The following is a 108725-nucleotide window of genomic DNA, read 5'->3' as shown; positions in this document are numbered from 1 at the left end:
GCTCCAATTTGTGCAGCAGTCTTCCATGTGCAACACTATCAAAAGCCTTTCTAAGATCCAAATATATAATATCAAAGTTATTCCCTGCATCCAGTTCTTTTGTGACTACATCATAGTATCCAATCAAATTGGTCAGGCAAGACCTGCCCTTAACAAAACCATGCTGCGTCTGAGCTATAACTGAATTCTTGTCTAGATGATCCTGCAGTGCTTCTTTAACCAGTGCCTCCATTAATTTACCTGGAACAGAAGTTAAACTAACAGGTCTATAATTACTTGTGTCAGCCTTTGATCCTCCTTTGTGAATTGGGGTTACATTTGTACATCTCCAGTCTATGGGTACCTTCCCTGAGTCCAAAGAAGCTCTCATAATTATGGCTAGGGGTTTGCTTACTTCCTTTGCCGCCTCCTTTAATATAACTGGATAGATCCCATCCACCCCAGGTGCCTTTTTTATGTTTATCCTCAACAATCTCTCCTCCACTTTCTTCTCAGTTATTACAAAATCATCCAGCTCACTGCCAATGTTTACTTTACCTACATCATTCTCCTTCCTGAATAACTCCTCATGCGTGAATGTAGATGCAAAATACTCGTTTAGATTGTTAGCCACCTGAGCAGGATCCTCAACTTTTGAACCATCAATATCCAGTGGACCAATCTGATTCATCCCTTTCCTTCTTGAGTTTAAATATGTAAAGAACTCTTTTCTGTTTTTCTTTGCATCCTTTGCCAAGGATTTTTCGTAGTCTGCTTTTGCCTGCCTAATCTCCTTTGTCTCCTTAATCTCCTACATCTACCTATATGCAGTACTTTGCATTTGTCAAGGTTAAACTTCAGTTGCCACTTCTTAGCCCATTTGCCCAAATTACCTAGATCCTGTTGCAGTAGCACACTGCGATTACTGTCATTAACAACCCTGCCAACCTTTGTATCATCTGCAAACTTCGACATTAAGCCTGATATACCTTCATCAATATCATTGGTAAATATACAAAACAGCAGTGGACCTAACAGCGAACCCTGTGGGACTCCATTAATAACATTAGTCCACGAAGAGCAGCATCCATTGATTACCACCCTCTGTCTTCTCCCACTTAACCATCCTTTTATCCATTGTAGCAACTTACCCTTAATACCATTCTGCTCCAATTTGTACAATAGTCTTCCATGCGCAACAGTGTTAAAAGCTTTCCTGAAATCCAAATATATGATATCAAAATTATTTTTTGCATCCAGTTCCTTTGTAACCACATCATAATATCCTATCAAATTTGTCAGACAAGACTTTCCCTTAACAAACCCATGCTGTGTCTGAATTATTGCTGCAGTCTTGTCTAGATGATCCTGCAATGCATCATTAACCAGTGACTCCATTATTTTACCTGGAACAGAGGTTAAACTAACTGGTCTGTAATTACTCGTGTCACCCTTTAATCCCCCTTTGTGAATTGGGGATATATTTTGAAATCTCCAGTCCTTGGGAATCTCCCCTGAGTGCAAGGATTCTCTCATAATTATGGCTAAGGGTTTTCTTAGTTGCTTTGCCGCCTCCTTTAATATAACTGGATAGTTTCCATCCACCCCAGGCGTTTTTCTTACGTTTAACTTCAACAATTTCTCTTCCACTTTGCTCTCACTTATTACAAAATCATTAAGTGTCTTGCTACAATTTGATAACCTTCTGCCATTTTCAAACCTTAATAATTCCTCACGTGTGAATGTAGATGCAAAATACTCATTCAGTTTGTTTGCTATCTGAGCAGATCATCAACAGTCGAACCATCGATGTCAAGTGGACCAGTCAGATTCATCCCCTTCCTTTTAGAGTTTATATAAGTAAAGAAATCCTTGCTGTTTTTCTTAGCATCTTTTACCAAGGATTTCTTGTAAACTGCCTTCGCCTGCCTAACCTCCTTTGTGACCTGATTACAGGCTAGCTTATATCTGCCATAGGATTCTGAGTCGGTTGATAATTTATATGCATCGCATGTATTTTTCTTCTCTGTCACGAGTCTCATTAGTTCAGTAGATAACCATTTAGGCCTAAACCTTGAACAATATTTCTTAATAGGTATGAAACTTTTACTAGCTTCCACGATTAATTCCTTGAATGCTTCCCACTTAGAATATACTGTTGGTAGCATCATCAGTTGATCCCACTGTACAGAATTTAAAAACTGTCAGAGACCACTGTACTCGCCTTTACTGAAGCAAAAACCCTTTCCTTTACCCGTGATGGTAATTAAATCTTTAAGTAAATCCCACGTCAATACACTGTAATCACTGCCACCTAGTGGTTCTTTTATCTGCAAATTCCTAATACATGAATGATCACTGCTGATAACCAGATCAAGAGTATCACTTTCTCTGGTTGCCTCTCGAACATGCTGCTGCGGAAAACAATCATCCAATAAATCCACAAAAGTCTGACTAGTGTGTGAGTGCCCAACCCACGAGTTCCAGTCAATATCTGGGAAGTTAAAATCCCCCATTATAAGACATTCCGATTGGATGTCTTATAATGGGATGGGATGGGTTCTATCCAGTTATATTAACGTAGGCAGCAAAGGAAGTAAGGAAACCTTTCCTTTAGCCGTAATAATGAGAGCTTCTTTGGACTCAGAGGAGGTACCCGTCGACTGGAGAAGTGCAAATGTGACCCAAATTCACAAAGAGGTTAAAAGTGCAACACAATTAATTATAGACCAGTTAGTTTAACTTCTGTTCCAGGAAAATTAATGCAGGCACTGGTTAAAGTAGCACTGCAGGATCATCTAGACAAGACTTCAGTTATAGCTCGAATAGAGCATGGTTTTGTTAAGAGAAAGTCTTGACTGACCAATCTGATTGGATACTATGAGGTGGTCACAAAGGAACTGGATGCAAGGAATAATTTGGATATCATATATTTGGATCTTAGAAAGACTTTTGATACTGTTGCACATGGAAAATTACTTTAAAAATTGGAGCAGTTTGGCATTGGAGGCAAATTGCTGCTAGGGATAAAGGGATGGTTGAGTGGGAGAAGACAGAATGCGGTAATTAATGGACACTGCCCATCGTGGACTAATGTTATTAGTGGAGTTCCTCAGGGTTCAGTTTTGGGTAGATTGTTGTTTTCTATATTTATAAATGATATTAATGATGGTATATCAACCTAAATGTGCAATTTTGCAGACGATACGAAGGTTGGCAGGGTCGGTAAGTTGAGCATATGGGCTGAGAGGTGGCAAATGAAGTTTAACCTTGACAAGTGTAAAGTTCTGCATATGGGAAGCAGTAACCCCAGAGTAAGTTATCAATTCTCTGGCAGTATACTGACAATGGTAGAGAATGAAAAGGACCTGGGGGTAATTGTGCAGGCAGATATGAAATTTTCTGAGCAGTGGAGACAGTCTGCAAGAGTAGCTCATGGTGTCTTGTCAATGATATACAGGAATTTTTCTAGCAGGAATAAGAAGGTGATTATCCCGTTGTATAAGGCAATGATCCGGCCACACCTTGTGTACTGTATACAGGTCTGGAGGTATCATTTTAAGAATGATGTAGAGTTATTGGAACGAGTACAAAGAAGGGCAACCATATTGGTGAGGGGAACAAAGGGGTGCTCTTACGAAGAAAGCTCAAGTTTTGAAAATTACAGTGTCTGGAGACTAAGCACCTGCTACGTGAACTGATTGAGGTGTATAAAGCTTGAATGGTTTGAGCATGCTCAGTGCTGATGGGATTCTTCCTTTTGCTCAGAATAATCACCTGAGAGGGCATAAATTGAAATTGAGGAAAACAGATGTATGATAGATGTGCGCAAGTTTGCCTTTAGCCAGCGAGTGATTGGTTGGTTGGTGGAACTGACTTCCATCCTTTGTTGTGTAATTTGATAGACTGAATAAATTTAAAGCTGAGCTGGACAGGTATTTGGAACGTACGGAGGGGTGAAATCGAAGCGTTTTTTTTTTTTGGCTGATTCTGCATCTGCTTGCTTTCTTGCATCATATGCCTCTACTAATGCTAATGCTAATTAAATTTATTTAAAATAAAATAATGTATAATAAAACCGTTTTAAGGGCCCCAAATAATTACAAGCCCTAGGCAGTTGAATAGGCCAAAGTCCACCTCTGGCCTGTACATGGGGACACGCCTGTGCTTGTTTAGGAATAGAGGAGAGCATATGCTTGATGTGTTTTCGCTTGTAAAATTTAAACGAATACGTGGGAAATTAAAGAAACTGTGTTCTGTCTGTGGGTTGTAAATGATCTGTTGTGAGTTGTGTATGTTTTGTGCTTTTATGCAGTTAAGTGTAAAAATGGGTTTTCTTCTTTGTTCAACAATGTAATAGTAATCGTGGTATGTGATGCAAGAGAACAGGCATATGAGCTTTTTTGGCATCAGTCAAAAAAAAAAAAAAAAAATTCACACAACCATTCAGTCTAAATGTTTGTCCAGTTTCTCCTTGAATTTATTTAACCCATCAACTTGCACCCCGACAGATGGAAGTTTGGTCCAGCAATTAACCACCCGCTAATTTCCGCACATCTATTCTACAACTGTCTTTCCTCAATTTCAATTATGCTCCCTTAGGTTCGTAATTTGGGCAAGTGGAAAATTCCCATCAGAATTCAGCATGCTAAATCAATTCAAGGCCTCATACACCTCAATCAGATCACCTCGCAGGTGACTAGTCTGCAGCAGCTGCAATTCACAGAACTTAAGCCACCCTTGGTAAGAGGATCCCTTTATTCTCTGTACACGCTCAAGCAAATCTACATCCTTCCTAAAATGAAGTCTCCAGATCTGTATGCAGTACTCAAGGTGTGGTCTGACCATTGCTTTATAGAATGTGACAATCACCTCATTTTCGCTGCTAGCAAAATCCCTGTTTATCATTGCCAGAACCCCATGATCTCTTCTTGTAGCCTGTCTGCATTGCTCAGAAAATTTAATATCTGACTGCCCAATTACTCTCAGATCTTTTTCATTGTATACCGCCCTGAGTGTCGTATCACACAGTTGGCACGTTCCTCTGGAGTTACTTCTATTCATATGCAGTACTTTGCATTTGTCAATGTTACACTTCAGTTGCCACTTCTCAGCCCATCTGTCCAAATTTTCTAGTTCCTGTTGCAGTAGCACTGTCATTAACAACGCTGCCAACCTTTGTATCACCTGCAAATTTCCACAGTAAGTCTGATATACGTTCACAAATACCATTTATAAATATACACCGAACCCCGTGGGACTCCACTAATAACATTAGTCAAGAAAGAGCAGCGTCCATTGATTCATGATCATCATCCATTTTCAATCCACTGCAGGATGGTCTCTCCAGTAACTTTCCAGTTCCTTCTGTTTTGTGCAATGGCCATCCATTTACTAACCACAAACTCATGAATTTCATCTGTCCATCTCCGTCGTTGGCTTCCAGGTTTTTTCTTCTAGCTCCTCTTGGGTACCATTCTGTTATTCTATTAGTCCATCTGTCATCATGTCTTCGAGTTATGTGTCCTGCCCAAGACTGTTTTAGTTCTTTTTATTTGATAAGAATGTCCTTTAATTGTTTGCTGCCTAATCCATGTGATTCTCTTCTTGTCGAACAGTCTGATTCCCAATATAATTCTTTCCATTCTTCGCTGTGTAGTTCTCAAATTCTCTTCCATTCTTTTGGTGAGTGTCCAAGTTTCACTTCCATAAGTCGGTGGGCAGTATACATTGGTTCATTATTTTACGTTTCAGACAAATTGGGATATTGCTCCTCAGTATGTGACTATTTCCTGAATTCTATCCATCCAAAATTTACTCTTCTCTTGACTTCCAGCCATATATCATTATTATAGCTGACAACTTGTCCCAGATATATATATGACTCCACCTTTTCAATTACTGTTCCTTCAATCATTATTTCCCTCTCTATGGCATACTTGTTCATCATTACTTTTGTTTTAGCCATATTCATCTTTAGTCCAAATTCCTTACTAACTCTGCATAACTATTTAAGATTTTCCTCTAATTTTTTCGGGATCCTGGCTTATGACCAAAATGTCATCTGCAAAACGTAAATGGTTTAGGTACTCTCTATTCACATTGACTCCTTTCTGTGACCAGTCTAATCTTCTGAAAGCTTTCTCATGGGCAGCAGTAAACAACTTCTGCGATATTGTCTGCTTGTCGAACTCCTTTCTCAATTTTATATTTGCTACTGTCTTTGTCTAGTGTAATAAAGGAGGTAGTATTCTCATATATTTTCTTCAGAATCATAATATTTATCGGTTATCTATGCCTTGTCTTTCCTTATGTATGGAGTCATTTGCCTTTTCATAATCCACAAATGCCAGGCATAATGGTGTTTTTTATTCATTTGCTTTCTCCATTAGCTGTGATAATACATAAAGGTGATCCATAGTTGAGAATCCTGTCCTAAAGCCAGCTTGTTCTTTCGATTGATTCTCATCAAGTATTCTTACTATTCTGTTAGTAATGACTCTTGTGAACAACTTGCAGATGTGGGATAACAAGCTAATTGGTCTATAATTTCCTTTTTCTGATTTATCTCATTTCTTATGCAGAAAAACTATGATTGCATTGTTCCACTACTTAGGCATCCCATTTTTTCTAATGCATTTTGTGTCGAGTCTTGCCAGTTTTTATGCTATGTCTCTTCCTCACAATTTTAACAATTCTACAGTAACTTCTTCTTCCCCCGGAACTTTCTGATTCTTTATTTTATTCAATGCATGTTCTACCTCATCAGGAAGGACATCGGATATGCCAGATGTGTTACTAATTTGCAGTCCATCTTTCCCACTGCTGGCATCATTCCCTAGCTCCTTGTATAATTCTGTATAGTAGTCTTCTGCTATTTGAATTATGCCTTCTCTGCTATTTATAAGTACTCAATCACTATTCTTCAGTTTCAGTATCATTTGTCTTTCTGTATTACTGCTCATGGCTGCTGTTTTAAGTCCTTTGTTTTCCCTTAATGCTTGTTCTACTTTTCTTGTGTTAAATCTTCTTATGTTCTCTCTGAGTCTCTTTCTAATTTGCTTTTATATATATTATATATATTTTTATATAATACTCAGTATACTCAATTTTATCCTTGTCAGTGTTTATCTTGCTCTTCATTTGTCGTCTTCGGTTCATCCTGACAAGTGTTTCTTGACTAATTTTTTCTTCTTTGGATTTCTTTTTACCTATAGGTTTTTTGTACTTTATCACTTTCAGAAAGTTGTAATATTCCTTGTGGTTATCTTGCTCAAACTGGTTCTTAAGTTTCAGTGCATACTGCCTTTGATTACCACCCTCCGTCTTCTCCCACTCAACCACCCTTTTATCCACTGTAGCAATTTACACTTAATACCATTCTGCTCTAATTTGCATAGTATTTTTCCATGCGCAACAGTGTCAAAAGCTTTTCTGAAATCCAAGTATATGATAAAAATATTTTTTGCATCCAGTTCCTTTGTAACCACATCATAGTATCCAATCAAATTTGTCAGACAAGAGTTTCCCTTAACAAACCCATGCTGTGTCTGAATTATTATGTGCTGTTGTTAGCATGAAATTAGTTCATTTCCATCGTCTGTGGTGTTACCATCCACAAATGTCGGCTGAAGTTTTCGAACGTAGGAAGAAAAGAATGTATGTTCTGTGTCAACCCAAGCTGTATCTCCTGGGCAGCTTAAATTTGCATTCTGCTGTTAATACGTAAATAAACTCATTTATATTCAATAAACTGAAAAAGCACCAAAATCTTACCATGTAGTAGATGAAATCACCATGTGATTTTCATGTTTGTGTGTATTATGTGGGTAGGGTTGAGAATATCGAGGGTATTTTCCAAAAAGGGCTGAATGTAAATAAAGTGAACTTTGCTTTTGAAATTTTATCAGTCATCGTGATTCCTAAATATAATTACTGTGGATAGAGATAGAAACCGTTGACGATAATAACTTAACTTTTTTTTTTTTTTTTTTGTAAATGTCACACACAGAAATTCTAAATTTAAGGTTTTTAATCAGCGGCTGACCGTGTAAAGCTGACACGGCCAGAAACTGGTCGTGTCAGCTTTACACATCACATAAGATCAACAAACATGTTGATCCTTTAGCTGAAAGGAAACGTCAACGCTCGCTGTATATAACGATCCCAATTCGCGTGCGGACCCCCCCCCCCAAAAAAAAATAATAATAAATGGAAAATTAAATTCTAAATTTACAGCTATCGCCATCTATCGAGAGAAAAACAAACAATTTTTTATTTCCAAATACCATTTCCCGCGAAATTGGGATCGGCTTCCATCCCCCCAAAATTGGTTCACATTGTTGGGATCCGTCCCCACGAAATCGTTTCAAATACTGTACTCCTCTATTACTACTGGCCTCACTGGCGCTTCCGTAGCCTGGTGGGCAGGAGCAGCAGCAGTGCGTAGCACACGCTTCTTGATTAGACCGGGGTTCGAGCCCGTGACCACCAAATACGGAGGATGCGGAAAGGTCAGAAAAAGACCACCGCATATCCCCGGAGCAATATGGCTTTAGTTGTCTAATGCACCTAAAAACCAAATAAATTGGCCTCACTATTGCCTTACCCTTGTCCCTACTAGAAAAATTCCTGTATATCATTGACAAAACACCATAGCATTGCAACCGTCTGCACTGCTCAGAAAACTTCATATCTGCCTGCACAATTACCCCTCTCGTCCTTTTAGTTCTCTAACACTGTCAGCTTAGTACAACACTGGGTTTGTTTTGTGTCGTTGAGGAGGAGGGGTTTAGCTTAGGTAGGGTGTTTAATCCCCAAAACTCTGGTTTAAAATCGGAAAACGAGTTCCCGATTTTAAAACAGCGCCAAGTGGAGGGTTATATAAACACTCTAGGCATATAAACCTGAGTGGCGCCTACCAATCACTGCCTTCTTCCTTTCCAAGTATTTTAACAAAATTTTGTATCTATAGTAATACAAATACTGTATCATCTAATATTTATTAGATTATTTATTAATTTTATTTTAATTTCAATCATGCGGACCGCGATAAGATTTTTTTTTTTTTTTTCCTAATACAGACTCCTGATCTACTCCCTAAGGGCTCCCTCCATTGATTCTTCAATAAAACGGCTTTTTGCATTACTTGAAATTAGATTACGATGGTTGCGATTTTAAAATGCGCACAGGACTGGGTACGGTCACGGTTAATTTTAAAAATTGGAGCGTCCCCCATCCCCGTAAAATTTCCCAGGACTACTCGTTACTCGTAATGAGCTCTAACTACAAAATTAAAAAAAAACATTCAAGTTAAGGTGAATACTGAATAATAGTTGCCATTGCGAATGAAGATAACCCAAACGTAAACAAAGGATGACGATTATGCATCTACTTAACTCGAGCCAATAATAGTTGAGCTTGCGCCTTGTCACGTGGAACCTGCATTATCAGTTTTGGTTTCGGAATCTCTCATTTGTACATCATGATTCATGTGTGGTGTTTGGTAGATGTTAATATAAAAGTGCATGTAACTCTTTTTGAATACTGTATTATATTTCAAATATTTTTCAGGTAAGCATTATTTAGTTTTTGTTTGATATGGACGAGAGTCTATAAATAAGTTTAAGAAGGATGCGAATTTATTACGAAGGCGAGTGATTTCGGATACAATGACAAGCTATTCAACAGAAGGTAATCTGCACTTAGAGTGTCGTGAGTGAAGGTCAGCCCGCAAGTCACCGCCAACCCCAACCTAGCGTGAATCGTATTCTGACGGGCAGTTCCGACTTGACTGAGCATGCGCGACACTGACTATATACATACTGTACTGGCAATATACTACGTACGTGCAGTCATTTTTTTTTCGTTTTCGGAAAGAATAAAATAATTTTCTGACTACATAAGAATTTGATTATAAGAATAAGAGTAGATAGTTATAAAAACTATAATGGAAATAGGTAATTATTATTTTCAGGTAATATATATTTTGTATTGCCTGAAAATAATAATATGAATATATTTTGTGAATATATTTGTGAATTATTACATTTGTGAAAAGGTGAATTAAATAAAAATACATACAGTACTTAATGCTATAGATCCAATGATTTTAACTTTATATATATAAAGTTAAAATCATTGGATCAATAGCATTAAGATTTATTTAAGATTTATATAATGTGTGGTTTGTAACATAAATAAAGTGTCTGTAAAAATAGAAATGAAAAATACACAAAGTGCCTGAACTAAGAGTAAGGGATAGTAGAAACTTGAAATGAAGTAGTGGTGAAAAAATTTGAAAAACATAGTACAAAAATGAACTGGGGAAGCAAACAATATACAAAAATATAAAAATAATTTTATACAAATAAATAATATATAAATAAATAACACTGTATTCAGATATGGGAGGGTCAATTTTAGATGATACATAGCCAGGAATTCCTGGCTATGTATCATCTTTTCATTTACTGTATTCAGATTTTGCATATTTGCCATCACTTGATTCCACCTCTTGCTAAAATTGCCCTCCCATATGTGGATACAGTATTATTTATTTCTTTGTTATTTATTATTTATTTGTATACAATTATTTTTATATTTTTGTATATTGTTTGCTTCCTCAGTCCCAGTTCATTTTTGTACTTGGTTTTTAAAATTTTTTCACCACTACTTCACTTCCAGTTTCTACTGTCCCTTAAACTTCTCTTAGTTCAAGCACTTTGTGTATTTTCTATTTTCACGGACACTTTATTTATGTCACAAAGCACACATTATTTATATCCTTTTGCTTCCGTTTTGGAGCATTAGACATAAGATAACTTTTGTTATTTTCCTTTTTTCTGCTTATTTTGCTTCTTAACAGTTTAATATTACTACTATATACAGGGTGATTCAGAACTATGTTTCAGAAATGTGCATGGAGGTCAGGAACACGATAACAAGCAAGAATCATATAGGAACATATGGTCGGATGCGCAACCCAGACGCGCTACACGCCCACAAAGAGACGGAAGACCCAAGACAGGTGACACATAATGATAATTTATTAGACAAAGAGGAGTTTACACAACATGATTCTTTTAAAAGAAACTTTTAAAGCAGGTGTTCGAAGTTGCTGCCTGCAGATGTAATACACGCCTCGCAACGACGACGAATGTTCGCAAGAATGCGTGGTGTATCGGCAACAAAACCACTTACAGAAACGATCCGTGCCACCAGATCCATGTCCGATCCACAGGGGTTTCATACACTAGGCTTTTCATGTAGCCCCAAAGAAAAAAAATCATTTGGGGACAGGTCTGGTGATCGAGGTGGCCATGGAATGGGTCCATCGCCCCGGAAATGTTGCGTCCAGATGCTGGCGGACAATGGAGAAATGCGCTGGAGCTCCGTCGTGTTGAAACCACATGCGCTGCTGCATGTGGAGGGGTACATCGTTCAGCAATTCTGGCAGGACCTGTGCCAGGAAGGTGCGATAAGTTTCGATGGAAGCACGTAGAGGCCGATCACACTGTCACCAACCAAACCTGCCCAGACGTGATGCTGCAGCGACGTTGAGCAGCATGGTTCGTCGGATTTTGATGTGTCCACACATGCACATTGAAGATGCCTTCCAGTGTAAACATCGCTTCGTCAGTGAAGAGGACGTCTGCTGCAAAGTTCGGGACCGCTGCAGTCTTCTGTGAAAACCAACGTGCGAAGTCCATCACTGGTAATCACCGGCGGACAGAGCCTGCTCGCGTTGTACGTGGTACGGATGCAACTCGTCCTCATGTAAGATGCGCCACACGCTGGATTGAGACACACCTAAACGTGAACCAATAGCTCGAGTACTGGTCCTTTGATCGTTTTCGACTTCTGCCAGCACGACTTCTTCCAGGACAAGTGACCGCGTCGTTCTCTCAACACCAGTGTCGTTCATTCGTCCTTCGAAACGTCCCGTTTCGCGTAATCGACTATGCAGACGTCCGAACATGGTATGACAAGGGATGCGTCTGTTGGGAAACCGGTAACGATACACTTCCCTAGCGGCTGCTCCACTGCAATTAGCTTCCCCGTAAACGAGGTGCATATACGCCATTTCGCTGTTCGTGTAGCGATTCATCCTTCCGCATGCTCATACGCACAAATGACGCTTCCTCCTGGCCACCTTTCCTCCCGACATGCAGCGCCCTCTAGCGCGTGTGGGTTGCGCATGCGACCATATGTTCCTATATGATTCTTGCTTGTTATTGTGTTCCCAACCTCCATGCACATTTCTGAAACATAGTTCTGAATCACCCTGTATATATCTTCCCCAATTGATTCAGGAGTATTGTGTTATCGAAATTATCCAAACACAAAAATAGCATTACGAATTTTTCTTACCCTGTCTGTAATAGTAGCTTCTTGTGAAAGGTCCTTGAGTAAACTCAAATTAATTATAAATCACCTTAGATCAATAACTGGACAAGAACAACTAACCAATATATGAAATGAATCCATTGAAACTCACGTTGCACGAAACATAAATTAGGATAAAATTATTGATGATTTCGTGTCGACAAAAGGGAGAAAAATTCAATTAATTAAAATAATACATCTTTATTGCACATGTTCAGTTTATTTTCACTTGAAATGGTTTTTAACAAATGTACTACCATACTTTTTGGAAAGTTTAATATATTTATATAAGCTTAATATATATATATATATATATATATAATCCAAAAATTAAATAGAGGGATAGAAATTAATAAAAATATATATTAAAATAAATAAGAAAAAAATAGTAGGAAAGCTACCATCAGCGGCAGCAGAAAAGCACAATCCACTACATGTTGCTTATAATAAGCTAAATTAAAATAAGATATTTGCCAGTAGCAAACCAGTAGAGTGGAAAAGAACTTAGCCAAATGAAATAACATAACAATAACAGAAAAATATATAGGGTGGATAAAGAAAAAGAGGATAGTGTTGAAGCAACGTTCCTAAAATAATTTATAGCGGCGCCCCCTTGATGGCGCCCGTTTCCGAATTATGTGAAATCTCACTAAGGTGGAAACGTAGACTAACAACATTAAATGACCAAATAAATTGAAAATAATAATCAAAAAAATGAAATAAAATAGACTGACCATTATTCCCCATCTCGACAGAGGACCACGAGGCCAATAATAGTCAGGGAATCACTGCATTTCGAACGCGAAACAAATCCATGCAATGACGGGATGATACTAAAATCAGACTGCCTATGCAATAGATTTGCATAGTGGTGGTCCTTATGCAGTGAAAACGCTGCATAAGAACCACCACTATGCAAATCTATTGCATCGCTGCATTCGTACTGCTATGTATAGCCTAATTTGTTTCTATATATTTTTAGTTCAACTATTGTTTTGTCAGTGGTGTGGTTTGGCCATGCGAGTACTACGCTTTCGGTTTTATTTATTTTCGCTGCATAACGATCACCGCTAAGCAAATCTATTGCATCGGCGGTCTGATTTTAATATCATTCCGTCGTTGCATGGATTTGTTTAGCGTTCGAAATGCAGTAATTCCCTGACTATTATTGGCCTCGTGGTCCTCTGTCGAGATGGGGAATAATGGTCAGTCTATTTTATTTCATTTTATTAATTATTATTTTCAATTTATTTGGCCATGTAATGTTAGTCTACGTTTCCACCCTAGATTTCACATATTCGGAAACGAGTGCCATCAAGGGGGCGCCGCTAAATTTCTTTTAATTGGCTTAATTTTCTAAATTATTTTAGGAATGTTGCTTCAACACTACCCTCTTCTTCTTTATCCCCCCCCAATATATTTTTCTGGGTAATCCTGCACTTTAGTGTCGTGAGTCACGGTCAGCCCGCAAGTCACCGCCAGCTCCAACCTGTCGTGAATCGTATTCTGATGGACAGTTCCGACTTGCTGAGCATGCGCGACATTCACTATATCTGCCGATCTGTATACAGTACTAGTTTACTGGAAATGTATACGTACTCGCAGTAATTTTTTATTTTATTTTTTCGTTTTCAGAAAGAATAAAAACAATTTCCTGACTACATAAGAATTTGATAATAAAAATAAATGTAGATAGTTATAAAAACAATGGATTTTTTATTAGAAATAAAATTTGTGAATGTATTTGTAATAATTCACAAATTATTACACATAATCACAAAATATATTCATATTATTATTATTTTCAGGAAATACAAAATATATTACCTGAAAATAATTACCTATTTCCATTATCGTTTTTATAAATATCTGCTTTTAGCATTAGTAGAGGCATATGATGAAGAGAGCAAGCTTATGTAGCATCAGCCAAAAAAAAAAAAAAAAAAAAAACACTTCCATTTCACCCCTCCTTCGAAATACCTGTCCAGCTGAGCCTTAAATTTATTTAGGCTATCAACTTCCACAACAAAAGATGGAAGTCTGTTTCACCAACCAACTACCAGCTGAAGGCAAATTTCCGCACTTTTATAATCAAATTCTTATGTAGTCAGGAAATTGTATTTTATTCTTTCTGAAAACGAAAAAAAAATTACTACTGCACGTATGTAGTACCACTGAGTAGTAACATCATATTTTTCTGTGCGTAGTACATTGCCAATATCACAGAGAATCTTACTACTCTGTGGCCAGCGTCGCGAATGCTCAGTCAAGTCGGAACTGCCCATCAGAATACGATTCACGCTAGGCTGGATCTGGCGGTGACTTGCGGGCTAACGACACTAAAGTGCAGGATTGCCTTTTTCTGTTATTATGTTATTTTATTCGGCTAAGTTCTTTTCCACTTTACTAGTTTGCCATGCTACCAGCAAATATCCTATTTCAATTTAGCTTATATATATATATATATATATGTACACAGTGGTGAGCTCACGAGAGCCCGTTATTTATTTATTTTTTTTGAAAATTTGCGAGCCCATTGTTGAAGCGATTATTTATTTTACAAATGAAATCCTGAATTTAATTGAGTATCTGGAGCCAGAACTATGGTGGGGGAAGCGGGCCCCCATCCCCCAGCATTTTAATTGCACAATCGACCAGTTATGTATTTTAAAATTGCTTCATTTTTGAGTTAATTACAGTCGGACCTCTGTTTAACTAACTTTTTCATAGCGAATTTTTTTGTAAATTCCCCTTGGTTTTTACGGAAACATTTAAAATAATTTCCAAAAAACGAATGGATTACGATAGACAACTTTGTGCGCATTGTTCTCTGGCCTTTAGGTAATTAAAAAGCATGAATTAAGGGTGAAAGGGATTACTGTCCCACAACGTTAATGATGTCTATAAAACCTATGCAGCCACATGCCGAGAAGTCGCACTATGCTTTCCATAGCCAGTCAAAGGATTAAGAAGATTCCCGACATGGATAATAGCCTCTGATCAACCTGTGTTGTGGTTTCCCCTTACTCCGACAAGAAGTCATATGCTTTTCGTAGAAGTGAGTGATCCATACGTTTCAGTAAATTTCTCCATCTATGTTTACATGGTCACAATAGCTGAATATCCAAGTGATTCCGATATTTTGCACAGTATTCAAAGAACTAGTGACAGTAGCAACATCGGGGGTGGCGGATGAGGCAACTAAGATATTAAGTGAACTTTTCGAAGATGAAATGTTGGCAGATTTGGAAACCGCGAAAAAAACTATCTCCAAAAAACCAGCGCAAGTTAAGGATGATCGCTAAAGAAAATTATCCCCAGGGGCTCACATCTGGTGAGCATGGGCTTGGCACACCCAGGATCCTGAGCTGGATATCATCATTCTTCTCTTTCTTGGTGATTCCCTTCTACTTTCTCTCACTCTCTCTCTCTCTCTCTCTCTGTCTCTCTCTCTCTCTCAGGGTAAATCAAAAATTTTTTTTTTTGGCTGGTGCAGTATAAGCCTCAGGCTTCCTTGCACCATATGGCTAATAATAATAATAAAACGATGTGGAAACTACGCAGGCAGTTCTCGATTTACGAGTTCCCGGTGTGGGCGTTGGAGCTTGTCGTTTAACTAATATTACTTTTCTTATTAGTTTATTTTTTTATTGAAGCTTTATTTGAGGTTTATTTTAATCAATTCTTCAATGGAGTCTACTATGCCCCCCTTTTTTTTTCTCAACTCCCACGTAGCACCTGACTTATTAACTCCCAGAAGATTCTAGATTCGGGGGGGGGGGGGGTTCAGTAATGTTAATTTCCTCACCCGGACACTAGGCTCTGTGTTCAAAATGACTGACACGACTCATATATATATATATAAAATTGGTTTATTACATATATACAAACTTGGATTATTTAACAAATCAATACTCATTATTCACTTTACATTAATACTACGGTTCTGGCCTTTAAGGTCTTCCATACATCATCATTTCTTGCCTCTCTACTACTAATACTCTCCTAAAATCAGTTTAACTAAACTCTTAAATACAATTGACATTCTTATGTTTCTTATTCCTACTCTTTTAGCACAATTGACATTTTCATGTTTATTATTCCTACTCTTTTAGCACAATTGACATTTTTATGTTTATTATTCCTACTCATTTAGCTCAATTCTACATTCTTCTCATGGTTATTACAATTCTTCTTCTTCTTCATTGACATTGTATAAATTTACATACAACTCTATCTGCTCTACCCGTCCAAAATTATTAAATTTTCCCCTTCATTAATTAGTCTGTAAATTATACTATAACTATAATCAATCCTACGTAAAACTGGTTCAAAATATTTCCTTAATCAACTACAGAACATGCACTGAGTTTACTGAAAGTGCTCTCGCAATCTCATTTAAAATTTCCTAATTTTCCTACAGTCCTTTGCAAATATATATATATAGGTACATAAACTGTTTGAAACTTACTTCTGGGATTTGAATCCTCCCACTAACAAAATGTTTCGCCTGTGTCTTTCCGCTCTGCATTTGGGGTCCACCATCAGTCGGGGATTTCTCTCCTTCAGCTCCGGAACTGTAAACATCTGCTAGGGATACTGTCTATTCCGTCGATTCTTCCTGGTATCATAATTTCCTACGCTGTGCCCGATCATTCAATCGGAGTCGCTCCTTTTTACTCTATTTCTCTGTGTAGACTGCAGGGCTGCCCAGTGTACTTTCGTAAGCATCATCTCTCGCCTTCTTCCTAAATATATTTCTAGGAAGGGGTTTAAGGACTTCTTCCTTCCATCTCGAGAAAGTTCCTATCTATACTTTACTTAACTATCGGAGTTTAGCCGATTCACCAAAATTGGTCCTACGGGTGAATTACTTCTAGGGGTTGTTTCCCCAGCCTACCTCTCAAAAAACTTTCATCACTTCTTCCAAAGAACCTTTTCTCACCTCCCGAAAAAAACTTTCCTCTCTCTTTTTTTCCGCCCTTTTCCCGCGCTCTCTTTCCTTTTTATATCTCAAAATTTAGTAACGCCTTTCCTTTCCACAGCCAATCATTTCTCTTTTTCCATCATCATCCCATTCTCACTTACCTATTTCACGTGACGTGCAATAGGAGAAAGGTCACCGGAAATTCCCAGCATCTCAGAATCTCTCCTTAACCATCCAGAACATCTGTGTCCACTTACTTGACCTACCTCGCCCCAAAATTGACCAAGCGTTCTCTGTTAACGGTAAATCAGGATCGCTCCCCGCTGGCCCCTACTGTGACCTCTCGTGAGCACTCCGTCTCTCGTCCCTCGCCATCCACTGACCACCCACTGGTCCATCTAGCTATCTTCGCTTGCTCTTAGGGAGTGGACGCCGATCATATTTCTCCCTCTAATGTCTCTACATTAAGTACAAACTCTACTTAATTCAGTTCCATTAACGTGACCCACTATCTTAAATTTTATGACTTTAAGTGTTCTCTTGAAAGGTTTACGTTATCACCCTACCTAGCATTCTTTCCTTAATTATTTTATATTTAATTTAACTTGTAAGACTTTGGGTCTTACATTCGCCAATACTCCCCTAAAAAAATTTATGCATGTGTAAATTTATGCATGTGTAAATTTTTTTCTATACTGGTACACCTTCCACCGTATATCTATTTACCTATCCCCTTTACACACAACTACTTACGCCAAATCATCTGACGCCAAAATCACCCTGATGAAGTCTTGTATTATCCCTATTTCGCGTGTTTTTTTTTTTTTTTTTTTTTAACATTATCCATATTCATTAAAATTTCAGTTGCTTAACCCATCGCACAATTTTGAAGATAGTTTAATCCCAAGTCCACTTGTTTACCCTCATAGCTGAATGTGACCCTCTTAGTGTTCTATATACAGATATATACATATACACAATCTAAATATTTTAGACCTCACTAAATCTTCTCCCATCCCATACTCTCCTCAAATAAACCCCCCCTAAATACATCTGTCTCTAAACACCTTCTGACTTCCTTACTCGCCTCTTACGCAATATTTACCTCTATGTAGTCCCTGGTAATCCACTCTCTTTCTTTTTCTCAACATCTCTCCTTGGCTCGTGTGAGTCTCGCCACTGCTCTCATCCCTGCCTTGACAAGGTGTTGCCTGTGTCTTCCCCATCCTCAGATCTTTGGGCGGCAGGTCTTCATGTATTCTCCCCCCCTCAAGTGGTATTGTCTCAGATGGTTCTCATGCTCCACTCTAACTGTGTATGGTGGTCGAGTTAGCTTTATCCTATAATTAACAGGGGACAGTTTTTCCGTTATCCGGAAAGGTCCTATGGATAGGTTATTCCATTTTCCCTTCCCTTTCCTGTGGTTTTTCCGCACTACCCAATCTCCTACTTCCAGCGTCTTGTATTTCCTTCCCATATTTAGACGTGCCCTGTTCCTTTTGCTTGCCTCCAAACTTGCCTTCCTTGCATCTAAGCGTGCTTCCTCAAAATTACTAATGATCTTCTCCTTATACTCCGTGATATCAGGGAACTCCTCCCTACTGCCCTTAAGGCATAAATCAGTCGGAAACTTTGGGTCAAAACCCATCAACAAGTAGGCCGGAGTGTCCTTTATACTTTTATGGACGCATGTCCGTATCGCATACAAGGCGTAGGGCAGCTTCTCGTCCCAATCCTTAGCGGAACAGTCCGAAATGTGAGAGAGCACCCCCTTCAATGTCCGGTTGAACCGCTCACATAGCCCGTTTGATTCGGGTCTGTATGGTACGGTGTTGAGTTTTTTCACCTGCAGCATCTCACATACCTGCATCATTAACTCTGACTGGAAGTTCGCACCATTGTCTGTCAACATATACCTGCTGCAACCGTACCTACATACCACTCCTTTTAGATAGACTTCTGCTATAGCCGAAGCCGACTGGTCTTTTAAAGGGAAGGCCTCTGGGTATCTAGTAAACATGTCTATCACAGATAGGATGTACCGGTTACCCCTAGGTGTTGTTGGTAAGGGACCTACAATGTCTAATGCAATCGCCTCAAACGGTCGTCCTGGATCTAGGTGTTGTTGCATAGGGGCTTTACCTAGATGTGTAGCCCTCATCTGGCATTCATGGCAAGTCTTACAAAACCGTTCTATGTCTTTACTCATCCCTTTCCATGTGTACCGCTTCCTGATCCTCTGCAACGTTTTCTTGAACCCCATGTGCCCAGCTATTCTGCTAGCATGAAAGGCTTTTAATATCTCGGGGCGCATTTCCTTTGGTAAGACCACCTTCTCCTGGTCCTTGCCCCACCTTTCATCTCTGTTTTCCCACACTAAGATCCCCTTATTATTCAATGCATACCCCTTTCTGTGAGCTGGTTTGGCTTCAGATCTCTTCTTCAGGCCTAGCATAATGCCACTGCATTCCGGATCTATCTCTTGAGCCTTCCTTATTTCAATTTCCTCCCCCCTCAGTTCCGTGTCCCCTGCGGTAGCTACACATGCTTCTATTATCTCACTATCACCCCTCGAATCGGCTTCCACCTCGTTTGTCTCATAACGGGCTCTACTAAAATAGTCGGCTACAGTGTTTGTTCTTCCCGGGATATAGCGCACTTCTATGTCATATTCCTGCACTTGCAGGCTCCACCTAATCAATCTACTATTCTTGTCCTTAATGTTCCTCAATATTTGTAGAGGTTGGTGGTCAGACAATACTACAGTCTTCCTGCCATAAACTAGGAATTTGAATTGTTCCAAGGCAAAGACTATGGCCAGTGCCTCTCGCTCTACAGTAGAATAGTTTTTTTCGTGAAGGTTCAAGGGCCGGCTACAGTAGCCTATGGTACCCCCTTCTACTCCTTCTCCTTGTTCCAAAACAGCCGCAATGCACTCTCCCGACGCATCACATGTCAAAAGAAAAGGCTGCCCCCCATCTGGGTGCCTCAATAGGGGTTTACTAATCATTACCTGTTTCAGTGCAGTGAAGGCCCCCTCTGCCTCTTCCGTCCATCGGAATTTCTTGCCTTTCTTAGTAAGCTCTATCAGAGGTTTCATCACGTGGGCTCTATCTTTAATGAACCTCTTGTAATAGTTCACCATTCCTAATAATACGCACTTCTCTTACACTCATCGGGGGTTTAAGTTTGCTAATGGCTTCGGTGTTTTTTGCATTAGGTGTGATCCCCCTTTCAGATATCACGTGACCTAAGTACTCTACTTCTGGTATAAGGAATTTGCATTTCGAGCTTTTTAACTTCAATTTTGCTTCGGCTAGTCTCTGGAAGATGTCTTCCAGCAGTTCCAAGTGTTCTTCCAACGTTCGTGAGTATACCAGGATATCGTCTAAAAAACACAGCACCCCTTTCTCCAGTAGGTCAGCCAGGATGGTATTCATAAGGCATTGGAAGGAAGCAGCCGAATTCCTAGCTCCTTGTGGCATCCTAGTCATGTTATACTTGCCAAAGGGTGTGGAAAACGCAAAATACTTCCTGTCCTCTTTCCTCAAAGGGATTTGAAAATACCCTGAATGTAAGTCAAGCTTTGATAGATACCTGGCTCCCTTCAGGCTGCATAGTAATTCTGTAATATTAGGCAGGGGAAAGTCTATAGGGTGCGTGACAGCATTCACTTTCCGCAAGTCCAGCACTATCCTAAATGCACCGTCGCCTTTCTTGACCATTAGAAGGGGGCTGTTCCATTTGGACACCGACTTTTCGATGATGCCTGCCTCTTCCATCTCCCTGATCTCTTCTCTCAGCGCGGGCAGTTGGTATTGGGGAATCCGATATTGAGGGGTATAGATGGGTATCTCTTGTTTGACGTGCACTTCATGCTCTACTAGTTTTGTGCATTGAAGATCCGTCATTCGCTTAGCAAATACCTGAGCATATTGCCCTATTAATTTTCTTAATCGGGGTTCCTCCACCATTTCCATCGCGTTAATCCCACATTCTTCTTCCCAATCCTTTATGCTATCATCCTCTGCCTCTTCTTCTGGATCCGCTAAAATTTCCTTGCCGAAACTAAGGCTGCCCTCTCTCACGTCGATCCTGACACCTATTTTTTTTAGCAGGTCTATCCCTAGGATGGCGTCATGCTTACCGCTGTCTATCCTTTCGGACACTAGATAAGCATGAGCTACCCCCTCCTTGCACCCCTCTAGTCTAATTTCGTCCATTACAATATAATCTGTGCGGATTTCCCCTGCACCCACTCCCTTCAATAAAAACTCCTGACAACACCTAATTTCCCCCCCTTTTGCTGTCCTGCAGTATTTTGAGAAAAATTGCCACATCAAAATGGAGCGAGAAGCTCCGGTGTCCACCAGAAATTTGCCTTCTATTCCTCTTAGCTTCCCCTTTATATATATCATGTCGCCTATCTTGTCTGCATTACTTAATGCTTTGTACAATTTTTCGCCCGTCTTAATCGCACCTGCTTCTGGTACTGGTCTCTCCAGGCGGGCGCTCTTGAGAGACCTGTTCAGTTTAAATTCCTATCCCTGGGGTTCCTACTGTCTATGATTTTCTTTTCGTCATTTTTCCACCCCATTTCCCTGCTCCTATTTACTATTCCATCCCTCTCAGGTCTATCACTGCGTGTTGCCCTAAAGGCTTGCGCTTGCTGCCTAGTGTCCTGTTTGTTGCGGTAGTCATCACCTGCCCGGTATCTCCCCCAGCTATTCCTGAGTGGACAGTGTTTTGCAAAGTGTTCCACTCCCCCGCAATTGTAACATCTCCTAAGCCTATCATGCCTATCTTCTCTAGTGTTTGGCCCGGTTTGGGCGTTTTCCCCCCTCTGTCTATTAATTTTGTCTTGCATGATCTCTCTCGTGTTAAATCCTCCTAACAATCTATTTAATTTAGCTCCCATTTCCGCTATCTGTCTCTCTAGCCCTTCTAATTTATTTTCGCCTTCTTTTTCTTTATTATCCTTCGGTTTTGTCTCTTCTCCCGTTGCTAAAACATTTATGTCCCTTCTAATCGCCCCCCGACTTTGGAAATCTAATTTTTGTTCCTGTACGGCGAGTTCTAACGCTTCCTTTAAGCAGTTCGGTTTTCCTCTAAGGATTTCCCGCCTATACCTGTCTCGTATTCCTGTAATAAACTGGCCTATTAAAATTTTTTCAAAGGCGCAACTTTCTTTTTCCGATACCTCTGTTGTTAATTTTACATTTAAAAATCTTTTATGATACTCCTCTACACTTTCGCGATTATTCTGACTATAATTATTTAACATCCCGATCCCTTCTAGAAATGTGATTTTCGGGGAAAATAGCTTTCTTAGTATTTTTTCCAGCTGGTCTAGGGTTTCTACTTCCGTTGCTTGGGTTTCCTCTAAATATTTAGTCTGGGCTCTGCCCTCCAGCTTAAATTCTGCCATCATTACTATTTCCATTTCAGACAGCCCTTCTTTTTCTTTAATCACTTGTAGTCTTCTCAGAAAATTTTCTACATTTTCTGATGGTTCCCCTCTAAATGCCTTTAAAAATTTACTTAACTTAATAGGGCCCCTACTATCGTTCCCTGTACTAACAATTGATTCTACTGATGTCTCCTGTCCATTATTATTTTCAATCCTTTCCCTATCCTCCCTGCAGTGCGCCCTCCTTGTAGCCATGATTTATCTTTTGGGGTGGGGTTTAATTTTAATTAACCATCTAATTCCAATAACTAGCACATTCCTACAACTAATCCTATAACACAATAACAATTCTAATTCAGTAACAAATTCTAACTAAATACTTACTCTGTTTAAAATTTCTGGCTCGCCAGCTGAATTTTTTTCTTTCAGTTTCAGCAACTGAATTACTTTTATATTTTTTTGTCGTTTTGAACACAGCCTTCCGTTGTGAGGAATTATCCTGGCTATGGCTTGCCAATTGTGGGCGTTGGAGCTTGTCGTTTAACTAATATTACTTTTCTTATTAGTTTATTTTTTTATTGAAGCTTTATTTGAGGTTTATTTTAATCAATTCTTCAATGGAGTCTACTATGCCCCCCTTTTTTTTTCTCAACTCCCACGTAGCACCTGACTTATTAACTCCCAGAAGATTCTAGATTCGGGGGGGGGGGGGGGGTTTCAGTAATGTTAATTTCCTCACCCGGACACTAGGCTCTGTGTTCAAAATGACTGACACGACTCATATATATATATATAAAATTGGTTTATTACATATATACAAACTTGGATTATTTAACAAATCAATACTCATTATTCACTTTACATTAATACTACGGTTCTGGCCTTTAAGGTCTTCCATACATCATCATTTCTTGCCTCTCTACTACTAATACTCTCCTAAAATCAGTTTAACTAAACTCTTAAATACAATTGACATTCTTATGTTTCTTATTCCTACTCTTTTAGCACAATTGACATTTTCATGTTTATTATTCCTACTCTTTTAGCACAATTGACATTTTTATGTTTATTATTCCTACTCATTTAGCTCAATTCTACATTCTTCTCATGGTTATTACAATTCTTCTTCTTCTTCATTGACATTGTATAAATTTACATACAACTCTATCTGCTCTACCCGTCCAAAATTATTAAATTTTCCCCTTCATTAATTAGTCTGTAAATTATACTATAACTATAATCAATCCTACGTAAAACTGGTTCAAAATATTTCCTTAATCAACTACAGAACATGCACTGAGTTTACTGAAAGTGCTCTCGCAATCTCATTTAAAATTTCCTAATTTTCCTACAGTCCTTTGCAAATATATATATATAGGTACATAAACTGTTTGAAACTTACTTCTGGGATTTGAATCCTCCCGCTAACAAAATGTTTCGCCTGTGTCTTTCCGCTCTGCATTTGGGGTCCACCATCAGTCGGGGATTTCTCTCCTTCAGCTCCGGAACTGTAAACATCTGCTAGGGATACTGTCTATTCCGTCGATTCTTCCTGGTATCATAATTTCCTACGCTGTGCCCGATCATTCAATCGGAGTTGCTCCTTTTTACTCTATTTCTCTGTGTAGACTGCAGGGCTGCCCAGTGTACTTTCGTAAGCATCATCTCTCGCCTTCTTCCTAAATATATTTCTAGGAAGGGGTTTAAGGACTTCTTCCTTCCATCTCGAGAAAGTTCCTATCTATACTTTACTTAACTATCGGAGTTTAGCCGATTCACCAAAATTGGTCCTACGGGTGAATTACTTCTAGGGGTTGTTTCCCCAGCCTACCTCTCAAAAAAAACTTTCATCACTTCTTCCAAAGAACCTTTTCTCACCTCCCGAAAAAAACTTTCCTCTCTCTTTTTTTCCGCCCTTTTCCCGCGCTCTCTTTCCTTTTTATATCTCAAAATTTAGTAACGCCTTTCCTTTCCACAGCCAATCATTTCTCTTTTTCCATCATCATCCCATTCTCACTTACCTATTTCACGTGACGTGCAATAGGAGAAAGGTCACCGGAAATTCCCAGCATCTCAGAATCTCTCCTTAACCATCCAGAACATCTGTGTCCACTTACTTGACCTACCTCGCCCCAAAATTGACCAAGCGTTCTCTGTTAACGGTAAATCAGGATCGCTCCCCGCTGGCCCCTACTGTGACCTCTCGTGAGCACTCCGTCTCTCGTCCCTCGCCATCCACTGACCACCCACTGGTCCATCTAGCTATCTTCGCTTGCTCTTAGGGAGTGGACGCCGATCATATTTCTCCCTCTAATGTCTCTACATTAAGTACAAACTCTACTTAATTCAGTTCCATTAACGTGACCCACTATCTTAAATTTTATGACTTTAAGTGTTCTCTTGAAAGGTTTACGTTATCACCCTACCTAGCATTCTTTCCTTAATTATTTTATATTTAATTTAACTTGTAAGACTTTGGGTCTTACACCGGGTTTATGCATTTTTTTTTCAAGTATCAACAAAATCGAAAATATGAACATTAATTGCAAAAAATGAATGTTAAACATTCATAAATACCACATTTCAAACCACATGCTTAGCTATACAATACAGTGTACCCCACTTTATGATATTAATCCGTTAGCACTGTATCGCGAAAATATCGTAATGTGAACCCAATAACACATTGTTTTTTGGTAATTCATTCCACAACCTTAGAATGAATTTTTGCTATATTTTACATTTATAATGTAAAAAGGGTATTAGTTACCAAATCAAATCATTAAACTCACTACACTTTCATCGTTATCATATGTTATAAGAACCAGGGGCTCACATCTGGTGAGCATGGGCTTGGCACACCCAGGGTCCTGAGCTGGATATCATCATTCTTCCCTTTCTTGGTGATTCCTTTCTACTTCTGGCTCTCTCTCTCTCTCTCTCTCTCTCTCTCTCAGGGTAACTCGGGAATTTTTTTTTGGCTGGTGCAGTATAAGCCTCGGGCTTCCTTGCATCATATGGCTAATAATAATAATAATAACCAGTTGTGAATGGCTTTGTAATATTTTTCTAAAGCACTTTTCTGGAAGTCACGACCATAAAACAATTTGCACTTTCTGGTTTATTGGGCTTTTCTGTCACTGCAAGCAATCATGAACGGGTAGTAAACTTGATGTTATGGCATTTGTGAAAATACAGATAGTTGGAATTGTGTGGGTTTTTACGTTATTGTGTTGAAATGTGTTTGCCCTTTACTAAAATCTTCAATCATATAAAAAACATAAATAAATTTTCAGAATCTTCTCATTCCTTTTTTTTTTTTTAAATTAAGCTTCGTAAACTTGTTACTCCCCGCAAATCGTGTTAGTTGCAATTTGTGTGTTCCATTAAAAAATGCTTATGCATGCTATTGAAATTTATAAAGAAAAGAGAAGATTAGCTTGAAAATAAACGCCTCTTGAAGCATTTCTGAAGAAGATGACTCCTTGTACAACAAACCAACGAGTGCCGAGCCAATAATGAGTGATCAACGAGTGTGCATTTAGTCGATGACTATGTTTATTATTAGCCATAATGCAAGGAAGCCTGAGGCTTATGCTGCACCAGCCAAAAAAATTTCCGAGTTACCCAGAGAGAGAGAGAGAGAGAGAGAGAGAGAGAGAGAGAGAGTCAGAAGTAGAAGGGAATCACCAAGAAAGAGAAGAATGATGATATCCAGCTCAGGACCCTGGGTGTGCCAAGCCCATACTCAGCAGATGTGAGCCCCTGGGGTAAAATTATGAAGAATAAACATTCTTTAACATTTGTAAGTCATAAATAATTTCTTTATTATTATAATTTGCTTGATTTTACAGGCTACGTTTTCATTCCTTTGGATAAATCAATAAATTAAACAAACTAATTAGTTAACTAATTTCATTGTTGATAACGTAAACCCTATTTTTAACATTATGTCTATGGGAAATAAATTCCTGCTTTACGAGCACAATTATTAACTCGTAAAGTCGAGAACTACCTGAAAGATCGGTCGTGTTCGGGCCACAATGGGCAACTTGTAGATTACTCACGGCAATTGAGGGTTGGAGGAATTAACCTGGTTTCTGTAAACATTCTGAATCAGAAAGTTATTTAAATAACTTTCTGATTCAAAATACTGGATTATTAAACCAACTTTTCAGTCTCGAATTTCTTAAGAAATTAAAGACATTACACTTTTGCAGGTTGAATTGCTTAATTTCTCACTGTTCTTCTCTACTCAGTATATTAATTAAACATGGTATATTTTTGTAAATGTAAGGTTATTTATTTACATAAATTTATATTTAAATTATGTTATTCTGCTTTCAGCAAACATCACAATGTCTGATTCCAGAAGACCAAAGCAAGTCTTAGGATTTGATGTATCTCTAGAAAAAATATTTGATTTCAGTTTTTTAACAGATGACTTGACTGTTCAGTACATTAAACATCACGGTCATATAATGTTTATCGTCCGTGGTCCTCCTGGTGGAGGTAAAAGCTTATTAACAAAAATGATTGAACAGCTTTATATCACCTGTAAAGTATGCAGTGCTGATCATTATTTTGAACTTCCATTTGTTTCTAAGGAGCATGACAGAGATACAATGAAAAAGTCTCATGTCTACTGTGCACAAAGGTATTATTAGTCTTTAAGTTGCTTAGTTAAAAAGATATATATATATTACTGTGTTTAATGAATTTATGCACATCACTCATGCACCTAACAATTGAGTAAATTTGATATGGTTCTAAATATAGTGTATTGAAAAAAGGCCTTACCAATTCTAATAATATAGGTAGGAGACTTTTTTTTTTGGCATTTTATCTTGCCTCCTGATAACTACAGTTTTTCTCCTGATTTTTTGTTAAATTGTGATGCAGTAAAATCTGGTTAATTCAAAGTTCAAAATATATTCATTTCAGTTTAAACTAGTGTTGGGCATAATGGAATTGTTTAAAGAAATATACATATATATACAGGAGCATGGCACCATTTCCCAAGTGGTAGTAGCACTTCACCTGTAGTTTTGATAACATCAGATCGAGTCCTCCTCCCACTGTTTTATTTCTTTCATTTTTCATTTTGTTGTTTTTATTTTCGAAATCGAATGATTGCATAATTGATTATGAAATATAATCAAATTTCAGTTATGCCCATCACTGACAAAAACCTGAAGGAAAATGCTTAATCCTGGTATACTGCTGTATGCTGCTTTTTTGTCCGTTCATATTGCTTTTCACTTTGTAAAGCTAAGTCTGACAGAGTAGGCTGTTGTTTGGTTTTTAGGAGCATTAGCAACTAAGGCCATATTGCTCCGGGATATGTGGTGGTCATTCCCTGACCTGTCCGCATCCTCATTATTTGGTGGTGACAGGCTTGAACCCCGGTCTAATCAAGAAGCGTGTGCTACGCACTGCTGCTCCTTCCCACCTGGCTATAGAGGTGCCAGTGAGAGAGTAGGCAGTACTGTTTATGTTAATTCACTGTGCCTGGCCAAGTGCAGTTCATTTGGTCAGTGAAACACTGCTTTTTTATTATAATGGCTGTTTTTCACTATTCAATAGCATCTCAAAGTTTGCCTCTGACTTATGTGAGAATTATCATGGAAAGAAATGAAATTCCAATAGTTTGTTGCTGCGAATAGAAAATCACCTATCATCACAAATACATTTTACACTATAGGAAAATGTCACAAAGGTATCAGACTTTAACAAAAAAAAATGCCAGAATTTTATTCTGACATGTAGCTTGTGTGTTTGTTTAGGAACCTTTTAGGTGCATCGGCATCTATGGCCATAGTGCAGCATGACATGTAGCATGCATCTGGCAGTAAAAGTGATACTTCAATTGGTTATGGGGGGGGGGGGACCAGAGTCATTACATTTTACAATTCTATGAACATGGGGACTGTCTACAGTTTTATTTATTTATTTTTTTATGAAAACCCCAAACACACAAGAGGTATTAGAACCTGTAGTACTTGGTAACTTGGTATTAGAACCTATAGTACTTTTGTCTTCTCAACCTCCAACCCATGGATTGGTTGGAGGTTGAGAAGACGAAAGAAGATATTTGATGATATCAGACTTGAATTTCTGTAGACTAATTTTCAGGAAATACATATGAAGGAAGGTTGTTCCAGAAAACAGCAGTTCAGTGAATAAACGAGGAAGATGAAAAGTTGGTTCTGTGGGTTTGAAGTTGGACAGTAAATGGATGTTGGCTGCATGTGTTCGGACTGTTTTGAAAGCTGTTATTATTGTTGTTATTTGGTTTTTTTAGAAGCATTAGCAACTAAGGCCATATTGCCCCGGGGATATGCAGTGGTCATTCCCTGACCTTTCCGCATCCTCCGTATTTGGTGGTCACGGGCTTCAACCCTGGTCTCAGGGTAGGATTATCCATTAAGGCAATGAGGCATGTGCCTAGGGCCCCAGGCTTTGTGGGCCCCCAAGCTAAGACATTTTCCTATAGTGCTCTAAAATAGATTAATGTTTTCAGTAAACATCATAAAAATCTTGATTATTTTAAGCGAAAATTTTTTCAAAACAATTATGACATTTTAATACGTATTTTGAACAGCGCGGACTATCTATGCTTTAAATAATTCTGCAATACCAATGGCTGTAGTGAGCCAAGAGTGATTAAGTGCCTTATCCCTAATTTCCATTGAACACGAGTTTGCCAAAAAAATAAACTTTGAAGACAATCAATAAATTTGCGAATTCTAAAATTCTCAAAGTAAATTTGTAAAAACAACATAAAAAATTATTCATTAAACTAAAAAGTTTTATTATTTATCATTCTTTAACAGGCAGAAAAATCCAGGAATTCAAAAGTACAAAATTTTATTTTTTTTATTATTATTATTCTTTGGGGGCCCCAAATATAATTTGCCTAGGGGCCCCAACTATCCTTAATCTGCCACTGCCTGGTCTAATCAAGAAGCGTGTGCTACGCACTGCTGCACCTACCCACCTGGCTACGGAGGTGCCCCCTGTTTTGAAAGAGAGAGAGCGGCAATTATAGAAGCCAATTCAGAAGAACAGTGCCCATGGAAACTGTAGAAAAGGCATGCAGCAGAAACAGGACATCTATGAGACAGAGTGGAGAGATTCTCTTAGAGATGAGTCATTAATTAACTTAACTGCCCTCTTCTGAATGGAATCTAGAAGCCTGAGAGAGGGTTTGATGTTGTTGTTGTTGTTGGGTTTAACGACACATAGGATACTTGGGCCATATTGTGTCTTCTAATGGTGAATATGAAATAACTATATTTTATGATATATTTGTATCCGGTTTAGGAAAGTAAATAGTTCCTTTTTATTAGAATCATCTCCCAGAATCTGCAATAAATTTATTGATGACTGTGTTTTAGCAATTGATTTAAAAGTATCTAAGCAGATGTTCTGAAAGTGGGGACAGTCCACTAACAAATGGCAAATGGTCAGTTGTACTTGACATGATGTACATTGTGGAGCGCTGTCATTAGTTAATAGATACAGATGAGTGAGATGAGTATGCCCAATCTTGAGCCTTCCTAAAATTGTTTCTTCTCGTCTGCTTTTCTGGAAGCTGGAGGGCCACAGCTTTGGTTCTGGTTTTATTTGGTATAATTTGTTTCCTGGATAACCTCTCCAGATTAATGACCAGCTATTGTAACATGCTTTACGGATGATATGTTTATAATCAGTATATGGGATTCGAAAAGTCTGTAAACGAGTAGTATCTGGTTGTTTGGCTGCAAGATCTGCTCTTTCATTTCCTGCTATCCCAGAATGACCTGGAATCCAGCAGAATGTCACAGTTTGGTTTGACTCATTACACACAAGTAATTTAGAATGGATTTGTTTTATTACAGGGTGACAGGAGTTGGTATTACTGTTTATAGCAGAGACAGCACTGAGCAAGTCAGTGTATATTATGGCAGATGAAATTAGAAGTTGAGTAATATGACCTAGAGCCAAGTTAATAGCATAAAGCTCAGCAGTGAAGATACTGCATTCTACAGGTAATGAGACAGAAGTGCTGAAAGATGGAAAGATCGCCGCAGCGCCTACTTGGGTCTCAGTTTTCGATCCATCTGTATAGATCTTACAGGCCTGTGAATTAGAAGCAGAGTGAGCTTCATGTAACTGTGAAATATTGAAGGGACACAAGGTGTTCTTTCCCCACTGTTGGAAATAGTCATCGTAAATTGCAGGGATATTTGTCCACGGTGGATCAGGCGGTGTTATGTCCTGATATATATTGCCGATTTCAATATTCCACGTTTGAGTTAGTTCTTTAAGTCTAAGTGCAGCAGGTCTGTTTTCATTTGGTTTACTGTTGTAAAATGAGTCCCATTCGGTATTGTACAGACATCTCCAATTTGGGTGGGAGGGAAGACTGCGGATTTTTGCGGCATATATTAAAAGCAATGTTTTCCTCCGAAGATGTAAGGGAGGTTGGTGGGCTTCAATGTAAAGGCTCTGGACTGGGGAGGTTCTGAAAGCCCCTAGAGAAACTCGAAGGGCACTGTGCTGGATGGTATTTAATCGTTCTAAAGTGCTCTTCCTCGCAGAGTCATACACTGGAGAACCGTAGTCCAAATGGGATCTGATGAGAGCTCTATAAATATGGATAAGCGTATGCCGATCAGCACCCCATGACATGGATGACACACACCGAAGGATATTCAATTTCTTCAAGCAGATGGTACGAAGATAGGCCACATGTGCTTGAAAGTTCAGTTTTCTATCTAGTATCAGGCCAAGAAAGCGGACAGTGTTAACCAGAGGAACCGACACATTTTTTATCTTTAACTCAGGATCAGGACGAAATGACCGGAGTTTGCAGAAATGAGTGGTAGTGGATTTCTGTTCAGCAAGATGGTATCCATTGCGTAAAGTCCACGATTCTATTCTGTTTAGAGAAATTTGTAACTGTCTTTCGATAGAATTCATATTTTGTGATTGGCACGATATGGTGAGGTCATCTGCATACATATATACTTCAATAGTTTTTGGAAGATCTTCCAATATATTGTTGACCCTAATTGCGAATAGGGTTGGACTCAGTATGGAACCCTGTGGGACACCCTCTTCTTGAATATGAGATGTTGATAGGCAGTTTTGATATCTGATTTGAAAGGTACGTAACTTTAAAAAGTTCTGAATAATTTGAGGGAGATAGCCTCTCAACCCTAACTGATGCATATCTGTGATAATACCATGACGCCATGTGGTGTCGAATGCTTTCTGAATATCCAGGTTAACCATAACTAAATGTTGTCTCCTGATGAAGACGTTACGTATGTTGGATTCAATTTTGACAAGTAAATCTAGGGTGGACCTGTTTTTGCGGAAGCCATATTGGTGATCAGAAAGCAGATTTTGGGAGTCTAGAATCCAGGTGAACCTCTTATGCACCATCCTTTCGAAGATCTTGCCCAAACAGCTTGTCAATGATATTGATCTGTAATTTTGAACTAGAGAGGTATCTTTTCCCGGTTTTGGTATTGCACAAATATAGGAATGACGCCATGAGAGAGGATATGTGTTTTCTGAGAAGATCCTGTTATAAAATAGCAATAGTGTGTACAGATCTGCTTCACACAGATGTTTAAGCATTCTGTAGTGAATGCCGTCTGGTCCTGCTGCACTATTTGGAGATTTACTCAAGGATTCTTTGAGTTCAGCTATAGTAAAGGGCTGGTTATATGGAAGTGGGAGATTAGTTGAAAAATTCAATTTTTTATGTTCTTCATTAGTTTTGATTCTCTGAAAAGCAGTCACGTAAGTGGTTGAGGCGGAAGTATTATAGAAAGATTCGGCTAAAGCATTTGCGATGTCAGTAGGAGAAGATAGGTCCTGCCCATTCCACTGTATTATTGGAGACTGTAACGGTAGAAATTTTCCATTGAGAGCTTGTATTTTTTTCCAGATAATCCAAGTGTCAGTATTTTTGTTAATAGTTGAGGCAAACTTAATCCAGGAGTCATGTTTTGCTTTTTTCCTAATTTGTCTTGCTTTGGCTCTCAGTTTTTTGAAAACTATTAGGTTGGCGGTAGTGGGGAATTTGCGAAATTGGTTCCAAGCACGGTTTTTTTCTACTTTCGCTATGGTACAATCTTGATTCCACCATTGGTTTTGGTGTACCCGCTTGCTCTGGTTGGATTTTGGAATAGAAATTTCGGCTGCTGATAATATATGGCTGGTAATGTGTTCGGTTACGTCATCAATATGTTCTTGTTGTACATACTGTTTGTTTAGTAGGACACAAGTACAGTAGTTTTTCCAGTCTGCTTTGTGGAAATTCCAAGATATACGGGCTTTTGGGCATGATACGACCTGTGTTTGAATTGAGCTGATGATGGGAAAATGGTCGCTGTGGAATGGATCATTCAACACCAACCATTCCATACTTGGAAAAAGAGATGCTGAACAGATAGATAAGTCTATGGCAGATGTTGTACCTGTAGGTAGTTGAACATAAGTTGGAGAGCCAGTGTTTAATACAGTCAGATTATGGTTATCTAGGAATGTTTCAATTAATTGGCCTCTTTTAGTGGAGGATCCCCACAATGGATGGTGACCGTTGAAATCACCGAGTAAACAGACAGGAGGTGGCAGCTGTGTTAAAAGGTTGTCAAGTTCAGTCTGGGAGCAAGGATAATTAGGTGGTATATAAACAGATGCAAGGGTTAATGATATTCCCATTGCTATCCGAACTGCTACAACTTCTAGGGAGGTTTCTAGTTGGAGATGTCTTGATGGTATGGTAGTTTTGACAAGAATACCTACCCCTCCAAGGGAAGAAGAGTCAGAATCCCTGTCTCGCCTAAACATAGTATAGTTTTTGAATTTGAGTGAAACTTTTGGTGATAAAAATGTTTCCTGTAAGCATACTCCTAATGCGTTAGTTTGTATGAGTAAATCATTCAGGTCATCTATATTACTGCGTAGTCCTCTGCAGTTCCATTGTAGGAATTTGTTCATTGCTTGGGTTTATTTGACGAAGATTGATCTGACTGTTTTTTCTGAGGTTTCTGCCTGCTTAGTTTTGATATTTCATTTCTGGGAAAGTTTGGGCGTCCTGTGTCCATGATATCATTGGCATGTAATTCTAGTACTGTGTCTTCGTCCTCTGACTGAACCTCCATGTCCATGTTGCTATAGCGTGGTTTCATTGTCTTTTGATTTTCAACACTAACAGATTTTGTTCTTCCGGGCAAGGTTGAGATGGCATCAGTTGGGATACTGATTGGTGTGTTGCTGGTTTCATTAACTGTAGATTTTTTATTGCACGTTAGCATATTTTTTGCCTAGGTGGCAAATGAAATGTTTGGTTCTATGGAGACATCTGTCTGAGTTGAAATTGACCGGCTGTTTTTAGTGACCGATGCGTATGATCGGCTAGGCATGGTTAACAGAATTTGCTTCCTTGCTTCAGGATATGTGACTTTATGCTCCACCTTATATTTCTGGATTTGTTTGCCTGTTTTCCAAAGGTCACAAGCTTTAGAGAAGGCAGGATGGCTTCCTTTACAGTTAGGGCAACTAGGAGTGGCAGCTGTACAGTCTCCTTGAGAATGCTCCTTAGAGCCACAAATAGGACACACAGCATCGCCTCTGCATGCTGTCTGAGAATGGCCATACTTCTGGCACTTAAAGCAGCGAATGGGATTTGGGATGTAGGGCCGAATCTTGCAGTTTAAATAACCTGCTTTAACAGAAGATGGAAGAGTCGGAGTACTAAATGTCAAAATGACGGACCTGGTTGCCATCTTTTTTGGTCATTATTCTCCGCGCATGAGTCACTTTTTGTTCCCTGAGTTCTTGTATTATCTCTTCTTCTGACATGGATAGCAAGTCCCATTTGCTGATAACGCCTCTAGCGGTGTTAAGAGTGTTATGCGGTGTAACTGACACTGGAATACTGTTAAATGATGTTAATTTTAACAGCTTCTCTGAGTGAGTTGTCTTAGAAGTTTCAATTAGAAGGTCTCCAGATTGGAGACGCTTAACCATTTTAGGAGATCCACAAACCGATTCTAAACATTTCTGTATAAGAAAAGGCGATAGTTTGCCAACAGGTTGTGTGGATAATGAGTGCATTATAAGAAATGCTGGCACGTCATTATTCTGATTTTCCGTCCTTAGTCGCTTCGGACGATTGGAGTCATGGTCGTCGTCAGGAATTTCTGATCTCGAGCTCGAGGGCTCTAACAGTGGATAGTTACTTATATCCATGTCGGCTCCTTTTGGCCCTGGGGGTTTGTCTTTACCACCCAGGTTACCGGCCCCGCCATGGGGAGGCAGGAGCAGTGCCACGAGGCGACCAAGCGGCTATTAGTTGTGTTAGTAATAAAGGAAAAAGAAACAGAAAGGTGTCTTTCCTTTCTGGGCCTTTGCCTACTACTTGTAGAGCGAAAGAGCTACTGAAATATAAAATGAAATGAAGAAAACGGTATTCAGAAATAAACAGAATATGTACTGGCAAAAGCTCTTTAGATAATTCGCTTGGAAAAAAGCACTGAGATCGCTTGGCCACGGAACGCCTGGCACCCGGGGCCAAGAGGTTTTGAGGGCACAGCCCCAGATGTGGGAACAGTATTCCACAGTAGGGCGGATTTGTGATTTGTAGCTGTTAGGAAGAAAAGTAACGCTGAGAGCAAAAGAGAAAACCAAGTTTTTTTAAATGCAGAGGAAGCAATATTTGTAATATGCTTGTGCCAGGAGAGATTACAAGTCAGGGTAATCCCCAAAAGATATATATCATCTTGTCTAGAAATCGGAGTGTCACCAAAGATAAGCTTAGGGGCAGAAGAACCCTTTTTGCGAGATATAAGACGGTACTGAGTTTTAGGGGGATTGAAATCAACTAAGTTGTCTTTGCCCCACTGGAGAATTACCTGGAGATCGGCATTTAAGGAATTGGTAGTGGATATTCGAGAAGTTGAAGCTGACTGAGCAGGGCAAGGTTTCTCAAACTGGAAAGTGGAATGGAATGTGCTATCATCGGCAAAACTATGGATAGGATTTCCAGTCAATGGGAGGTCATTAATATATAAGAGGAAAAGAGTGGGGGAAAGAACTGAAACTTGGGGGACACCAGCATTAGTGGGGAAGTTAGAAGACAGAGAGCCATCTACCATCACTCTCAGTGAGCAATCAGAGAGAAAACTGGATAACAAATTACAAGAAAACAGTTGGCAAACCATAAGATAGAAACTTGTTTAGAAGACCTTTATTTCAAGCGCGATTGAAAGCCTTTGAGATGTCAAGAGCAATTACTTGTGTTTCACCGAACTTTTCCATTGAATTTGTCAATAAATGGGCAACTATTTGTAAAAGAATAAGAGAAGTTTACCTCAATATGATACATAGAACACTTCCGTATGATATTCTCCAGAAATTAAAACGAAAACAATAAAAAAATTGAAAATCTTACATTACAATAAGAAATAATTAAAAATAAACTGAACACAAATAAAAGCAATTAAAAATCAATTTAACGAAATTAAAAATTAAGTAAAAAATTAATTTAATGAAAAAGTTGCAAAACGATTTTCTATCCTGAAGCTGACAACGCTTTTAAACCGTATGTTGTGATCACAAGAATGAAAATTGCTGAATTAGTGGTGAGCATGGAACTTAAATGGGGATTATTTGTCTTTGCGCATAAGACCACGAATCGGAGAGTAGATATGGCCGGTGAACGTTAACAGAATTCTCATGTAATTTAATTTCGACAGTTTCTGAAATTAATAGTATTGTATAATTTCATTGGACACTTAAGTATTTTGGTCTCATTAAATAAAAAAGTGTTTTTCATTAATGGCATGAAAGACTAATTCTGACGCTGCTGAACGAGAAGCAAGAACTAAGTGTAAGGCTGCATGTTGATTAACACAAAGTCAGAGGAAAATGTGTAGAACCTTGGTAAGACAAGTCGCAATCACTGCAAGAAATATTGTATACCAGGTCATTTATTTGTGTTGCGAACAAGGAAAGGATTGAGTGATTGTTCAGTACAGTGTGTAATTTCTGTATTGCCCTGGCTACAATTTTAAATTTGGTATTTTTAAGAAATCTGTTAAGTTTTTTGTGCCACTATTAAACATATGGGATAGAAATAAAGTATTTTTGATATTACTATTGTTGGTTGGTGTAGTTTTTGTATCCTGTCCTTAGCTTGTACCCTAATTTGGTTTATTGTAGCAGGGGGGGGGGGTAACCCCTGTTTAAGAATCTACTGGTTAATATTTGTATTTCTGAACCCAAAGCAGATTCCGTCATTGAATATTTATAAGCATTGAGAAATTAATTAAAGGTAATCGATCTTTTGTAGATGAATGGGTTATAATGTAGAAGCATACTGGTGTTTGTAGGTTTATGATAGATGTTAAGGTGGGTTTTATTTGAGTCCTGAGTAAGTGTGACATTTAGAAAATTTAATGACTTAGTATCCATATTCTCCCTTTCCAATGTAAATTTGAGACTAGAATGAATATTATTAAATGAATGTAAAATGTCTTGGATAGTGCTACTATCAGTAATGACTAGAACATTGTCTAAATACCTCCCATAGTGATACAGGGTAGAAAAGGCATCAAATGTATATGTTCAATCGTTGAGAGAGAGATCTCCGATATTAGGCCGCTCAGGCTTAATCCATTGGCAAATCAAAAATTTGTTTGTATACTTTGCCACTAAAGGTGGTATAGTTGGCTTCAATTAAGAGTTTAATTAAGTGAAAATTTTCCTTAATAGGAAGCTTCGTATAATTAATTGGTATCGAGTTATTATCTAACATATCCCAAACTCTTGGGATTTGGTTCACAAGCTCATAAGGAACAAAGTAGGATCCACAGATATCATAAATTTGATTTCATCTTTCAACTCAAAGACACGATTGACAACATTCCCTTTCGATAACCAGCTTACAGCAGTGTAGAAAAGAAGCCCATGATCGGAATTCATGCCTTTACAGATTTCTTTAAACAGATGGGTGTCGAGGGCTCCAGATTTGATGTAATTCACAATTTTGATCAGAGAATCAAATACCTCTTGTAGAGGAACTGGAAGAGTCTTACTGGCAAGGCGCTTGCCAGTAAGTGGCTAGTTTCTATCATGGCACTAACTAAAGATGGTTGATTATTGGCGAACTAAGTTCATGCCAGTTTGCATTAGACTGCCTATCACGGACATCATTGAATTACATCATTGCATTACATCAAGAAAGTCATTAATATACAAGAGGAAAAGAACTGAATCCCAAGGTTCAGTTCTTTTCCTCTTGTATATTAATGACCTTTTTCCATTGATTGGAAATCCTATCCAGAGTTTTGCCGATGATAGCACATTGCATTCCGCTTTCCATTTTGAGAAACCTTGCCCTGCTCAATCAGCTTCAACTTCTCGAATATCTGCTACCAATTCCTTAAATGCTGATCTCCACGTAATTCTCCAGTGGGGCAAAGACAATTTAGTTGATTTCAATCCTTCTAAAACTCAGTCTTGTCTTATATCTCGCAAAAAGGATTCTTCTGCTCCTATGCTTATCTCTGGTGACACTCCAATTTCTAGGCAAAACGATTTTGCCTAGAAATTGGCAAAATTCTCTTTTGGGGATTACTGTGACTTCTAATCTCTCTTGGCACAAGCACATTACAAATATTGTTTCCTCTGCATCTAAAAAACTTGGTTTTCTCTTTCGCTCTCGGCGTTACTTTTCTTCCAAACAGCTGTTCACTCTGAACAAATCGCAAATCTGCCCTACCATGGAACATTGTTCCCACATCTGGGGCAGTGCCCCCAAAACCTCTCTCAGGCTTCTAGATTCCATTCAGAATAAGGCAGTTAGGTTAACTAATGACTCTCTAAAAGAGTCTCTCCACTCGCTGACTCATAGACATACTGTTTCTGCTGCATGCCTTTTCTACAGATACTTCCATGGGCACTGTTCTTCTGAATTGGTTTCATTAATTCCAGCTTTCTCTTTCAAAACAGTCGGAATACGTGCCGCCACCAGCCAACATTCATTTACTGTCCAACTTCAAACTCAATGAACCAACTTTTCATCTTCCTTGTTTATTCATTCAACTGCCGTTTTCTGGAACAACCTTCCTTCGTACGTATTTCCTGACAATTAGTCTACAGAAGTTCGTCTAATGTCAACAAATATCTTCTTTCGTCTTCTCAACCTCCAACCTATGCACGGTACTAAGTACTATAGGTTCTAATACCTTTTTGTGTTTGGGGTTTTCATAAAAAAAATACAAATAAAAACGAGTAATTTAGCTGTATCACTGACGTCTGTAGATTCATCCAGTTGTAAAGAGAAGGGCACATGATTAGCAATATGAGTACACAATTGTTTGCTCACATTTTTACTCATTTTTCGATGCGTCGCATCACTGTATTTCGAGGTAATTGAAAATTTTGAAGAGCACTTTTTATTTCATTTTTGTTCTTAAAATTTTCAAAAAGAGAATCTGTTATTTCTAAAAAATGCGTCTTTGATGAATTGACTATGAGAAAATGGTTTACATTTTTTTTTTGCAAGAAACAACTCACTTTAAATGATGCTACAGTTACTGCTTTAGATTGTAAACTTAGGTGTCACGAAGAAATTTTAGGCAGAAAATCTGTTTGGTATTTACCATGGAGTGCATTGAAGTGCCTTTCTAAATTTCCTTTTTTGGGTATAGCCACGGAAGAATTGCAAATCAAAGAATAACATTTTTCTTTTATCATTACAAAAAAGTATTCTAGTACTCTTGATGAAAATGATACATTTTACTATTTTTCTTATTATTCATTTTAAATCAAAGGGTATTAAATTTATGTATAAGTACTGTCCAGTTATTAATATTAAGTAAGCTAAATAAAAATTCTATACATACATTATGCTCTCCACAATGTAACTGAATTTTCACTAGACAAGCCTAGCAACTATACGGTGACAAGAGTGGTAATGTGGTTCAATGGATTTGTAATAAGTGTATGCAGTAGGGCACATAATAATAACATTTAGATTTTGACTAATCTATTTTTTATATATATTTAAAATTCATTGTGATCGACCGAAATTAAAGCCATGATTGACTGGTAGATCGCGATCGACATGTTGGCCACCTCTGCTGTACAGTATAGATGGGTACCTCTCTACACGGCCATGTTGGTCCCACACTTTGTCCAGAATGCCTCTAGGATAAACCTGCAACCACTGGCTTGTCTGGAGCTGTTGCCTCCCTGCATTGTAGGAAATTGTGACCAAGAGCTAATAAACAGAACTCTGTCGAAAAGGTTGGGATGTAACAATATTCCAGAATGTTCTATAAAATTCTTGAATGCTCTAGAAATCTGAATGTTCTAGAAAAAAACAAATAGATAAAATAGATGGGAAAAGATGATTAAACTAACTACAGGTCTTGGTTTTCAGTTATTAAAAATAACCTACGATATTTGAAACTAAGGGATGAGAGCTTTTTAAGCACCTATCTGAGTTTTTGAACATATTTATTACAAGAATCTGTCAAAATTATTTCAGGGAAGAAATTGAAGCCATTCAGTGTTATTTTTCAAGTCAAGGTTGGTTGTTGTTGGGTTTTTTTGGCGCAAAAGCAACTTTGGCCATATTGCGCCTATCTATTAATGTTTAGTGAAAAGGACGTTTATATTTCTTAAATATGATTTATATCTGGTCAAAATATCCTATTAATTTTAAATATGTAAATATATTTTCAATGTTGGAGTTATCGCCTAGGATTTGTGATAAGGTCAGAGAATCTTGGAAATTTATAGGGAGATGGAAGGCTGATTGTCGTGCCATGTGGTATTGTGGACATTCTATAAGGAAATGTTTTACAGTGAGTTGACAAGAACAGTGAAGGCATTCTGGAGGATTTGCTTTGATGAGTAAATAATTGTGCGTAAGATGTGTATGTCCAATGCGTAATCTGGATATAATGACTTCTTCATGCCGATTCTTGCGAAGACTCGATTTCCATGGCTGTAGCTCATGTTTTATTTGAAACAGTTTATTGTTTAATTCATTTTGCCACATTTGTGACCACTGATTGTGGAGAAACTGTTTTATGATTGGTCTGTAATCGGTATATGGAACTTTGCAAAACCTTTGGTTTGTGTTTGTAGGATTCTTTGCTGCTCGATCAGCTCTTTCATTACCTTCAATGCCTGAATATCCTGGGATCCAACAGAATTTTACTTGCCTCATTTTGCTTTTAAGTTTTACAAGGTGAGCTTGTATCTGATAGAGAATGGGATGTGATGGAGTCTTTGTTGGAGAGCTTGTATTGCACTCAATGAATCTGCGTAGATGAGATGTTTTAGAAGAGGGGAAGAATCTATGTATTTTAAGGCCATTTCTAGGGCGAATAGTTCAGCGGAATAACTACTGCATTGGTTTGGAAGTTGTTGTGAGAGAACAGTGTGTGGAAATACCACTGCAGCACCAACTTTGGTGTCTGTTTTAGAGCCGTCTGTATATATATGAAGGTATTCCGAGAACTGTGATGCGTGGGCTGCATGCATCTGTTTTATGTTGACATTTGCCAGAGTGCTTTTTCCCCATTGTTGAAAATAAGTGTCACAGTTTGGTCTGAAAGTGTGCCATGGTGGAATACTTATGCTATTATCCTCGTGTACATTTTCAAAGCTTAGGCCCCATTTTGAGATTGTTTCTTTTAGTCGTATTCCGGCTGGTTTATTTACTGTGCGTTTATTGCTGTAGAGGATTTCCCACTGTGGATTGAAAAGATACTGCCAAGTAGGATGGTGAGGAAGACTTCGGATTTTAATTGCATAGTTTAATAGCAGCATTTGCCTCCGGAGATATAATGAGGGCTCATGAGACTCTGCATATAAGCTTTGTACTGGTGATGTTCTGTATGCACCTAAAGAGATTCGTAAGGCACTATGATGTATGGAATCTAGCCATTTGATGACACTTGGTCTACACGAACTATACACAGGGGCTCCATAGTCTAGTCTTGATCTGATTATAGCATGGTATAGATGAAGAAGTGTGAACCGATTGGCTCCCCACTTCATTGCAGAAAGAACTCTGAGGATATTTAGTTTTTTTTGACAGGTTGTTCGGAGGTATTTGATGTGTTCCAAAAAGTTAAGTTTTTTGTCAAGAATCAGGCCAAGGAAACGTATACTATTTGCTAGAGGTATCAGCTGGTTTTCTAGTTTTATTTCTGGATCTAGATGCATTTTTCGTTTTCTACAGAAGTGTACAGCTATTGTTTTTTGTTCTGATAATCTGTAGCCATTGTTTTTAGTCCACAGTTCTATTTTGTTCACTGCGCTTTATAATTGTCTTTCTATCATGTTCATGTTTTGTGAATGGCACGAGATAGTAACATCATCTGCATAAAGGAATGTTTCAACTATTTTTGGCAGGTCTTTTTTAATAGAGTTTATTTTGATGACAAATAAGGTTGCACTCAGCACTGAGCCTTGGGGTACTCCTTCTTCCTGTGTATATTTTTGACAGATCGTTTTGGTATTTTACCTGGAAGGTTCTAACTTTCAGAAAATTTTTTACCAAGAGTGCTGACGTAGCCCAGTGGTCAGGAGCGAGAGTGCATCGCACGCGTTCCTTGAGTGGACCGGGGTTCAAGCCCGTGACTACTAAATACGATAAATATTTGTATTGACGATTTATTGTAAACTCTACTGACTTGGTTGTCGTGCCGGAGTATAAACAGAAAATTTATTTTTTATTTAAGTTTCCTCGCAAACCGATATTGTGGAGATCTTTAAGAATGCCGTATTGCCAGGTAGTATCAAAGGCCTTTTCTATATCAAGACTGATCATTATTAGATGCTCATTCCTTAGAAAAGCATTGCGGATATTTGCTTCTGCTTTTATCATGGGGTCCAGAGATGATCTGTTTTTACGAATTATTGTTATATGTTTCCAGAAACCAGGTTAATCTGTTGTTCACCATTTTCTCGAGGATTTTTCCAAAGCAACTTGTTAGCGCTATTGGTCGATAATTTGTAGGGATCGTGTGATCTTTGCCAGGTTTTGGTAAGGCAATTATAAAGGAGCGAAACCAGGAATTTGGATAGTAGTTTTCCGTATAAATTCTATTGTATAGCATAAGTAATGCCTTTAGAGATTTTTGATTAAGTTGTTGGATCATTTCATAGTGAACTCCATCAAGTCCTGCTGCACTTTTCCTAGACTTAGCCAGAGCTTTTTGTAATTCTTCTATGTTGAAAGGTTGGTTATATGGGAGTTGTTGGTTGGTTTTAAAATTTAGTCTGTATTTTTCAGCTACAGTTTTAGTTTTCTGAAAAGATGGAGTATATGCCGATACTGCTGATATATTTGCAAAAGTAGTTGCCAGTAAGTTTGCGATTTCCTTGGGGTTTGTTATTTCCTGTCCATTCCAGATTATTAGTGGAGTTGGAACTGAAAGAAATTTCCCATTTAGTTTTCTGATTTTGTTCCATATGACACGGGTATCTGTATTTTTGTTAATTGTGGAGGCGAAACGTATCCATGATTCCTTTCTACTTTTACGCTGGAGATATCTAGCTTTGGGTATGGCTTTTTTAAAATTTATGAGATTGATGAAAATGGGATATTTTCGGAAGAGATTCCAAGCTTTGTTCTTCTCTCTTTTGGCCATACTGCATTCTTCAGTCCACCATGCTGTGTCATGTTTATGGCATTTTCCAGATGACCGAGGAACTGTAGCTTCAGCTGCTATTAAAATTTGGTTTGTGACATGAGCTGTAGCATTGTCTATGGGCTGAGTGGTGATTATTTGTTCATCTATTGCTGCAATTGTTTTATATTTAGTTCAGTCAGCTTTATGGAATCTCCATCTTTTTTGGCCATCGTGATGTGCAACATCATTTGTTAGTATTTTGCAGACCACAGGAAAATGGTCGCTATTTAGTGGATTCTTCAATATTGACCATTCAATCAATGGGTATAGGACAGGTGAACATATGGATACGTCAATTGCAGAGGCTGTTCCAGTGGGCAAATGGATGTATGTCTCAGTACCAGTATTAAGGAGAGAGAGATTTTGCTCTTCCAGTAATTTCTCAATCAATTTAACACGTTTGTCTTGATGACGGGATCCCCACATGGGATGGTGACTATTTAAATCTCCCATGATGCAGACCGGAGGTGGAAGCTGGGTTACTAACGCTTCCAAATCTGAATATGAAAATTCTTGATTTGGGGGAAGGTAGAGTGAGACCAACGAGAAAGTAAAATGTATTGAGACTCGAACTGCAACTGCTTCCAAGAGAGTTTGTAGTTGGAGGCGTTTACACGGAATTTTGGAATCAATTAAGATTGCAACTCCACCATGAGCTCCTCCGGAAAATCTTCGGTCTTGTCTATAGGTACCGTAGTGGTTTACTGCTGTGTTTATTTGTGGCGTTAGGTTAGTTTCTTGAAGGCAGAAGACAGAAGGAAGAAGAAGACATTGAGCTTCTTGAAAGGGTCCAAAGACAAGCAACTTGCATGGTGAGTTCAGCAAAAGGGCCAGCATAAGAGGAGACTCCGGGTGCCTGTTTGTCAAGCTCACAGAGCTTGACAAACAGGCACCTAAGAGGTGACCTGATTGATGTTTATAAGGCTCTGAGAGGGGTTAGTAAAACGAATGAAGGTAGAATTTTTACTGTTATAAAGAATACCAGAACTAGGGGGGGCATAAATTCAAATTATAGGAAAAGAGGTTTGGACCAGATTGTAAGAAGTTTTCTTTTAGCCAGTAAGTTGTTGATTGCTGGCACAGGTTGCCTCTGTAAGTAGTTGAGGCTGACAGTTTGAATAAATTCAGAGGTCAATTGGATATCTGAGGAGGGAAGCAAATAATTTGTATTTTCTTATCCACCCTTTTTTTTTTTTTTTTGGACAGTGCAGCAAAAGCTTACGGCTTTCTTGCGCTATATGGCTATTACTGGTTTACAAATAAAGAAACAGCTTTATCGCAAAATATGAAATGGTATTATAGCCATTTAAAATTTTTGATTGCAAGTACAGCTATCGAAGCATTCACTTGAAGAAAAATATGAAAATTTTGAAAGATGTGACAAAAGAATTCATTATCACATCCTTTACTATGTTTTTCCTTCTTTTGGATTTTTTTTTTTATTATTTTTTTTTAAATAACTGTGGTACCCATTTATTTTTGATTGCAATAAAGTTGAATTTTGATGTTAGGAAAATTTATGTACCAATATTTTAAAAATAATTAGTTTTATCTACTATACCCTCACTCTCTCACAAAATATTTTTACATAATTTTATTAATGATAATTATTTATTATTGATTTTAAAGTATATATTTAAACTAATACATAAGTTACTACTTCTGTATGTATATTAGAAAAGTGGAGTAGAATTTATTTATATAAATAACGATTCTTTTGATAAATGTATTCTTTATTATATAAAATTTTTATATATCTACTGCATACTTAAGGTAGAAATTTTGAAATTTATAGTTTCTACATATTTTACCAATAGTTTCAGTTTCATTCAAAATAAAGTATTACTGTAGATGTAACTCTAATCTGTAATTTCTGAAATCCCAAGCAGCCAACAGTTTATTGAAGCAACCTTGCAATAGAGAGTTGCTTTATTTGTATATTTTCATTATGGTGTATTATTATCAGAAAAATGATGCAAAGAAGTAAGCTTATGTAGTATCAATTAAAAAAAAAAAAGGAAAGTACAATTTTATAAAATGTTTGGTGTATAGTTTTATTCTTGGTTGGTGTTATATACAAGTATTGAACTCTTTTTCTCAACTACAGAAAAAAAATGGTTACCTAGAGAAAGTATCAAGGATGTAATTGCACAGTCAAGACATGATGGGTAAAAGCTGATAGTTTCATCCTCAGTAGGTATCATGAAATTTATTCATGATTTACTTTCAAAAATGAAAGTAAACTCTTCAATATTTTAAACCAGGGATGGCAACACTTTTTTCTTTTTTTCTGCATAGCACATTTTATTGAAAATACATTGTGGCCAATGTAGGGCCAAACCCAGAAGTTACCAGATTCATTACCCCCCCCCCCCCAGCCTGCCATCTAATATTTTTGATAACTGTGTGAAGGAATTTTATGCTAAGCACCTGTAATAAAAAAGAAGCTACAGTACTTTTGTTTATAAAATAAATTTAGTATAGGTTAATGAATAAACATTTGTCTACACAGAACTGATGTTGGAAGTTCATTAGCATCCCTACTTACTTTCACTAAATTAAAACTAAAATGCAGTAAAGTATGAGTTATTAATTCCGTATTGGTTGCATGAAAATGCAAAATTCCTCTGTGCTCATAAAATTTTGAAAAATCAGCAGGAAATAATTCAAAATTGTTAAGATTTTTGATGGCACTATAATTTCAACATTTACTGAACACAACTATGAAAAACATCGATATTCTGTATGAAAAACATATTTTTAATCGATTTTTTAAAAATTAAAAAACTCACTTTAGATCTGTAAGAGAGGAAATGAAAATTTAAAAATGGTGCCCTTCAACCTATGCTTTGATTCAAGGAGAGCATGTCACTAACAAGCAGCACTTGCTGCATGAAATATGAAGTGCATGCAAACAATTTGATTCCAGACAATGCATCCATATCACAAGCCAGAGAGCATTACTGTTTGCAGTTAAGTGCATGGCAGTAAAGCAAAATTACTACCAATATCTCTAAATGACATGTCATAATGAAGTTTAACTTAATCATGAATTTTTACTTACCATGTGATAGTTAACAGACATTTTTAGAATTTTCTGCTACCAATTCAAAATAACTATTTTTAACAAAAAGAACTAGGAATGTCAGCTGTATGATGGAATAGGTGAAGCACAAATCACTGTTAGTCATGCAAGGTTGAATCGATCCTGCATGATAATACAAGGTTAAATGAAGTTCCTGTTAGGCCAAAATCTAGGTTATAATTTTTGATAATAAAGTGGGATTTAAACATGTATGCACATGCCAAAAATAATTTGACACCTCGTCCATTTTGTTTTTTATCTCTAAGTTGATGGAAAGTAGTATGCAACTTCCTTTGTTTCAGGCCAGAAACATACATGTGTGTGTGTGTGTGTGAGAGAGAGAGAGAGAGAGAGAGAGAGAGAGAGAGAGAGAGAGAATTGTGCATTACCAGGCTGAAGCTTAACTAATGCTATTTAAAATTCACTAGTTCAGTTTATTAGCTCTCAAAGAGAAAGAAATAAATGTTGAAAATTGGTGTGAAGAAATAAATGTTGTAAGTGTATTAATCATCATTTTATTCAATCAATTATATGAATATACGCAGTTGAGAGGAAATAAGACTCTGAAAACAATGCTGATATGATGTCAAAAACTGCTGGTACCCTTAGAGACCTGAAATGCCACTTTGGGAAGCTCTGCTATGTGTGTTTTACATAATTTCCGATTTTTCAAACTGGTTGTATAATTTTTTATGTTATATTTTTCACATCAGGAAGTGAACCACCAGTGGCACATGTACCATGGGTCAGCCATCCCTGTTTTAAACAATAGTAGTAGTTCAAAACAATAGTTTACTTTAAGCCACCTTGGAAAACAATAAATATATATTTACTATTTTATTAATGGATAAACACTAAGGAAATTGGACCTTCATATTATACCCTACTTATTTAAATAGATCTTTTTACCTTCTTCTTCCTTCTTGCAGGGCAAAAGAAGAGTGTGAGAAGAACACACACCCAATAATAATACAGAATACTCATATGAGATGTTGGGAAATGAAATCATATATAGATTTAGCAGCAGAACATAAGTACACAGTAATTCTAGCAGAAACTATCAGAAAGACCGATGTCACACCAGAGGTATTTATTTATGTCACTAAATTTTAGCCAGTGTTTCTTTTTTTAATTATCAGCCCTACAGTGGTAATGTGGGGATCAATGTGAAAATTCGGATGAAATAAGCAGGAAAATGATATAATTGCCCCTTTATACACAGGTGACCCTCACTTAACGCTGATAATTCGTTCCGGAAAAACAGAGCACTAAATGAATCAGCTCGAAGTGAGCACCATATTTTCATAATGTAACATATGTATTTAATGCAGTTAAATACATATGTTAACTGCGTTACATATGTATTTAATATATGTAACGCAGTCTGTATCACCCCAACTCACAAATAATAAATGGTAGTGAAAAGATGCCAAATGTGGGTCAAAATATTTAATATTAAAAATCTGTACATATAAAATATTCTCCGTTACATGTGTATATAGTTATGTGGTAAGTAACTATATTATGTATCAAAATTAAAATGCCAATTAAAATCATGAATTTATTAATCCGATGGCCCTGGGCTGTTGAGTTTTCATATCTTTGGTCAGTTCTGGGTTGTACTTTGGCCCTCTTCCTAGTAAACTTAAAGGGGTTTTACTTTAAAATCCCCTGCAGCATTACCACTCAACAATAAAGTCAACTGATCCTTTGCTGCTTTGAAGCGTGGCATGTTTTTTTCTTCTTTCAATATGAAACTTCTTTTAGGCATTCGTTTCCAAAAAAGTCCTGTTTCATCTATGTTAAAAACTAGTTGAGAAGTGTAACACTTATCTAAAATAATTTTAAGAAGTTCCTTTTTGAAAGTTTCGACTCCTTCTTGATCTGTGCTTACGGCTTCTCCCTGAATTTTAAATCTATCGAACCAGCCCTTACTAGCTTTAAATGGGGCTACGTTTTTTTTTTTTTTTTTAAGGGGAACTTTCTTCAGATCATCATATACACTAATCGTTTGTTATTTAATATTTAACTTAGTGGAATTGTGTGTTGGATACTATCTTCAATATAATTATTTAGAAGTCTCTCCATTTCAATTATAATAGTCTGCCTAGCCATAACCAATTTAGTTGTTTGCAGTGGAACAGCTCTCTTTCCCGCTGCCAAAATTAATTCTTTATTTTTTATAATTGTTCTTACAGTTGAATCTGCCGGTCCTGAATGACTGCACACATATACTCGTCGTTGAACGGAATCGATTTGCTTCAAAACATATAATTTAATTTTTAAATTCAGTCTTTTTCTTACCTTAGTAGGTATCGTACCACATCCAGACGGTGCTTTTTAATTCTTATGTGCCATTATTTATCTTTGAAAATGTAACTGCGTTGCATTAATTATTATACAATGTTCAAGTAAACTGTCCGTTACCTAACACTGTACTGAGTGATGACTAGACTTTGGATAAATGCATATAACGCAAATATTACAAGCATATATACTTGATCATTTTTTAAAATGTTGATCTTGGAACTACGTAACAAGCCACGGTACTGCGATTAAATTAGCGTGGGAGACTTTTCTTAAGTCGGAGTGGGAAACTTTTTAATACTGTTTTGCTATTCTTTTTCAAGCTATTGACTATGTCAGATGAAATGTTTTCATTAAACATTCCAAAAATTTAATCTGTATGCTGATAAAAGAGCATTATAGTGAGTTGTGACAGTGATAAAGTGAGATATAATATAGGCTTATAATATAAGAACAGCATTATAGCGAATCAGGCACAGAGCAAACCACGTTATAACGAGGGCTTGTCGTACTTTTATTAAACTATAATTTAAAATGTATGCAAATTAGATTTACTTGGGGCTAATATTTGAAATATTTTTTGATTTATATCAATCTATTGATCCCATATTACCACTTCTGAAAATTTCATTAGATTATTATTAGCCACATAGCACAAGGAAGCCTCAGGCTTATGCTGTACCAGACAAAAAAAATTTTCAATTTCTGAGTTACTCTGTGTGAGAGAGAGAAAAGAATGACGATATCCAGCTAATTAAGAATAGTCACATGAAATTTCAAAACCAAAAGCAAAACTTCAAATTCGAATCTGGAACTGAAATTGAGATTATGTTTCGTGAAAGCGTGCTGAAACCATGTACTTCAGTAGTTTCTGTGATGAAATTATTTCTCTTATTCACCAAGTTACAGGAGTTAATTCTGATGAAAGTGAGAGTACTGATATAGCTGTGTAGAGGAAGATAATTAGGAAGAATACAATGAGAGCTCAGAATATGAGCGAGAGTTCACTATACTGTACTCTCAGAAAGAGAAAAATATAGGAAAAGACTGGCATATTTAGTTAATAAATGGGAAAATTTCCACAAGAACAGAGCAACATTTTAACATTCCTTCCAAAAATAAAAAGTGGACCAGGAATTAATAAAAATGCCAGATCAAAATTCCTAATACAACCTTATGCAGCGCTGAGATATTTCCTGCTTCAGGTACCAAAATCTATAAAGATTGCAGTTAATTTATGTGTTATTTACACACACACACCACATGTTCAACATCACACATTCAATAAACAGGACCCAAGCAAAGAAGCTGTTGTTTTCTTTGTGAAAGATCAAAAGATAGAAAATATAATTAGCATTAGTAGAGGCATTTGATGCAAGAAAGCAAGCTTATGCAGCATCAGCCAAAAAAAAAAAAAAAAAAAACACAAATGAATAAAAAATAACCACTTCCACTTCACCCCTCTGTTCGTTCGAAATACCTGTCCAGCTGAGCCTTAAACTTATTTAGGCTATCAACTTCCACGACAAGGGATGGAAGTCTATTCCACCAACCAACCACCCGCTGGCTAAAGGCAAATTTCCTCACATCTATCCTACATCTGTCTTTTCTCAATTTGAATTTATGCCCTCTCAGGTGTTTATTCTGAGCAAGAGGAAGAATCCCATCAGCATCGAGCATGCTCAAACCATTCAAGGCTTTATACACCTCTATCAGATCACCTTGCCGGTGCCTAGTCTCCAGACACTGTAATTTGCAAAACTTAAGCCTTTCTTCGTAAGAGCAACCCTTTGTTCCATTCACTAATCTTGTTGCCCTTCTCTGTACTCGTTCCAGCATCTCTACATCCTTCTTGAAATGAGGCCTCCAGACCTGTACACAGTACTCTAGGTGTGGTCTGACCATTGCCTTATAAAATGGAATAATTACCTCCTTATCCCTGCTAGAAAAATTCCTATATATCATCGACAATACACCATGAGCTACTCTTGCAGCCCATCTGCACTGCTCAGAAAACTTCATATCTGCCTGCACAACCACCCCCAGGTCCCTTTCATTCTCTACCACTGTCAGTGTAGTACCACAGAGTTGATATGTTGCTCTGGGGTTGCTGTTTCCCCATATGTAGTACTTTACATTTGTCAATGTTAAACTTCATTTGCCACCTCTCAGCCCATCTGCTCAACCTTTCCAGATCCTGTTGCAGTAGCATAGTGTCAGTAGTGTCCTTGACAACGCTGCCAACCTTCATATCGTCTGCAAACTTGGACATTAAGCTTGATATACCATCATCAATATCATTTATAAATACAGAAAACAATAATGGACCCAATACTGAACCCTGAGGGACTCCACTAATAACATTAGTCCACGATGAGCAGTGTCCATTGATTACTACTCTCTGTCTTCCCCCCCTCAACCACCCCTTTATCCATAGCAGCAATTTGCCTCCAATGCCACACTGCTCCAATTTGTTCAGCAGTCTTCCATGTGCAACAGTATCAGAAGCCTTTCTAAGATCCAAGTATATAACTTCAAAGTTATTCCCTGCATCCAGTTCCTTTGTGACTGCATCATAGTATCCAATCAAATTGGTCAGGCAAGACTTCCCCTTAACAAACCCATGCTTTGTCTGAGCTATAACTGAAGTCTTGTCTAGATGATCCTGCAATGCTTCTTTAACCAGTACCTCCATTAATTTTCCAGGAACAGAAGTTAAACTAACAGGTCTATAATTACTTGTGTCGCCCTTTGATCCTCCTTTGTGAATTGGAGTCACATTTGCACATCTCCAGTCCATGGGTACCACTGTAATACCACTGTAGCAGATGTGAAAATTTTATATGTCCCGTACATTCCAAACTTCAATGTGATAGATGTTCATAAAATAGTAGTAATAATAGTAATGGCAAATGATGCAAGAAAGCAAGCTTATATAGCTTCAATCACAAAAAAGAAGAAAAAAAAAAAAAACACCCATTCACCCACCATAATCTCCATGAATTTGTCTAGTTCTTCTTTGAATTTATTCAACCCATCCACTTCCACAACAGAAGGAAGCCTGTTCCAACAGGCTGAAAGCAAACTTCCATCTAATCAGCAACCATCCTTCCTCAACTTGGATTTATGCTCCCTCTTGTGTGTAGTCTCAGCAAGTGGAAGAATACCATTAACATTCAGCTTACTCAATTCATTGAAGGTTTTAAACACTTAAATTAGTCCTAGTAGACCTCAATGAGTATGTACTCAAGATGTGGCTTAACCATGGCCTTATACAAAGTGATAATCACCTCCTTATTTCTGCTAGCAAAGTTTCTGTATATCATTGACAAAACCCCATGAGCTGCCTTGGCAGCATGTGTATATTGCTCAGAGAATTTCATGTCTGACTGCACATTTACCCCCAGATCTTTTTCGTCTCCACTACTCTGAATGTAGTACCACACAGTTGATAAGGTACTCGGGGATTAGTGCTACCCATGTGCATTACCTTGCATTTGTCAATTTTAAATAGCTTATGCTTGTTTTGTCTGTTTGACATAATAAAAGTATTAAATTAATTTTGTTTCTGTTTTTAATTTAAATTTGAGGTCATATTGATTGCATTACCGCTTATGTAAATTTTATCATGTTGTCACTGTAGAGTTAAATTGAATATTTCAAAAAGATCCAAGTGAACTATTAAATCAGTCTGAAATTCTGAAATACAGTATATTGGTAGAATGGCCAAAATCTGGCTGTCCAAAAACTGGACATTTTTAAGATTCAGATCCCCCACCCATCTGAAACTTTTCTCAGTTGTGGGTTTCCTAATACAATTATATTTAAGTTAAATAATATTTAACTCAGTGCCTTTAGAAATATGTTTACCAACTTGCTCTTCCACCGTATGTTTAATGTAGAGATGAGCACATCATATATCTTGCAGTTAATGGACTTCCACTTGATACAGGGGCTCTAATCTTATAATTTGGAACAGAGTCTACTGACTGACTGCCAAACATAAAATGGGCTCATTTGTGTATTGAACAGTAATGGATAAGCAAGCCAGAATTATCAAATTTATTTCTAAAACCATTACAAGATTACATGGGAATAAGAAAGTGATTTTTAAATAAATAAATGCTACGCAGTCTCTTCTCTCTCTCTCTGTCCCAAAGTCATAGCCCTTTCTTGTAGCATACAGTATTTAATGCTGTGATCAGTTGTGCCAACTAGAAAGACTAAACCAGAATAACTGGATAACATGTCTGTAGTCTACTCCTCAAAGAGTAGGCTAAAAACACTTTTTTTTTTGTGATTAATTTTTATTTATTATTTTTTTTTATGAAAACCCCAAACACGAAAGGTATCAAAACCTATAGTACTTGGTACCGTGCATGGGTTGAAGGAGAAGTGTGGGGGGAGGGGGATGCCGGAAACTTTGCTCTAGAGACTAAACATGGGTTTCACCACTTCAACCCTCCAATAAGCAAAGTGGTGGTATTTCACCGGTTGATGAAAGTCATCTACCATATGCAAGATATATTGTTGGTAAATATATATGGGAATGAGAAGCTTATGATCGAGAAACATGGGCAGAAGGCTGAATAATACGGTGCTGTTTCTTGTATTCTCTCTATCTTGTGAACTCCTCTGACCGTTTGGTCGTCCCAGAGTATAAACAGAAAATTTATTTATTAGTCATACGGCAAATGATGATCAACACTTTTTTTTGAACAGAACGTTATCAAAGTAATTTTTTCTGTACTTGCTAGGCAATTTCAAAGTGCTTAGGTTTTTTGATTTGTGCTTGTTTCCAAGTTTCAACCAAGCTAAATGGGATAAAGTAATGAGTAGGAATAAAATACACAGCTAATAAATAATAAGTGAATCACATAAATGGGCAAAAACTAGACACCCAACACTGCTGACTGGGTGAGCTACTGACCCTCTGTTTACACCTTCGATTTCAACATTTAATTTCATAATTCATGCTTGCTGAGATTTATTATTAGAAATATGGTACAAGGAAGCCTGAGGCTTATGCTGCACCAGCCAAAAAACAAAAAATTCTGAATTACCCTGAGAGAGAGAGAGAGAGAGAGAGAGAGAGAGAGAGAGAGAGAGAGAGAGAGTATTGTCCCAAACTGGAAAACCTCAAAACCTGCAATTGCTATTTCCAGAGTTGCCATTTTTTGAAATTCTACTAATATAATCTGCATTCATTTCTTTAGAAGGTGTAGTTCCAAATTCTGTAATTTCAGTATATTGCTACAGTATTGTCAATTTTTCTCATAGGTCATTTGTCTATGTGGCATTTCTCTCTTAACAGTTTTCCATTTACCAGTAACTACCTGTACAGGAGGTTATTATTTGTAAATTTTGTCAGGGAAAAAGGAAATATGTGCAAGACAGATAGGTGGAATAAGACCAGGGTATATCTAGCTAGGTGATATGTCTGCTAAACGTAGATGATGTAGAGCAGATGTCATGTTTTAAGGGCACAAAAGTTGATACTGTTGTACACATTGGCATTAATGATATTAAGAAGTAGAATTTTTTTCAGCCTGGTCTGTGCTCGTTAACAGGAAAGACCGCTTCTAGAGGGATAGGGTACACTTAAATAGAAAGGGTGCTAACTTGGGGGATACACAGACTAAAAGGTGAACAGTGGCCGCAGGCATAGGCAAAAGTGATTCTTGCACTGCTTTTATTAGAATGAGCAGCAGCCTGGAAAGCAAGGCAATGGAGATTTCCAGGACTGCTGGGAGTCCAAATAAATACATGGGCTGTGTTAGGGTAACAAAGAGTAGAAATAGGTGCATGTATACTGGCATGTACACCAATGCTAGGAGTATAGGTAATAAATTTGATGAGCTTGAAGTGCTACTCAAGACATCAAAGGCAGATATTGTTGGGATATCAGAGACATGGTGTCACACAGATATAAGCAGTGCAGAATTGGAATTTGGGGAGTACAATGTGTATAGAAAGGATAGCCAGGACAGGAAGGGTTATGCTGTTAGCGAAGAAACACAAAATCTAAGGAAGTGTATCCAATTGATGTTGGTGGACAATGTAACGTTGAGTCTATTTGGTGTGACATAAGTATATCACATCTGATGAGTATAATGAGCAATTGTGCAGAGAAATAGAGTAGGCCAGTAAATCAGAATGTCTTATAATGTGGGATTTTAACTTTCCAGTTACTGACTGGAACTCGTGGGTTGGTCACTCGCACACTAGTAAGACTTTTGTGGGGATTTATCAGATGACCGTTTTCTACAGTAACATGTTCAAGAGACAACCAGAGTGAGTAATAGACTTGATCCGATTATCAGCAGTGATTATTCATGCATTAAGAATTTACAGATAAAGGAACCACTAGGTGGCAGTGATCACAGTGTATCGATGTGGGATTTACTTAAAGATTTAACTACCATCAGGGGTAAAGGCAAGGGTTTTTGCTTTCGTAAAGGCAATTACAGTGGTCTCAGATTTTTTAAATTCTATACAGTGGGACCAACTGATGATGTTACTAACAGCAAATTCTAAATAAGAAGCATTCAAGGAATTAATCTTGGAATCTACTGGGCTTTTCATGCCAACTAAGAAATACTGTTCAAGGTTTACGCCTAAATGGATGTCAGATGAATTAATGAAACTTGTGGCAGAGAAGAAATTACATTGGATCAGGGCCGGCTCTGCCCTGAAAATTGCATTGGATCTGGGATTTTAACTTTCCAGTTATTGACTGGAACTTGTGGATTGGTCACTCGCACACTAGCAAGACTTTTGTGGGGATTTATCGGATGACTGTTTTCTACAGTAACATGTTCAAGAGACAACCAGAGTGAGTAATAGACTTGATCTGATTATCAGCAGTGATTATTCATGCATTAAGGATTTGCAGATAAAGTAACTACTGGGTGACAGTGATCACAATGTACTGATATGGGAATTACTTAATGATGTAACTACCATCAAGGCTAAAGGGAAGGGCTTTTGCTTTCGTAAAGGTGACTACAGAGGTCTCAGACAGTTTTTAAATTCTGTACAGTGGGATCAACTGACGATGTTACCAAAGTTGAATTCTAAATGGGAAGCCTTCAGGGACTTAATCTTGGAAGTTACTAGGCTTTTCATTCCAATTAAGAAATACTGTTCAAGATTTAGGCCTAAATGAATGTCAGCTGAACTAATGAGGCTTGTAACAGAGAAGAAAAATGTATGGGATGCATATAAAGCATCAGGTGACCCAGAAGCCTATGGCAGATATAAACTAGTCTGTAATAAAATCACAAAGAAGGTTAGGCAGGCGAAGGCAGATTACGAGAAAACCTTGGCAAAGGATGCAAAGAAAAACAGCAAAGAGTTCTTTGCTTATGTAAACTGTAGAAGGAAAGGAATGAATCAGATTAGACAACTTAACATAGATGGGGTGACTATTAATGATCATGCTCAGATAGCTGATAAACTGAATGAGTATTTTGCATCTACATTCATACATGATGATTTATTCAATGAGGGGAGTGCCAGAAGTTTATCAAACTCTAACAGGGAGCTAAGTGATTTTGTAATAACTGAGAGAAAAGTGGAGGAGAAATTGTTGAGGTTAAACATAAAAAAGGCACCTGGGATGGACAGTATCTATCCAGTTATATTAAAGGAGGCAGCAAAGAAAGTAAGCAAACCCTTAGCCATAATTATGAGAGCTTCCTTTGACTCAGGGGAGCTCCCCATGGACTGGAGGTTTGCAAATCCACAAAGGGGGTTCAAAAGGTGACACAGGTATCTGTAGATCTCTTAGTTTAACTTGTGTTCCGGGGAAATTAATGGAATCACCAGTTAAAGAAGCATTGCAGGATCATCTAGACAAGACTGCAGTAATAGTTATGACACAGCATGAGTTTGTTAAAGGGAGGTCTTGTTTGACCAATTTGATGGGATACTATGATGTGGTCACAAAGGAACTGAATGTCAAAAATAATTTAAATATCATATACTTGGATGGACATTAAGGGTAAGTTGCTACAATGGAAAAAACGGATGGGTCAGTGGGAGACGACAGAGAGTTGTAATCAACAGACACTGCTCTTCATGGACAAATGTTATTAGTGGAGTTCCCCAGGGTTCGGCATTGGGCCCATTGTTGTTTTGTATATTTATCAATGATATTGATGAAGGTATATCAGGTTTAATGTCCAAGTTTGCAGATAATAAAAAGTTTGGCATGGTTGTTAATGACGGTAAAGACAGTATACTACTCCAGCTGGATCTAGATAAGTTGGGCAAATGGGCTGAAAAGTGGCAACTGAAGTTTAACATTGACAAATGAAAAGTACTGCATATGGGTAGCAATAACCAAAGAGAAATGCACCAACTGTGTGGTACTACACTCAGGGAAGTGGAAAGTGAAAAAGACCTGGGGGTAATTGTGCAGTGAAATATGAAGTTTACTGAGCAGTGCAGAGAGGCTGCCAGAGCAGGTCATGCAGTCTTGGCAATGATATATAGGAATTTTGTTGACAGGGATTGATTGATTTTGATTTTATTGGTGCAAGCAGGGACAAGGTGATTATCCCATTATACAAGACAATGGTCAGGCCACACCTAGAGTACTGTGTACTGTGTAAGAAGGATGTAGAGTTATTGGAACGAGTACAAAGAAGGGCAACAATATTGGTGAGGGGAACAAAGGGGTGCTCTTACCATGAAAGGCTTAAGTTCTGCAAATTGGAGCACCTGGAGAGTAGGCACCTGTGAGGTGATCTGATTGAGGTGTGTGTATAAGGCCTTGAATGGGTTGAGCAAGCTGAATGATGATGAGATTCTTCCTCTTGCTCAGATTAAGAATCTGAGGGGGCACAGATTCAAATTGATGTTGTTGTTGTTGTTTGGTTTTTAGGAGCATTAGCAACTAAGGCCATATTGCTCCGGGAATATGCGGTGGTCATTCCCTGACCTTTCCGCATCCTCCGTATTTGGTGGTGACGGGCTCGAACCCCGGTCTAATCAAGAAGCGTGTGCTACGCACTGCTGCTCCTTCCCACCTGGCTACGGAGGCGCATTTAAATTGAGGAAAGACAGTTGTAGAATAGATGTGCGGAAATTTGTCTTTAGCCAGTGGGTATTTGATCGGTGGAACAGACTTCCATCTTTTGTTATAGAAGTTGATAGCCTAAATATATTTAAAGCTGAGCTGGACTGGCATTTGGAATGAATGGAGAGATGAAATGGGAGGTTTTTTTTGGCCGATGCTGCATAAGCTTGCTTTCTTGCATCTTATGCTCTGCCAATGCTAAGAGTAGGAGATCTGAGTACTTACTTAACAAGTACAGGACAATGTTGGGAAAACATCATGAGTTAGGATTGATTAAATTTGAAAGTGTCTACAATTCTGTCCAGACTGGTTAGGAGGGAGTACATGTTGAGAGCACTGCCAATGAATTCTGCTTTTCTCAGCGTGGTCTGTGCTTGTTAAAAGGAGACACTTTTTACAGAGACAGAATACACTTAAATAGATGGGAGTGCAGGATATTTGCTGATGCTATCAAGGTAGTGATAGGTGGATCGGAAAACTGCTAGCTTGAGAGGATACACAGACTAATAGATTTATTATAGCGAAAGGCAGACTGAAAGTGAATCTTGCACTGCTTCTACTGATACATGCAGCAGCCTGGAAAGCAAGGTGTCAGGGATTTTAATCCCTGCTGTGTGTGTGTCATCACAGAAAAATTAAATATGTGGATTGTATTAAGGTAACTAAGAGTAAGAACAGGTGTATATATACTTGCATGTACACTAATGATAGGAGCATTGTAGATGAATTTAAAGGCCTGATTATGTCATCAAATACAGGGATATTGGAGACATGGTGTCATTCAGACATCATTGATGCCGAATTTAAATGTAGGGTGAACAATGTATACAGGAAGGATATAATGTTATGTGATCTGCAGCACCAGGGAGGGTTCTTTCCGAAGTCTGCCTAATATACGCTTATGTCACAGTAAAAAATCTGTAAAGACCAGAGAGTTTAAGTTTATTGTGTAGTAATATAGTTAGGGAAGGACTATATTTTTATAGAGTTGAATTTTATTATGTGGTCTGTGTGTAGTGTTGGGTTGTGTCGGTCTGTTGTTCCTCTAGTTACTTAGCTGCAGGGCCCTTGGAGAGCCAAGGTTCCTTATTGCCTGTCCTTTACTGCAAGGAGGCAAGTCAGGCATAGGCTGTAGGTAGTCTCTGGCTGGGGCTAGCCCTGGCATCACCTGTGCTTACCACAGAGAACTTAAAAAAAAAAAAAAAAAAACTTGAAGTTTATTGGAAAAGGAGTGCAGGGGTCATAGTTTATTATGGGATGAAGGTAAAGAAGTAGGATGGTAGGGAGGTATCTCCCTGGAAACAGGAAGTTAAAGGAACAGAGAGACATCCCTGACAATTTTCAATTTAGACAGTTAATTGACATTCTCTTTTGCCCATCAGTCACACATTTAATCATATTCACTTGACACAGCACTCTGAATATGAGGGCAGGACACAATTTTTTTTTTTTTTTGCAGGTTACATGTACATATGTTTCTGCCCAGATAACATTCACTCACATAACAGGGATATACAGGGTGTCTCAAAAATACACGGCATAACTTCTAACTTCAGGAATGAGTTCTTTATATGTAGACAATAAAAATATTTTATATTAACATAGTTCCTGAAATGCTTGGTTCCCAAGATATTAACCAGAATGTCTTATTTTCCACAGGTGATTTTCTTCATCACACGGTACTGACAGAATCTGGTGGTTTTCCATTCCGACCATGTACTCAAATCAGGAGCAAGCAGATATGCCCTTTATGTATGGTTTGGCAGATGGAAATGCTCTGGAGGCTCATCATTTGTACCACGAAAAGTTCCCAGAACGAAGATGTCCAGACACGAAAACATTTGAAGGTATCCATCGCTGCCTTTGTGAACATGGGACTTTTACACCTTGTGCTGCCGACAGAGGACGACCAAGATCTATGACTCCTAAAGTAGAGGGGTGGACCAACTGCCTGGCCTCCACGATGACTGATTTAAACCCACTAGATTTCTTCTTGTGGGGCCATTTAAAGTCATTGGTGTATTCGACTCCGGTAGCTGATGTGGAAACTCTCCGCAATCGAATTGTGGCAGGTTGTGAGACAATACGAAACATGCCAGGAATTTGGCATCGTCTTCGCGAGTCCATGAGACATCGATGTGAGGCCTGTATTCAGGTAGAAGGTGGACATTTTGAACAATTACTAAGGTGATGTGAACAGTTAAGTGTCATAGACAGATCTTCAAAACTCGGAAACCAAGCATTTCCGGAACTATGTTGATATAAAATATTTTTATTGTCTGCATATGAGGAACTTATTCCTGAAGTTATGCTGTGTATTTTTGAGACACCCTGTATACTCATATAACAATTATTGCAGACATTCATATTCATTCATTCAACCAGAAAATTTGTTCATTTTTTTTAAAAAAATTTGTTTCATTTAAGTTAGTTAGCCATGCCAGATGTGCCAGAGCACTTTGGTGGAAAAAGGACATTCGCTGATCCTTTGCAATTCTTGCATACTTGCCCCTACCATGGCAGCTGTGATAGAGAGCTTCTGCTCAACATGGACTTTCATATTAATCTTGTATTCATTCACAAGCCTGTGTTCACCATGACAGCCATGATAGAGAACGGCCAGTGGACTTTGCCATTCTCTCACTCTTGCATTTGTGAGCTCCCACTAATGTCTGACAGCAGACATGAGTGAGAGCTCCAACCAGGAACAGACCCTCAAAATAGGGTGACACGAGTAATTACAGACCAGTTAGTTTAACTTCTGTTCCGGGTAAAATAATGGAGTCACTGGTTAAAGATGCATTGCAGGATCATCTAGACAAGACTGCAGCAATAATTCAGACACAGCATGGGTTTGTTAAGGGAGAGTCTTGTCTGACAAATTTGATTGGATATTATGATGTGGTTATAAAGGAACTGGATGCAAAAAATAATTTTGATATCATATATTTGGATTTCAGGAAAGCTTTTGACACTGTTGCACATGGAAGACTATTGTACAAATTGGAGCAGAATGGTATTAAGGGTAAGTTGCTACAATGGATAAAAGGATGGTTAAGTGGGAGAAGACAGAGGGTGGTAATCAATGGGTGCTGCTCTTCGTGGACTAATGTTATTAGTGGAGTCCCACAGGGTTCGGTGTTAGATCCACTGTTGTTTTGTATATTTATCAATGATATTGATGAAGGTATATCAGGCTTAATGTCGAAGTTTGCAGATGATATAAAGGTTGGCAGGGTTGTTAATGACAGTAATGGCAGCGTGCTACTGCAACAGGATCTAAATAATTTTGGGCAGATGGGCTAAGAAGTGGCAACTGAAGTTTAACCTTGACAAATGCAAAGTACTGCATATGGGTAGAAGTAACCCCAGAGAAACGTACCAACTGTGTGGTATTACACTTAAAGTGGTAGAAAATGAAAAAGACCTGGGAGTAATCGTGCAGTCAGATATGCAGTTTTCTGAGCAATGCAGACAGGCTGCCAGGGCAGGTCATGGGGTTTTGTCAATGATATATAGGAATTTTGCTAGCAGGGAAAAGGAGGTGATTATCCCTCTGTTTAAGGCAATGGTCAGGCCATGCCTTGAGTACTGCGTACAGGTCTGGAGGCCTCATTTTAGGAAGGATGTAGATTTACTTGAGTGTGTGGGAGGCGCCTCCGTAGCCAGGTGGGAAGGAGCAGCAGTGCGTAGCACACGCTTCTTGATTAGACCGGGGTTCGAGCCCGTCACCACCAAATACGGAGGATGCGGAAAGGTCATTCAGGGAATGACTACCGCATATCCCGGAGCAATATGGCCTTAGTTGCTAATGCTCCTAAAAACCAAATAACAATAACAACAACTTGAGTGTGTACAGAGAAGGGCAACAAGATTGGTGAGGGGAATGAAGGGATCCTCTTATCAAGAGAGGCTTTAGTTCTGCAAATTGCAGTGGCTGGAGACTAGGCACCTGCGCAGTGATCTGATTGAGGTATATAAGGCCTTGAATGGGTTGAGCACGCTGAATTCTGATGGGATCCTTCCACTTGTTCAGATTATGAACCTAAGAGGGCATAAATTCAAATTAAGAAAAGACAGATGTAGAATAGATGTGCGGAAATTTGCCTTTAGCCAGCGGGTGGTTAATTGTTGGAACAAACTTCCATCTGTCGTTGTGGAAGTTGATAGGTTGAATAAATTTAAGGAGGAACTGGACAGGCATTTGGAGGCAATGGTGTGATTTTTATTTTATTTTTTCTGGCTGATGCTGCATAAGCTCATACACTTGCTTTCTTGCATCACATGCCGCTACTACTACTACTATTCAAAAACATATTACACATAACATTAGCATTAGTAGAAGCATATGATGCAAGAAAGTAAGTTTATGCAGCATCAGCCAAAAAAAAAAAAAAAAAAAAAAAACCCTTCCCCTTCACCCCTCCGTTCTTTCGAAATACCTGTCCACCTGAGCCTTAATTTATTTAGGCTATCAACTTTCACAACAAGGGATGGAAGTCTATTCCACCAACCAACTACCCGCTGGCTAAAGGCAAATTTCCGCACATCTATCCTACATCTGTCTTTCCCTCAATTTGAATTTATGCCCTCTCAGGTGATTATTCTGAGCAAGAGGCAGTATCCCATCAGCATTGAGCATGCTCAAACCATTCAAGGCTTTGTACACCTCTATCAGATCAACTCGCCGGTGCCTAGTCTCCAGACACTAATTTGCAAAACTTAAGCCTTTCTTCGTAAGAGCAACCCTTCATTCTGTTCACTAACCTTGTTGCCCTTCTCTGTACTCATTCCAGCAGCTCTACATCCTTCTTGAAATGAGGCCTCCAGACCTGTATATAGTACTCAAGGTGTGGCCTGACCATTGCCTTATACAAGGGAATAATCACCTCCCTATCCCTGTTAGAAAAATTCCTGTATATCATTGATAAGACACCATGAGCTATTCTTGCAACCCATCTGCACTGCTCAGAGAACTTCATATCTGCCTGCACAATTACCTCCAGGTCCTTTTCATTCTCTACCAAAATCTTGCTTACTGATTTGCATAGACATACAACTTACATTTAACTGAAGCTGGTGATGCTACAAAAGTCAGTACTAAGCTACGAATGTAAATACACTGCTAAAATATGCATAAAATTAGAGAACATTATAGAAACACCACTTTTCTTAGTGAGCACGTGCTCTGTTCACAAAAGGGAGTTACTGTTTATTTCGCGTTGCGTCATACCTTCTCCATTGAGAAATAAACAAAAACAAATGCAAGATACAGTGTGGGAAGCTAGTTTGTTTTTCTACCATAAGAAAATAAAAAGAAACTGATTATTTAAAACGTGTATTATTACAACAGTTGAAATATTTTCTAACATGCACTCTGAAGGACAACACTGGCCACACCGCATTTATTACGTTCATGCAGATCAGTTGTTCTTGTGTTCCTTGTTAACGTGCAGACTCTTGTGTATCTCCCGCCATTAATTATGCATACTAATTAATTACATTAATTTCTATATGTTACATAATTATTAACTGTGGATAAAAGGAAAAGTGTATTTGATAGTGCCTCTGGTAAAAAGAAAATAAAAATGATAACGTTAGATGAAAAATTGAAGTCATAAAAAAATTTGTAGATGGTGATAGTAAAATTCAAATTTCTCGACATTTGGAATGCCTGAATCAACGGTTCAGACAATTTTAAGTAAAGCCAGTGCATATAAGGAAAAAGGTAGGCTTGCTTTATCATCAGCATGCGCACAAACCACAAGAAATAGAAGTGTTACAATGATTTAGATGGAATGTCTTTTAGCCATTTGGATAGACGACTGTAATCAAAAAAGAATTCCAATCAGCACAATTACAATAAAAACAAAAGCCTTGAGTATTTCTGCAATGTTAAAGGAAAAGTCAACAATAGAAAACTTAGGTAGAGCAGTAACTGAAGAAAATGTTCAAGCAAGTTCTTCAAAAGAAAAAGTGATTGAAGCAGAAACGGAGGAAAATTTCACTGCCAGTAAAGGCTGGTTTCAACGTTTTAAGAAAAGAACAGAACTGCATAATGTTGCATTGACTGGAGAAGCGGCAAGTGCAGATAAAGATGCAGCCACGAAATATCCCGAAATTTTAAAGAAAATTGTTGATGATGGCAGCTACACAGATCAACAAATATTTAATGTTGATGAAACAGGCCTTTTTTAGCATTAGCATAGGCATATGATGCAAGAAAGCAAGTTTATTCAGCATCAGCCAAAAAAAAAAAAAAAACACACCACTCCCATTTCACCCCTTCGTTCGCTCGAAATACCTGTCCAGTTGAGCCTTAAATTTGTTTAGGCTATCAACTTCAACAACAAGTGATGGAAGTCGGTTCCACCAACCAACCACCCGCTGGACAAAGGCAAATTTCCGCACATCTATCCGACATCCGTCCTTCCTCAATTTGAATTTATGCCCTGATTATTCTGAGCAAGATGAAGAATCCCATTGGCATTGAGCATGCCCAAACCATTCAAAGCCTTATACACCTCTATCAGATCACCTCGCCGGTGCCTAGTCTCCAGACTCTGTAATTTGCAAAACTTAAGCCTTTCTTCATAAGAGCAACCCTTTGTTCCATTCACTAATCTTGTTGCCCTTCTCTGTACCCGTTCCAGCAGCTCTACATCCTTCTTGAAATGAGGCCTCCAGACCTGTATACAGTACTCAAGATGTGGCCTAACCATTGCCTTATACAAGGGAATAATCACCTCCTTATCCCTGCTAGAAAAATTCCTGTATATCATTGACAAGACACCATGAGCTACTCTTGCAGCTCGTCTGCACTGCTCAGAGAACATATCTGCCTGCACAATACCCCCAGGTCCTTTTCATTCTCCACCACTGTCAGTGTAATACCGCAGAGTTGATACGTTGCTCTGGGGTTACTGTTTCCCATATGTAGTACTTTACATTTGTCAATGTTAAACTTCATTTGCCACCTCTCAGCCCATCTGTTCAACCTTTCCAGATCCTGTTGCAGCAGCATAGCATCAGTGGTGTCCTTAACAACCCTGCCAACCTTTGTATCATCTGCAAACTTGGACATTAAACTTGATATCCCATCATCAATATCATTCATAAACACCGAAAACAACAACGGACCCAACACTGAACCCTGAGGAACTCCACTAATAACATTAGTCCACGTTGAGCAGTGTCCATTGATTACCACTCTCTGTCTTCTGCCATTCAACCATCCCCTTATCCCTAGCAGCAATTTGCCTCCAATGCCACACTGCTCCAATTTGTGCAGCAGTCTTCCATGTGCAACAGTATCAAAAGCCTTTCTAAGATCCAAATATATAATATCAAAGTTATTCCCTGCATCCAGTTCTTTTGTGACTACATCATAGTATCCAATCAAATTGGTCAGGCAAGACCTGCCCTTAACAAAACCATGCTGTGTCTGAGCTATAACTGAATTCTTGTCTAGATGATCCTGCAGTGCTTCTTTAACCAGTGCCTCCATTAATTTACCTGGAACAGAAGTTAAACTAACAGGTCTATAATTACTTGTGTCAGCCATTGATCCTCCTTTGTGAATTGGGGTTACATTTGCACATCTCCAGTCTATGGGTACCTCCCCTGAGTCCAAAGAAGCTCTCATAATTATGGCTAGGGGTTTGCTTACTTCCTTTGCTGCCTCCTTTAATATAACTGGATAGATCCCATCCACCCCAGGTGCCTTTTTTATGTTTATCCTCAACAATCTCTCCTCCACTTTCCTCTCAGTTATTACAAAATCATCCAGCTCACTGCCAATGTTTACTTTACCTACATCATTCTCCTTCCTGAATAACTCCTCATGCGTGAATGTAGATGCAAAATACTCGTTTAGATTGTTAGCCACCTGAGCAGGATCCTCAACTGTTGAACCATCAATATCCAGTGGACCAATCTGATTCATCCCTTTCCTTCTTGAGTTTAAATAGGTAAAGAACTCTTTGCTGTTTTTCTTTGCATCCTTTGCCAAGGATTTTTCGTAGTCTGCCTAATCTCCTTTCATGTCACCCATTAATCTCCTTCCATGTCACCCATTAATTTGTATGTATCCCATGCATTTTTCTTCTCTGCCACATGTCTCATTAGTTCATCTGACAACCATTTAGGCCTAAACCTTGAACAATATTTCTTAGTTGGTATGTAAAGCCTGGTAGCCTCCAAGGTTAGTTCCTTGAATGCTTCCCATTTTGAGTTTGCTGTTGGTAACATCATCAGTTGGTCCCACTGTATAGAATTTAAATACTGTCTCAGACCATCATAGTCGCCTTTACGAAAACAAAAACCCTTCCCTTTACCTCTGATGGTAGTTACCTCCTTGAGTAAATCCCACTTCAACACACTGTGATCACTGCCACCTAGTGGTTCATTTATCTGCAGATTCTTAATGCATGAAGAATCACTACTGATAATCAGATCAAGAGTATTGCTCCCTCTTGTTGCCTCACGAACATGCTGATGTAGAAAACAATCATCCAATAAATCCACAAAAGCCTTGCTAGTGTGCGAGTGACCAACCCACAAATTCCAGTCAATATCTGGGAAATTAAAATCCCCCATTATAATACTCTCTGATTTACTGGCCCACTCTATTTCCCTGTACAATATCTTATTATACTCATCAGAGTCATTAGGCCTATAGCACACTCCTACTCTCAATTTTGATTTCCCTATGCTTATGTCACACCAAACTGACTCGACACTGCCCTGTCCATCGATGTCGACTGGCTTCACTTCCTTGGACTTTGTGTTTCTTAACTAATAGCATAACCCCTCCTCCCCTCCCCTCCTGTCCTGTCTATCCTTTCTATACACATTGTATTCCCCAAATTCCAGTTCTGCATTCCTTATATCTGTGTGACACCACGTCTCTGATATCCCAACAATATCTGCTTTTGATGTTTTGAGCAATACCTCAAATTCATCAAATTTATTTACCAAACTCCTAGCATTGGTGTACATGCAGGTATACAAGCACCTGTTTCTATTCTTGGCTACCCTAACACAACCCATGTGTTTACTTGTACCGCAATGACTCCCAGCAGTCTCTGAAATATCCTGCATCTTGTTTTTCAGGCTTCTGCTCATTTCAATAGAAGCAGTGCAAGAATCACTTCCACCTCTGCCAGTGGCTACTGTTAATCTATTAGTCCTTGTATCCCCCCCAACTAGCAGTTTTCCAACCCACCTAACTCTGCCTTGACAGCATCAGCAAAAATTCTTGCACCCTTTCTATTTAAGTGTATCCCATCCCTGTAGAAGCAATCTCTCTTGTTAACAAGTACAGTCCAGGCTGAAAAAAAATTCTACCCCTTGAGCCTTGCACAATCCCTCCAGGGCCGAATTGATCGACAAGGCTCTCATCATATACTCCCTCCTATCGTGTCTGGGCAGAATTGCAGACACTTTCAAATTCAACCCTAATTCACGGCTTTTTTTAAACAGTGACCTGTACTTGCTAAGTAATTCTGTCGGTCTCCTACTCTTAATACCATTAGTGCCAACGTGTACAACTATATCACCTTTTGTGCCCTTAAAAGATGATATCCGCTCTACGTCATCAACCTTTGCCCCTGGCAGACATACCCTGGTCCTATTCCACCTATCCTTTCTGCAAAGCATATTCCCCGCTTCCCTGACAATAGAGTCACCAACAACTACTAGTTCCTTTGGGACCAGTGCATTCTGCCTAGGGGGCTGCCTCTGTGTTGCCTGATGACCAAGTGCAAGCTCTGGCGTTGATGTGGGCGGCTGAGAGCTTGATGGGCCCCTCAATTTATTTCCTTCGAGGGCATCCACCCTGTCCTTCAAGCTCTCATAAAGGCCCATAACAACGCTGAGTTGTCGCCTGATTTCCTTGCACTCCAAGTGCAAGGAAAAAACATTTCCAAAAACCTTGCACTCCGAGTGCAAGGTTTTTTGGAAATGAATGCCAAAATAAACCTTTCTAGCAAAAAAAGAAAAGGCTCAACCAGGCTATAAAGTTTCCAAACATAGAATAACACTTTTATTGGGAGGCAATGCCGAAGGTGAGTTGAAATTAAAACCCATGGTTATCTATAGAAATGAAACTCCCAGATCTTTCGTTAATAATAAACAAGCCTACCTGTTGTTTGGTGCTCTAATAGAAAAGCTTGGGTCACGAAAGCTTTATTTGAAGAGTGGTGCAGCTATTTTTGTCCAAAAGTTAAGGCCTACTGTGAAGAAAATAATCTTGCATTCAAAATTTTATTAATTTTATACAATGGCACCCACCAGCACTTTCTGATTTGTGTAAAAACGTGAAAGTTATTTTTCTACCTCCAAATACAACAAGTCTTTTACAGCCTATGGATCAAGGCATAATCACTACTTTTAAGGCCTATTATTTACACAGAACATTTGTGCAAGCAACTGAAGCAACAACTGGAGATGGTGCTGTTTCTTTAGTTGAAATTTGGAGAAATTACAACACCAAGAAAGCAATAGACAATATTCATGAGTTTCTAGGCTGTAAAAGTGTCCATCAGGCTCCTCGTCTGACGGTGAGTCCATTCATAATAATACTTTTGTGTCAAATCTTGTAGGAGTATCGAAGTTAGAAGCGTTTTTAATTAACTTGCTCTGTTGTTCTTGCTTACGTTAGAGCGGGCGTCAAAATGGCTGCTCCTACATAGGACTGACTATTGTTAATATATTCGTGGAATTTTCTAATTGATATTTGCTGTTTTATACTGTAGAATATTGATTTATATTGCATTTTGTTCAGTATGGCTAATTTCTGTAACTGCGCATTTGATTGAGAAGCCTTGGAGAGAGACTGTATATTTTGGCAACTTAACTATAGTTGTTTTGATCATGAAATTAAGCTTCAAGTCGTCATTGCTTCTTCCCCGTGAGGAATAAAGGCCTTTGTTCCAGGAGTTCTCCTTTGTTTGACGCCATCCTGCTCTGTTGTCGCTGGGTGACCACGTGTCTGAAGCAGTAGGTACTTGATTATTGTTACTTAGTATAAAGATATTGAATCGATTTTGACGATATTAATATACAAGATACATATAGGTCTGTAAATTGTTGACTGATTGATTATTGCATTCTCAGCTAGCATAAGGAATACTGTAGCAGTTTCACAGCTGCCTAGTTATAAACTCTAACCGGACATATAAACATTGGAAGATGAATATGACTTCTCGCAGCACCCCCTGGCGAGCATAGTGAGAAACGCAAATTCTTGACATCCAACACAAACTCATACTGTTGCCAATTGGCTTTTCATCCCGCACTTTCATCCCAGATTTTGTAACTGCCCTGTCTCAACATGAGCTCAGTGCAAAGTTCATATACCACCAGTATGGACGAACCAGAGGCACATCATAGCCCCATACAACATAAGAACCCCCCAAAAGTCTGTCACTCAACCACAAAAAAGGAAAAGAAAAAGAAGCGCACCGATTATCACTGTCAGGAAGAAGTTCAAGAGTGCTCCTGCCCCCCTGACTCTGGTCCTGCCTGATGAGACCCAATGTAGTACTGCATGTACGAGAGCTTCCACAGCCACGGGCCCCAACGTGGACCCCAAACTCTCAACTCCTACGCTTCCTCCTTCAGCCCTTGACCAGACGACTGTAATGGGTCTAAAACCTTCTGAATGATTGGCCATCTCGTCCTCGCTGCTGCCCACTGACTGGGAAACCTCTGCTGAACCTACCACGCTTCATCAAACCATCTGCAAGTTCCGCCTCATACTTGTCTCCTACCTGAATAATGACACCAACCGGATTACCAAAACAGCTAGCACTTATGTACAGGAACTGTGGACTAAATTGGAATTGATAGCGACAGAATTAATAATAGATAATGAGAAACTCCGAGCAGTAAATGATGAGCTGAAGACAAGAACAACTATTTTCGAGAAGGTGGTGGATACCCTTTGCAAGCTCTCGCCTTCTCCTGACCAGGCGTCCCCCTTGGAAGGAATGACCTGACTATGGCTACACCCGATCTCACTCCATTCTCTTATGCGGGAGCAATGAAAGCTAGGAAAGTGATCCATGCTGAGGCTGCAAAGCAGCAACTACAATCCCCATCAACTTCTGATAGGAAGATGCAGCATGTGCTACTACTTCGTGCTAGTGAAGACTCGAACCTCAAGACCAGTACTGAGGTGCAGGAGATGGTTGCTAACACGCTAAAGAGTGATTATTGAAATGTCAAAGTCAAATCGCTGAGACCCATCAGGAACAGGGGAGTCATCCTCGAAACTACCACTGAAGAGGACCTAAAAAGCATCTCCTCCAGCGGTTCCCTCTCATCTGTTGGTGTCCAGGCAGCACCACCAAAGAAAGCTAATCCATCATTACTCATTTACGATACTCCCAAGGATTGGTCTAATGAAGAAATTTCAGATGACCTCTACTACAAAAATCTGGCCGACTATGGGTACACTAAAGAAGAAGTCAAAAGTGAAATTACATTCAGATTTCAAACAAAAACAAATTCCAATTCAACGGCACACAGGGTCATTAGCCTTTCACCCAAAATCTACAAGAAAGTTCACTCATCTGATAGAATTTTCTTGGGTTGCAGTGCATACAGATTTCGACCCTTCACAATCGTCACAAAGTGTTTCTTGTGCCTTGGATATGGCCACACCTCGCAACGCTGTACCCATAACTCCCCCACGTGTGGCCACTGTGCACGTAGCGGGCATGTACATGTGGAGTGCCCCCATCAAGGTGAGCAACCTTGCTGTGCCAACTGCAAACGACGGAAGCGAGAGCATTCCCACTCAGTCCGTGACGTTACTTGCCCTGAGTACCAACGTGTACTAGAAATGGTACGACTGAGAACCTCTAATGAATAGTTCAAATACAGTCCAACCAAGCCGAGCCATTGCAAAAAACTTTGATTCTACTCCACAGGCTTCCACCAACTCAGTCTGGGCTAGGGCAAAGCTAAGAATTATGCAAATAAATGGACAGAGATCACGATCCTTCTCTGATGAAATTCGTGTCTCCGCTGAGGACCATGAGATCGATGTTATCGCCATCCAGGAACCCTACACTGCTAGAATACAATCTGGACCATCAACGAGGATTATGGGCTTTCCCATCACCACCAGAGTCATTCAGCCTGTCCCAGAGGACCCAAAATCCTGCATTGTGTTCTTCAACCATGAACTGGACATCTTGGTCGTATATGGGCTCTGTAACAAATTTGCTACCTGTGTTCAAATCATTAGCCCAGCACTGACCTTTTATCTTATTTTACTCTACTGTCCACCATCTGCAGACTTCAATGACTCACTGAATTACCTAGAATTTGCACTCAATTTCCTTGATAACAAGCCAGTCCTTCTTGTCTCAGACGTCAATGCCAAATCCCACTTCTGGCATAGCAATACCACGGACCTTCGAGGAATAATGCTAGAGGATTTCATTGTCTCCCACAAACTCATAGTCCATAATCAGCCAAACCAGCACACCACCTACAGCAGCTCCACAGGGGAATCTAATATTGATGTCACTGTAACCACCAGCAATTGAGGCCCATGTATCCATGACTGGCAGACTATACCAGATTGGACCCTTAGCAATCATAGAGTTATCACATTTGATCTAACCCCAAACGCAACTAACACATCCAGGATGCCCAGACCACCTGCATCAGTGAGGTTCTCCATCAAGAGCATCGACTGGTCCTTGTTTGATGACTCTGTAGTCAAAGACTTTACCCCACATGAACCGAACTACCTGAACTCCTGCACAGCCGCTGAAATAGCAGACAGGATGCAGCAAGTGCTGTTGAAGGCCTTCTATAGGTTGGCCAGGAAAAAATCTATCCGTCCCACTGCCTGCTCTTGGTGGAGTCAAGAGCTTACTGCACTCTGCAGAGGTCCATCGTGCCCATCGACTTTATCAATGCCATCGCGCCTGGTCTCCCTGTGAAGTAGCTAAATTCCACAGCAATTATATCACTAAAAAGAACGAATACACCAAAGCCATTGCAGCCCAGAAGAAAACCACCTGATCGGAGTTTGTCCGAGACTCAGGAAACTCCAATCCCTGGGGACTTTTTTACAAAATAGCAAGGGAAAAGACTTTCAGGCCTGAAATCTTTGACACTGTAACTACTGGGAACAAATTAAAATCAAATTATTATTTTTTGGTTGCCCATAATTAAATACATTAGCCCGTATTTGTGTCTGTAAATTGCGTATGTTCTACGGTTGATTTGCCTGTTTTGCTGGACGAAAAAACCCCAGTTACTGGGGAGGAAAACCTTGCTATCTATGCCTGAGACCAACTAACTCAGCCACGGAGTGAAAAAAGCCCATTAAAGTTCCTTGCATCATCGACGGGATTCGAACCCAGGCCTTTTTCACCCGGTGTAGAGAGGACGGTGACGATACCACTGTGCTACCTGCGTGGACAACTACTGGGAACACCGAGACTCCAACTGGACCGACTCCATCAACTCCACAATTGACAGACTGTTTCCTGAAGATAATCCAGCAGATGATCTACCTGAGCACATAGCAATACGATCAGCTAATCAAACCTATGCTTCTGAGGAAGAAACCAATCCCTTTACAATGGAAGAGCTCACAGCTGTCCTCAACAGGATCAATCCTCAAAAATGTCCAGGAATGGACCTCATTGAGTACGTCTTTGTCCTTCGTTTGTTCAAGCTTAGACCCCTATATCTCCAATTGCTCTACAACAAATGCCCACTTGAGGGAGTTTTTCCCAGGGCGTGGAAAGTGGCTCTGCTGCGACTCATAAGGAAGCCTGGCAAACCCCCAGGAGATCCGCGTTCCCTTAGACCAATTGCACTCTTGGCAAATCTAGGCAAAGTTCTAGAAAGGCTCATGGCTCTCCGAATCACACAACTGTTCCAGGAAAAGAACCTATTCTCCCCAACGCAGTATGGCTTCACACCAGGGCGATCTACAGAAGAGGCGCTGTTTGACTTCATCCTCCATATTGAAAACTCTACATCTAAATTTGAACTGGCCATCTTGGTGGATTTTGAAGGTGCCTTCGACACTGTCTGGTGGGACAGTGCATTGGCATGCCTCTGCCCAGCTAACTGTACCTCCCATCTCTACAAGCTCTTCCAGAACTATTTCACAGAGCGCACTATCGTGGTTAAATCCAGTCTTCTGCAGATAACTAGACCAACCTCTCGGGGGTACCCACAGGGTTCTGTCTTGGGGCCCTTCGTGTGGAACGTGGTCCTGCACAGCTGGCTTTCTAAATATTTTGAAGGATGCAAAATCTGTGGCGTTTGCAGACTATGGTTTTTTTCTGGGAAATCACGCTCCGACCTTGAAAACAAAGCAAATCTTGTCCTAGCAGATCTCTACTCCTGGACAGTTCTCAACAAGCTTCAAATCAGTACCAGCAAAACAAAAATGATGCTTTTTAAATCAAAGCTTGACCTACGCCGCCCACCACAAATCAAGATCTCCGGAAAACAGCTTCCTATTGTGACACAGGCTAAAGTCCTAGGGGTGGTCATTGACCATAAGCTGAGCTTCCTTCCACATCTACAATACCTAGGGGTCAAAACAAAAAGATTTTCAGCTGCAATCATGAGGATCTCTAAGAGCAACTGGGGACTCTCCAACAAAACACTCTCTCTGTATTATAACGCCATTTTCATCCCCCATTGTGACCTATGCAGCAGGAGCATGGTTTCACCGGGTTCAATGAGTACATATGAAAGTCAAGGTCAACTCCATTCAACGTGCTATCCTCCTGGCCACGCACAGATTATGCCGAACAGTGTCTACAGCTGCCATCCAGGTGATAGCTGGAACTCTGCCGCTCGATCTATTTGTAATCTTCAGAGGGCTTAACTTCAGAATTAAAAAGAAAATACCAACGAAGATACAGGGCCTACAACTAAATCTCGATGCTGACCCCAAAGCAGAAAGAGCTTGCTGTTACAAGGAACTCGTCAACATTTGGCAGTCTAGGTGGAACACCTCACACACAGGCTCCGTTACCAGAAAATTCCTCCCTGATGTCACTTTCACAACCTTGAAAACGGTGAAGACCTGGCTTTCCCTCACCTTGGAATCCTCCTACTTGGTTACCGGACACTGGTCCCTCAATGAAAAGTTACATCAACTGGGTTTGCTACCAACAGATTGCTGTTTCTGCGGCAGGTCGGAGAATTGGAAACATCTTCTTTTCGAATGCAGGTTGTACGATGACTTAAGAATGACCCTGCTGCAGGCTGTGTATCTCAGAACAGCAACCACAGCTTCTACTACAAACACCTGACAATCTAAAGGCATTCCAATCCTATGCATCCCAAGTCTTTGAGTGAAGGAAGCAGAGCTACATAGTTGTAACTGCACCTAACAGTACCTCTTCAGTGACTTAAGGGTTCTATATTCGTGTGCCACCATCTTTTTTTTTTATTTATTTATTTATTTTTTTTTTTTCCCCACATACTATCTGGAGTTTGCACTCTAGTGCAGCCAGTTTATTTATTCATTTATTTTCATTTCATTCATTTATTTATTTTATTATGTGTGTGTGTGTATATATATATATATTTCTTTTATTAAATTGTTATTCTTCTTATTTATTTAACACGTTCTTCACACGCTCTGCCCTGAGTTTCCACTCCTAGTGCAGCCAATTTATTTTATTTTATTTTTTTTATTATTATTTTTTTATTTTTTTTTCTTCACGTGCTCTGCCTTGAGTTCCCACTCCTAGTGCAGCCAATTTATTTTTTATTTATTTTTTTATTATTATTTTATTTTTATTATTATTTTTTTTTTTCCTTCACGCGCTCTGCCTTGAGTTCCCACTCCTAATGCAGCCAATTTATTTCATTGTTTTTTTTTCTTATTATTATTTCTTTATTTTTTATTATTATTTTTATCATTATTATTTAATATATATTTTGATTATTATTTTATATACATTTTTTATTAATTAATTAATTAATTAATTTTTTTATTTATTTATTTAAATTTTATTTTATCTTTTTTTTTTTTGGCTCTTCTTTCTTTATCTCCTCCCTCTGGAATGGGTCCCCAGAGGAATCTGTCCCACCTTCTGGCAACACTAGGTGGGTCAGAGTCTCTCTTGAGACAGTACGTGTTTTACTGGGACTGGCCCACCTTCCCGTGGTGTGGACGAGTACCCAGAATCATCTGTCCAGGTGACTGATGCTTCTGGGTAGCCAAGTGGCCAGAACATAACAACAGAATACACACAAGCGTACGTCACACACATATCTGGCCCATTTGTAGTTATACTGTTCTTCACAGAGACACGAGGCAGAGTTGAATAAACGTTCTAGGTGCCGCCCTTACCTATACACATGTCCACAATATTCATGAGTCATGGTCTCAAGTAACATCCAGCAATATAAGAGCAGTTTGGAAGCATATTTTGCCACATTGCACAAATGATTCTGTAGTTTCACTGATGTCAACACTTATTGATGAAATAGCAAATATTGGAAGAGATCTAGGCTTTGATGAAATCGACAACAGTGATGTTCGCGAATTGCTGGAATCACATTCAGAACAATTAAGTGATTCTGACCTCCTTAATATTGATGAACAACGCATATGACGAGGTGAAAATTTGCGAGGAAGAAATTGTTCAAGAAAAGTTGACATTAAAAGAACTTGAAGGAATATTTTGCGTAGGTGAAAATTTGAAACAACTAATCATGGATGCAAACCCAAATATTGAGTGCAGTATGCAAATTTGCAGGAACATTAATAAAGATGTGTATCCATACAAGCGAATTTATGATGAAAGAAAAGTGTGCAAACCTTTTGAAATATTTTATAAAGTAGTAAAGTGAGTTATATATGGTAATTTTTTAATTTCAATAAACTTTTGATTACTATACTGCACATATTTATAATTAAACCAATTAATTGCGCTAATCAAGGGATTCCTGTATACCCTTAGTCTTACGTATGTTAATAAAGGGATAGAAAATTATATAAGATAATCATATTTGTACGGGAAAGTAGAGAGTTTATGAGAGGTTATAGATATGTATTACTGTGGAGGAGAAAGAATTGGATGATTGTATATTGTTAATTTAGGATTGGGTGTTGCTCATATACTTTTAGATAATTATAATTGCAAGGGAAAAGTAGAGAATATATAAAACGTAAATATATATATATTACTGTGGAGGAGAAAGAATTGGATGATTGTATATTCTTGTAAATTTAATACAGCCAGGCCTTGCATAATGCGAGTTTGATAAACGCGTTTTTCAGTTACCGCTATTTGAAAAATTATACCACTTTTCACTTTACACAATGCAAATTTCCAGTTAAAGCGTTTTTTTTTTTTTTTTTTTTATGTGATAAAAAAGATTTGAATCGTGCATTAAGCTTCTTACCTTGCGTTGGGTGGGCAATAAACAAACGTTTGTCTGCTGCCCTCCCCTGTGTGTGTCCCATGAACCATTGGAAGGAGAAGTGTTACTTGTTTGTCTCCCACTAATAAAGTCAGTGCAGACTTGCATTTAAAAATTCTAATTTTTAAATGAGCCAGATGACAATGTTACTGCAAAGGAGATAACAGTAAAAGAAATAGATGAAATCTTTTGTATCGCAGAGAACCTCAAACAAAAGGTTTGAGGTTCTCTGCAATATTTATTTCACCATGGCCCAGAGAAGATTGTTGTTGGCTATCAGAAATTGATTGATGAAAAGAGAAAGTCAACACTGTTCAAATATTTTCTGTAATGTGTCTCAGTAATTTTTTCACAGCGCATCTAAACCAAAAGAAATACAGTACCTAACAGTTCTGTTTATTAAGTAGGTCCAAACAACTTAATAAGAAATGTTGAAACTGTGAACGACCTCAAGCTAGTAGTTCGCATGGTGTCTGAGAGATGTCAAGTATTGCTGTGTTTCCCTCGAAAATTTAAAACATTCCATGGCGCACAGTTTGGGAACGGCTGTTTTATGCAATAAACATTTAATTCCATAATTATCTTCATTATCTTTTACATGGTATACAGTTAAAAACTTATTTAAAAGGTATTTTTAAAATTATTTATGGACATTTCTGAAGGTCAAGGACCAATTATAATTTTCCCTGTTGATTATTATATTCAATTAACACTTCCGTTTCGAGCGATCAGCTCATGGGACGAATTAATCGCATTAATTGAGGTCAGCCTGTACTTTATTTCTCATATGATTTTTAACAATGCAATAAACTATGTTGATAATGAAAATGTCTCATCATTCACGAGAAATACACACAGCCCCATAGAAAAGCACGGAAGCTTATCCTGGAAAGGAGAAAATAAGAAAATCCTCATTTGCCCAGAATCTTCTGAGAAAGGATATAATTTCAGGCAGATAGCTTGTGGGCCTTGGAGAAGGTGAGGATTCCATTGTTTAACCCCGGGGGCTCACATCTGGTGAGTATGGGCTTGGCACACCCAGGGTCCCGAGCTGGATATCATCGTTCTTCTCTTTCTTGGTGATTCCCTTCTACTTTTGACTCTGTCTCTCAGTAACTTGGGAATTTTTTTTTTTTTTTTTTTCCCCTGGTGCAGCATAAGCCTCAGGCTTCCTTGCACCATATGGCTATTAATAATAATAATTAATAAACTGAAACTTAATAACAAATACCATAGTGGTTCCAAGGTATTAGAAAAATATATTTATATAGATAAATAATTAAATAAATAAGATAAAACAGAAAATTCCCACAGGAGAATACTGAGGCATATCCCATGACTGAAAGGGAAAAACTTCTGATGGAAATACAAGTTTTCTGTAGCAGACATGGTCAACACAATTATTGCAAATTATTATTATTATTATTATTAGCTACATTGTGCAAGGAAGCCTGAGGCTTATGCTGCACCAGCCAAAAAAAATTCCAAGTTACCCTGAGAGAGAGAGAGAGAGAGAGAGAGAGAGAGAGAGAGAGAGAGAGAGAGAGAGAGAAGAATGATGATCTCTAGCTCAGGACCCTAGGTGTGCCAAGCCCATACTCACCGGATGTGAACTCCTGGGTTAATTAATTGACTTACTGAAATTTATCTCAGAAAATAATCTAGCCAAAGGTCTTGGTGAACTTACAAAACTCAAAAATTCTTTTGACCATTCCGATGACTACATCATTTTTAAGGAGCTCTATGAATCGGGAAAGGCTAAATGCTCAAGTAATGCTTTCAATAGAGAAATTCTTGGTCAACAGTGCACCAAACTTGAATGAAAAAGTTATTAATCTATTTTAAATAAATAAAATCCAAAGAATCGCTTTTATTTTTAAATAAAATTTAAAGATTACCCAAGTCTGTTAATGATAAGTGTCCAGTTAATGTTTTGTAGTACAGGTAACCCTCGCTATTCGCGGGGGTTACGTTCCTGAGAAATGCCTCGAATACCGAAAACGCGAATACTGAGTTATGGCTCCCATAGTAATAAAGGGGCTCCGTTCCAAAGTATGAAATATATAAGAAAAACTAGTCTAAAATTTTGTCTATGTATGTATTATATGTACCTTCATAATATGACTATGTACATAGACAGTACATAGTGAAATGCAAGCATATGGCATCGAAATGAAAATAAGAAACAATTTAATATTAAATGTAATATTTATTAGAAATTTCAAACAAATCTTTCAAACCAGCGTCTTTGCTAGCTAAAAAACCTATCCCGCCAGTGTTATCACCAGTTTCGCCAAAGCGTTGATAAGGAGTTTTGCGTTTTCACGAATGATGAGTGAATTTAACGGAATTTTATTTTGAGTTCGGTCTTCTATCCACAGATTTAAAGCTTTTTCCATTTTTTCTAATTTAACATCACGAGTTACAGAGCAAATTTTTGAAGCAATTAGCGCGTTTTCACGGACACTACGGCGGATTTTTTCTTCCGATTTCTTGATTGATCGTACCGTTGACTCATTGATTTTATAATGTTTTGCCATAGTGTCCGTTTGCCATAGAAATTTTATCTAATAACTCAATTTTATTCGCTAATGTCATCACCTTCTTTGATATTTTCACATTTCTCTTGTTATTCGTAGTGATATTTTTGTAGGGGTTAGAAAGAACTTGTCCACAACAAAGTCACTTTCTTCCGTTAACACACTCGAAAAAGTCTGTTTTTCACCGCAAAACGGTAGATTTATCACTTTTGTAAGCATATCAATTTATAAATCGATAAATTTATTCAATTTATAAGCATATAAATTAAAAGCAAACGACGAAACCTTCCATAACAAGCGCATAACACATATTGAACAAGGATTAGCGAGAAACTTTCACGCTCGCGATTTTGTCACCCCTCTCCTCCCACCCACTGAGCGCTGTTTTGACCGGGAAAGATAATTTTAGCCACGCCCATGTTTTTTTATGGCGGAAAATATTCACGGCGCTTTAAAATTCACATTTTTTAGGTTTCATTTTATATTAAATCGGCGATCGCGAATACGCGAAACCGCGAATACAGATACCGCGAATAGCGGGGGTTTACTGTATTTTTAACTTGCTAATTACTATCTATGTCTACATGTCCTAGAACCAAGGCAATTTAATGTAACTTTAAGAAGCAGCACCCCCATACATCAGAATCACGAGCCGCTACTGGTAGTTTCATCATGATCGTATATGGAGGAATGATAAATAAATAAATTTTCTGTTTATACTCCAGCACGACAACCAAGTCATTGGAGTTTACAATAAATCGTCAATACAAATATTTATCGCATTTAGTAGTCACTGGCTTGAACCCCGGTCCACTCAAGGAATGCGTGCTATGCTCTCTCGCTCCTGACCACTGGGCTATGTCAGGCCCTAAATGGCACCCTGCTCCCAACTTGGAAAGATCTCATAAATAACTGATAGAATATCATTCCTTCCTGGCTGCCTGTTTAAACCATCTCCTGCTCCTTAATAGAGCTAACACAATTGTATGTGAAAATGGACATCATTGCATTACAAATGAAGCCACATATACCTGTGAAATAAAAAATATTTGGAAGTTTAGTTCTCTCTACAGATAATTTTGTTCCATTAGTTTCATTATCTATGATGCATTGAAACAAAAGGGGGAAAAAGTTAGGGTGTATGGGGAACGTGTCATAAGAAGTGATACAAGTTCTTAGATGTGCCATATATGTGGCAACTTCAACATGACTCCTCTACAAACGTAGCATAGCATAGGCATATGATGGAAGAAAGCAAGCTTACAGCATCAGACAAAAAAAAAACCCTCATTTCACCTATTCATTTGTTTGTCCAGTTCTTCCTTCAATTTGTTTAAGCTATCAATTTCCTCAATGATAGATGGAAGTTTGTTCCAGCAATCAACCACCTGCTGGCTAAAGGCCAATATCCACACATCTATTCTCCAAATGTCTTTGCTCAATTTGAATATATACCTCACAGGTCAGTTGTGGAAGAGGAAGAGTCTTGTTTGTTGTTTGTTATTTGGTTTTTAGGAGCATTAGTAACTAAGGCCATATTGCTCCGGGATATGCGGTGGTCATTCCCTTGACCTTTCCGCATCCTCCATATTTGGTGGTGATGGGCTCGAACCCCGGTCTAATCAAGAAGCGTGTGCTACGCACTGCTGCTCCTTCCCACCTGGCTACGGAGGCGCCGAGGAAGAGTCCCATTAGCATTGAGCTTGCTCAAACCATTCAAGGCCTTATACGCCTCAATCAGATCACCTTGCAAGTGCTTAGTCAACAGATGCTGCAATTTGCAGAACTTAGCCTTTCTTGGTAACACCAACCCTTTGTTCCATCACCAATCTTGTTGCCCTTCTCTGTACTCATTCCAGCAGCTCTACATCTTTCCTAGAATGTGTCCTGACCAGTGCCTTATAGCAGGGGTTGGCAACTTTTTGAGTGAGGGGCCATTTTTGATCTTATTAAAAAAAAAAGAGAATCTGAAGAGCCGCACTTCAGCTCAAGCTAGGGGGAGGGATGGGAAAGTTTAAGAAATGGAATAGAGTGGGAAGGTGTTTTTTAAAAAAAAAATTATTTTTAAATATTATTTATTAATAATATTTCTAATTAATGTGACTTTTGCTGCTGAGCTTCTTGAACGAGTCTCTCAGCATCAGGGATGTATGCCGTAATTTTCATCTTTAAGCATGCTGAGAGACTCGCATTGTTCAGACGGTTTCTTGATTTATTTTTAATAAAGTTCACGTTCGAAAATATTTGCCCGCAGAAATTCGAACCAAAAACTGAGAGAAGTCCAAACGCAAATATTTTCAAATTTATGTACGTGTCCGGTAAGCTACACCACGCATCTAATACAATTTGGTCTTGCCTTTTCAACTTATCTATTGGTATCCATTTATGTAGAATTTCAAGGGCAGCCTTTTGCCTCTCCAAATCCTGGTAACAGTTTTAATCCTGATTTCAGTTTTAAGGCATTTTAGTCTTGCACTCCACATGTCTTTGATTTTTAAGTCCTCTAACTCCATTTCAGACTTTGCTTCGTGTAGGCTAAAAGTTAAAAAGCCACAGGTTGCCGACCCCTGCCTTATACAAAGGGATAATCACCTCCTTATCACTGCTAGCAAAATTCCTGTATGTCACTGACAAAACCCCATCAACTACTCTGGCAGCCTGTCTGCACTGCTCAGAAAACTTCATATCTGACTGACCAATTATCCCCAGATTGTTTTATTCTTCACTACCCGCATGTAGTACTGCACAATTGGTATGTTACTCTAGGGTTACTGTTACCCACGTGCAGTACTTTGCATTTGTCGATGTTAAACTTCAGTTGCCACCACTCAGACCACCTCTTATAGATCCTGTTGCAGTAGCATACTGTTATTACTGTCATTAACAACCCTGCCAACCTTCATATCATCTGCAAACTTGGACATTAAATTTAGAAAACAACAATGGGCCCAACATCAAACTCTGGGGGGGGGACTCCACTAATAACATTAGTCCCAAAAGAGCAGTGTCCGTTGATTACCACTCTGTCTTCTCTCATCCCTTTATCTATAGCAACAACTTGCCTTTAGTGCCATATACTGCTCCAATTTGTGCAGCAGTCTTCCATGTGCAACAGTATCAAAAGCTTAACTGAAATATATATCTAATTATTTTTTGCATCCAGTTCCTTTGTGACCACATAGTGGTATGCAGTTAAAATTGGTCACACAAGATTTCATCATAACAAACCTATTCTGTGTCTGAGCTGTAGCTGCAGTGTTGTTTAGATAATTCTGCAATGCTTCTTTAACCAGTGAAGACATTATTTTCCCCGAACAGAAGTTAAAACTAACAGGTCTGTAATTATTCGTGTCAAAGAGGGCGCTGAATCTCTTTAAAAGTTACAGCTGACAGTTACAGGCTCCGCAAAAAAGATAAGTGTTTGCCTTTTATTTACATGATTGTTATTTTATATTGTACTTAATACGTAGTCATATAGTTATAGTTACGCTGGTTATTTTTTATTTTTAATTCAGATAAAGAGTTTTTGTGGATTTTACTTACGATAGGTAAAACCGTTATTTCGTTCCATTTTGTAGCCATTGTTTTTGGATATAGTGGTAGGGAATTCAAATTTTTTAATTGAGGTAGCTAGGTAGCTCTAACGCATAATTATATAGTAATACGCTTCACTGTTTCTATTTAATAGTTTCTATTCAAATACTATTGATATTTAATTTATTGATTTTATTAATTTAAACTACCATGCCCCAGACTAGAGCAGCAAAGCAACGGGCACAAAGTGGCAGGAGTGCCGTGAATCGGGGGAGAACTGAGGGGGGCAATTCTCCAACGCATCACAGCCTAAAAAAATGTGCAACTTGTGAAATGTTTGCCGAACTCTCTGGAACGGAACATGATATTGCCATGGGGGATGTCTTTGTGTGTGCGCGATGTAAGGAGTGTAAGGAAATCAGGCGACAACTCAGTGTTGTTATGGGCCTATATGAGAGTTTGAAGGACAGGGTGGATGCCCTCGAAAGATCTAAATTGAGGGGCCCATCAGGCTCTCAGCTGCCCAACTCAACGCCAGAGCTCACTCCTGGGCATCAGACAACACAGCGGCAATCTCCAAAGCAGAATGCGCTGGTCCCAAAGGAACTAGTTATTGTTGGTGACTATTGTCAGGGAGACGGGGAATATATTTTGTAAAAAGGATAGGTGGAACAGGACCAGGGTATGTCTGCCAGGGGCAAAAGTTGATGACGTTGTAGAGCGGATATCATCTTTCAAGGGCACAAAAGGTGATATAGTTGTACACGTTGGCACTAATGATATTAAGAGTAGGAGACCGGCGGAATTACTCAACAAGTACAGGTCACTGTTGAAAAAAAGCCGTGAAATAGGATTGAATTTGAAAGTGTCTGCAATTCTGCCCAGACACGATAGGAGGGAGTATATGATGAGAGCCTTGTCGATCAATTCGGCCCTGGAAAGATTGTGCAAGGCTCAAGGGGTAGAATTTTTTTTCAGCCTGGACTGTACTTGTTAACAGGAGAGATTGCTTCTACAGGGATGGGATACACTTAAATAGAAAGGGTGCAAGAATATTTGCTGATGCTATCGAGGCAGTGTTAGGTGGGTCGGAAAACTGCTAGTTTGGGGGGATACAAAGACTAATAGTTTAACAGTAACCGCAGGCAGAGGTGAAGGTGATTCTTGCACAACTTCTATTAGAATAAGAAGCGACCTGGAGCGAGGGGTGTTGGGGGTTTCAGGGACGGATGGCAGTCATCATGGAATAGTTGGGTATATGGGATGTGTTAGGGTAACAAGGAATAGGCATAGGAGCATGTATGCTTGCATGTATACCAATGCTAGAAGTATAGTAAATAAATTTGATGAATTTGAAGTGTTGGTCAAGACATCAAAGGCGGATACTGTTGGGATAGCAGAGACGTGGTGTCACAAAGATATAAGGAATGCAGAACTGGAATTTGGGGAGTACAATGTGTATAGAAAGGATAGACAGGACAGAAAGGGAGGGGGTGTTATGCTGTTAATTAAGAAAAACATAAAATCAAAGGAAGTGCACCCAGTTAATATAGATGAACAGTGCTCTGTTGAGTCAGTTTGGTGTGAGATAAGCACTGCGAAAGGAAAAATAAGAGTAGTAGTGTGTTATAGGCCTAATGACTTGAATGAGTACAATGAACAATTGTACAGAGAAATAGAGTGGGCCAGTAAATCAGAATGTCTTATAATGGGGGATTTTAACTTCCCAGATATTGACTGGAACTTGTGGGTTGGTCACTCACACACTAGTCAGACTTTTGTGGAGTTATTGGATGATTGTTTTCTGCAGCAGCATGTTCGAAAGGCAACCAGAGAAAGTAACACTCTTGATCTGGTTATCAGCAGTGATCATTCGTGTATTAAGAATTTGCAGATAAAGGAACCACTAGGTGGCACAGTGATCACAGTGTGCTGAAGTGGGATTTACTCAAAGAGGTAACTACCGTCAGGGGTAAAGGAAAGGGTTTTTGCTTCTGTAAAGGGGAGTACAGTGGTCTCAGACAGTTTTTAAATTCTGTACAGTGGGATCAACTGACGATGTTACAAACAGTAAATTCTAAGTGGGAAGCATTCAAAGAATTAATCGTGGAAGCTACTAGACTTTATATACCGATTAAGAAATATCGTTCAAGGTTTAGGCCTAAATGGTTATCAAATGAACTAATGAGACTCGTGACAGAGAAGAAAAATGCATGGGATGCATATAAATTATCAGGTGACACAGAAGCCTGTGGCAGATATAAGCTAGTCTGTAATCAGGTCACAAAGGAGGTTCGGCAGGCGAAGGCGGATTACGAGAAATCTTTGGCAAAAGATGCTAAGAAAAACAGCAAGGATTTCTTTACTTATATAAACTCTAAAAGGAAGGGGATGAATATGATTGGTCCACTTGACATCGATGGTTCGACTGTTGATGATCCTGCTCAGATAGCAAACAAACTGAATGAGTATTTTGCATCTACATTCACACGTGAGGAATTATTACAATTTGAAAATGGAAGAAGGTTATCAAATTGTAGCAGTGTGCTTAATGATTTTGTAATAACTGAGAGCAAAGTGGAGGAGAAATTGTTGAAGTTAAACATAAGAAAGGCACCTGGGGTGGATGGGATCTATCCAGTTATTTTAAAGGAGGCGGCAAAGCAACTAAGCAAACCCTTAGCCATAATTATGAGAGCATCCTTGGACTCAGGGGAGGTTCCCACGGACTGGAGATGTGCAAATGTGTCCCCAATTCACAAAGGTGGATCGAAGGGTGACACGAGTAATTACAGACCAGTTAGTTTAACTTCTGTTCCGGGTAAAATAATGGAGTCGCTGGTTAAAGATGCATTGCAGGATCATCTAGACAAGACTGCAGCAATAATTCAAACACAGCATGGGTTTGTTAAGGGAAAGTCTTGTCTGACAAATTTGATTGGTTATTATGATGTGGTCACAAAGGAACTGGATGCAAAAAATAATTTTGATATCATATACTTGGATTTCAGGAAAGCTTTTGACACTGTTGCGCATGGAAGACTACTGTACAAATTGGAGCAGAATGGTATTAAGGGTAAGTTGCTACAATGGATAAAAGGATGGTTAAGTGGGAGAAGACAGAGGGTGGTAATCAATGGGTGCTGCTCTTTGTGGACTAATGTTATTAGTGGAGTCCCACAGGGTTCGGTGTTGGGTCCACTGTTGTTTTGTGTATTTATCAATGATATTGATGAAGGTATATCAGGCTTAATGTCGAAGTTTGCAGATGACACAAAGGTTGGCAGGGTTGTTAATGACAGTAATGGCAGTGTGCTACTGCAACAGGATCTAGATAATTTGGGCAGATGGGCTAAGAAGTGGCAACTGAAATTCAACCTTGACAAATGCAAAGTACTGCATATGGGTAGAAGTAACCCCAGAGAAACGTACCAACTGTGTGGTACTACACTTAAGGTGGTAGAAAATGAAAAAGACCTGGGAGTAATTGTGCAGTCAGATATGAAGTTTTCTGAGCAGTGCAGACAGGCTGCTAGGGCGGGTCATGGGGTTTTGTCAATGATATATAGGAATTTTGCTAGCAGGGAAAAGGAGGTGATTGTCCCTCTGTATAAGGCAATGGTCAGGCCATGCCTTGAGTACTGCGTACAGGTCTGGAGGCCTCATTTTAGGAAGGATGTAGATTTGCTTGAGCGTGTACAGAGAAGAGCAACACGATTGGTGAGGGGAATGAAGGGATTCTCTTACCAAGAGAGGCTTAAGTTCTGCAAATTGCAGTGGCTGGAGACTAGGCACCTGCGTGGTGATCTGATTGATGTCTATAAGGCCTTGAATGGGTTGAGCACGCTGAATTCTGATGGGATCCTTCCACTTGTTCAGATTACCAACCTACGGGGACATAAGTTCAAATTAAGAAAGGACAGATGTAGAATAGATGTGCGGAAATTTGCCTTTAGCCAGCGGGTGGTTAATTGCTGGAACAAACTTCCATCTGTCGTTGTAGAAGTTGATATGTTAAATAAATTTAAGGAGGAACTGGACAGGCATTTGGAGGGAATGGTGTGATTTTTTTTTTTTTTGGCTGATGCTGCGTAAGCTCCTACACTTGCTTTCTTGCATCATGTGCCACTACTATTACTTTTTGAACCCTCTTTGTGAATTGGGAATGTATTTGCACATGACCAGTCCAAACCTCCCCTGAATCCAAGGATGCTCTCATAATTGTGGCCAAGGGTTTGCTTGCCTCCTTTAATATAACTGGATAGATCCCATCCACCGTAAGTGCCTTTCTTATGTTTAACTTCAACAATTCCTCCTCCACTTTTCTCTCAGTTATTACAAGATCATTTAGGTCCCTGTTAGAGTTTGATAAACTTCTAGCCTCCACTTCCCTACAGAATTGCTTATCAGATGCAGAATACTCATTTAGTTTTTCAGCTACCTGAACAGAATCATCAACAATTGAACCATCGATATAAAGTGGAATAATCTGATTTATCCCCTTCCTTCTAGAGTTTGTATAAGTAAAGAAGTTCTTGCTGTTTTTATTTGCATCCTTTTCCAAAGATTTCTCGTAATCTGCCTTCGCTTGCCAAGACAAGTTACTTGGATTTCCTCCTGTCAGGGATAGTCACATAGAGAGAGCAAACCGATCTATTAGCCAATCCAGATGTCACCTAATGTATTACCATTCAGTTATGCTCTATGATGCATATACTGATTAAGAGTGAATCCTGTTAATTCTAGATTCTATCAGTGGAGCAGACTTTCTAATATACTTGGCCTGCCAAAGTGTTTTATTGGTTTACTTTCAATATTATGGCCTCTACTGCCTGACAGAAAACTTACGGGGAGGGCCTAGAGCTTTGCTTGGCCATTCTGTTACTGGAGGGAGGCTGGATCACACTTCAGCCCTGTTTTTAATGGTTTGCACCATGGTGGTCACCTCCGTTATACTAGACATTCATAGTGTTGTTGGTCCATGTGCATGAGGGAATGTACCCAGTGTTGCTGACAATTCCATCAGCATGAATGTATATACAGGGAATTTGGCTTTGCAGAATGACTGGACTTGGCTCACAGGTGAGACCTAAATACCAACTCTATCAAAGTTTCAGACTTCCAAGTGGCTGTTGCCTAAGCATCTGCATCCCTTTCTATTATAGAAAGAAACACAGATTACACACACCATGGAGAAAGCAATAATTTATCTTTGACATAATGTAATAATGAAAAGCCACTGTTTCTTCATTTGAAAAAGTTTCATGGCAGGCTTTTTTTTTTTACAATTGTTATGCATTCAATATACCAATTAATTTGCTAAAGTTATGGGCTCTGGAAATGTTACAAGCTATAATATTTCTTGATTGTCTGTGTGATCGCATCATCAGACAAAAATTTGAGGTTCATTTCTAAACAGAAAATTAAAATTACATTGAAACTTCCCTTTAAGGGACAGCCATGGGGAATGAGAATTTGTCCGTTAGAGAGAATTGTCCGCTAACAAGATGTCTGAGGGAGAAAAAAAAAAGAAAGAAAGAAAAATTGTTAAATGTTTAATGTAAAATTAAATTATATATACAGATTTTGAACAATATTTTTGTAAATAATATACATACAATTGTGCTATGCATATTATGACTTTATCTTAAGAAAAATACATACAGTAATCACTTATTTTCTTCGGCACCTTCTTCCAGCTGATAATTTTGTTTTCAACATTTGTTTGGAGTGAAGAAACCATCGAAAGTCCTTCAGTATCTTCTTCAGCGGCAAAAAACATTTTTAAACGATTGATTTGTATGAGCGCTACTTCCATTTTCATCGGTGGTTCGTCGTTAACATGTTCTTCGAGAGAATGACCTCCTTCCATTTCTTCATCCTCATGAGGTCCATGAGATTGTCACAGACATTCTCTCAGATATGCCAGACAAGCTGTACTTGCTACCTGGGAGTCTAAAACGCTGATATTCGGGTAACAGTCAAGTCAAGTGGACCCAATTTCGGCAAAGTCCGGACGGTCTGGCCAGCCAAATCCTCTGCCTGCACCTTCACAATGGTGGAACTGTCAGTAATCCTGGGTATAACCTCCATGCACAAGTACATGGTGGGTGGCCACCCAGGTGTGAACCAACGTAAGAAGGGGTCGAGGTGTGGCGCCCACACCACATGGAGGAACGCCGCCCCTCTATGTTACCAGGCAGTACTAGGTGGTAGATGACTCTCATCAGCCGGTGAAATACCACCACTTTGCTTATTGGAGCCTTGAAGTGGTGGAACCCATGATTAGTCTCTAGAGCTAAGTTCCGGTCAACCCTTCCATATCTCTTCCATCATGCAGTATGATTGATGACTTTTGAGGTTACGATGAATGTCGTGGCGAGATCCAATATTCCTTACATTTAGAGGGTACAGCTCTAAAACGATGTTCGCAGGCCGGCCACTAGTTAGTACGCCGGACCGAACCTATTGGTAACTCTCTAGGAGGCTTCCGGATCAGCTAGTGTATAATCTTGCTACCTCTACTCTGCCAGATAGTGACTGGAGGGAGTCAAAGTAGCGTGTATGCGGGGAGCATTGTCGAGGCCATGTTATGTCAAGGATCTGGGTATATTCTTACCACGTGTACGCCATATCCAAAAATTTCATTACTTCATACAGCACCCACTTTTTCTTACTATTGAATACACCATGAATTGTCAAACTAATAGAGCAAGCTTATCTGCGAAAAGATCTAAACCTCCCAAGCACTTCCTAATTCATTTCACAAATATATATGGTCTCAATTCTAATCTCAATGATGTCCATTTCCACTTGCAGTCTGCCAAACCCCATGTACTTTTTATGACAGAATTTCAGCTATCGGTTGATTCAACTACTGCTCATCTCAAATGCCCAAATTATTCGCTGTATGATTCCTTTCACCTCAAAGGTGGTACTTGTGCATTTGTCCATTCTGATATTCCCTGTCAGAGACTTGGCAATTTGGTAATTTTCTGCCTACACCAAAGCTCACAACAATTGTAAAGCAGTTATTAATCAGTCCAAACTAGAGTTTGAACAGGCTAAGAGTAGAAAACTTGCTTCTTGCCCCAATGGTAGCCGAGCATTCTAGTCTTTTGCCAAAGCTATTGGCTGCAACTTTTGCCCATCTCTGCTCCCACCTCTGTCCAAACCAGATGGTTCTGTTGTCACTTCAGCCAAGGATAAAGCTGACCTGCTAGCATCCCATTTTTCTTCCAACTCATGTATTAATGATCTTGGTAAAACACCTCCCACCATTCCCAACACACTCCATTCAATGCCTCCTGTGGTCTTCCGTCAAAAGGATGTTAGAAGAATTTTGACGAATCTTGATGCTAAGAAAGCTCCAGGTCCCGATGGTATTTTTCTACTTGTTCTCAAAACATGTGCTGCTGAACTTACTCCTATTCTTTGCCACTTTTTTTCACTTTCTTATTCCAAATGTGTTTTTCCTTCTGCTTGGAAATTTGCTCATATCCAGCCAGTTCCTAAAAAAGGGTGACAAATCCCTCCCATCCAATTACTTCTACTCTTTCTAAAGTAATGGAGAAATCAATTAACTGCCAACTCTTAAACTACCTAGAAACCTTCCATCTGATCAACGATCGCCATTATGGATTCCGTCAGTGTCGATCGCCTTGTGATATTCTGGCTTATGTTACCCATTTATGGACTAATTCAATGGAAAGGTTCGGTGAAACACAAGTAGTTGCTCTTGACATCTCAAAGGCTTTCAATCGTGTTTGGCATAAAGGTCTTCTAAACAAGCTTCCATCTTACGGTTTGCCAACTGTTTTTAGTAATTGGTTATCAAGTTTTCTCTCTGATCGCTCACTGAGGGTGATGGCTCTCTGTCTTCTAACTTCTCCACTAATGCCGGTGTCTCCCAAGGTTCGGTTCTTTCCCCCACTCTTTTCCTCTTGTATATTAATGACCTTCCATTGACTGGAAATCCTATCCATAGTTTTGCCGATGATAGCACATTGCATTCCACCATCCATTTTGAGAAACCTTGTCCTGCTCAATGAGCTTCAACTTCTTGAAAATCTACTACCAATTCCTTAAATACCGATTTTCAGGTCATTCTCCAGTGGGGCAAAGACAACTTAGTTGATTTCAACCCTTCTAAAACTCAGTCTTGTCTTATATCTCGCAAAAAGGATTTTTCTGCTCCTATGCTTACCTTTAGTGACGCTCCGATTTCTAGGCAATATGATATATATCTTTTGGGGATTACCCTGACTTCTAATCTCTCTTGGCACAAGCACATTAAAAATATTGCTTCCTCTGCATCTAAAAAACTTGGTTTTCTCTTTCGCTCTTGGCGTTACTTTTCTTCCAAAAAGCTGCTCACTCTGTATAAATTGCAAATCCGCCCTGCCATGGAATATTGTTCCCACATCTGGGGTGGTGCCCCCAAAACCTCTCTCAGGCTTCTTGATTCCATTCCGAAGAGGGCAGTTAGGTTAATTTGTGATTCATCTCTAACAGAGTCTCTCCTCTCGCTGTCTCATAGATGTACTGTTTCTGCTGCATGCCTCTTCTTCAGATACTTCCATGGACACTGTTCTTCTGAATCGGCTTCTATAATTCCCACTCTCTCTTTCAAAACATTCCGAATGCGTGCCGCCACCAGACAACATCCATTTTCTGTCCAACTTCAAACTCACAGAACCAACTTTTCATCTTTCTCGTTTATTCATTCAACTGCCGTTTTCTGGAACAACCTTCCTTCCTACATATTTCCTGAAAATTACGTTCTACATCAGTTCAAGTCCAATGTCAACAAATACCTTCTTTTGTCTTCTCAACCTCCAACCCAAGTATGGTACCAAGTACTATAGGTTTTAATACCTCTTGTGTTTGGGGTTTACATAAGAAAAAAACATATATATATATTGATGATAATGTCGTTGATATTCTAATCTCAATGATGTCCATTTCCATGTTGATATCTAGAGCACCATCTTCTGTAGTGAGGTTCGAGTCTATATCTTTGTAGCCAGGGTCACTTGTAACTGAAGTATCGTACGTTATCAATAGATGTTGAAGGTCTTGTTCTTCTTGTTGCTCCACATTGCTGTTCACACCTTCAATTTTTGCGTTTGAGAAGCCAGACTTTACAAAACAGTTCTCGACAGTTTGTTTTCTAATTGCGTTTACTGAAGAGGAAATCCATTGAATCACATTTAGGATGCTGATTTTCTTTGCAAGATCACTCACACATGTTACATCGTTCATGTTTGCAATGAGATGTCTTAAAACACGTTTTCTGTAGTGAAGTTTAAAATTTTTTATTATCCCTGGATCCAAGGGCTGACACTCTGTAGTTGTGTTTGGTGGCAGAAAAACGATTTGAATGTTGGACAATTCAATGTGCGAGTGAGATGCAGCATTATCCATGAAAAGAATAATTTTTCTGTTTTGACGAATCATGTTTTGGTTAAAGTGACTTATCCATTTGCTCATGATATCTTGTGTCATCCACGCTTTTTTATTAGACTTCCAGTCAACATTCAAAAGATTCAACTTTATGCCCTCGAAACAACGAGGATTTTGTGGTTTTCCTATAACAAGAGGTTGTTCAAAGTCTCCCAACATATTTGTACACAATAGTACAGTCAAGTGTTCCTTAGAAATTTTTCTGTCCTGGCACTTTTCATTTTTTTAGACTCGTTTTTTCAGGAAGAGCTTTAAAAAACAACCCTGTTTCGTCACAGTTGTAAATATCCTTAGCTTCAAAATCACGACATAAATCTTCCAATTTGACGATCCACTCTGTTACAACCCCAGTATCAACAGATCCACCTTCACTACTTACAGTTTTCCAAGAAATTTTATGCCAAGTTTTGAACTTGTCTAGTCATCCCACAGAAGCTTTAAACTCATTTACTCCCATAGATTTTGCAACCTCCAAAGCCTTTTCCCTAATAATAGGCCTATTAATGGGAATTTTTTTAGCACGTGTACGACAAAACCACTCATACGTAACATTGTCAGTTTGAAGTCCAACAGTTTTTGGGAATGATTTTTGAAACTGATCATTTCCGTGTTGCCAAAATTGTTTGAGCAGTTCATTTTTTTTCTTTAGGATGTCGCCTACCCGCGTCTTCCCGATTTTGAATTTTGCAGCGAGATTGCAAACACTATTTTTTTCCCCGATCATACGCATTAATGAGTTCGACTTTATCTTTTAAGGTTAAATGTTTACGAGAAGACATTGTGCACTTCACACGACACTGAACAAAACTGAAAACTGAAACTTAAAAGACGAAAGGCCGACCAAATCCCCTCCCCCCACCATGCACACACGGAATTCATCAGAAGTTGTTTTATACGTGCCTTAAAATTCTTGAAAAAGGGTTTAGAACCGCGACGTAAACCTTGATAAAATTCAGAGAATCTGAAATAGAAAATAAACACACGATTGAGGCAGTATGTGGAAGAAAAGTTCCTATAAAAAGGGCCCTGAGCTCGCCCGCTGTCCGTTATGGGGAGATTAAATTAAGTGCTAATCTAAACGAAACAGTGCAGATTGCTTGTCCGCTAGACAGAAGCTGAAAACACGTTAAAACCAATACAGGAGAGTTGGGGAATTTGAAATGTCCGTTGTAGAGAGATGTCCGTTAGGAGAAGTTTCACTGCATATGCATTATAAAATATAGTTACACTGAAATTTGATATGTTTGAAAAACATTACATTCAGCTTACTTTTAAGCAAAGCATAAGTCATGATTATTCATGAAAGATATAAGGTTAGTTACTTAGCAGATATGGCTCTGCACGTTCTCACACCATCAGGTGAGAAACTGAAATGTGAAGCAAAGAGATTGGTGAGCTTTTTATGTTAAAGAGATTAAGACTAAGTATATTAACGTAGCATCGCTTAATTTTCAGCACTCACCTCTTAATGAATCCACTTGGATGTATTATAATTACAAAGTATATTAAGCGGATGATATCCACTCACTTAATATACTTAGTCATTATAATACAGCACATAAGGAGTCCTTAAACTTAAAGTTAGAGATTAAGACTAAGTGAACATTATCACTCACGGTGATAAAGTTCACTTATAACTACTGATTAAGAGTTACAAGGTTAATTGCAAGATTAACAGAGATAATGATTGATGATTTCATGAGGATGATATATCATCCTCACTTGTGAGGATAATATGGTTACCAACTTCATCATGGTACTGCATGATAGTATCACACACTTGGCACACATCATTTGGCTAATTTATGAGGGAAACACTAAGAAACACTCTTCCAAATGAAACTACAATTAAGCGTCAATTCCCATTTGCTATTTTGATCCTGTTGGCATTTTCACCTGTCAGCTTATCAAACCTCTGTGTTCTGAGGTGTTGGTGTTTTTATTCTGCCAGCATTTTGATATGTTGATGTTTTTATTGTCAGCAATTTGATATACAGGAATATCTCGCATAGCGCGGTTAATTCATGCCAAAAAAATACTGCACTATGCAAAACTGCACTGATCGAGGTATTATTAGTATGTATTTTTAATGTAATGTGTTCCGACAATTTGATTATATGGGCCGAGTTGCAAAAATATATAGGTGTTTGTTTAGTATAAATTGATGCACACGAAGTTCTTGCATAAAAAGAAACTAAAATGATAAAAAATGAAAAATACTAGTAAGTACAGTAGAAATGATTTTTATTGCAGTATGTACATACCAAAAGAATATAAGTGAAGTATGTACTGTATTTTTATTTTGAAAAATAACTGATCAGCTTAGTTTGGACAGTTTTTTCTTCTTTTTATCTGCATACATCTCTTTATAACATCAAATGTCATTTTGCAACGCCTGCCTTACTTTCATACCTCGTTCGATGTTTGGATCTAGAAGAATACTCAGCGCCATTACATTTCTTCTTCCCACTCGTATTTGCATATAAAGGTGTAAAGTTTTTAAAAAGTAATCTTTAATAAAAATACACAGCGAAAAATATTTGTACAGCTTACGCACAATCAACGACCTCACTGCTCGGAATCTAGAGTGTTTACTAATGTATGAATGCTAGCAGAGTCTGTATATAATGGGAGTTCGACAACAGTCAAAATGGCCTTGAATCCATAACCATTGGCCTACGTGCTGGCATTATAATGCATACATACATATCAAATGTATTGGTGCGTAACGCAGTTAATTTTTTTTCAATTTGTAAACTGTGCTATGGTGAAACCAGCGCTGTTCGAAACCGCGCTATGTGAGGTATTCCTGTACTAATTTTGTAGTAATATTCCCACTACAACCCAAGTTACAGCTATCTGAAGTTTGGGGGTGGGTAAAGGAACATTCACGAAAATCATCAATAACAAAGAAAGTCACTTGAGATCTATGTAAAAACATAAAATAAATTATAGTTAGATAGATTCCTTGGTCTAAAAACCCATATTTCAACATTTCTAGCCCCAAAATAATTACTATTGCCACATGTCACTAAATTATCATCATGGCAATGACCATAGCGAACGTGAAGCAACAAAAACAGCTCAGAAATAGACAAATACAGTAAAAGTAAAAGTGAGTTTATTGTAAAGTAATACAATAAACTCACTTACCTTGTAATTGCTAAGGGGTGACATGAATACTTACCTTTGAAATGCTGATAGCCATTATTATATTCTATGTTGTGCTTGAAATTTGGTACTCATGTTCACCAAGGCACAGTGGCCACGATTGTCATCTTCCTCCGTATACGGTGAAATTTACTTTGTTCTCCCCTAGTGGTGATATTCTGCCACCTACATCAAGCGCAGCTAGACAGCATGCAACTGTTCACATCGACGCCCTCTAGTGACTTCCCCAAGATAATGCAGTTAATTTTTTTTCAATTTGTAAACCACGCTATAGCGAAACCCGCACTGTTTTAAACTGCGCTATGCGAGGTATTCCTGTATAGGTGATTTAATGCTGTCTATACGTTGAATCATTTGGCAGTTCTGCATTATAACTTTCAGCAGTTTAATTTTCTTCCTCTTTTTAAGACCGATGCAAAATAATCCTTTCATCATTTTGTCTTTACTAATATAAATATTTTATTTTACTACTTTTTTGACTTTTTATAGGTATTAGAGAGAAATTGCAAATATAAACTCTCTTCATCTTATTTTGCAAAACGATTAAAACAGTGGGAAGATTGGATTCCTCTATACAGTGGTTGGTTCTTAAGCTCTGCTGACACTATTTGTCTATTAAAAAAATCCTTTCAGCTAATATCATCAGCATTGGAGAATGAAAATTTCAGAAAAGAATATTTTCCAAAGGGAGGAGGCAAGTATTACTTGTTTAATAATGCTAATTTTTAATATCTTCTTATGTTATTATAAAAAAAAAAGTTTCTTTTCTGTTTTCTTAGCGTGTACAACATTACGAAGAAAAAATTACAAATATGAATAAACTGAGCATCACTTATTCAAGTAGATAGAACCAGCTCCCTCATGAATTTAATATGATAATTTATAAAATTTAATTTCTTTTTCATGCAACATTAATCATTCTGATCTTTGTTCCATAATATGCTCATGAGACAACAGTGAGCATTGTACTTTGTGTGATGTTCTATTTGTTGACACATCAATGCATCTTGCAACACAAGAAGGCCAATTAGGGGGGAAAAAAAGGTATAACTTATGGAGTAGGAATGGCTTTTATGTGCTCTTTAATCTGTTCAGTGTCTATATATAAAACAATTAAGGTTTATATGACAAAAAATACTGAAATGTTACTACTAAACAGAAGAAAATTGGTTCCGACATATTTAATATCAAAAATACAAGCTTTGGTTAGCAAGCTTGATATAACTGTGCATTATAAGAAAGCATGTTATCTGTAAATTGAGGACCTCGGTTGGCAAGACAGAATATTATAAAGTTTCTCTAATACAAACACTTATTGTGCACCTCATGGATATGTGTAGATCATTTTTAACTTGTCCTACGATATGTTAAAATGAATTGCATTATAAGAAATTTTTTAAAATGATTTCTGAGAGTAAAATTAGTTCAATTAATCATAATAAATATATTTCATTGATAGGAGGCTGGTTAAGATACAACCTTGAAAGATGGATTAAGGATTTAATTTATTTAAGCATTTAATTTCTTTATCCACAAATGGTCTTTGGAAGGTGGATTAATTATATAAAAGAAAATCAATTTATCATTATAATACATAAGGGATCTTTAAAATTGAAATATTATCTGCCTCTTTTAATGCAGACGTAGAAAATAAGTTCCAAGCTGAGAAAATGCCGTTCTGTATATCATCATTTTATGGATTCAAGGCATACTTCAGGAGTAAACAACATTACTTATCTGCACAGGTAGGTACATATATTTTGGGGTGAAATATTGTATCAAATATATTTTGCTTAAAGTCTAAATATATAATCCTATAAAGCTGACATGGCATTATGCACGTTGCCTTTGCAAATTATCCTGCACTTTGGTTATCTTTCAACATAAAATATCATGATTCTAGACATTTGTGATTTTTTATCTTTATTTCTTTCTTTTATACCTTATTTTGGATGGTAGAGTGGCCTTTAGTACACTGTTTCACGTCCTGCACTCCACTCCCTTTTTAACTGTAAACTACGAGGACCTGTACGAAAGTAATGCCTCTTAATTTTTTGCTTTCAAATGTGGCACCGTAGATCATTTTGCATGTCACTGAATGGTCACTAGAGGTCTCTAGTTTCACCATACTGAGTGGTGCTGTGATTGGTCTCGGGAGTGCAATACACAGCATTCAAAAAGGTGGATGTTACAGATATGTGTATTAAGCAAAGAGTGGAGATTAAATTTCTTACCAAGGAAGAAGTGATGCCTATATAAATCCATACACATCTCAGAAATATTTATGGTGACAATACTGTAGATGTGAGTACAGTTAGATGTTGGGTAAAACGTTTTAAGAGTGGGAAAAGTGAGTGTTGACAAGCCCTGAAATGGCCTTCCAGTAATGTCAGTGACAACAACAATAAGCACTGGATTGATCGATATGTGGAAATTTTAAAAAGTTGAAAGCCTGCATCCGTAGAGTTTGACTGAACGAAAACCTTAATGAGGTTCTTCTCCATGACAACGTGCGACCCCACACCAGTCTGCACATGATGGAGACCATTGCAGAACTGGGGTGCACTGTTCGTCCTCACCACCCTCAATAACCCGGATCTTGCACCTTCCGATTATCATCTCTTTAGCCTGTTGAAGGATGCATTCTGTAGAACCCATTTTGTGGACGACAACCAGCTCAAGCACAGTGTTTGCAAAGCCCTCTGGAGCAAGAGTAAAGACTTTTACAGGATTGGAATACAGCATCTGACTCAGAGAGGCCAGAAGTGCATAGAAAATGGTGACTGTGTGAAAATTAAGTGTTTATTAATGATTGAAGATTAACTGATGTAAAAGGCGTAGTTGTAGGATTTAAATTTTCTGAATAAAAAAAAATAGAGGGAATTACTTTCGTACCACTCCTCGTATATTACTTATTTTTACTTTAACTATTTTAAATTGTCTCTCATAATAAGCATTTCTACTTTACTGTATTTAGTCACATGTATGCATACTCACTTAAAACAAACTGTTCTCAATGCTTAAACAGCTTTCTTTCATACCTGTAATCATAGTCACATATCTGAACTTACAGGACTGTGAGAAGCAAACTGGAATCAGTGTATCAAACATTATCATTATGCTCATTTCATTTTAACATCCTATTTGAAATCTAGCTGAGAGGCATGTAGTCATTACAGGTCATCATTGCTCAACTTTGCCTATGATTAAAAATCACTTAACTCATCCAGTAAAAGTTAAACTTAATCAGCCTTCGAAGAAATTAATATGAGGGGCCCATCAAGCTCTCAGCTGCCCAACTGAACACCAGCGCTCACTCCTGTGCAGCAGGCAACACAGAGACAATCTTCAAGATTGCCTCCGAAATAAATAGTTCATGTGTGGTCCCACATGAACTATTTATTGTTAGGGAGGTGGGGAATATATTTTGCAAAGAGGATAGGTGGAACAGGACCAGAGTATGTTTGCCAGGGGCAAAAGTTGATGACGTAGTAGAGAAGATAACATCTTTTAAGGGCACAAAAGGTGATATTATTGTACACATTGGCACTAATGACCTTAAGGATAAGAGCTCTGCAGATTTATTTAACAAGTACAGGTCAATGTTAAAAAAAAGTTAAGGATGAATTTGAGTGTCTGCAAAGGTTGAATTTGAGTGTCTGCAATTCTGCCCAGCCACGAGGAGGGAGTATGTGATGAGAGCCTTATCAGTCAATTCGGGTAGAATTTTTTTCAGCATGGTCTGTGCTTGCTAACTGGAGAGACTGCTTCCACAGGGTTTGTTCGTTTGTTATTTGGTTTTTAGGAGCATTAGCAACTAAGGCCATATTGCTCCGGGATATGCGGTAGTCATTCCCTGACCTTTCCGCATCCTCCGTATTTAGTGGTGACGGGCTCGAACCCCGGTCTAATCAAAAAGCGTGTGCTACGCACTGTTGCTCCTTCCAACCTGGCTACGGAGGCGCCTCTTCTACAGGGATTGGGTACACTTAAATAGAGAGGGTGCAAGAATATTTGCTGATGCTATCGAGGCAGTGTTAGGTGGGTCGGAAAACTGCTGGCTTGGGGGGATACACAGACTAAAAGATTAACAGTGTCTCCAGGCAGAGGCAAAAGTGATTCTTGTACTGCTTCTTTTAGAATGACCAGCAGCCTGGAAAGCAAGTTGCTGGGGATTTCGAGAACTGCTGGGAGTCATAGTGAAACAAGTAAATACATGGGGTGTGTTAGGGTAACTAAGAGTAGGAACAGGTACATGTATACTTGCATGTACACTAATGCTAGAAGTATAGTTAAAAATTTGATTAGTTTGAAGTGCTGGTCAAAACTTCAAAGGCAGATATTGTTGGGATATCAGAGATGTGGTGTCACAGATATAAGTAGTGCAGAATTGGAATTTTTGGGGAGTACAATATGTACAGAAAGGATAGATAGGACAGGAATGGAGGAGGGGTTATGATGTTAGTTAAGAAACACAAAATCTAAGGAAGTGCATCCAATTGACATTGGTGAATAATACAATGCTGAGTCAGTGTGGTGTGACATAAGTGCTGGGAAAGGGAAAACGAGAGTAGGTGTGTGTTATAGGCCTAATGAATCTGATTAGTACAATGAGCAGTTGTGCAGAGAAATAGAAAGGACTAGTAAATCAGAATGTCTTATTAAAGGGGATTTTAACTTTCCAGCTATTGACTGGAAGTTGTGGATGGGTCACTTAGACACCAGCAGGACTTTTGTGAATTTATTGGATGACTGTTTTCTACAGCAACATATTTGAGGGGCAATCAGAGGGTTGCCTCTATCTGATTATCAGCAGTGATTATTCATGCATTAAGAATTTGCAGATAAAGGAACCACTGGGTGAGAGTGATCACAGTGTACTGATGTGGAATTTACTTAAAGATGTAACTATCGTTAAGGGTAAAGGGAAAAGGCTTTTGCTTTTGTAAAGGTGACTACAGTCACCATTTAGGCTTCCCTGAAGGCTTACCATTTAGAATTTGGTGAATTCTAAATGGTAAGCCTTCAGGGACTTAATCTTTGAGGCCACTAGGCTTTTCATGCAAACTAAGAAATATAGTTCAAAATTAGGCCTAAATTGGATGTCAGATGAATTAATGAGGCTCATGGCAGAGAAGGAAAATGCATGTGATGCATATAAATTATATCAGGTGACACAGAAGCCTGTGGCAGCCTAAGGTAGTCGGTAATTAAGTCACAAAGGAGGTTAGGAAGGCGAAGGCAGATTATGAGAAATCTTTGGTAAAGGATGCAAAGGAAAACAGCAAAGTTTGCTTATGTAAACTCTAGAAGGAAAGGGATGAATCAGATTGGTCCACTTAACATAGGTTTGACTATTGATGATCATGCTCAGGTAACTGATAAATTGAATCAATGGTGTCCAACCTTTTCCCCGTATAAGGGCCATATTCAAAGTTAGGTTTGTTTCACAGGCAGCACTGAGTAATTCGAGAAAAATTAGTGTGTTAAATTTTCCATATCTTGTTACATGTAAAAGGAAGTTTCTGTTTTCATGCTACTGTTTTTTATTTTCAGGCTATATATAAATAATGCAAATTCCCAACACTTTTATGTGCAACAAATCTATGTCAGTGATTTATTTTTTAGATTTTATTAAAATTATAAAAATATGACTGACTTGTTTTTTTAAAAAAACAAAATCCTTTCATTATATGGATCTGAGACTCGGACTTTGAAGAGGCAAGGGGAAAATAAATTTCTCTCCACAGAAATGAATTTTTGGAGATGCTCAGCAAGAACTTCTAGGAGAGATAAATTCGAACTACTTCTCTATTAAAAAAACAAAAAACCTTACTTTTGCTTTTAAATGCTCACTTTAGAAAATTTACAACCTGAAAAGGATCACTGCTTTTCAATATTAAGGTGAATAAATAAATATAATGATACACCTAAAATTGAAAATATTCAAAAATTTTATTAAGTACAAAGCATTTACTGAACAAAACATTTAATGAGATTTTTTTTTTGATAATTAAAAAAATTTAAAATGCTGTTTTAGTTCACTTTCTGCACGGGCTGCATAAAAATTCACTGCCATATCCAGCCTGCAGGTCGTAGGTTGGACACCACTGAACTGAATGATTATTTTGCATCTACATTCACACACAAGGAGAAGAATGCCAGAAACTTATCAAACTCTAACAAGGAGCTAAGTGATTTTGTAATAACAGGGCACAAAGTAGAGGAGAAATTGTTGAAGTTAAATATAGATCCCATCCACCCCAGGTGGATGGGATCGATCCAGCTATATTAAAGAAGGTAGCAAAGGAAGTAAGCAAACTCTTAGCCATAATTATGAGAGCTTCCTTAGACTCCGGGGAGGTCTCCATGGACTGGAGGTGTGCAAAAATATCCCAAATTCACATAGGGAGTTCAAAAGGTAACAAATAATTATAGACCTGCTAGTTTAACTTGAACTGGATGCAAAAATAATTTTGATATCATATATTTTGATTTCAGGAAAGCTTTTGATACTGTTGCACATGGAAGACTGTTCTACAAATTGGAGCTGTATGTCATTGAGGTCAAGTTGTTACAATTAATAAAGGGATGGTTGAGTGGGAGACGACAGAGAGTGGTAATAAATGGACACTGCTCTTTGTGGAATAATGTTATTAGTGGATTTCCCCAGGGTTTGGTGCTGGGCCTATTGTTGTTTTGTGTATTCATCAATGATATCGATGTGGGTATCTCAGGCTTAATGTCCAAGTTTGCAGATGATACAAAGGTTGGCAGGGTTGTTAATGACAGTAAAGGCAGTATGCTACTGCAAATATGCCGAGTAGTGGCAACTGAAGTTTAACATTGACAAATGCAAAGTTAGCAGGCCCTCGTTATAACACGGTTCACTCTACGCTGATTTGCTATAATGCTGTTCTTATATTATAACCCATATCTCATTCTAATGCTGTCACAACTGACTATAACGCTCTTTTACCAGCGTACAGATTGGATTTTTGGCATGTTTAATGAAAACGTTTCATCTGATGTAGTCGATAGCTTGAAAATGAAAAGCAAAGTTTCCCACGCTCAGTGAAATTTTCTCCTACGCTAATTTAATTGCACTATGGTGACATTACGTAGTTCAGAGATCGACATTTTAAAAAATGATCAAGTATATTGCTTGTAATACTTGCGTTATATGCATTTATCTGAAGTCTGGTCATCACTCGGTACAATGTTAGACTTTGTCCGTAATGGACAGTTAACTCGAACATTGTATCATGATTAATGCAATGCAGTTACATTTTCAAAGATTAATAATAGCAAATAAGAATTAAAAAGGAACGATGTCTGGATGCGGTACGAAGCCTACTAAGGTAAGAAAAATACCGAATTTGAAAATTGAATTATACATTTTGAAGCGAATCAATTCCGTTCAACAACAAGTGGATGTGTGCAATAATTTAAGACTGGCAGATTCAACCGTAAGATCAATTATAAAAAATAAAGAATTAATTTTAGCAGCAGGAAAGACAGCTGTTCCATTGCAAGCAACTAGACCGGCTATTATAACTGAAATGGAGACTTCTAAATAATTTTATTGAAGATAATATCCAATGCACAATTCCGGTAAATATTATTAAAGAAAAAGTGATTAGCATGTATGATGATCTGAAGAAAGCTCACCTTTAAAAAAAAAAAAATGTGGAATCATTTAAAGCTAGTAAGATAGATGTCTAAAAGAAGTTTCATATCAAAAGAAGAACAACATGCAATGCTTCAAAGTGGCGAAGGATCAGTTTACTCTATTGTTGGGTGGTAATGCTGCGGGGGTTTTAAAGTAAAACCCCTTTTAGTTTACTAAGAAGACAGCCAAAGTACAACCCAAAATCGACCGAAGTTACGAAACTTAACAGCCCAGGCCTATCGGATTAATAAATTCATGATTTTAATTGGCATTTTAAGTTTAACTTTGATACGAAATGTAGTTACTTACCACATAATTATATAAATGTGTAATGGAGAATATTTCATATGTACAAATTTTTAATATTTTGACCGACATTTGTGCGTCATTTCGCTAACATTTATTATTGATTAGGAAATATCCTATGGCATAGACGAGACTCACAAATACATGTTACATTACGGGAATACGGCGCTCTCGTAGAGGTGATTCACTTAGCACTCTGTTTTTTGGGAAAAAATTATCAGCATTAAGCAGGGGTCACCTGCATATGGGTAGCAGTAACCCAAGAGAAATGTACAAACTATGTGGTACTACACTCAGGGAAGTGGAGAGTGAAAAAGATCTGGGTGTAATTGTGCAATCAGATATGAAGTTTGCTGAGCAGTGCAGACAGGCAGCCAGAGCAGGGTCATGGAGTCTTGTTAATGATATATAAGAATTTTGTTAGCAGGGACAAGGAGGTGATTATCCCATTGTACAAGGCAATTATCAGGCCACACGTTGAATACTGTGTACAGGTCTGGAGGCCTTATTTTAGTAAGGATTTGTTATTTTTTTTTTTTTTTTAGGAGCATTAGCAACTAAGGCCATATTGTTCCGGGAATATGCGGCGGTCATTCCCTGACCTTTCCGCATCCTCCGTATTTGGTGGTGACAGGCTTGAACCCCGGTCTAATCAAGAAGCGTGTGCTATGCACTACTGCTCCTTCCCACCTGGCTATGGAAGCGCCCTTTAGGAAGGATGTAGAGTTGCTAGAATGAGTACAAAGAAGGGAACAAGATTGGTGAGGGAAACAAAGGGGTGCTCTTACCAAGATAGGCTCAAGTTCTGTATGCAGTGCCTGGAGACTAAGCACATGTGATGTGATCTGATTAAGGTGTACAAGGCCTTGAATGGTTTGAGGAAGCTCAATTCTGATGGGATTCTTCCACTTGCTTAGATTAAGAACCTGAAGGGGCATAGATTCAAACTGAGGAAAGACAGTTGTAGAATAGATGTAAATTTGCTTTTAGCCAGCGGGTGACTGATTGCTGGAACATCTCCACCTCTTGTTGTGGAAGTTGATAGCTTAAATAAATTTAAGGCTGAACTGGACAAGCATTTGGAATGAATAGATGAGTGAAATGGGAGGATTTTTTTTTTTTTTTTGGCTGATCCTGCATAAACTTGTTTTCTTGCATCATATGCCTTTTCTAATAGTAGTGAACGAATCTCATTCCTATTCCTATTCCAGACACATCTACAAGTTATAACTATTGCAGATGGCAATTTCAAATCAGTAATGATTATTAAGTTTTATTTTTTCATGACGCCAATGTGACTTTTTTTTTTAATAGAATTATATGTATGAAATTACAGTAGCTGTATAATATTTTTCTTACTTTTCAGGTTCAGTCAGCATATGGAAAGATGTTTCCCCTTCAAATTCAAGCTCTAATCATTTTCAAGCATCTGCTGCTTGGTGTTGTTTCTTTAAAAGAAGTACAAGAACAGTTGATATATAAACCAGTGAGAAAATCTGTTCCAGATAACTCACTTGAAGAACTCTTTGAACGGATGAAGATAGAAAATTCTGATTTTAAGTCAGAATGTCTTAGTGATGCTCTTATTGATGGCTCAGTATCTACTTTCAGAGAAGAAGAAAAGATATGTGAAAATAAGTTCAATTATAATACTTGTAGTTTCATAGTTCTTGCACAGGCTATTGAGGGATCTTTAAAATTTCCATATTTAAAGGATATAACACATTTGAGAAATGCATTGTTTGTTGACTTAAATTTATTTGATAAAGATGGTAACTTTATAAATAATGATTTTCTTGATGATCACCCAAAAATTTTTAAAATTAAAGAAAAAATTTGGTTCATTGTTCCTAAGACAGATATCACTGTTGACTCCATTTTTACAGGATTGTATACCAATTAAAATAGAAAATTTTCCTGAAATGTTCATTTGCAGTTAACTTACTTTGTAACTAAATATAGCTGAATGGGAATTCATATCACTAAGCTCAAAAGGACACCGCACACAGGTATTTTAGGTATGAAAGCTCCATAATGATCTATATATATACTTGTCAGTTAAAGTATAGATTTCAAATCCAAATTATTACATTTTAACGACACTTGCTGCTCATATCCACGTAAATATTATGTAGTTGTCTATAGAAGTGTTTTTGGGCCAACTTGCATGTTATGCCCATTGAAAGGCACAGATTAACTCAAGGTATCCCTTTCACCTCAGGTTGGCAAAGTACAGCCTCAATTGAAAAGACTTCAGAAATTTTCCAGTTGTCACCGAGACTTCTCTAAATGAGTGATGGACAGCAGTGTATCAGTCAGGGTTAGGTTATGTTATGAAATTCAGCCAAGGTGCTGTCACTATCTGAGATCATTTCTCATGGTTTGGGCTTGGTCCATTGATTATTGTTCCTGGAACAATGAGTGCTATGTGGTACACTGACATTCTAGACAATTCCACTCTCCCTACATTGTGGTGGCAGTACGAGGAGGACTGTTTTCTGTTTCAACATAACAATGCACCACACCATGTACTGCACAGCCTGTAATAACTTGGTTTTAATACATGATGGACCAAAATTTCATTGCTTTGGCCAAAACCACAATCTGAACCCCCACTAAATGCCTTTAGAATGACCAGATCTTTGGTTTTGGGAAAAATGTTAATCACCATGTTTGTAGGCCAAAATGCCACATTTATGTTATTAAAAATTCTTTCAGAGTCTACATCAGTAATTAAGGCCACACGTGGGCCAACACATTATTAAATAGGTTAAAAAAATAGGGTAAAGGTTCTTTGTGAAACATGCAGGTGTCCAGTCACTTTTGGCAAGTACATTTACTGTGTTGTATATATTTAACCATCCTGTGGGTATGCTAAAAAAAAAGTCACATTAACTGGTATGCTGGCATTGTAATACATTGAATATTTTTAGGAAAAAAGTCAAGGAACATTTTAAAATGGTTAACGTTAGAATTTTATTTTTTTTATTCTGAAATTATATTGGATAAGAATAAATAATATTGTTAGTAACAGCAGTCCTGTTATCAAAAAAAAAAAAAAAAAATTCTCAATACCACAGAAAGAGAAGCAAAAAACCAAAACTAGAAAGGAATAATACTAATATGAATTTTTTACAGTTAAAGTATTGATGTAGATTGAAACTGAAAACCATATTGGGGGTATATTAAAATTCACAGTGGACATAATTTTAACATTACAGAAATGGACTCAAGCATTGGGGTTAAACATACTAAAATAACACTGCCACAACTGATAATTTTATTTATTTTTTTGTCATAAACTTTATGCCCATAAATAGAACGAATATTTGCTATTTGACTTATCTGCTTGGTTTTACAGCTTTTAATTTAATTCACATTTTAATGTTTTGTAATTTATCTTAATTTTAATTTTTTACTTAGTCTTATGTTTTATTTTTAATAATATATTTTGTTTTAATAAACTTTATGTTTATTAGTTGTTGGTTGCGGCAATATTATTTTAGTATAAGTTTTAAATTTAATGAGCTGTGTTGAACATGTTCAATAGAGTGCCTACTGGTGGATCAATTAAATTTCTTATCACCCTTGTGATAAGGGAAAAAAATTCTATATAATCCAGTATTATTTTGCTGTATTTATTTTTTCTAAAATAAAATCTTTGTATGCAATGTCTTCTTGTTATTTTTGGAAAGATGTTGATGAAGATCTCTCTCATTAGTTTTTTCATCCGTTACATTGTATAAGCTTAATCATTCACTAGATTCCCCAAGTCTGCTTCTTTTCAGTTAGCATATATATTCAGCCAAAGTAAACTGTAAATTTGCAGTTTACCACAAATCTGCTAACTCTACAGATGCAGTGTACTCTACCCACTCACTATATATAAGATGCTATCATATCCATTTCCTTTCCATCTGTGGAGTTTAATAAGACAATGTGTTGCCATTTTAGTTATGATAAACTTACACCCCTCATGCTTCAGAGCGCCTACTGGCTTCAACACGTTATTTATCAGGTACTGGCTAAGTTGAAGCATCTCCGTTCATGACATGGCAAAAAGACACTATTGGGCATCAGATGAGAGTGCTCGTCTTTGGTATCATTTATACTAACTCTCACCTGCCCTGAGGGTTAATTTTTGTTTGCTCTAGTGATCGATCCATCTCATGGTCATGTTGCAGTCCCACTTTCTACAACAGTCACCATCAGCACTTGACAACAGTCATTCCATCCCATGTGCACAAATCTGTGAAGTCAGCATTTTCTTCCTTTTTGCTAGGAGCTTCCGGAACAAGATTCATACTCTTCTGGATCTGCTTGTCATTGAAGACTCCAGTTTATTGCAGTTGGCGAGGTGTGACCTTACACCTGAAAGTGACTTAGGCACTCTTTCCCCTAATTTTAACTTTTATTTTCAAACATCGTGTGAAAACCAACTGAGAGTGGTGGTGGTATATGTTATTTCACCTTCATAGCTCATCCTGTCATCCCCCAACACAGTATTGTATCAGACTTCTCAACTTGAAGCTGTAGCTGTTTGCATCCACATTTGTTTCACCCCCATCCTTGTCATGGCTTATTGTGCTCCTCCTGTGTCCATTGGTCAGTTTTATGATATCAACTCCTGGTTAATTATCACCACTAAACCATTCAATATTTGTGTTGGTGACTTTAACCTTTGTGATTCACTTCCCACTGCCACTTACTTGCCTAGCCAAATGAAGCTGCTTTCCCACCTACTGGGAGTGCTGCCATGTTAGACACTATCTTTTCTAATACCAGGTTGCTGTTTTCATCAAACCTTTCCCTACAAGTCACCTTCACAGTATCTGGCCATCTTATGACTCCAAGACCTTTCTGTAAGTCTCTAGACAAGCCAGTTTTATCACCACTTTTCCTGAACCAAAATCTTGCAAAGTCCCTGATAAGTCTGCCATTAGTTTCCTCTCCCTAATGCCTGGTTTTGATTGGCTTGCTTTTATTTCATGTGACAATGTATTATTGCTTTTATTTCACATGGTGCCAGTTCTTCTTGCAAGACAAACCATGATAGACATCTAACTAATCAACTGTTTTTTTTCGGAACAAGCAAAAAGTAATTTGTAAGTTTAGAAGGCATCCCCACACAAGACAAATGCTGATTTTTCAGCTCACCATTCCCTGTTTAATACCACTAAGGAAACAGCCCTAACAGAATTTATAAATTTTTGGTTTCAAAATGGAAAATGGATCTTTTCACAAAAATTCATCACTCAAGACATCCAGCTAGAGGCAGATTATGTTACCAGATTTGGTCTTATCTCATCCACCCATGCAGTGCCTATGTTCAAAGACTCTTCACATTGTGATATGCTATCTTAAACTGCAATTCAATTTCGTATTTTAACTTAAATTTATCTGATCAACTCCTGTTCAAACTTCTCTGCAGTGGGACCAGATGGTATCCTCAACTGCTGTCCCCAAATTGGCAGCTTTTTTTTTTTTCTAGCCATCATGACAAAATTTTACAATCAAGTTCTTGCCTAAACTTATGTACCTCCAGACTGGAAATGCTACCTAGTAACTCCTGTCCCCAAGCATGCAAAAAAAACCACAGGAGCCAAATGACTTCAGGGTTATATCTATTTGCTTCCCTTGACTTGCTTTCAGGCAAAATTCTCTTAAAACTGCTTTCTAGACCAACATAAATTCACTAT

General features: G+C 38.3%; 1 protein-coding gene across 1 annotated transcript; it reads left to right on the top strand.

The window, feature by feature from the left end:
* The first annotated feature begins 27061 nt into the window (after nucleotides 1–27061).
* On the top strand, nucleotides 27062–104929 carry LOC150088303 (myelin protein CNP-like). Its single transcript, XM_090370110.1, has 5 exons — nucleotides 27062–27360; nucleotides 47441–47597; nucleotides 95538–95742; nucleotides 96690–96793; nucleotides 104393–104929. Exons 1-5 carry the CDS (start codon nucleotides 27062–27064, stop codon nucleotides 104927–104929), a joined length of 1302 nt encoding a protein of 433 aa, XP_090226236.1.
* The last annotated feature ends 3796 nt before the right edge of the window (nucleotides 104930–108725 follow it).

This window comes from Mastigoproctus giganteus, chromosome 3, assembly GCF_048544385.1.
Source record: "Mastigoproctus giganteus isolate SK-2022 chromosome 3, ASM4854438v1, whole genome shotgun sequence".
NCBI classification, from domain to species: Eukaryota; Metazoa; Arthropoda; class Arachnida; order Uropygi; family Thelyphonidae; genus Mastigoproctus; species Mastigoproctus giganteus.
This window is presented reverse-complemented; position numbering and strand designations above follow the sequence as displayed.

Bases quoted from the DNA above. Each gene is read 5' to 3' on its own strand.
- LOC150088303 (XM_090370110.1), top strand. From the start codon at position 27,062: ATGTCTGATTCCAGAAGACCAAAGCAAGTCTTAGGATTTGATGTATCT. The intron at 47,598-95,537 runs GTATTTATTTAT...GACTTTTTATAG, and splicing joins AGACCGATGTCACACCAGAG to GTATTAGAGAGAAATTGCAA. The intron at 96,794-104,392 runs GTAGGTACATAT...CTTACTTTTCAG, and splicing joins AACATTACTTATCTGCACAG to GTTCAGTCAGCATATGGAAA.